Raw genomic sequence first — 144,179 nt, 5'->3', positions numbered from 1 at the left:
TATAAAAAACACAAATCACAATATACATTAGGAAACAAAACTACAATAGAACTCATTCTGAATAGAAATAATTGTGCATATATCTACACAATAAATAAATAATGTTTTGATTCCACAAAACTTTGATTAAATTAGATAACCCTTTTACTTTCTCTGCTTTCTTTTTCAGTTTTGCATGTAGATTTTCTTACAGAAGTTTTAAAGTTGTTATCAATAACACTTTTTTTCCTGCTAGAATTGAAATGCGTGAATCGATTAGGCAACCGAATGCTAAATGTAGTAACCCATAATCATCCCGTTTGATGTCTCATACATTTAATGCAGCAAGAATATGGAACAAGTTGTGAGAGTAATCAAGGGAACCAAGGTTATAGTGGTAATAAAAAAATGTAATCCAGGGACAAAGACATGGAAAACAGACATACACAACAAAGAACATAAAGTAACTAAAATCATACATACAAAGTAACAAAAGTAAATGGGCAACTCGGACTCCACTAAAAACGATAATGTACATTAATCACACATGGCAACTAAATGAAACATGGGTCTCGCACAAAGATTTTGTTATTCTACAAATGGAGTGAGTTCAAGCTAAAATAAAACTTATAATTGAAATTTTATCTAATATGACAGCTTATGTATTACAAATTGCGCTAAGAAGAAGCTGTGCAAACTAAAAGTAAATGTTTAAGAGGCTGTAAATGAGAAAATCAAATCCTATTATATGGGTGACACACCATAAATTTGTTCCCACTTATCTTTTTCCAGTGTAATGCATAGATGATATATTTCTCAAAATGGATTAAGTTGTTTTAACAATTTTTACGTTATGCCAGAGCTTGCCGTAATTATGCAGAGTTTTTGTACCGCGCTAGACTTTTTATAATTAGGCTTCTGGAACAGGGTTATGTTGCTTCAAGATTGAATTCATCTCTAAAGAAGTTTTATGGTTGTCATCATAAAATCGTTGATCGTCACGATCGTGTACACAATGGCAACCGATTTTTTAATGTGTCATAGTTTCCTTTTATCTTTCGTCTACCCCGGACTTGACTCTTTATGAGCAGTTAGGCGGGTATTTCTAGAAAAGCAGGGGATGGACACGCCACCGCTGCACCCCTGGTATATGCTCCCAATTTCAAGTGGAGTCCGAGTTGCTTATTTAATCTTGTTGTTTTGTACGTATTTTAATAATTTGGTTATTTTATGTTCTTTGTTGTATGTGTTCGTTTTCCATGTCAATTCTCTGTCCTTGGAATGCATTCTGTTGATTTCCACTAGACTCTTGGTTCACTTGATTACTCTTGTTTTAAGTTTTAAATTGCTTAAATTGACATTATGCTTCCATCGTTTGATATCATAAAATCACTGGTATCGCTATTTGGAGCTCGGATTAGAGAGCATAGTGCAATAAGTCAAAAGTCATCCAAATTTATATTACCTTTGAAGACATGTATGTGGTTCTGTTTTAATATTCCAATAATACATTTCAAATCACGTTCAATAGATTCGAGGTCATAAACAAGATTTTCACGAATTTCCATTTCTTCGTTTACAGCTAGTTGAAATAGACCAGGTACAACTTCAATACGAATTTTGGTAGGCTAGTGAATAATTTAAATAGCTTTTTAGATAGAAATATGCCAATGTGTCCTACTTAACTACCACAGAACACCTATGTAATATTTTGGACACTGTCTTATACGTTTAAATAGCTGTCAATTATGAAGTTGGATGGCAACTCTAAAGGTTAAAACAGCTATTAAAAATTATTAGTGTCCAAAAGATCATACAGGTGTTCTGTGGTAGTTAAGTAGGACATATTGGTATAAAGTAGGGCAACATTTCAACCTTGAGAGCTAGTTTAATTACTCACTAGACTAGTTAGATTTATATAGAAATTGGAACTGATCTATTTCACTTAACTGTTAAATTGAATACAAGTGACATAGTACAACCGTGCGTAAGAATCATCGTTTCTTTCATTTAAGTTGTTTTAATCGCAGCTCCTACGTTATGCCAGAGCTTGCCGTAACTACGAAAACTTTTTGTATAATCAAAAGAGGTCATTTCTTTAGTTAAAGTATATATAAATAATACGATTGTTCAGTGGGTTGCAGGATAATATAGAAATTTCTAAGGGAAATCAAGGGAACCACGATTTATACGAAAGAGTAATCAAGGGAACCAAGGTTATAGCGGTAATCAAAAGAATGCAATCCAGGAACAAAGACCAGACATGGAAACAGACATACACAACAAAGAACATAAAGTAACTAAAATCATACATACAAAGTAACAAAAGCAAATGGCAACTCGGACTCCACTAAAGCTGGGGGCATGGACCAGGTGCACTGGTAGGGTAAGCGTCCTCTGCTTTTCTAGAAACACCCGCCGAGTTGCTCGTAAAAGTCAAGTCCGGGTAGACAACGAGGAAAGGAAAACTATGAACCGTTGAATAAATCAGTTTTCATGGTGCAGATGGATACACCATAACGATCCACGAGTTCATAATGGCGACCATAAATCTTCTGTAGTGATGATTTCAATCTTGTAGCAACATAACCCTGTTCCAAACGCCTATTTGTTAGAGAGCGATACAAAAAGTCTGCGTAGTTTCGGCAAACTCTGGCATAAAGGTTATCAAAAGAAATAATCAAATTATAACTACTAGATGACGGAAAACAAAAGTGAATGACTTGTTGGGTAAGAGTCGTTTACTTTTCTAGAAATACCCGCCGAGTTTCTAATAAAATGCCATGTCTGGCGTAGACGAAAGTAGAAACAAAACAATGACAAAGCATTTCTCAAGGTGCAGATGGATATAACACAACGGTTAATTAGTTAATAATGACGACCATAAACATTTTTTAGTGATGAATTGAATGTTGTGGCAACATTATCCTGTTCCAGATAATCAAATGGTAAGAAGTCTAAAACGTAGTTTCGGCAAGCTATGGCAGTGGCCAGAAATCCAAGACTTAAGACAGGCAAAAAAATGTAGCAGGGTTGGAGTACTTTGGCGTGATCATAACTCTCCACTATTCAAATCTGTCCACTGTTGAAAAAATAAAAAATTAAACACACCTTAAAATTAGTTCACATAGGTCCACGGAACCACATTTTTGCTCTGTACGTCACATGATGAACCGAGTCTAGCCCCAACCTCCACTCACCCCAAAATCGTATATTTATCGCTTTCATATTTAAAGTTATTCATATAAGTGCAAGTGGTTTATTTTAACAAGGGATAAAACTATATTAGACGTCGTTATGTGTGGCTACACTGATAATGGTAAACAATCATATAAACAAGTATCAGACCAGGCGTCGGTTTCACAAAAAGTCGTAAGTGTGAAATTGATCGTAAATCATGATATCACAATGCTTTTATAGTTTATGACGTCATAACTTACGATCAATTTTACACTTACGACTTTTTGTGAAACTGACACCAAGAGTTTTGTATTTAATGTATCCACCAGTTGCCGCCGTGAACTTGAACACCTTTGTCAATGATTTCCACTACAATTATAAATCACACTGCTATCCTGAGAAGACGTTGAAATACCAAAGGTTGTATTAAAGTTTACATGCCAATGGATTGGAGAGATAAGATTTATTTTATCCTCTGTCGGAAGTGGACGTGTTTAATATTGATTTGTTAAAAATCATAGCACACTTTAAAATGATAATGACTGTAACAATGCCATGGCTTTGTATTTTCTAAACGCATTTTTAGTTTTAGACTATACTTAATGAAATAAGGTGGTCTTAAAATATGTCTTATATCGACCATCACGAACATCCATTCGCAGGTCTGGCTAAAAACAAATATATTTTCTACTAAACTCAATACATCTTTTATTTAGAAACATCGTTCAGAGAGATATATACATTAAATTTCTTTTCAAACCTTCAAGTAGATTTCTGCGCTGTATTAACTGTTAATACTTATTGCATTACCTTGTAATAGCAAATTTAGCCGGTTTTAAAAAAACAGAAAATGGCGTAAGTTTTATGGTGATTTCCTGTTACCTTAATCTATATTTGTCGATTATGGATATTTTCCAACTATTTCCAAGTTATCTACAACGTTTTCATCATGATCAATGATTTCGCCGAAGTATGACACATATCACAGAGCTGATTATTATTGCTAGATTATTACCGGATTATACTCACTTGCAATATGGCGGGTGCCGCAAGCAGTACATTGTTACCTTTTCGGGGCATCTGATGTACTCCGGGTTTTATGTGGGAGTTTATATTGCTAGGGCTTTAGTTTTTTTGTGTGTCGTCTTGTATCCCTTATCTTTAGTTTTTTTATGTAGATCGTCTCTGTATCATGTTCTCACGTTTAGGCAATGTCTTTGCATTTTGACGTATTAGAATCATCCTGTATCATCCCATTGCTGACGCTTCGATATTTTATTGCCTCTGTTTATGAAGCATGAAGACTGTGAATGTTGAGCTGTTTTGTTCTGTTTTAATCAATCAAATCTGGCTCCGACTGAATGTATTGAAGTCATGGCGCTTGCAGTGTTATATGCAATACGGTCTGAAACATTTTGGGCAAATATAGATGCATTATTGATTCTGTCCTCTTCCTGTTTGTATGAATAGCTGTGGGTCGTGCTGACTAAGTGACTCAGGCATGATACAGTAACTTCATAACTTTTCACACAAATCTATTTAATGTTATTGTTCAAACATGGCAAACGATGAAACCAAATGAAAATAACCTTGCGATTGTGTATAACACATCAGCATATGGCCATATTGATAAAAATAAAATATCCAGATGTGTTTTTAATTCATTTTGCAAAATAATATGACAACTATCGTATCTACATCGAATTAATTTAATTAAATTTAGAAAATTTAAGTTGATTTATAACAATCTCTTGTTTGATTAATTCTCTTTGAACAAACCAGATTATTTTACGTACATGAATCATTATATATACGTCAGGTAATTTAACGGAAACGCTTTTTTTACAGGTTCACATTTATTTTACGTCCGGGAAAGGGTTTTCTGGATGATTTTTTAGGCTAAAAAAGATAGAAATCCTTCTGATAAGAACATTCAAAATTATAATTGAGCTGTACGACTCTTTCGAATTACATCAATCTTTCAGTTAGACCTTCTGCCTTTAAAATGCAACTAACCATGTCCGGTGTAACCATCGAAGGGATTCAGGTTTTCATATGATTCAATTTACTGATGAGAAATGTTTGTGTAATTTTATTTTCTATGGCTGATGGTATTTGTCGATTTCGGTTGTTGTATTTACTGGTTTTTACGAGATCAGAGTAAGATTAGGTTTTCGTATGGTATTCAGATTTTGCGAGATTAAATCGAGCAAATCAAAGCACTGTAATTATACTAAGAACAAACATGCTGATAACAGCCAATTTGATTTTACTCTGTGACAAAATATTAATTAATTGTGAAGTAACCCACCAATATACCACTTGACATAATGAGAATACTTACGACAATGTCTCAAAGATAAAAATTCGATAACACCTGTCAAGGCTTTTTAGGTCTTCCATGTCATTTGATGTTAACGAAAAATCAAATAACTAAAAATAGATTAGATGTAGTTTCGATCATAATAGTGGTTAGAAGTATAGCATTTTTAAAAGCATTTTTGAAGATTTTTCTTCACTTCGGAACAGATTCGGAATCCTTTTAACAATAATATCAATTATTACAATAACTTTGAAAAGTGAAGACATACTTAAAATTAAACTTGAGCGAAATATATTTGGGTTCAACATCAATATATATATATATATATATCTGTGACGACTCTATTTGCTACACTGCTCCATCGGATCAAATTGATACAGGGAAGACATACAAACGTATAGAAAAGGCCTGAAAAATTCCAAACGATGTTAGAACTGTCAAATTTGCAATGCAAATTTTGGCCGTTCCCTCCGCGGGACTCGTACTTGTACCGCTGTGACATCTATGGCAACACCACCTGCACAAAGTCCAGCGACCTAGACCACTCGGCCAGCTAGGCTATATAGAAATATAGCTTCGCTGGCCAGGTCATTCATTCTCGTAGGATTAATCTAGGGCTGTAACTTAGTACACGATGTATGGTAGTATGGGACGGTTCATTTAGATGTTATTATGTAGGATAGAGGATCAAATTAATGATGCATGTCACAAAAAATCAATATTATACAACGTCTCAGAATGTGACGACTCTATTCGCTACACTGCTCCATCGGATCAAATTGATACAGGGGAGGTATGTAAAAATTCCGAACGATGTTAGAACTGTCAAATTTGCGATGCAAATTTTTGGTCGTTCCCTCTGCGGGACTCGAACTTGTACCGCTGTGACATCTATGGGAACACTGCCTGTATCAATTTGATCCGATGGAGCAGTGTAGCGAATAGACTTTGTGCAGGCGGTGTTGCCAAAGATGTCACAGCGGTACAAGTTCGAGTCCCGCGGAGGAAAGGACCAAAAATTTGCATCGCAAATTTGACAGTTCTAACATCGTTGGGAATTTTTCAGACCTTTCTATATATATATATATATATATATATATATATATATATATATATATATATATATATATATATATATATATATATATATATATATATATATCGGCGGGAAATTCCATACAGAAAGTTAATCATGACTGGGTGGTAATCAAAGTTCCTGCATATTAATTAATATTTGCTGGTAGTATTAGAAAAGACATATATTTCATATATATGTTTCGTATAGGATCATCGAAAACTTGTGGTTCGTAATGCAGTACCTATCTATATCAGAAGAACCGATATGTTTACCGTATCAAAGTTTTCAATTGCTCTTTTGTCTACCCCGGACGTGATATTTTATGAGCAACTCAGTGGATGTTTCTACAAAAAAGGAGGCTTACATACCGGTGTACCTGTTCCTTTTTCAGTGGAGTCACGTGTGTTAATTTGTACGTGCTATTTTGGTTTTTTAACATTCTTTGTCATGCGTGTCGTCTATTTTCACTGTCTTTTATTTATCATTGGAATATATTCTTTTGATTACCCTCAAATCTTGGTTCCCTTGTTGACTCTTTCAATATTAGGCAAATGGTGATTATTGATTAAGAGGAGTAAGGTTTTAAAAAGTTGGGGATAAAATTCTGACGACACATGATCTAGGGGTGTCAATTATCTAACTTTTGACTCTTTATGTCACAGGGTTGATAAATACATTTCAGACTGACTAAACATAAAGATCAAGATTATACCGAGTAATTTTGTTTTTAAACTTACGCTTCTGTTCTGTTTCAAGCGTTTCAAATTAGAACTTTTACAAACTATTCCGAGACCACGTTGAAAATTATATCGCAAAGCAATCTAAAATGAGTAAGCAAAAATTCATAGGACGATAAAGTTAATCAAATCAAAGTTTTTGTACTTTGATAAGATTTATTGAAATTTTTTCATGCTTATCGAATCTTCGTCTATCAATAATGTGACGAGTAACATTTCTTCCTTTCCTGTCGGAGATTATTTTAGATGCCAGTTTAATCCATTAATACAGATATTTGTTTTACCTTGCTTTCCGATCAGGTTTGAGAAAACAGTATATACAATGTCGAACTTATTATTTAGAACGGTCTAATAACAAATAGCTTTATTCTGAGATATCGAAGCTGCATACGATGTGACCAATAGTATTGTATTGACTAAAACTATGCAGAACTGAATAAATGTTGAATTTACTTTAAAAAAAATACAATCGAAACACTTGTTGGTATTAGTATGATATTGTGCATGCATGCTTCAATATTGATTTAAAGTTGAAAATTTTCTTTTCTCTATCTGCTTGTTTAGATATGTACTGAATAGTTCATTTATTTTTTTCGGTTTTTATCTCTTTAGGGTTACCGGTTGTATTTTTCCACGGATTTTCATATGAACCCTATGTAATTTTATTCTTGCTAAGTAACCTGTGCTGGTGTTTTCACATGGGAATCTGCTATCCGCTGTACAACTGAATCGTGTAAAATGTTTACTTCTTGGTATCTGAAATGTGGAATTACAGACACACTGCATCCAATATTAAACAACACCTCTCCCCTCGAGAAAAACAAAATCTTACCTGATTTTTATACATTAAATGTAATATAAATATCTGTAGTTATGGCAACTTGGAACAAAAGGCGTCGGTAGAGCTCGAACTCTGAATGAAAGGGACGAAAAGGGACGCAATAGCTAAGTATTATACAACTCCGAATTTTGATTGTGATTTAATGTTTGACACAGGATAATATTGTACCCGGAATATAAGCGGTCGAATAAAATAATTGCGATAAGATCTTTTTAAAGAAGACGTGATTAGACAAATATACGGACGGACAAAGTGCTTTCTGAAGATCCCAGTGATTTGTTTCTGAAACTGGAGGGTATGATAACAAAAATTAAAAGCAATATTTAAAAACTGGAGATAAGGGAAACCAGAAGTTACACAATAACTAAAGCTCCAGGACTGATATAACCAATATTTAAAAACTGGAGATAAGGGAAACCAGAAGTTACACAATAACCAAAGCTCCAGGACTGATATAAATGCTCCGGAAAGGGAGATAATCAATCAAAAGAAACAATAATATACTGCAATACGTCCTATCTTTAAAGACCGGTGTATATATAGTTATGTGTGTTGTTGGAAACGTCCTGTTTTGAGGACATAACCTGTCGAGAACAAAAATGTCAACTGACTGGAACATATGGCAAAATAATTTGAAGTATTGATTCCATAGGCTTCCAATTGTGTACTGAAATTTTGGTTGTAGCCATATCGTTTAACTATGTGGATATAAAGAACCACTCAAAATTCCGAAATATTTAAGGGACACTCCACTTATAGTGGAAAGAAAGTTTAATTATTTTACTGTTATTATCTATACCTAGATAGAGGTAATGCTTAAATAAATCCCGCCATTCAGTATTCATGTATATTTAATTTTGTCAGACATTCCAAAGATTTTGTACATCATTTTGAGTAATTTATGAAACATTTTTGCACCACATCCAAGTTCGGCTAAAATTCAGTGACTTTGAAGTACTACTTTTTGGTTCGACTCAGGTAGAATTCATTAGAAATATTTAATCATATGTTTTATATAGGACAGGAGGGGGACAGATTGCGTGGAAACCGGGAAATAAAAGTGTTTCATTTCTTATCACTTATTTTGGTGTTTCTGTGTTTTCATCTTTTTTTTCTTTGGTTCAAAGAGTTCCTCTTGTTGAGTTATTTCGATTCATTGTAGGTAGTCATTTCTTACAAAACACATTTTTGCGTGATCTATGCATTTTATCTTGAAGATACATGGTGGTCAATGTCTGAAATAATCGAACATGTACATATGTAGATATAAAGAATTCCTATTTCTGCGTAGCATTAAGGTCTGATATACTTTCCTGCTATAGAGAGTAATATTATACCTAATATCATGCTTCTTCAAACCAGGGATGCTAGTGGCGCATAAGAAGTCATGTATATACCATTCTGGTGACAGTAGCTGACTAATTCGGGTATTTGAAGATAAACATGGCATTCAACCTACCAAAATTAATAAGCATTGATTCGAAAAATGGTTCAACAACTATGGATTATTTCCTAGAAAGTTATGTACATAAAACCTAAAGTATCACTTACGATACAACAAATACCAAAGAAGCCATTTTGTATTGAAGCATTAATTCACTTATTTATAACATTGAAAATATGTCAATTTATGAATTTTTCTATGCGTAGGAGAGTGCATTTCTCCGTTTGAATGACCATAACATTTTTTATACCATTTAAAAGTTGATACATTAGGCCACCTAAAAATACCCTTTAATGTTGATTTACTTATTCATGCAGTATAAAAAGAACCACAAGAATCGAAAAATAAACATACTGGATTTTTGCCTCTTTGCCTAGACGATGTATGAAATGTGACAAAAAAACTATCAATGCATGATTCTGCAATCGGAGGGTACCTATTGATGTGCTGATATTTTGGGGACTAGGCTAACTTAGCCCACGTATTTGATGGATTTTTTTTTTAACTTAATGGTTCAAACTTGTTGCATTTAATGTACGGTCATCAAGTCGTCGTATCATGCACATGCTCCAACATGTTTCATTTTTTAATAATTAAACATACTCTTTATAGGTATCCAAATACTATTATACTCACTTGTAACAAAGATGGGGGTATCCTACAGTTATCCATGATATTTTGTATTTGTTGCTGGCTAAAATTTGACAATCCAATAGACTTTGTCAAATGTTTCTCGTTCATGTCCTCTAATTCCTGATGTTCGACGAAGTGGTATTAACATGCAATACAACGCTAATAGAAGTGAATATATACTGTCCTTCGACACTTAAAATGTGTTCATTTTTTTAAATGGCGCATATAAATGTAGATCCTCTGTCAAAATCTTGCTGTCGGTAGTGACGCATTTCGGAAGTGACGAAGTCAGGATGTGATTGTTTGAAATTTTAACGCAGACGCACATCATGTTTTTTTAGGAAGTCTGGCATATTCCCACTGATCGAGGCATCAGCGATATAACATCATAAACGTTCAATGTATAGTTTTAGTACATGGGCAATGCATAAAACATATTAAACACCGTTTTTGATAATTCATTTGACTGACATTTTCTTATATTTCTCAGTAATAATCGAAAAAATAAGTCAGGTATAACAAAAATGGCTAGCTAGATGAAATGAAGCCATTTGAAGGTGTAGTAGACCATATAAGTGTTTTGATTTTTCACAGGAATTGACATGTGTTTTAATTTTTTCGTACTCGTAGTCTTTATTCTACCAAAAGCAGTGCTTTATTTTTTATCCCCAACTTTACTTAAATCTATGACCAAAACAAATACACTTGTTTTTCATATTTGGTCGTTATTAATACCTCTTTGAGGAAGGAATAGTTGAGACTCAATTTTTAACAATATTCTTTACTTTGGATAATTTTCGTGCTATAACAACGTTTATATATGTAATAGTTTGGTGTTTACTCTAATGATTAACATCTCACCTTCCATAAGATGAGATGATCAGTGTAAGCATTGACATATGGGGAATCATCTTCAGGAAAAGGTATTGACATGTCGTTAATAATTGGTTGTAATTCCTTCTGAAAACAATACAATGAGTTTTGTGTTTAAATGTCTTTTTATATTTTGCGGTTGCTATTGAATGATAAGTTGTATCAAAAATAATTATTTTCCACTTTTCTCAAATTGAAGTAAAAGTTGACTTCAAATTATACTTTTCCGATTAAAATGAAATCGAAACCATTGGATATTTTTGTAATAAAAAGAAAACCTATATTTAATTTGTTATATATTATTTTGTCCTGAATAAAATGTCAAAAGCGTCTTATTTCAATGAGAATATAAAGTAGAGATTTTATAAAAAGGATCTTTATTTCGTTTGAATTACTACAAGCCTTTTTTTTATAAAATGTAATATATAACATTTTCTTAAGGTCTTTACTTACCACTTCTGGATCAAATGCCCACCCTTTCATGTAGTAACAAAATACACTGAATTTAAATGAATGCATTGTAAATGCATATTCTGTGAGTATGTCGATTAAAAACAAAGCTAAGAATGTGGACTTTAAAATCATATTTGTAAATTACTATAAAAGTGTATTAATATTGTTTGCACGTGTGAATAATGTGCCTCTATGCTGTCAGTTATAAGAAAAGGTAAAATGTGTGTATTCAAGTTGATTTCTGCAACTACATTTAAGTTGTAGTTTTTAGTGAAAAAAATTGTGAAAAATTTCTAAAATCATCATACCATTAGTTTAATGATTTTGAAGACCTTATTTTCCAAGCTTTGCAATGGTATGCAACATTAAGATTTCACTTACCCTAAAGAGCATTGAAACTTTGAAAATTACTTTTATAACATGTAAAATAATGGTGTTTAGTGAGACCATATTAAATATTTCCCCACCAATTTTATCCTCTTGGAAAAGGCTTTTCACAACTAAAGTTTGAAAATTTACCATACAGATGTTTATGTAAAATATTCTTTTAAAATAAATTAAACATATTATTTTATACCATTTCAAGCACTATAAATAAATTAATGAATTCTTAATATTCTCTAAAAACTGAGTTTTCCCATCAAGAAAAATCAAATAAAAATTGTTAGATACCATTAAACAGTGCCATTTTCGAGTGTATGAATGAGTATATGGTTCAAGGATTTTATGAAATAATATAAATATAAAACTAAAACAAATAATCCCTTCCCCAAAGTGTTACTTGTTTGCTAAAACATTACTGCGACGTTGACCTTAAATGGAAGTTGATTTAATGACACCCCGCATTATCAGGCAAATGAGTGCATCGTTTGACCATTAATCCTTATGTTTATTATGATACAACTATAAAATTCATTTCAAAAATATGTATGAATTATTATAGCTCAATAGGGCTATGGTTTATGTAAGAAAAGCATTATGTAGAAAATTTATGGAACTTAGACGTGAGTCCTTCCATTCTTCACCCACCCATAACAGTTAAGGCGTTACACCTTTCCATAACCAAACTGTAATCGCAAATCAAAAATAATAAGAACAAACCAGTTATGAAATAATGATTATAAAGGTATTTTCAGATGTGTTTCAGAAGACAAAGAGAAACAGTCGTGACCATTCTGTTCCTGAAATATACAAAGTGTTGGTTGTAATGAGACAGACAAGTGAAAACGAGACAAGTGAATTTCCGTCCTTTACTACTTCATTTGAATCGTCGGATAATTTTGGTAGGATTAAATAGAGAAAAATTCACTATGACATGTTGTCATTTGTTAGGACACTTTAATCTCAAAATCCCAAAATGGCCCGAAATACGTTTAATTCTGCATTCAGATGGTTCATACGAAAGCTAAGATTTTACATAAATATGTTTGAATATGCAAATCTTGTGTGAAGTATGCTTGTGCATTACAGGTTAAGTTGAAGAAAATATGAAATTCCAAACATTCCTCCTAGTTTATGAAAACTCATTAATGTCACCTTGAAACAGTAAAAGAAACGTGACTGAAATGAGCTGATATGACGAAAACATCGACATTTTTTTACATCGATTAAATGCTAAAAATTAACATGTTTATGGCAATTTTTTACATAATTGAACTTGTAAAATTTCATATTATACATTTGGCTCATTAGAAAGCTCATATTCCATATAAATGAACTTGAACATACAAAAGCTAGTTTGAATTACGGTATTTGAATAAATGCCAATACCTGGAAAATGGAGGAAAATATGAAATTCCAAAAAATCCTTTTTTAATCATTATTGTCAAATACGTGCCTGGAATGAGCAAATATGTTAAATATATAGATGATTTAGATAATAGTACCCAACATGTACACCGTTTATAAGCTCAAAATTATTATTTTGGTTCATGTGGATGTATTTTTCACTGGTAGGGGTGGCAATGTTTCTCCGAACTCGAACTCAAGTTCGAACAATTTAAATGTTTATCACTTGGGCTGATTTGAAAGCGTAGACACTACTTAAATGTACTGCATCAGACAAAAGCTTCTTTCAACTACGGTACTCGGTAAAGATAACAATAACAGGTGATATCGAACAAATTTTGAAATTCTATAATTTCCCCTTTTTTATGATTTATATAATAAGCGTTACTAAAAAAAGAATAAAATATGAGGTTTACAGTATCTGTATGCGTTGAATCAGAAATCTAGGAGTAGTTGTAATATTTTTAACTTTTTTTTAAATTGTTTCTTGAAAATAAATATTTCGGGGTTTATTTATGTAGAAAATTACATTACCCTCTTTTTCTATTTCCATTGAGGAGTATTAACTTAATTATTACGAACAATGAATACTTAATTAGTGTGTTGGTAATGTAACAAAGAAATTCATCATGGTTATTGATAGCTAGTATTAATTGTAAATGCAAGTTATATGCAATCATAAAAACCCAAATAAACTTGAAACGTATTTCATTTGAAATGGGACCTCTGACCGACCCCTCTCAAGTCAACTGCAACCCAACTCTGTGCGATCTGAAATGCCGAATATTGAAATGAACGTTATGTAAGGAAATAAATGTTAAAATGTAACCTTGGTCCCTACCGAACATTCCTCATTCGATTCATTCCTCGAAAGATGATTCAGGATTTGTTAGAACTTAAAAAAATACTATATTTCTAAAATTATCTCCGTGATATCCCAAACAATTCTCATCTACGTGATGTCCCAAACAATTCTTTCATTTTTTATTCTAACATAAAACACAGAAAAAAAGAAAGGGAAACAACTTGAACATCACATCTATCGACAAAAAACGATAGTAGAAATTTTTGTTACAAACCAATATGTTTAATGTATTTTTTGTATACAATATAAATATTTTCTGTTTTGCTTACCTTAAAACTAACAGGAAAATGGATCAAACATGCGTCTACATATTCTAGCTTTAAGGTTGATAGCATATCTGTGAGCTCACGTTCTATATCGCCTGGTTCTTCATAATATGGAGCAATCTACAAAAAGTAAAGTAATATAAAAATGTCTCTCGGAAACAACATGCAAGTGTTGTTAGATAAGAAATATTAAGTTTTATGTTTCTTTTTTTTTTTATTGTTGTTGTTGTTTTTTTTTTTTTTTTTTTTTTTTGTTGTTTTGTTTTGTTTTTTTTCATAAAATGTTTTTCCTACATTAATGTTGAATCCTCGGCTGTGTAAATCATACATTGTCGAAAGTTACATGGAATTACTCATCCTCTATATGAAGAATCTTTTTGAGCTCTATACGACTGTCATTTGCAACTAGAGGTCATTTGCTACATTGTTTTACTACACATCTCCATTTAACCAGAGATGACATGAGTAAAACAACAGTGTTTCTCAAAACCTGAGATACTTACTCTGTGTGTGATACTTTATATTTTTTTTTAATGTCTGTCTCAGTTTACCAATCTCTTTCTGTTTTCTTTTCCAAATTTTTAAATGTTATTTTAAAAGTTTTAAGTTTAAGTTTGTTAAGACATCTCTAATCTCGTGTGCTTAATGTATATATTATGTCACAAATGGAAATTCTCGTTCTATTGTGTGACTAATCATACATGTAAGACCTTTGCTTTAAAGTCAACATGAAAGTAACGACTAATTTAAAGAATTAAAAATAGTACATGATATTCAAAAATATACTGTACACTTGGAAATTTTTGCACCGTCTTTTTTTTTCGCGGTTTCTGCTATCTATCTGCTTTTGCGCAGATTTAAATTCGCGATCGTTTATTAAATTGTACTGTTATGTTCTTCGACGGAAAAAATCGCGACAGTTTGATTTTAGCGTTACAGGTTTTGGTGCGAAAGTATTGAAAATAAAACTGCCGCAAAAATTTTACGGTTTACCGTATGTAGAATGAATTACATTACCGTTTTGAATATATGTATGTCAATATTTAGTTACTTACCTTAGTGGTAATGAACAATTCCTCACGTCTAATTTGACCTTTTGATAGGATGGAATTTATACTTTTCCCACTACAGTTTTATTTTTATACATTTGTGCAGTGTCAAAGTGACGATATCCCAGTTCAATTGTCGTTTTAAAAACATCATCTACTTCATCAGGCTTGATCTGTTAGTAAAAAAGTATAGTTTGGAAAAAAATACGCTTGTACCACAGCTTATTATTTGATTGTTTGTTTGTTTGTTTGTTTGTTGGGATTTAACGCCCGAGCAGCAATAATATTTTAGCTATATTCAGACAATGAACATGAAATGGATGATAAAATGAACATGAAATGAAAAAAAAGGATGGGTCACAAGGATAATAGGGTCGACAAATTTTGATTGCCACTGGAAAAAGGGGGGGATGGGTAAGGCTAGGTTTCTGAGCACTATTTAGTCGCCTTATACGACAAGCTTAGCGCTGCTGCAGGCCTATTCTTTTAACACTCGGACCTGCACGGGGCCTTATTATTTGAGAATATTGGTTTGGTATATCTACTTTTATTCTATGCAACTTCAGAGAAAATGCATTTGATAAGGTTTTCAAGAGACTACAAAAAGCAAAATAGTATTTAATGATAGCATAAATCATAGCATAAACCCGCATCTACCCCCCCAAAACCCCCCAAAAAAAACAAAAAAACAAAAAACAAAAAAAAACAAAACAAAACAAAACTTGAGATAAAGAATATTGCATGCAATATGAAGTCAGCCTCATATCATGACATACTCTGAGCGGTCGAAAGGGACAAACTCATGACTTATCTCTACGACAAATGCAGACTTTTCGTTTAGTATCGTCTACTTTTCTTGTATTGGTTGGGACATCACTGCAGCACCTGGTAAGGAGTTTTTATATTGCCATTTATACGTTTTACCTTAGCCTGCCGAAACTACACATTTGACCATGCTAAACTTCTTACAATTAGCTTTCTGAAACATGGTTTATATTGCTACAAGATCTTGACGCTATCACTAAAAAGGTTGTATGGTCGACATTATGAACTCATGGATCGTCATATATATGAAAACCAATTTGTTCATAGTGTCAGAAGTTTCTTTTCTTCGCTCTTCTACGTGACATTTTATGAACAACGGGTGTTTTTTTTTTAAATAAGCAAAAGACATTTCCCTATCGGTTCATCTGGTCCATTCACCCTTTTTGCAAGAGGCATGGGTTGCTAATTTACCTTCGTTTCTATTTTCATGTTTATGTTTGTAATTTCGTGCTTCTTGTTGTGTATGTCTACATTCCTTGTCTAGCCGTTTTTCCATGAGCAACTCGGCGGGTATTTCTAGAAAACCAAAGGACGCTTACCCTACCGGTACACCTGGTCCATGCTCCCAGTTTGTAGTGGAGTCCGAGTTGCTCATTTGCTTTTGTTACTTTGTATGTGTGATTTGAGTTACGTTGTGTCCTTTGTTGTGTATGTCTGTTTTCCATGTCTGGTCTTTGTCTCTGGATTACACTTTTTTTATTACCACTATAACCTTGGTTCCCTTGATTACTCTTCCAGGACTATGTTCTTTGTTATTCAGTTCGAACTCTGGTTCCATTTCCCTTATTCTCTTACACATTTTGTAATCAAAGGAAGACAACATCACAAAGGTAAATTATTGTGTCTCAAAGACATCACATTGTCAAGAAAACAAGGTGAGATATGAGTCGTTTTGCTAAATTACTTTCACTTGTAGTACAAGATATGAATTCACTGAATATTGCGGTCGTAGAAAATCATCAGAAAAGTCAATGTAAGAAGATCATATTGGTATGTCCATATACCCCTTTTACGCACCCGAACACGCAACGAAAGAAAATATTTTGATAAGTTAGATATTATACTCTTTTGAAAAGATTTTCTTGGGATTTTGGGATTTTATAAGCATATTCTAGTCAGAAAAAAAAATGAAGTAACTAAAATCATGCATACAAAGTAACGAAAGCAAATGAGCAAATCGAACTCCACTTAAAACTGGGAGCATGGACCAGGTGCACCGGCAAGGTAAGCGTCCTCTGCTTTTGTAGGAACATCCGCCGAGTTGCTCATAAAATGTCAAGTCCAGGATAGACAAACGAGGAAAGGAAAACTATGATACGTTGAATACATTTTTCATGGCGCAGACGGATCGACCGTAACGAATGACGAGTTCATAATGACGACCATAAAACTTCTGTTGTGATTACTTCAATCGTGCAACAACATAACCCTGTTCCAGAAGCCTTTTTGTTCAAAGTTCTGGCACGATACAAAAAGTCTGCGTAGTTTCGACAAGCTCTGGCATAACGCACGAGTTGTGATATGAACACTCCAAAAGCAGGTTCTGAAGGGATGTTGCCACAGATGAAATATCGAAAGATTGAAGATCGCTTTAAGTTATTCTAAAAAAAAGGGCAAAATGTGTATAAGGTTTAGCACATGAATCAAAAAAATAATATACTGAGATTTTATTGCGTTGAATAAGTACCTGATAACCCACAGAAATAAGAAATAAAAGAACTTGAAAATTTGCCTTTTTAAGATATTGATAGGTCAAATTAATGGAAAATTTACGTCGCAGATGCATCAGGATAACTCTTCTTGTGTGTACTAGATGTATTGAATATATCTGAGGCAAAACAAAAAACAAAACAAAACAAAACAAAACAAAACAAACTGAGAAAAGTGATGTGCCACCCATTGCTCGATTCTTACACAAAATGGTACTTAAGAATATTTGTTTATTTTAAATTCAACTGACAAATGGTTAATGTGTATAATAATATTAGAAAAAATCATTTTTTGAAATGATTTTTTTGGATGTTTAATTATTGAAAGGTACTCACCCTTGATGTTCCCAATGCAATAACCGGCATTTTGTTACCATCTTTAAGAATCACATATTCATTTTCAACTCTGTTTGAGGCCATCATCAAACAATGCAACGACAATAAAATCAACAATTTCAAAAATAACGATAATCTGTTAGTATATAGTTGTAGTGATCATGCTCTCCATTAAATATATTGAGGTTGTTAATCTTTACATTATCATGAGTTCAAATATAGATATTATTATTCAAGAACATCCTTTCAATTTGAATAATTGCTTATTTAAAAGTACACAGGTTGATACATGTCACAAATACATAAATTCCTGCTTTATATTCATCATTCTTGCTAACGTAGAAACAGCCTTCTAGTAAATGAGGTGTTCTGACTTCAGTCTAATTATCATTTCATTCCATCGAATTATATCTTCCAGATCTTTATTGAACAATGAACTCTTCGGTCATATATTGACCTATAATTTAAGCTTTCCACAACTCCGAATTAGATTGTGATTAAATAACACTATAAGAATAAAGTTGAAAAAAATATTTCTGTCCGTATATCCGTTACTCATAGACACCTGTGCCTGCTCCAAATTTTCTTTTTAAAAATGCTAAGATAAATGACTGAAAGCACTAAACTGATTTTTTTAAATGAAACTCACAGATATATTTACGCAGTTCGTACAACTTCCAATGAAATAAATACTTGACGCTACAACTCAATCTGACGGACCAGCCCATGCGCAAATTTTTGGCATTTTTGAATGTTACATATTGACATTTATACGTAGTTAGTACTACACAGGGCCATACAAAGCGAGTAATAAGGTAATGAATAAACTTCCTTATTGATTTTTGTCTTGTCTTCAATAGCTTAATCATAATGGTTTCAACATAAATAATGACTACACTTTTGTAAGCGAGACCTTCTTATTATCAGTGGCAACATTTTAAAATATAAATAAAATGTCGGTAACTTCCCTTCATTGTAACAGGAAAACTGTAAACACTTAACTTCTTATATTTCGTTTATACTATGAAAAGAGCGTCATAGACTTTTAGAAATGCAACTTGGCTTTGTTTATCACTTTAGTGCATCGGACATCTGCATATAAGAATCTTTTAATTTTACACGCTTGAGTTTAGTTGGAAGAGTCTGAATCAATATCAATTTGGGTGTTGATATTTTTTTGACAGTCAAATTGATGGCTAGATATTTACATGTATGGATGTATCTTTTTTTTTCAGTCAACAATTTAAAATTATATATTTACATTTATAATTATAAGCAATGTAAGTAGTAGTGCAAATGCATTCTAGATTGTTAATCATTGTAAGTTATCGGTTACCAGTACAGTCGGCTAATCCACTGTTGCGCGGAAAATTAGCGCCAGTTGTTAGAAGAAAAGTTTGTAGTTTAATTTTACTATTCAAAAAGTGTGTATCTCGCAAAGTTTCTTTATTTTGCACTCGTTATAAACATTACAATCATAAGAAAAGTAATTATAAAATTGCATGCATTCTCATACTCTAGTCTGCATATAAAAACCCTATGATAAGTATATTAAATGGCTCTTTCATACCCCGTTCTGGACATGGTATCCCTCACGTACCCCTTCATACTCCAATCGGTATATAGAACGTGCCCAGAATATGTAATATACATTTTTACTCTAGTCTATGTATAAAATCACTCTTTGTGTATGTAAAATGCACCTCTTTAATCAACTTTGCGTATAACATTTCTTTCTGTGTATTATATATGTTACATTTTGCTAGAGTCTGAATATCAAATTAAACCCTGATCAATCTAGTTGGAAATTTATACTTCAGTTTGCATATAAAAACTCTCCCTGTGTATTATCAATGCAATTGCCGCCTTACTGCTTATTAAACCACTTCCTAAGTGACACATGTGTACTTTATACTGCAAACTTTATACATCATATTATCAAAATTATAAATGCTCTCATTATGAAAAATATGTATATACTGACACTCAAGTATAATAATACAATAAAAGCTATTCTCATGAAATTTGGCAGAAATGCTTCTGATGCTATACAATGAAGATATACAGAGTGTCATTCAAAATAGATAAGTCATTCAGATTTAACAGATTAGGGGTTGTAAAATTCATGAATGTAGGCAACTACATGAAATGACTTAAAACATAGTAAACAAATAAAATTGACTAGATTTGATCCAAATATTGACATTTGACCTAAAAATTAGCATTTCACATCAAGTCTTATATGCCAAACCATTGAAATTATACAAGTATTCATTATGAAATACTGACACTCGCGTATAATTAAGACTGTAAAATTGACATTTCTTTGTTTAATGCATTGCAACCTGGCAGAAACGCTTCCTATATCATACGTTTAAAAGGGGGGGGTTAAGATTTGTTTAGTTGTTGAAAAACGGGGGGGGGGTATTTGTGATTTGAAAAGGGATCAGTTCTATTTGTCCAATAGAAATTTGCCTTTTGCCGGCCCACATTTAGGGATAAATAATGATTGGTCCCTAAGATGGCAGAATATTATCTTTTGATGCCCCATACGCGTTATTCACTCCATTTTATCTGGACCGAGAAAAAAATAATTAACGTGCAGACGTAGATGTATAACTTTCCTTTCGGTATTATTTTAAACCTAATTTTAATTTGTTTTACTTATTGATATTTCATTCCAGTTGGAACATATACAGAAGGTGGAAGGAAGGACCCTTAAGTTTTCGTAGATTTTTTTTTTAAAACTAGAATTAATAGAAAGAAAAATCTTTAAGTACATTATTTTTGAGTGGAAATAGACCAGGTAGCACAACAAGAAGTACACATATTCTTTAATATGGCCTAGATATATTAGTCGCATCACTTTTTGTAAATCACAGTCTGTGTGATTTCTTTTTCAATTTAATATTTTAAAAACCACAATCTGACATTTATATTATCATACTTGGATTGATTGAATATAAAATGGCCTAATATATCTTTTTAAAATGAATAATATTTCGTAAAAATTTCGCTGTGTTTCCTTATCGATATGATCCAAATTATATTACGTGTATTAAACTACATGAATTAGAAGTACCTGCAGAATAATCAAATCTATTTTCGTAGTTACTGAAAGTAAAATCTCAACACAAAAATATTTAACATTGTAAATGAGAGTGTGGAACCAACTGATTAATCCCTTTCACACATTCATTTGCTTTATACATCTATCACCTTACAATATTTGTTTCCAGTATCAGACTATCTGCAGTTCGAGTATTGATGACATGGAAAGAATATTGCTACTAATACTACAAATTAACACTTGCTAAAATTTACAACAATATGTTCCCATTTTATTTACCTTCTTGACTTTACAGCTGATCTGATCTAAAAGAAAAAACACGGTTTAGCTAGATCCTCTAATTTTAGTTTCCGCTACATAAATGGCGTATTATGGTTAGTTTCGGGATTTGGTACATCGTATCAACCCCCAAAAAACATAAGGACACCATAGACACTGTGAAGTCAGTCTCATATCTTGACCTATACTATTGACCAAACTTTACAAAAACGTGATGACTTTTCATTCAAAACTGGCACATTTCCTTTCATCTGTGGCAACATCCCTTCAGAACCTGCATATGCAGTGTTCATATCACAACTCATACGTTATGCCAGAGCTTCCCGAAACTACGAGGATTTTGTATCGCGCCAGAATTCTAACAAATAGGCTTCTGGAACCGGGTTTTGTTGCTACAAGATTGAAGAAATCACTACAGAAGTTTCATGCTCGTCATTATGAACTCGTCATTCGTTACGGTGTATCCATCTGCGCCATGAAAACTGATGTATTCAACGTATCATAGTATTTTCTTTCCTAGTTTGTCTATCCCGGATTTGACTTTTTATGAGCAATTCGGCGGATGTTACTTGAAAAGCAGAGGACACTTACCCTACCGGTGCACCTGGTCCATGCTCCCAGTTTTTAGTGGAGTTTTGAGTTGCTCATTTGCCTATGTTACTTTGTACGTATGATTTTAGTCACTTTATGTTCTGTGTTGTGTATGTCTGTTTTGCATGTCTGGTCTTTGTCCCTGTATTACGACAAACGCGATGACCTTCATTCCCTATTGCCAATTCTCCTTTCATCTGTGGCAACATCACTTCAGCACCTGCGTATGGAGTTTTCATATCACAATTCATGCGTAATGCCAAGCTTGCCGTAACTGCACAGACTGTTTGTATCGCTTTAGCTTCTTTCAATAAGGCTTCTGGAACAAAGTTATGCTGCTTCAAAGTCATCACTACAGAGGTTTGTTTTATGGTCGTCATCATGAACTGATGTGTGGTTAAGGTGAATCCATCTGCACCATAAACTGATTTGTCCAACGTGTCATAGTTTTATTTTCCTCTTTCGTTTATCCTTGACCTGACTTTATATGATCTGCTCGGTGTTGGTAGCTGGAAAAGTAGCAGGCGCATAGCCTGCCCTTGCACCTGGGCAATGCTCTCAATTTTAGTGCTGTCCGAGTTGCTCATTTACTTTTCGTACTTTGTACTTTTAGTTATTTAATGTTATTTGTTGTATGTATCTGTTTTCCATGTCTGATCTTTATCCCTAGATTATATCCTTTTGATTTCCGATAGAATCTTGGTTCCCTTGATTAGTCTTTCCCTTCAAAATTTAAAATGTCAGATAAAGAAAAAATAAGTAAAAGTTTTATGCTCTTAATTGTACATGTACAGATTCGTGTCAGAGTATCCAAAGGAGAAGAAAAGAATTCCAATGGAAATTGTATTCCATATTCTAAAATTTCTACCTATTTGACTAGAAACAACACACTAAACTGAAAATGAATGTGTTTGTTCCTGAACGTAACAGAAAGGTAAAACACACCCATGCACGCCCGCCTTTAAAATCAGTAACAGAATTTTATACACTATGCCATTGACCCAAAATGTGATTGTTGAATGGTATGGTGCAGTAACCGTCTAAAGATAAATATTATTAGTGGTTGTAAAAAAATAGTGGTCATTGACCAATAACGCTGAAAGCGGCCTATTAACTTTTCACGACTTACCAGTTTTATAAATGCTAAAAAAAAACAGTCCATTGAAAAAGGCTATTTAAGGGAAACAAGATTCAAACGAAAATCAAAAGAAAATATTGCAAGGAAAAAGACAATACAGGGAAAATAGATGCACATTACAAAGGACATGAAGTAAGCAAAGAAACACGCACAAAGAAACAGAAGTAAAATGAGCAACATAGACTCGACTAAAAACTGGGATCATGAACCAATACACGGGTAGATTAAAATCTAGAATTCCTGTAAAAATGTTGAAGAAAGCTGATTTGAACTAATTTTGTGCATTTTACAAGGTTCTAGCCCACAAAATGAATCTAAAGGAAGCCAAAACAATCATTTCATATAATTTTATACGAACCTTTAAAATTTGCAATTTGTTATGATGCTATTGTCTTTAGTTTTTATACATAATGTTAGTCAACTTTCGTTTTGTTTTATTTTCGTTTTTGCTTTTGTTTATTGTTTTGTGTTTTTCTATTAGTTTGTATATAAAATACCTGCCTGAGTTTTTCAATCAGACATCTTCTCTTACAATCGAAATAAGTATGTCAATACAAGTATTGTGTCTATACTTGTCCCATGCGAACAGAGTTCAACATACTCTTCTCTTACTATGCTGCACTCCACCAAGTTCTTTATTTTTATTACTGGAAGCTTCTTTTTAATTTTTAAATATTTTGTGTTAAATACTTAATCACAATCAAAATTTAAAGATGTATCAAGCTTAATTTTTATATCAATATTTGCCTCATCTGTTCAGGAATCCACTTCTACGTTCTACAAAGCATTGTTTCCGTGTAATATCTTTATCGATAGTTAGCTAAATGTCATGAAATGTTGATATATTGTTACTTGATGTAAGAAGAATCTTGCTACATATCTATAAACCAGGTGATTACATTATGGATACATTTGCCAGGTTAATATAACATCACACTCTGCATTATTAATCTTGCAAGTCCATTATGTTTTTTGTTTAACAAGTTATAATGAATTATTATGATTTTTCGGACGGTCATTATGGCTTCCAAAGAGTAGTTCATGTTACAGCATAAGGTAAACAAAAACAGATGTTATTTCAGTTATCTTATATAATTTCCCGTTGACATGATGTAGAAATAAACTAAAAATTATTTAGCCAGTTTGGTTTTGAACTGAGTACATGCATTTAGAAAGGGTCTTGTTACTAAGATTCTATTTACATGTTGACTTATAAAACAATCAATATTTTTACACTGGTTAATAAATGTAAGAAATGTATTTGTCTTCATGGAAGACGAAGTCCTCGTAATCAGTGCGATTTTAACCTTTGATCTTAAAAGCACGGAGAGTCTGATTTCAGTCTGACAGGAAGTTGACTTGTAATTCCAAGGGTAATACTTAGCAAGGGTTGTTTTTGTTTCATATTTTTAACAACATTAAATGCTTATAGCTTGCGTCATAAAGTTTTGTAAATCATGAAGATGATTTAGTTCTAGTTTATTACAACTTTAAAAGGTATTATTCTTTTTATAATATCAATATATTCAACTTCCTTCATTTGGGCTATTGTTAGAAACCTTGGATATATAACTGGTCCATAATGGAAAACACATTTATTAATACTATCTAATTAAAAAATGAGACCACTGGTCCTTATCGTTCTGAAAAGGGGATAAAACAATTGATATAAAAGGAGTATTTCCCCCCTAATTCACAATTTTTTTAGACTGGAAAAAATTGCGGTATTAAAATTGCATCATGCTTTTAGCGTCCTTAGACAATTTTGTTTCCAGATTATAACATATGTAGAACTGTATGTTTCTTTTCGTTAAATTATACATGTTGCCTTGCCACAAAAAGAGGGTTGTTGCTGATTTTAGGGGATGCAACTTGAACCATGTAGGAATTGTCCAAAAACAACTATTTTCATAATATCTGGACATTAGCTTGACTATAAGGGGATTAATCTCTTAAAGGAAATTGTACCCCATGCAATCCATCACGGGAAGGTTGATTTTGAAGGAAAATGGCTGTTTTCAAGACAGATTATTCTAAGTTTAACTTCCTCCTTTGGCATGGGCTAACGCTTGCCACTCTGTGTCCACACTCGATCAATAGCAATAAAGAATAAAAGTTTTTGACAAGAATAAAAATGGTCAAAAATAATTGTCCCAACCTGTATCAGCTTTGTAGAAGAATCCATCCATACAGTGGCACAAATCGCGTGTTGACCAGCTTCTGGGTGAATTCTTTTTATATTATTAGACATATCTAGAAAAAAAAACAATAAAAAGAACGGATTCTTCGAGAATATATTAAAGATGATTAAACTTAATTGTATGTCTGACTTCTACAATCTTTAGGGTTGATTACATCATGTGTTTTCTTTAGTATTGCAAGGTGGAAATGGACTCTGAGGATGGTTTCTCAAGCTAAAATATAGACAGCAATGAATTATTGAATATTTATAATCTATAAAATATGAATTACGATATCTTGTTTTAAACAGTTTTAGTAAATGGTTTCTGATCAAGTATGTATCTTTAAAAAATAATATGGTTTATACCGGACAATGAAAGATTGTGTTAAATGCAACCAATTTATTTTGTGAATTTAAAAAAAAAAACTCTTTTATGAAGCAATAGTACTGAAAAAAAGAAGTTAGCTTACTGTGTTAATATATGCATTAACATATTCTTATAACAAGGTTGGTTCATCTTCACTACCAAACAAATATTAAAAATACGTTAACGATTGCTCAATCAATATTTAATAATCGGAAAATACAGTAATATATATTTTTTTAATACAAAATTTCATTGTGAAACTAAAACCCAGGCCAAATATGACAATATTGTATTTATGGTATCGAAGCACCATACTACGACAGCAATGTGTACAGACAATGCCTTCTTAATGCTAGACAACGTTATCAACCAACGTCGTTTTCTTTTCTTCTCCTGTCTTATTTCAGTGTTAGGTTCTAAGTATGAAAGTAATAAATTATCTCTCAGTAACTCGTCGGTGCACTAATCTGATATACAGTTACTTGCTACTGATTTATCCCTAGAATTTTTTTTCTGACGCTTTTTCAATGTTCTACTTCTTAATTTTAGTGTCTCTGGTGTAAGGTCAGAGAGTAGTGAAAGAGAAATTAATTCTCTGTTGATTATTCATTTTCAGTTTATTTCTGATGTCAAGAAGTTGAAGAAAAACAATTTGTTGTGTTGATACATGTTTAAAGCATCATAGAATTTTATGACTGTCACATGATGTCAAAACCTAAGTCCGAAAATAAGAATTATGTTTGTCGGGGATATCGACATTAACATTATAATTATCATTATTACTATTATTACTATAATTCAAATGTACAAACCTAAAACTAACAAGTGAGTCACGAAAATAAAGTAGCAAAACAGTGTATTGCCTGAATAAGGAAAGAAAAACTGGTAAATAAGGAACTATGTATCAATCTAGAGATAAGAGAGGAACATACAAGTTGGCATAATTATTCTACATAAAAAACAGGAACTTAAATTCGAAAGGAGAAGGTTGAATACTAGTATTGCAAAATAGAATATGATTAAAGCCTTGAGATCGTAGAACCGTTTAAAGGATATGTTAACTTAAACATATGTAGTTGCTGTCTCGTCATCACAATATACACAAGACGAAACAAATCATTAAAAATTGTCTAACCGAAATGTTCATTTATAAAGAAAGAGAAAAGACAAACGAGAAACGACTACATTAGACGTAATTAATTTGAGCACGTACAAACGAATCCACCATTGCTTCATCATTCCGTCGTATCATTCATCATGCAAGATTTTTGTAACAATACTTACAAAGGGTAGTAAAATATTCTTCGGTTTTGGTTAAGTTGGGATAATCTGACCAAATCTGAGTCTGTAAGATGGAAGTCTAAAATCTGTAATAGATTATGAACTGTTGCTCTATATAATTTGAACAATTTCAAGCATTAAGTATATGCAAACCTCTGAAGCAAATGATTGAAAGTTTTCTACGCATAAAATCACATTAACATGACATCAATGGAAATGACAGGTACAATATAACAGTATGACATGGAGACATAAGGTTAAAAGTCAACTGATAAAACTAGCACTTTTATGAATAGCCCATCTAAAATTTAAGCTGTCGGTTGTGATTCATGGTGCACCCACATAATAAACTAAGCTTTTTCGATCAACATATGTCATGGTTTCATGAAGCGATAGTCCTTTGTACTTTTTACAAAACAGTACATTCATCTCCCACTAGATTTACCAAACCCAACCAAAGCAAGAATAATAACTGGAAGAGCTAGACAAAAATAAATGAAAACTGAATGTCCCAAAGTTTGTACAGATGGACATTTTCAAATAAATTTTAGATTATTACAGTGATCATCTTTTCAGAGATCACCAGAATCTTTTCTACCGTTCTTGTATTGTATTAGTGAAATCCCTGGATTATTGTTTCTTAAAATTTCAATCAAACATGCAAACAAAAAATATGCATTAGAACCAAACCATTAGAAAAAAAACAAAAATACGAACCACAAATTCGTTAAATATTTTTACCTTTAGATTTTCCTTCATTCTGTTGATGTTCGAACTTTTCGGAATAACACCTATTCCCCGCTGGATATGATGGCGTAAGAGAATCTAAATATAGCTATACTTGTAAGTTGACTATTACAAGTTAAGTTAACAATCGATCACATTTTCTCATAAATAAAGCTAGTATTGCCTTGTTGATGTACATAAAATATTGAACACAACTTCACTGTAACAGCCATCAATATAGAAACATATGGCAAGCCAAAGTGGACAAAAATGTCTATTTATAAATATTTATAATTGAATTATAAATATTTCTAATTCATTTATTGATATTTATCATTCATTTATAAATATTTATAATGATGATATTATTTATAAATATTTATAAATGAATTATAAATATTCATAATTGTCTTGTATTTATAAATATTTAAAATTCATTTATAAATATTTATGATTCATTCATACATATTTATGGTTCATTTATTAATATTCATAAATCATTTATTAATATTCATAAATCATTTATTAATATTCATAAATCATTTATTAATATTTATAAATCATTTATATATATTTATAAATATTTATGATTCAACTATATATATATGTATAAATTCAAGACAATTATAAATATTTATAATTCATTTATAAATATTTATAATTTATGAGTATTTATAATTTATTTATAAATATTTATAATTCAATTAAAAATATTTATAATTCAATTAAAAATATTTATAATTCAATTAAAAATATTTATAATTCAATTAAAAATATTTATAATTCAATTATAAATATTTATGATTATTTATAATATTTGTAAATAGACATTTTTGTCCACTTTGGATTGTATAATAAGTATTTATAATTGATCGATAATTATTAATAATTCATTTATAATTTTTTATAATTTATTTATGAATATTTATTATTTAGCTATAAATATTTATAATTCAAATATAAATATTTTTAATTCAATCATAAATATTTATGATTATTTATAAATATTTAAAAAAAAAGGTATTTTGTCCACTTTGGATTGTATTATAAATATTTGTCCAATTATATATGAATGCAATAACCATCACTCCGAATTTTACAAACTTTTATTACCAAATCAGTACAGTGGCAAATGCGAGAGGCTAACTTTTTTTGTCTATTGGGTTAACATCAGGTAGAGTGGTCCAGCAACCTTAATTCAACAATATTTGTATATGTGTGGATGTTTGCAAATTGACTTTTCTTTCCCACGTATTTAACGTTGCAATGGTATTCGTAATTAATTTGAGCACGTAAAAACGAATCCACCATTGCTTCATTATTCCGTCGTATCATTCAGCATGTACGATTTTTGTAACAATACTTACAAGAAGTAGTAAAATATTCTTCGGTTTTGGTTAAGTTGGGATAATCTGACCAAATCTGAGTCTGTAAGATGGAAGTCGAAAATCTGTAATAGGCATTGTTACGGAAGATTTAGCCATTATCGAAAACAAATCATCTCTGCGTAATATCCTTTCTAAAGGTCCCAATTACCGTGAACCACGCTCCATAAATTGGAATTATAACATTAAAGTTCTTATGAATGCCGTCGAGGACTATGAAGAAAATGGATAAAACGAGAACAAGAAGACATTGATTCTCTGTAAGAGTGGTTAAAGGCCGTGAGGTCCTTAATTTTGAAACGAATGAAAGTTTTAAGTAGATCAATGAGTGCCCAGGCTACATCAGTTTTTAAAAACCCCGATGTAGCAAAAACATGTCTACTATACATGACAAATATGTTGTCGTTCCAACAGACAAAGCCCAAAACAACATTGTTTTTGTCCGCAAAACGTTTTACATCCAATGTTCATTATCAGAGGTAGACGTAGAAAATAATAGCAGTGATAAGACCTATACTTCTACCACTCTCTCCAAAGAAGAGATTGTGGAAAACGGTAAATCTGTGCTATCCTCTTTTGGTCTCTCTACCAGTGACGATGATAGTGATATACCGTCTATGTACTGGATTCCTAAACTCCACAAGAATCCATACAAACAACGTTTCATAGCTGTATCTGTATAATGTACCACCAAACCTCTTTCAAAACTTTTAACTTATCACAACACTTATTACACCCGTAGTGGTATCAATTCAATGTGGATCCTGAAAAATTCGAAAGATCTTTTGGAGACAATCAGTTCAAGACTATTATCTGAATATATTGATTTTTCAATACTGTATACTTCTATTCCCCATACTCAGTTAAAATCCCGAGTTAAAAACATTATACATCGTTGTTTTTCCAAAAAAAGGTGGTACACCTAGGTACAAATATGTAGTTCTTGGTAGAGATTCCTCATATTTTGTAAGAAATAATTCCAAATCATCTTCCAAATATACAGAGGAAGATGTTTACAAATGCTGGAATTTTTAATCGACAACATATTTGTCCAGTGTAGTGGATTTGTTTTTCAACAAACGGTCGGCATTCCAATGGGAACAAATTGTGCTCCTTTACTTGCTGACCTATTCCTTCACTCTTATGAGGCTGACTTTATGGCTGATGTGATCAGAAAGAAAGAATATCGTTTGGCTAGATCCTTCAATCTCAGTTTCCGCTATATAGATGACGTGTTATCTTTAAACAATCCTAATTTCGGGGATTCGATACATCGCATCTACCCAAAAGAACTTGAGATAAGGGATACTACAGACACTATGAAGTCAGCCTCATATCTTGACCTACACTTAGAAATCGATGGTAAAGGAAAACTATTGACCAAACTTTACGACAAACGTGATGACTTTTCATTCAGAATTGTCAACTTTCCTTTCATCTGTGGCAACATCCCTTCGCCACCTGCGTATGGAGTGTTCATATCACAACTCATACGTTATGCCAGAGCTTGCCGAAACTACGCAGACTTTTTGTATCGCGCTAGAACTCTAACACATAGGCTTCTGGAACAGGGTTATGTTGCTACAAGATTGAAAGAGTAAACAAGGGGACCAAGGTTATAGCGGTAATCAAAAGAATATGATCCAGCGACAAAGACCCGACATGGAAAACAGACACACACAACAAAGAACATAAAGTAACTAAAATCATACATACAAAGTAACAAAAGTAAATGAGCAACTCGGACTCCACTAAAAACTGGGAGCATGGACCATTTTAAAAAAATTCAATCAAACATGCCAACAAAAATATGTGTTACAACTAAACCATTAGAAAAAACAAAAATACGAACCACAAATTCGTTAAATATGTTTACCTTTAGATTTTCCTTCATTCTGTTGATGTTCGAACTTTTCGGAATAACACCTATTCCCCGCTGGATATGATGGCGTAAGAGAATCTAAATATAGCTATACTGGTAAGTTGACTATTAACGATCAATGCCATTTTCACATAAATACAACAAGTATTGCCTTGTAAATTTACATGTAATATTGAACCCAGTTTCTCTTTAACAGCCATCAATAAAGAAAGAAGCAAATGGCTTAGAAAATTTTGGAGTGTAAGTATATTATAGACTATTTAACTTTTATAAATCTTTGAACAGACAAATTAGAATATTTAGAAATAAAACTGCATTAAGCATTTAGGGATTTTCTTAGGTGTGTTGATATAAAAATCGGAAAATATATCCCCGAGTTCATATGTGGTATAGAATAGGATTTAGAATAGAAAAGTTAAAAGATTTTGACATTATTTTTTAACTTCGAAAAATTATAAAACTCAAACGGACTAAAGTATTTAGCTTTAACAATTTGGGAGTAAATGCAATAAAAGATGCATTTTACTTTCTGAAGACAAAATTCAGCTTTTTTTTAAACAATTACCACTATAATACAATGTATTAATGCGTCTGTTTTTAAATCCTTCTAAAACAAAAGAAAATTGATTGTATATGGTACCTGTGCAGGTGAGCGGTTGTACTGTGCGGCCAATTCTAAAACAATTGGATTGGTTAAAATCTCACATTCTTTGTAACTATAAAATACATATCAATCTTACAGTACATAAAATACAGGCAAAGGATCTGTCATTTGGTTAAAAAGAAAAATAACATGCTGAAACATTTTATATACAGTTGATAAAGGATACATAAAGGCCGAGTGGTCTAGGGCGCTGGACTTTGTGCAGGCGGTGTTGCCACAGATGTCACAGCGGTACGAGTTCGAGTCCCGCGGAGGGAACGACCAAAACTTTGCATCGCAAATTTGACAGTTCTAACATCGTTTGGAATTTTTCAGACCTTTCTATACGTTTATATATCTTCCCTGTATCAATTTGATCCGATGGAGCATTGTAGCGAATAGAGTCGTCACATTCTGAGACGTTTGTATAATATTGATTTCCTGTGACATGCATCATTAATTTGATCCTCTCTCCTACATAATAATATCTAAAATGAACTGTCCCGTACTACCATACATCGTGTACTAAGTTACAGCCCTAGATTAATCCTACGAGGAGGAATGACCCGGCCAGCGAAAGCTATATTTTTATATAGCCTAGCTGACCGAGTGGTCTAGGGTGCTGGACTTCGTGCAGGCGATGTCACAGCGGTACGAGTTCGAGTCCCGCGGAGGGAACGACCGACAATTTGCATCGCAAATTTGACAGTTCTAACATCGTTGGGAATTTTTCAGACCTTTCTATATATATATCCCCCACTATTTAAAAAAATGATTATCTACCACATATGAATTGTGGGTTTCCACGGACGTTTTAGTAGATATGAGGTACCATTCTTTCGCCAAAAGTAATCTAGCACCTAATTTGTTTAAATACGTTGGCTATATCATTATCTTAAATATAAATATAATATGAGGCTCAGCCTTAGTTAAACGGTGTCGGTATGCTGTGAATGGGAATTTTGTTGATACTGAGACCAGCCTTCTACTGGTAGGGTAATATTTTTAACCTTTTTTGAAAATTATTTCTTGAAAATTAGTTTGTCGTGGTTTATCTATGTTCAAAATTGAATTATATACCGAATGATACCTTTGAGACGTTTTAGTTGAGCAATAACTTAATGCATCACTTTACGGGAAAACCAAAATTCCCATTTTTTCATCTTGTGATAAATTCCGATTACGAAAATAACCAAACGTCATCAGAAGGATCCCAGAAGTATTATTTGTGATAATAATAAATAGGACATACCAAATAAGCCATTTTGTACTCAATCATAAATACTTCAGGGGTTTTGACATCGATAAATATGTCAATTTAAGCGATTTTTCGGATGGGTAGTGGTACGTACATTTTAAACGTGTTACTCCAAAATCTTGATACCATAGTAAAGCTGAGTTATTGGGCTATATGATGATACTTTTATCTAGTAAGTTTCTATACACATAATGGTTTATACAAAGAGTAATCTAGGAAACCTAGGTTACAGTTGTAATCAAAAGAATGTAATCCAGAGACAAAGACCAGACATGGAAAACAGACATACACAACAAAGAACATAGAGTAAATAAAATCACACACACAAAGTAACAAAGCAAATGAGCAACTCGGACTCAATTATAAGCAGGTGCTGAAAGGATGTTGCCACAAATGAAAGGAAAATTGACAATTTTGAATGAAAAGTCATCACGTGTGTCGTAAAGTTTGGTAATAAAAAGAATCCGAGAATATTCTTTGGCGACAAATTGATTCGGTAACGGGAGGTATACATGTACCTGAAAATTACCATGAAGATGATGAGTGGGGGTGCACGGTTCTGGAAATAATTATAAAACCGAGTTACATAATCGATCTCAGGACAATAAAAACGGTGCATCTGAGTACGGCGTACAGTATATTCTCCTTTATGTTCCATCAACACTAACACCATGATTGTCTGGGTTCAGAGTATGCCACTTTTGTTGAGATTTATACACCAAACCAAACTCAACAGACTACAAATTCTGGGATATACAGATGTAATGTAGACAATGTAAACAGGGTAAATGAAAAACAATATGTAAACACTGCTGATGAAACCAATCTTTCAAACCAAGAGATGTTTGTAATGTCAAAATAATATACATTATTTATAAACTGTTGCTTAAAAAAAGAAATCAATGTGTAATAAATAAGTCAAACAATTCAAAAAAAAACTTATAATGCAGATTTATATATGAATAACTTTAACATGTGTATTTTTCCCATGGTTTACGTGGAATTCTTATCATACAAATTAATGTTGCCTGTTTTGGATATTGCTTTTTTACTATTTCATATAAACGTTTTTCACATCATGAAATGGTGCTTCATCACACGCTTAAGCCCTTTGCTTCCAAAGCGGTGATTATCGCAAATGCGGTCGATAATGAAGTTGAAACTTGGAGAAAAATAATCAATCCTAAAGAAAAGTGGAGACCTTTTTTTTCAAGTAAGTCTTACACGATTCCTTCGTTTAAATGTTTTCTCAGTAGCAAATGATTCGAATATATGGAAAATGTTTCTTGTAGATTGAGCAAATTTCTAGTTCAAAGTAAAAACATTCCTTTTTTCACCTGAACTTTTCTCAAATTTTGCGTTTTTTATTGTAAACGGGCAAATTTAAACAACACAAAAATGATTTTCATTTGTATCTTCTTTGTAAAACCAACTCATAGAAACATTAAAAATTCCAAGTTTGTACTAATTTAGAGATAAATAACTTTATCAAAGCAAGTATGCCGAAATTGTGTAGCTTTTAATGCGGTTGATGTCATAGTTTAAAGCGTTTGAGAGCACAAAAATATGTCGCAAATGCGGTTATTTTTTTTTTATTTTACGACATGAATAACAATGAAAAGTTATGGCTATGATTAGAAACTAGCTAAACACATGAGCCTTTTTTACTATGATGTGCATATGTGTAAATAAATTATAGGTGCATATTACTGTTTATCTAAGTTGGTTTTTTTTCTGAACGTACAGGATAGGCATGATTTTTTTTATGTTTCTATTTCGATGAAAATACTAATGACATCATTTTATACTGGTATAGCGAAATAGATTCCCCTATATACTCGAGTTACAAAAACAGAGTCCAGAAGTTCCAGACTTGGGACTGCGGGGTTAAAGTACTTGGCGTGATCACAACTCCTTTAAAATCTGGCTACTGTGGGAAAAAATATTACATAATTAACACAAATAACAATCAGTTCAAAAGGTCTGAGTCCCTTATTACAACGGAAATAAAGATACTAAATATAAATTACGCAAATGTATAAACTAAGGAATACTAGCAGTTTACTGATTGCCAACCTCAGACAAGTTAAAAACAAATGCATAGAAATCTCTACGTGCGTTGATATAGACCATGCAACACAGGTCGGTTTTTTCTCTTTTAATTTGAATAAAAACAAATATGCATGTACATGTAAAACCATGTATTACACAGTTATGATATTCGTAAAATTAATTGAAGATCATTTTAATTTTGGATAATTAATGTTTCGTTCAATGATATGGACTAAAATAAGTTTATCAAGTATAAAATTTTACCATATTTATTATCGAGAATATTTTATATTGACGATCACATCAACCGCACTATGCAAGCACACAGTTTGTAATTCAACCGCTGTAACAGCAACACCACTTCATCGAAAAAGTCCAATTTCCTTTAAAAACAGTATTTTTTCATAAATAACTGATATAGATGTATCGAATATCATACTAGGTAAATTGACTCAAAAATAAATAGCGTAAAAATACGTTCATCTCGAATGGTATTTGAAAACAGTCTAAAATGACGAAGATTATTGTAATATCCGGACAAAAATGAATTACACACGCGTCTAATCAACTTACAGCATATATCAAACTATTGGAAGTTAAAAATTTGTCTTTTAACTGACAAAAAATGTAGCCCAATGATTCATACTTTCCATATTTAATCGAATATAACAATACTGTTAACTCACCTCTGATATATATATTAACTTGTTTATCAACCGTATTTGCGATAAGCACCTCTTTGGAAGCAACGTGTGTTAATAATCGATATCGCGAAAGTGTGAATAGTCTCGTTGTTTTCATGGGACTACTTTCGAGGATCTGCTTTATCGTAGTTTGACTCTTACCAGAGAATACGTATTTGTTTTTTGACGGGTGCCGCAATTGAAACAAGAACTGCTTACCATGCTGGTTTAGTTCAGAAAGTTTTCATAGACCTGGAAAAGTCGAAAAGCTTAACAAGATTCCCCTGTTTCCAGTTCCCTTACAAACAAAACCTACCATACTAGAAGTCACTTTGACTTAAGTTGCAAATCAAACTTTATATATGGATTAGAATGCAACTTATGTGGTCTTATATATGTCGGTGAAACACAAGAACGATTAAATAAAAGAATGTCCGGTCATCGTTTGGGAATAAATACCACGAAATTCCCGACAGTTTATCAACAATTGAATCATTCAATACTCTTTTTTATAGTTCGTATTTTAGAAAAAAAAATTACCATCCAAAGAACAGTCCCGTTCTAAGTAAAAACTATCGTAGGGAAAGAGAGGAGTACTGGATACGCAGACTAGGTACTGCAATACCTTACGGATGTAATGACAACATCGAAATTATAGGATACCTTTCAAGCCAATAAAAAAATAACATAAATGTGATGAATTTATTTGACAAAAATCCGATACGGAAAAGGATTCATGACCATCGCCACCATACGTCACCTAAGTTACATGATGTCTCAATAGATTGTCTCCTTCCTTTCATACAAAAACCTCTTGGACTTCATCACATTAAAACCAAACTCTATTCTATAGCTATCACTCTACTACGTTCACTTTACAAAACAGACACTTGTTGCCATCAATTTGGGTATTATTTTCCACAGATTCTTTAAACCAATTTGTGTGAAAAGTCAAGATGAAGAAAAACAACGATCATTTCTTCCACTACCGTTTGTCAACAAATGTATAGATTCAATTACTTTGGCTAACATCCTCCATCACAAAAATTCCATGGACAAATCCATACCAATTATTTGATATTCCTATACATTGTCCAATGTATCCAAAATATTCAATTATAAAAGGCTAAACCCCCTGATTGTTCTTGAAAAAACTGTCCATTCAAATATGGTCCTTCCAGTCACGTCGTTACTGGAAACCTATCCATAATCGAAAACGAATCTCTGCGTAATATCCTTTATAAATTCCCAAGTACCGTTATCCACGCTCAATAAATTGGAATAATAACTTTTAAGTTTTTAAGGATGCCGTGAAGAACTACACAAAAACATATGATTTTTCAACCCTGTATACTTTTCTTCCCCATACTCAGTTAAAATCCCGACTTAAAAACATTATACATCGTTGTTTTTCCAAACAAAAAGATGGTACACCTAGATACAAATATATCGTTCTTGGAAGAGATTCCTCATACTTTGTAAAAAAAGTATTCCAAATAATCTTCCAAATATACAGAAGAAGATGTTTACAAATGCTGAAATTTTTAATCGACAACATATTAGTCCAGTGTGGTGGACGTGTTTTTCAACAAATGGTCGTCATTCCAATGGGAAAAAATTGTACTCCTCTAATTGCAGACCTATTCCTTTACTCTTATGAGGCTGATTTTACAGATAATCTGATCCGGGGATTGGATACATCACATCTACTCCAAAGAACTTGAGATAAAGGATACTACAGACACCGTGAAGACAGTTTCATATGTTGACCTACACTTAGAAATCGATGGTAAGGAAAAATTATTGACCAACCTTTACGCCAAAGTTGATGACTTTTCATTCCGAATTGTCAACTTTCTTTTCATTTGCGACAAACATCTCTTCAGCACCTGCGTATGGAGTGTTTATATCACAACTCATACGTTATGCCAGAGCTTCTAAAATTACGCAGACTTCTTGTATCGCGCTTGACTACTAACAAGAAGGCATCTGGAACAGGATTATGTTGCTACAAGATTGAAGTCATCACTACAGAAGTTTTTTGGTCGTCATCCTGAACTGGTGGATCGTTACGGTGTATCCATCTGTGCCATGAAAAGTGATTTGTTCAACGTGTCATAGTTTCCCTTTCCTCTTTCGACTACCTCGGACCTGACTTTTTTATGAGCAATTCTGCGGGTGTTTCTAGAAAAGCAGAGGACGCTTAACCTACCGGTGCACCTGGTCCATGCTCCCAGTTTTTAGTGGAGTCCGAGTTGCTCATTTGCTTTGTATTATGTTTTAGTTACTTTATGTTCTATGTTATGTTTTTCATGTCTGGTCTTTGTCCCTGGATTGCATTCTTTTGTTCACTTGATTACTTTTTGAAACGTCCAAAACTGACGTTTTTTTTTTTTTTTTTTTGTTGATTTCAGTATTGTACTTTCAGGGTTAGACCTGGGTAATTTTTCAAACGTTTTGATATTTTCTTTTGTCATCAATTCATGAGAATATTTTGCAGACAAGTTTTCTTTTAAAAAAGTGAACTCATTGCCGGAAATGGCCGGAGTTATAAGAATTTATTCTAGTCAGTTTCTCACTTCATAAATATATACGTCATTTTAAATCAAAATTCATGACATCACTTGCAAGACGCTTACCATACCGGTGCACCTGCTTCCAGGTTTCTTTAAACGTATTATTTTAATTATTTCATGTTCTTTGCTGTGTGTCAGTTTTCCCAACTGGTCTTTGTCCTTGGATTGCGTTCTTTTGATTTCCACTAGAACCTTTGATCATTTGATTACTCTTTTAAACTACTAACTTATGTGTAAGCTTGCTATTTTTCAAACTTAAAACGACATTAACAACAAATTAAATTTGAATAGTAAATAGTAAACAGTAGCTACATTTCAAGAGAAAAAATCTTCAACTAATAAAATACAAATGAAATGTAGAATTGAAGTCTAATTTTTTTTTTTTTTTTTTTTTTTTTTTTTTTTTTTTGTTCTTGTTTATGGTCTTAGGGCGAAATACATTAGAGTGGAGAAGAGGAGAATTCAAGCTGAATACTCAGACAATAAAAGTAAATTAAGACTGTCAACCTCCGCCAGCGTCACCAGTCAAATTTCAAGTGATTAGTATATGTCATTTCTTTTTCATTTTTAAACGATTTTTAATCTGTTGATACGTAATATCTTAATGCGAGTATCTTTTTTCACATTTATGGGATGGAAACTTCATATTTCTCAACCAATCTATGATGCCGACAATAAAACTTTTGCAGTGATGATTTCTACAAAGGCTGAACATTTCCCGGTTCTAGAAGCATGTTTGATAGAATAAAACAAAATCACAATCACTATAGTAATAGTCGTCTGTAGAAAGTATACTCTATAGACATGAGGTCTTATGTAATTAAATTAATTAAAAAAATCTAAATCATCAAAGTATGTCAAATTTGTTTGGGGAGATCACAGTTAGTTATTCTTGAATAACAAATATTCAGGAATGATACTACATCTATATAATGGAAACTGAAATGAAAGATCTGATTTAGACGATATTTCTGCCTGTAGTATCTTTAGGTCTTGTGCGATCATAATGTCATGCGCGTAAAGAAGGAGATTTGGCGATAGTCGTGCAAAGTTTGTTCTATATCTTTTACTACTCAAACACCATAATACTATGGCATAGAGAACAAATATACAATACAATTTATATAGATACATAATGTGCATAAGAAGTTGATTAGTTAACATGTATTGGAATGAATAACATTGAGTTACATTCATGATCAAATAGGTATCATTCCAATAGTCAAATGGAACACCTGTCTTTGACCAAGTGTGCATCATGTTAGAAGCAATGCCATGTTAACAAAAACAAGCCATTGTCATTGGATTGCGTTCTTTTGATTTTTAAGCTGCCTTAAGTTTGTCAAGTTGTAATAAAAAATAATATTTTGCCATATTCTTGATACTTAAACTGTATAAGAAATAGATTTTTGCCTATTCAAGACATAATTGGGCGAGTAATAAGTCTCTTGAAATCTTAACAAGAGAGAAGGGAGAATTCAATGGAAATGTCAAGTTGTAATCTTAAGATTAATGCTTGTTATATTCTTGATACTGAATCAGGATCAGAAAAATATGCATCTCTATCTTAACCATAAATTGAGTAAACGTTACTTGAAAGCTAAAACAAGAGTGAAGAGAAGAGAAATGTCTTTCAAATTATACATATAAATCAAATATTTCAATATAATTATATCTATCCATACACATTTAGTTAGTTTACACTGAACAGTAGAAACTAATACTGAGGAAGTGTTAAATTTCCGAAGGGATATAATAAGTAAGTTTTGTGAATGATATGCGTAAAATTAACAAACTGTGGTTATTACTTCCTTGATGAATATGGTGTTGAAATTTATTTTAAATGTGTTACTTCTTGCAACGTGTTTCTTGTTATCCGGTAAGATATTATTAAATAAGTACATAAATGCAATAAATGCATATTTGTGCACATAAATCTTCATTAACTTGAATAAAAATGTAAGATACCTGAAGTAGAGTAATATGAATCAAAAGATAATTCGGATCGTAAGGCCTTCTCAAATTTACAAATTTACTGTTTTTCTACGCTTACATACTAGGTCGGTGTATTTTACTGCAATGAATAAAAGTTAAAATTGTTCTGTAATATGTTGACGCTTTGAGTTGCTAGATTTTCAAAAAAAGTGTGTGCGTACGCATTGAATTACACGTATCTTACACTGAATAATGTATTTTAAATATTTGTTTCAAACAAAACACAATAAAGGCAATAAAAAAATGTATATACATAAGTTTTAAAAAAATTTGAACTTCAAAATGATTTTAATCATCTTAATGAGATACACAAATGTTATTGTAAAGGTTCAATGTCATTGAAGGTACAGCGGTACTGGCTGATCCATGCCCATCCGACGTTGACGATAATAGAGGTATAATACTGATAAGTATCATTAGTTTTGAAATTTATATCGTCGATATCTACATATGAGTTTGTAAAGAAAAAGACAAGTTACTCTTATTGGTTCAAACATGGTCATGTGCTATTCCATTAATGTGCGTTAAAACGTCAGAAGGCCATTTTCATGGTACAACATCCTGATAAAACAGTTGCGATCACTTCTAACTTCTCTTCGATCCTGTCAGGATTCGCTGCCATAGAACAGTTCTAAACTGTCAGAAACTGTTCTGACACGCGACACACCTTGTCATGGTCTGTCAGGGCTTTAGACAAGCTCTGTCATAATCTGGCATGGGTTCTGACACCCTCCTGTCAGGAAATGTTCTAGGTAGAACATATACGTGGATTAGAAGAGTTCCTGACAGATTCTGAGAGTCAATTTAGCTCGTGAATATTTCTCTGACTTTACAGTTCGTATACGTGATTCCGCAAAAGGCCTAGCACCCGAATCCCGATTCGTACGACCGAACGGAAGCCTCGCCTTATTTAAACTTGATTTTTTTTTACCCGACTTTTATGACACTTTTCTCATTAATTTTAGGCCTTTATGGAAATTAAAACTGCTCGCACGCATACATTTTTCAAGAATATGACATTTTTAAAGAATTTTGACTTAAATAAATGTGTCACAGCCACCCACATGATAGTTATATTGAAACATTAAGCATTTCAGTCATTAAGTTTTGACCCTCATGGAAATTAAAAGTGTGTGCACTCATACATTTTGCAAGAATATGTTATATTTAAAGAATTTTGACTCAAATTAACGTGCCACAGCCACTATAAGTTAGTTATATTGACAAAATTAGCATTTTAGTCATTAGTTTTTAGACCCTCATAGATTTGAAAGTGCTCGCACTCCTATATTTATCAAGAATATGACATTTTTAAAGAATTTTGACTTAAATAAATGTGTCACAGCTTCCCACATGATAGTTAAATTGACAAAATAAGCATTTTAGTCATTAATTTTTTACCCTAATAGAAATTAAAAGTGTGGGCACTCATACATAAAATGGAATATGATATTTTTGACGAATTTTGACAGAAATATATGTGTCACAGTCACCCACGTGATAGTTATATTGAAAAAAAATAAGTATTTTAGTTTATGACCATTGTAAAAAAATAAAACTGCTGGCACTCATACATTTTAGCAGAATTTTTAGAATTTTTACTTGAATACATGTGTCACAGTCGCTAATATGAAACTAACATTTTTAATTTCTACATTTTCTACATACAAGACCATGCATGTAGGTAAATTGGAAGTGTTCATACTCATATTTGTTGCTAAAAGTGGCATTTTGAAGAATTTTAACCGAAACATTTCGGTATCAGTCATCCATTTAATCCTTAAATTGTCAATTTTAACATTTTAGAACGATCTGCGACCCTTATGTTATTAAAAGTAGGTTTCTCAAAAAGTACTTTGTCAATCTTGAACTTCGTGAGAATTACCAAACATCTGAAAGTTATCGGTTACCGCTTTTACTCTTAGAACAGAAACATATACCTTTAATTTCATCATTAAATAATTTAATTTAATTAATATCACAGATATATGGCAGAAGGTAAAAAAAATTATACATGTAAACATAGATAATTTTTGACGATGAGTGACTGGACCGTGATCGACGTAAATTGGAACATAAACAGCAATCGAATGATTGTGGGGTGATGATCACAACGAGTTTTCTATATATATTGAAAATTCAATGTAAATTTGGAAATCAAGATTTTTTCCTTATCGGCTTGGCTAATTTACATTAATCACAGTTTTATTTATTAATCGCGGACTTCCTGTTCTAAATTACGTCACACAGAATAGAAAGATTTAGTGTCAGGAATTGTCCAGGGGTATGACAGTTTAGAACAGCTTTTTCGTATTTTCTCTGTCACGACCCAGGACAGTTTCTATCAGGATCTTCAGGGAATAGGGCAAAATGTGTCATAACCCAAGACAGCCTCTGTCAGGGAATAGAACAAAATATGTCCCAACCCAAGACAGCCTCTGTCAGACCCTGTCAGGATCTGTCAGGATTTCTGTTCTGTCTGCTGTCTGCTTTTCTATCCCTGAGGTTAATATAATAATGTTTCCTTTGGTAGCAAAGGAATCTCTGTCAAAGCATAACTGAATTGTATTCGCAATACTAACTCGTAAAATTTCCAGAAGTCCATCTTGTATGATTAGGAACAGACATCTGTTGAAAATGTTGTTTTGTGGTCAGCAGCAGCCTGCCCTGTGGTGTGAGGTTTTACTTGTCGTTCAAGAAGATCCATGGGTAACCTTGGGCTGACATTGTTCATCCTTCTGGCGTTGTTCTTGCTTTGGCATAGTCACCATATCTATTATCGTTATATCTTAACAACAAAACAACATAAATATTTTTTTTTTCTAAATACATGAATATTGACTCCCAAGCTACAAAATTTATGTAACCCCTATTTTCAAATTAGCAATTCTTTCTTTAGGGATATATAAGTCTTGAATCTTTCCTTTGCATTAATTTTCGGTCAAAACATCAATGCTAGTGCGCCTAACTTTTACAAATGACCTTAACAATATAGTTCATGTATAGTTTTATGACTTTAATTGCTGTACATTTTGTTGCGTTTGTAATTGTCTGTATTCTGTGAGCGCTAGGAATTAATTTATCTTTCAGGACTTGTTCTTCTTGATTGCTAACTTGGAACTAGACAAAACCAAGAAGCATCCATGCATTTCAAATAATAAAATGAAAGTAGATGATCAATATTTTACAAATTTTAACAGATATAATATGGATACACTTACCTAGTGTATAGTTCATTTTATTCTAATCTTTTGTACATTTGAAATTGTTTTCTCTGTACAGACAAAAACAACTATCAATCTTTATTTTTCCCGCTTGTTTTCTTCAGAATATTAGTAGGAGATAGTATTCATATAATTTATGTGGTAACAAATAAGGAGATTTTAAGTTAGTGATGAAAACGTTTTGGTAAATTTTTGATCAATGCCAATTTTTACCTAAACTCAATTAGTATCTTTTACGACCAACAGGGCATTATTATAGGGCTATTATAGATAAGACAAATTTCAAGCTGGCCGAATTTTTACAGAAGGGATTATTCACCCTAAAACATGTCACAGTATTTTCAGCTTCACCATGGACTGTTCACCTATTGGTATAATGTTATATTCATAATATAGGTAATGATGGCAGATATGTCTTTTTTTTTAAGATTAACGGTAATTTAGTTGATACGATGTTGTATGCAAATACTCTTGGATTTTATTGAATAGTTTTAAATATATACATTTGTCACAAATGACTCACATTAAACGGTATTACACTTGTCATGCTAGTAAAACAACAATATTGTTTAGTTAATTGATTACTTTTTAAGGTATAGTAGTTTTCATAATGGCCCTGTTATATATCCTTGGTCCGTAATAATGATATATGATGTCTGAAATGGCGGCATTCGGCGTTGCCTCATGCATTTAAATGGCATCCTATGCCGTTGTTATAGACCTGACACATACAACAGTGCCATTATGAAATCACCCATTCATAAAAAAGACATGTAATAAACGTCTGTTATATTCACAGAAGCCAATAAATGGCATCCACAATAAAACATTTTAACATAACGATATTATTGTGTATTTTAAATATCAAATAAATATATTCTCGCGTGGATTCATTATTCCTTTATTATGTATTCGTGACATACATGTTAACTCTAACACTTTCCTTAGTTGATAAATGATTTATTAATAATCAACAAGCCTTATTACAGATTTGAAACAAAATTATTTTAATATTTTATATAAACTTACAACTGCTACGTGCTCTAAAGCAATGCATGAAATAAAAAAGGAATCCAAAAATAAGTGATTCAGTTATGAAAAAAGACGAACTGAATTTTTTTCAAAGACAATATATCTTTTATTTTTAGTACCCGTTGTAACAATGTGTACCAGCGATTCGGCAGAGGAGAATTACACTGATGGGTCAATAAATGTTGACAGTGTTGCGCTACGAATATTGGAACAGCACAGTGGTTGTGTTTGTGATATAACTGTTCTCTTTCAGGTTACTAGTCCTACCGTATTCTATCTCAAAAGTTATAATAACCTTACAACGTTAGATCCTACAAATGTGAGTTGCGGTTTAGAGATAGATGTGGAAAACGTAACGTCATCAGAGAGTGTAGGAGAAACGCTAGATCCTATCACGTGTTTGACTGGGAATAACAATCGTTTATTTACAGCTCCAGATAAACAAACATTCAAATTGACATTGAGGAAAACAAATGAGACAGTCATGTATGGATACTGTTTACAGATATACAGAGGTGAGTTGTGGAATCGAAGACATGAAATCATTAAAAACCAACCAATAAGGTACAGCTTTTGAATTGCTTAAACTTCCCATTGACATTATATACATATAATTTAAGTCAACTTACGGGTGACTGTACAGTCGTACTAAAGGGCTGTTTGCATTTCAAAATGCCCACTTATCTTGATATGTTACCCTACTTACTTACTTATATAGAACTATAGCGTAAAAAAACGATGGAACGTGTAAAGTATTGATGGAAAGGCAGAAACCTACCGCGACGAGAACAATAAAAGTCGTGCGCTCGTTTATTTGGGTTGGAAAAGTGAATCCTGTTGTCTGTTGCTTTTGATAATGACCTCAAAGATTACTTTAAGGGACAAAAAGATAAAATGTTCATTTCAAATAAAGAATATAGTTTACAAACAATAAACTATCAAGAAAAACTATTTGAAATAATAATAAGACAGGACCAATATTATTTATTGAAATGATTTCGAATAGGGGTTTGTTCTATTTAAAATCGATCACACCTTGTTTTTGATTAAACAAAAATCAGGAAAATTACACAAGTCTCTACCCGCCTGCAAAAAAATTCGGATTTTTTTTTCTAGTTGTAATAATCATACCAAAAAAAATGTTTTAGTGAGTGTTGACATCGAAGGCTTGCACACATGACATACACTTACATATGTTTACATGTTTACCTAATATCGTCCATCAAGGTGACATGTTTTTGTGCATCGGCTATGTTAACATGCTCGATTTCGTTATAAACCGAAAGTGACTTACTTACTACAGTCTTGTTTCCTACGCTAGGTAAAAAAATACTTTTACTAAAAATACATGTGTCATGAAATAATAACAAATTAATACAAGTACAGCTACAAAATGTACCTATAGATGCCACGAAAATAAAATCTATCAAATTGCTTATGGAACAACAAATACAATGTTAAATAACTGGAAAAAAACTATAATTAATGACCACTAACTTGATACCGCCATATCCCTATTTGATAATCTGCACCTTTTGACCCAGATTGTAATTGGGATCAAAATCATAAATAGGAGATATCGTGAAAGTTTTATTAAATACCAACAAGTGGTGTAGGAGGAGTAACGGATAAGAGATTCCCCGTGTAATGTAAGGAAGGACTGACGGGCATCCGCCTCCACTTTACTAGTATACACTCTACAATTATAACATAGAAGTCATAAGGAAAAATACTACTAGTCAGTCTGAAAGCTTTAACAAAAAAGAACACTTGTTGCACTGTATGTCTTATATTTTAGAAATACTTATAAGCTGGAAATGATCATTTTCTATTGCCGGTCATATCTGTTTATCAACAATAGCTGCGTGTCACCAGTTTCTATCACTAATACAGATACTTCTAGAAAAATTCTTCTCTGGGTATATATGTAAAGCCCAGTCATTGATAGAAGCAAGTGCCTCTACTATGCGGAGGCACTTTACGAAAAGAAATGATAGTTCAAAATAAAACAATTTTTTTAAATAAATAGGTACATTACAAACAATAATGAAGCTAGGTCACCTATACATGTGCAATACATGTACATTCCACAATACCACATTTGACCCTCTTTGTTTACATTCATACGTAAACAATTATGTACGTGTGCTTGGTCTTCAAATAACATCGTAAGTTCCAATTAATATCTTCTACGCGCGATATCTGAGAAAAATTTTAATACCCTCGGAAATAAAAACACTTACCATAAAATACTAATGCATGGTCCAATTTTAAACCATGAAATATCACAGCACCATACTTTAACAACAAATTTAGAAATTTGTAAAACTTGTCCATCCGAATTTCAAACCTGTCAGGCAATTGACATGACCTACACTTGTCATTCCCTGTTCATCAAAGAAATAGTAGGCACTTTTCACAAGTTATATGTTATCCAATCAGTATACGTTATCATTGCGCAAATTATACACATCACGAATTTCGTAATGACATTAATAATTTCACTTGGATTAAACAGACTTTTGAGAAGTATTGTTTTTCCATTTCATTTCTCTTTTTCTTAGTGTTATCTATCTGAAAATAAGAACTAAATACATATTTAATCAATCTCTAATAAGGAAGAATAGTCAATTTGTATGCAAAAATATAACTGCATAGTATCCTATATATTTTGAATATTTGTGAGTCAATACTTTTTTTCATTCACGTTTTTTTTTTAGATTCCAATTTAACAACGCCAGCAACTTTAGGAATCCAATGTTTTGACCCTACAGTCGTCACGTCGACAATAGAAACGACAAAAAATCAATTTTCTACTAATCGACAGCACAGCACTGAATCTACAAGAGTTAAGACTACCGGATATGTACCAAACGGCGTGCAGACTGACGACACATCGACATCTCTTAAAATAGAATCCACTAGTTTGTCAGACCAAACAATTTTGGAAACACAAACAGGTATGACACCTTATTACCTTGTAACACACCGCGTTCGAAGCCAATACACCCATTGGACTCTTTTATTTACATCATTCGACAAAGGTATTGCCGTTATTAACCCTGCGGATTCAATTTGATCTTTTGGCAGAGAATTTGATACAGTTTTGCAAACGAAACGAAATAAAAACATTGTAGTTACCGGTTCATTAGATATATATTTCTGTTGAAAAAGGGTGCACACAGCAGTGCAGCAAAGTAAATAATTATTAATTATATCATTAACAAACCTTTTGTAACGCACACGTGAAATAAATGTACAAAACGCACGGGCTAATCATGAAGCAGTTGTTATTTTTGTTCGAGTTTAAAAAAAAAATTTATACTCATTTGGTAAATGGCCCTTCTCTGTAACACTTGTACGGTATAAACTATAGCTTACTGTACATGTAATACACTGGTTGTTCCTAATTTAAAGATTAATGTCATCATTTTAATTGATAGCTATTCAAAGTAAAAAGACAGTGGCAAAAGATCACACAGGTGATAAGTAGTAAATAAGTAGGACTAATTGCTATAATGTTAGACGAATTTCCACCTAGAAAACTATTTAAATTAGTACGTAGCCTATCCAGATTGGTTCTAAAATTAGAACAACTCTTATTCAAGTTGCTGTTCCGGTAATAGAAAATCTGTTGTCTGTTTTGTCATAGATGTTTAATTTACAGTGACATAATATGTATTATTTTTAAGATTCGAACTCAGCTCCCGAGGGACGATTGAAGCTGTACGCTGTAGCAGGGTCAAGTGCCGGAGGTTGCCTTATTATAATTTCCGCTTTAGGGTTTGTAGTTTGCAAGTGGTAAGTACCATTATACATTTCATATCCTTTTGTACATATATGGCATAGCACATAAATAAACAAAAAGGTCCTATATATGTGATTTTAATTAGTGATAAAGGAAACAAAAATTATTGAACCACCAATCCGTTAGTTAACACATAATATGACATTATCGATAAATGCTTTTGAAGTAAAGAAACCAAAATTTCGAAGACAAAATACATCATATTATGCATGTTGCCTTTTACGGACTTCAATGAATATATGCTGATTTTTTTTTATAATTGTGATCATGTTTGCATATTTTTAAATGATTAATAATGCTTCACAGCCGACGGAAAAAATCAAACCATAACGGGCGCACACAGAATAAGCACCCAGCGGATGAAAGTGCAGATAATGACTCGTATGGATTAACAGACAATGTGCTTTACGTTTCATCAGATGTTCAAGAAACTTGTATAGGAAATTATAGTACTGTCGAATTGGAGACTCAATCAACAGAAAATAACCAATTGGGATTTGGTTCAACATGTATTAACAGTGTTAGCCAAAAGGAAGAAGACAATGTAGTCTTGTCTGAAACAAAGAAATTTAAACCCGCATTAAAACCAAAACCATCAAATAGCGAAGCAACTATTTGCAAAGGAGACGAGACCAACGCAGTAGAATACGCAGTGGTAAATAAGACACCTAAATTACAAGCTGATCATGTGATTTCTGCAAATTCGAACAATGAGTATGCTGTCGTTAATAAGACATGGAAAATATAGTTTCAAAAGGACATAGCTATTTACCTTTTACTTCTCAAATTTATACACTAATCCTGTCTGAATTATTCGCTTCTTTATATTGATTTTATAAATCTAGCTTGCATATACATGCTCATTTAATCGGACACGTATATATAAGAGTCTCATAGTCGAAAGTTAAACTAATTAACGTCATGTCCATCGTAGTGTTCTGTACCCGCAATTTTATTACATTGTCTAGCATTGATGCCATATGTTTCATGCCTACCTGATATCCAAGCGAAGAGAATAAATGAGAAAATTCAATTTACGAATAACAGAAGATTATCACTCATTTGTTACCAGTGATATCATGTACATTTTGAATTCATCTATCAAATGTTTGGCCTGAATTAAACATGATTTTGTAAAAGTTTGACAGTCTGTTTTTAAGCAATAAGTGTGAATTGCATACCCATACATATACGGCAAAAACATGTTACTGCCAACACTTTAAAACTTTGCCGTTGCTTTTTTCATGGAAAAACAATGACTTTCAACATCAAATATCAACTGTTAATTTTTTAAGTATTTGTAATTGTCTTATGTATAAACGTTCTTGTGTTTAATAACAGGAAAACCTGAAGAATCAGACAAGATAATTCAAGGATTTTAGAATCCATAACGGTAAAACTGGAACCACGGACGTCATGATCAACATTTTAAATGTAGACAACATAAGATCTTTTTTTGAATCGAAAACTGAAGATGAGAAAAAAAAAAAAACATAAGGTGCTCTTGAAAGTTAAGCATGTCCTTACCCGATTGCCGTACCCGTTAAATTGCAAGCGAGTAAACTCTTGCAAGCGCCAACTTTGGAGGTTATCCTATTTGGTAGGACGTGAAATGCAAGATGCAATGAGTAAACTTCATATCGGTTAATCAAATTGAGATAATATAATACCTTCCAAGTAATTTTACACTTCTGAACACCTGTGGGTTTCCTGCACTTGCGATACCTAAACGCACGCTAAACGTTCATTGAACGGACGATACGAAGGCTTCTATTGTCCGTTTAAACGCAGGATAAACGAACACTCCCAGCGTGCGTTTAAGCGCACGATAAATGAACGCTCTTAGCGTGCGTTTTAACGCTTGATACACAAACACTCATAGCGTACGTTTAAACGCACGACAGACGAACGGTAAAACATAATAAAATTACCAAATATTAATGAAGAAAGTAAAAAATGGAATTAATAAAAATAAATGAAAAGCTAAAAGAATATTTACAATGAATGAAAACATTTATTGGTTTTGTAGATTTATTATGGAAGCATTATGATAATACTGACATATTTTGATTTAATTTGTTGTGAAGACAAAATCTGACTCCGCTTTACTTTATAAAACCAAGGCAGATCTGGTACAATAGCTGTAAAATTTTCCATGATTTCAATGTTAGTTCTAAAATTTGATTTGTTATCGTGTAACAACTTTCATCTTTGTAATATTATAAAACGTAACAGGTTACTGACATCCTTTGTAATCCTATAGAGTAAGACCTCGTTTGTTCGAAAATAGAACATATTAATGTTAGCAATGCATAATAATAATAAGTTACATATGAGTGATTGCATTTACAGGACAGCAGATAGCCCGGACTTGTGTGTGGATTCAATATAATATATTTCTCTCAGTAACTTAAATCCATTTCCAATCAGTCTCGTTATCCTTAGTTGCGTTTAAAATAATGCGTTAGCATGTTTTGTTTTAACTGCAGCATCAACAAGATTTGACTCTCAAGTTATTTGATAAAGTAAATGTACACACTTTACACAATCGAAATATACATTCGTACTTGTGATTTAAACGGAAATAGTTTATGAGGAGAATAACCACGACGAAAGTTAGTCATAGTACTTGTAGTTTATAAACATGTCTAGATCATATGCAGCATATTTATTGCTAACTAGTTTGCTTCATTTCTCAAGTAAGTGTCCATTTAAACTCACACAATAATTGCATTTTCTTTGACGTAGATTAACCTCGGTGCCCTGTGGGATAAAATAACAAATATTAAACACCTATTTTTTTACATGTTGGCTACATTTCACCACAATCTTGACTACAGACAAGCCTGTGCATTTGAGAACAATTTTATCATGGCTGGACCTAAATATGCAAAACAAAATTCTTTTTTTTACATTTATAAATCCTAAATCGATTTTGTGGTTCATTCTTTATCAGTTCTGCGGAGAGTGCTCAAAATAGATAAGTTTCAGGAAATGGTTTTAGACAATACAAAAGAGTGCCAAATCCTCATGATCTTAAAAACACGAATTAAGAAAGTAATATTAGAAACACCGAGGGCCTGATCTCAGTCTAAAAGAATGTATCCGGTGGAATTTTCCTGGATTAGTTGATTAATGGCAAGCAAAATGACCGAAAAGTTCCGACTTTGAAAAATAAACTGAATCTAGTGTATGCTACGTTCGTATCTTAACACATAGACAATAAATACGTCACCAAAAGTCTACTAGAACTTTGGTAGTTATCGATTAGGCCACTCTAGCTTAAATTTCGTACTCTTACAGACTAAGCTACCTCATATTATATGTGTATCATATCAAACAAATTTCTGTGTATGTTCTACAGATTGAGAAAATGCACATCGAAATTCATGAAAGTTTTTTGAGTAATTTTATATACCGTTTAGGTAACATTTTCCTACTCAGAATTTGGTATTTCTAATCTTTCCAAATCAACAGGCTTGTCTGTAGATAAAGATATATGACTTGAGTAGTTTGTTTTTATCGACTGTTGGAATTTGAGACGCTTTTCAGGCGAAAACCTTAATAATTGTTTTTGTTTTAAACTTGGTCGCCCTTTCAAAAAGAAGTCCCGCTTGACCAATATTCTCTAAAGCAAATCCAATTCAAGCATTAATAGCAATTTAAGCCTTTCATCAATTTTGAGACATTATTCAAACCATTAACCTTAGCATTTTTTCTTAACCACTTCCCCTCCAAAAGCAAATTCCCAATTAACTATTTTTTTATTTATTTATTTATTTTTTTGTTAAAAAACCTCTTTCATCGAAATCTTTAATATCTACTAAATATTCACTCAGGTTTCACAAAATTAGTAAAACTTTGTGAGGAGTGAAAACATGCTGTATCAGATAAATGGATAGTCAGTTGGATAGGTAGGTCAAAAACATAATACTCCTGCAACTCGTCGCATTAGGTATAATTAACTATATAATATCCTAGTTTCGGAGATTTGATACATCGTATCTACCGCCAAAACTTGAGGTTAAGGATATTACAAACACTGTGAAGTCAACCTCATATCTTGATCTACACTTAGAGATCGATAATAAAGGAAAATTGCTCACCAAACTTTACGAAAAACATGATGACTTATCATTCAGAAATGTAAACTTTCCTTTCATTTGAAGCAACATCCCTTTAGCACCTGCGTATGGAGTCTGCATATCACAACTCATACGTTATGCCAAAGATTGCCGTAACTACGCAGACTTTTTATATCACGCAATATTTCGTACAATTAGGCTTCTGGAAGAGGGGTATGTTGCTTCAAGGTTGAAGTCACTACTACAGAAGTTTGTGGTCGTCATCATGAACTCGTGGATCGTTACGGTGTATCCATCTACACCACGAAAAACTGATTTTTCAACATGTCAGTTTTTCTATCCTCTTTCGTCTATCCAGGACTTGACTTTGTATGAGCAAATCGGCGGGTGTTTCTAGAAAAACAGAGGAAGCTTAACCTACCGATGCATCTGACCCATGCCCCAGCTCATTCACTTTTGTTACTTTGTATTTATTATTTAAGTTACTTTATATTCTTTATTGTGATTGTCTGTTTTCCAAGTGTGGTCTTTGTCACTGGATTACATTCTTTTGATTTCTGCTAGAATCTAGGTTTCCTTTATTACTCTTCCATTAATATGTTTATATTTTCTACCAAAACGTCCTGAGATTGGAACATAAATTTCGCTGGATAGCTTGATGTCTAAGCTTTCAACGTTGACATTTTTTTCCGTTTAGGAAGTTAATATGTGATACTTAAATTTGTCTCTTGGTAGGCTATTTACGGAAAAGAACAAAATCATAGCTACATACATCCCCTGATGCCATTACAGTAATCGATAATGATAATATCTACGAATACTAAATCGCGTTTTAGCATTTTGGCATCATTAACAAAAATTAAAATGTCTAACTCAAAACTTTGTTTATAGCAAAGTGCTTTAGATTATCTCTTAGGAAAAAATGATTAGTCGAATTGACACACTAGAGTTTTGTGAAAGGTACTGGGATACCATAATCAAAGGTGTTAATGAGAAGGAAAAACATGTCTATTATTTAAGCCTCCGTATTATCTTCCAATTGGGGATATGTTCAACCCCTTATCAGCGGGTACAGTGATATCGGTCACCGTTCCGCTATATTATTTTTAAACACTTATGGAAAGTTAGCTTTAACAGCATAATTGGTAATCTTAACTTGCATGACAACGATGTCTTTAGAAAAATGAAAAATGACAATAAATACGTCTATAACGAACCAACCCAGAAACATGTCATTTTAATCACTAATCAAAGGTGTAGGGGCATTAAACTATGAATATTGCCTAAAATATCAACTTTGTTGTAATAACATAATAGTTGTTTATAAGATAGTAAAATATATGAATATAAGAGAAAATAATAATTTGTGGCATTGGTCCATTTTAATGACGTCACAATGGTGCCATTATTTTACCTTGTAAATTTGTATTTTTTTTTCTTTTTTCGGACATATTTACATCCACAAAACATATTTGAAGTTGTTTCCTGGGGGTTGACACCATTTTCTCGCCAAAAATATTACCAGAAAGTGACCAAAAAGTAAGAAATTGACAGAATATCTGAATATTGATGAACTTCAAGCAATATTTCTGACCTTATCAGAAATCTATCTATCTTCTCATTTGTAATGGATTCAAGTCTCCAAATTCACAATTACATTATTCAACACTTTAAGATTGGTTTCAGTTGAATTCAGCCAAACAAAGCCCTTTATCATCCCTTCTTCTTTATAGATTACATTTTTAAAAGTAATAATATTAATCATTAAACATCTTTAAAAAGTCTTATTATTTGTACTATGTACTTCAATTTCATAAGTTACTTTTCAAAATACCCTGAAATCATGACTACTTGTGATTACAATAGAAATAAATCTCGAATTGTATGTACGAACACAATATTAAAACATTATATCCTAAATTCAATATGTTTAGTGTTCAAATATATGCATCACATCCTGTCAAACGAATAGACCTGCAGCAGCGCTAAGCTTGTCGTATAAGGCGACTAAATTGTGCTCAGAAACCTAGCCGGGGGCTAGGCGCTCTGCCCACAGAGCAACTGAGATGTGTGCCCTAGGTGGTGGAATGGGGGTACCCTGGCATGTTACATGCTGGGGTTGTCAGGCTATAATACAGAAAACCTGACCGCAACCCATAGTGGTGCACCGTGTTGGGAAAGATGTCAATGTTCCTTGAAAGTTAAATCGTATGTAATCAATATTATCTGGATAACTTTACCAATGTAATCATTAATGCAATATAATACTTTAAAAATGACTGTAATCATTAAATTTATGTTATCGAATACTTGACAAAGTTATTGCAACTTGAACAATTGGACCCAACTTTACCCTCTCATTGATCTAAATAATAACTTTATTTGTCTTCTCTAATTTTAAGAATCGTTTGTTCCTGATCCATGTCCAAAGTATGTTGCAGATTCGACAGGTAAATTTTGTGCTGCATTTTGTTGATATGGTGCTGTAAATTCAAATTTGTCACTTTTTAATTATTAAGAAAAATGCGTCTCGCTACAAAGTCGCCTAAAAGTAAATTGAATGTTGGGAATGAAATGTTTTGGGTTTTCAAATTAAAATAATATTGTTTACAAAAACAACTTAATCGTGATAATTAATACATGTAATAGTGTTTTTAATTATTTTTATTACTCTCTTTAAAATGTACCGTATTTAATGACATAACACAGTTATACATGGGTGACAGCCTAGGTACAGATGCACATTCCAAAAAATATTTAACTAATCATGTCCATGGATAATACAGATACCCATGGCATAAATATGGCAATAGAATGATAAAAAAAAGTTTTGAAATGCATTCACAGCTTATGCTATGATTAATTTTATTATAAAGATTGTTTATATCGTTACATTTAATAGTCGTAAATATGTGCAAGCAAGAGTCTGCCAGTGAACAGCAAGACAATGGCTACGCTAATGTGGATAGTGTTGTTATCCAGGCTAATATTCATGACAATTGCACTTGTACTGTAAGCATCAAAGATGCCATAAACACTTTCCAGCTTTATATATTGCCATACAACTCACTGCCATCCTCCTCGCCAAATACAAGTCTATGTGGACTGCAGATCGACATTAGTATACTGAATGCTGAAGGTCCATCATCAGTTACCACCGTAGGAAAAATGGCTTGTGAAATTGGAAAAGATAGAAAATCCATAGCTTTTTTAAAAAATGATAGACTAGCTTTCAAATCAACAATTATAGATGGAAACTTCACAAGAGGGTATTGCATACAGATAGAAAAAGGTAATATCAAGATACACTACCCAAAATACGGACAGTAAAGATGTTTAAAATAGTAGTTCAAATAGTATACAAGATATACAAATGATATCATGAAAATCAATGATTTTATTGTCATATACGTTTAACTATTTCTACGATCACAATTGTTGATTAACTTTCCTTTGCTTTTTTTTACTTTGTATGATTTTAGTTACTTTATGTTGTTTGTTGTGTATGTCTGTTTTGCATGTCTGGTCTTTGTACCTGGATTACATTCTTTTGATTGCCGCTATACCTTGGTTCCCTTGATTACTCTTTGAAAATAAGCATTATCTTTAAGTCATAAAAATATTGTAGAAGTTATTCTACTGTGATAAACAAAATCTAAAAACCAGTTTTAGCAGCTTAACAGAAACAGCATGTACAATAATATAGTTGAAAAAATAATAACTCGTTCATTTTAATTTTTATAACAGGTGTTGCGAATGATTTAAAAGGGACGCTAGAAGTATCATGTATTTCGGGACAGCAGGAAACATTTCCAGTTACAGAGAAAACAACACCATCTTCCAGATACAGCAAATCAAATGGTGGTGATTTCTATTATTATTATCTATTATATGATTTTAATCAATTATTGACTTTATTTGCCCTTCATAATAGGTTTTCACATGAATAAAAAAAATGACAATACAAATGTGAACTACATAATTATGTAGTTATTTTCAGAAAAAAATCTGAATTGTTTAAAAACCCGTGCAGGTCCGGGTGTCAAACGAATAGGCCTGCAGCAGCGCTAAGCTTGTCGTAAAAGGCGACTAAATTGTGCTCAGAAACCTAGCCGGGGGCTAAGTGCTTTGCCCAAAGAGTAACTGGGATGTGTGCCCCAGGCGGTGAAATGGGGTACCCCTGCATGTTACATGCTGGGGTTGTCAGGCTATAATACGGAAAACCTGACCGCAAACCATAGTGGTGCACCGTGTTGGGAAAGAGGCCACGTTCCTCGCACGTTAAAGAAACCTGCTGTGGTATTCGATAGGAGTAGGAACACAGGAGGCTAAATTGCCCGACCTTACCCTTCAATCCCCTTTTTCTAGTGGCAATCAAAATGTGTCGACCTTATTATCCTTGTGACCCATCCCATTTTTCATTTCATCATTATTTCATGTTCATTTTATCATCCATGTCATGTTCAGTGCCTGAATATAGCTGAAATATTGCTGCTCGGACGTTAAACCCCAACAATCAATCAATCAATCATGAAATCTTAAAAGGCAGACAACAGAAATTAAAATAGCTAAATTTTGTTAAATTCTTCGTTCAAGATATTCCTTGAAAATTGAAGTGTTATTATCCATAAGTATACTTTTGTACCCATACATGTCTTCAGATCTTAGAAGGTGTTTATTTTATGCGCTAAATGTTTTATCTTTGCTTATTGCCATTTACAATTTAACTGGTTGTTCTCCCTATCACAGACATCACTGACTGAAGAAAATCACTTAAACTTATAGAAACAGGAACTTAAACTAGGCTGAAAACGACCGCTTTAAAGATATCATAATGATCGATGCAAAAACTATTTTTTCTTTGTTTCATTCTTTAACACCAACAGAGGCTCTGACTTGGTCTGGTAACAATCAATGCCAAGAGTTGAACATATGATCAATTCATACTATAAATAAATCAAAACATTCTATACAGATCTTGCATGGCTTTTGTGTACAATCTAAACCCTACAGAGGCATACAGTTGCTAAGACATTCCATGCAAAAGTCAAGGATGTCTTTTTTTTTCTTACTACAATGACTTAAATATAATATTAGGTATTGTATGGTATCGATGTTTCATTCACACTGCTATAATCCTCACTTGTTTCTGCGGGTATTTTATTTTCAATAATGCCGCGAGCATAGAAAAAAAAACGCCTTGAATCTATCTAAGAGTTTTTGACACGAAATCAAATAGTCCCTTAATTGGATTGACGTCCGAAATCGCAAACATAAATCGATATACAGTATATTGTAATGATATGAAATATGTTATGTTGCTTACATCAGATTACATCAGGTAGCAATTTCGTTTTTCCTCCAGTTCCAAAACCTTCTCACATTATGACAATCACCTATTTTCTGAAGCATTTCCGTGTTTTTCTTTTAGCTCACTTGCCGATTACAATTGGATCTTCTGCCACAGTTGTTTTTTTACTTTTCTTTATAGCGACTGTGTCTGTGGTTATTTATCGACTAAGGTAAATATTTTTTATCTATGCAACAGCTTCCTCTGATTACCTAAATATCGCTTCCTGATAATCGCCTCATGATAATCTCTACTATCCAGGATGATAACATCTGTACAAAGCATTAATATCAGTAATAGCATTTCAGGATCCACGTAAGGTTGTGTTAAATACAGAATATTTCAAAAATTAATTAAAACGCCGGATCGGTAACTATAAATATTGCATCTTACAAAATATTTCATTTACTTTTGTTAATTTGTATGTATGATTTTAGTTACTTTATGTTCTTTGTTGTAAATGTCTGTTTTCCATGTCTGGTCTTTGTCCCTGGATTACATTCTTTTGATTACCGCTATAACCTTGGTTCCCTTGATTACTCTTTACTTTATTAATCTCAAAATAACAATAAATATTTCACATTGGAATGAAGAAATACAACGTTTAATTGTGTTGAATAAGTAATCCGTCGGTTCAACGCATTAGAATTGCAAATTGTAAGACAAATTAAACAATTTGGTCCAGAAATTCGAATTTTGTGAAAAAAAGATTGCACTTACCTGCTAATTAATACAATATGGAATATTTCCTTTTGTCACAGCAGAGAACTCGCTTAAACGCTTAAACGAGTCAGACTATCACCGCATGATCTAATCAAGCGCTTGCGCCATATGTCAGTCTCCAGCAAAATCAAATAATTTTACCAGAGAAATTGTTACGGAGGGAATCTTAACAGGTAAGTGCAACCTTCGTTCACAAACTTCCAATTTGTGAACCAATTGTATAATTTTATTTCACTCGTTCCACTTACCTGATAATCAATGCAAAATGGATTATCATCAAATTATCAGAGCTGATCTGTAATTGGGTATTGGGTAGGGTTCTAATTTCTCATTCAATTTAAAAAGTATCTATACAATTCCCACCATCTATATATTTATAAACATCTAGTCTTTAAAATTCAATATGAATGAATTAAAATCCAATTAAGGAGCCGTTAAAAAACGAACTGCATTCAATATAAATGTCTAATATGAAAATAAACATATAAGAATAAGAAAAGAAAGAATACTAAGCATCTTGAAATAAATATATATTTTTTTGTCAAGAGAAAGAACACTAGCATCTAAATTTCTTAGATAAAATCTGATATAAGTTGATTATCTTTTCCAGTCTGCCGATTCCAGAATCGACCTAAAAGAAGCTCCTTTGAAAAGAGCCTATGAAGGACTGATCGCTCGAATTGAATGAGCCTTTACTTGAATTTTATTATCATATGCCATTCTTATAGTACTTACAATCCACTTTGAAATTGTATACACTGTGACTGGATTATGAGGATAATTTACAGATAAAAACATTTTTTGAGTCTTCACAATTACGAAAAGTCTCTGTTCTTTCCAAATAATGACGCAAAGCTCTTTTTTATTGATCTAATAATTAAGTCTCTATAAAAGCTGGAATAAATATATTTGTTCCAATTTGACCTGGACGATCTCGCTTGGCAGGCCCATTGCGAATAAAAAAACAACCTTTACTTTTCACATTCACATTCTTGTCACCTAATCTCACTAATGTCACTGCATCTCCCGAAAGAAGATATAGGAATTAACTGTTTTCCCAGTCAGAAATTTTAATTCAGCATTTTTTAAAGGACTTTATTAGTAACTCTAGTACTTTCGGCAAGTCCCATTCAGGAGCCAATTTCACCTTTGGTGGTTATATTAAAACATCCTTTACAAAATGTTTATATTGTATGGGTGTTGATCTACTGGAGTTTTTTCTACATGTGGTAAAAGTGAAGATTACATAGATCTATAACCCGCAATGGCAATATCCAAAACATTGATATGTAACTTTTTTTGTACTGTCCATGTACCTTGAGCTTTCTGAGATAGACCTCTCCCCGCCAAAGATGTGTTGTTGAAGCATCATGGTTTATAAATTGATATTCTAGATGTTGACCAGATCTGCCCTTGGTAACATTTGCTTTATTTAAACACCAAACAAGGTGTGGTTTTTTGCTCTTAAGTAGAGGTATTTGATTCTCTAAATTTTGAGTAGCTGGATTTCAGAATTTCTGCACTAAAATAATGAATTGTAAAATCCGTTCGCTAAATCTTCTTTTTGAACATTTTCCATAGCATTTTTCAGTATTATTTTTTTTCCGTATTTAAATTTTCTAAATTTATGACAGGAGCACAAGATTTCCTAACTCATTTTCTTGGAGGTTTTAATTGAAATCTAGTTGATAACCAACATTTATCAAGTTTAAAACACATTGTTTGTAATTTTCGACCAGCTTTTCCAAAAATGACAAAAATGACCCCCGCAGGTATCTTTGCAAACAACATTTTCAATTGACTTTGTTTACCTTTAGATCTGAGTCATTTTTCCTCCTCATTGGTACGAAAAGAGTATGATCTTGAGGCAGATCCATTATTTATTCTACCACCATATCCTGTACCACAACCACTCTTTGGAATCTTACATCTTATAATTCCTACCACTACGAGTGTTCCGAGATGTTTCCGTCACATTCAGACTCAAACTATTTGAGTTATTTGATGTACAAGTGCGCGTATTGGATTTATTATCATACAGTTCTGGCAAAAGTCTTTAAGTTTTTTTGCTTTTTTCAGTACGATCTTTTAATTTTTTTTCTAAGTCTTGTCCGAAAACATCAGAACTTGTCAATGGTATCGATAAAAGCTGCGGACCTAAGTATTTAATAATAATAGAACCCCAGGTGGTGTCCTCCATGGTTGCTTTTCAAAAAGATGAAAAGAGCTTTTCGACATTGCAAAAATGTCACATACTTGTACACATCTGTTCATATTTAAGCCGTCACTAGTTAAAGATTCTAAAAATGTACCCGAAGCCTGTTGAATATATGCGTTAGTAATAATGCCCATTCTTGAAGCAACCTGACCCTGCTAAGCTAATTTTTTCAATGTTTCTTAAAAGGGGTGTGTTCAAAGCAGTTCGTTCTCTTGCCAACAGTTTCCTTTGTAACAAAGTGGATACCATATCATCCAAAGGAGGATTTTTTAAATGTTCCTCAGATTTATCGTGAAGGGGAAGAGTAATCAAGGGAACCAAGGTTATAGCGGTAATACAAAAATGTAATCCAGGGACAAAGACCAGGCATGGAAAACAGACACACACAACAAAGAACATAAAGTAACTAAAATCATACATACAAAGTAACAAAAGCAAATGAGCAACTCGGACTCCACTAAAAATTGGGAGCCTGGACAAGGTGCACCGGTAGGGTAAGCGTCCTCTGCTTTTCTAGAAACACCCGCCGAGTTGCTCATAAAAAGTCAAGTCCGGGGTAGACAAACGAGGACAGGAAAACTATGACCCGTTGAATAAGTCAGTTTTCATGGTACTGATGGATACATCATAACGATCCACGAGTTCATGATGACAACCATAAAACTTCTGTAGTGATGACTTCAATCTTGTAAAAACATAACCCTGTTCCAGAAGCCTATTTGTTAGATTTCTAGCGCGATACAAAAAGTCTGCGTAGTTTTGGCAAGCTCTGGCATAACGTATGAGTTGTGATATGAACACTCCATACGCAGGAGCCGAAGGAATGTTGCCACAGACGAAAGGAATTCTGAATGAAAAGTCATCACGTTTGTCGTAAAGTTTGGTCAATAGTTTTCCTTTACCATCGATTTCTAAGTGTAGGTCAAGATATGAGGCTGACTTCACAGTGTCTGTAGTATCCTTTATCTCAAGTTCTTTTGGGTAGATGCGATGTATCAAATCCCCGAAATTAGGATTGTTTAAAGATAATACATCATCTATGTAGCGGAAACTGAGATTGAAGGATCTAGCCAAACGATATTCTTTCTTTCTGATCAAAACATGATTTATAATCCTCTTTGTAAGCTGTAAGGTTACTAGGATTGTTTGAATGTAAACTATTTGATAAAATGCCTACTTGGCTTTTATCTAAAACTATTTATACAGACTCACTTTCTGTTTTTGTTTTAGAACTTCTAGATTTCTTACTTCTCGTTGACGACTTCGTGGAGTTTGCTTTTTGTTTTATAATCAGTTGTGACTTTTACCAGAACCATGCCCACATTGAGATTCTTCGCTAGCCGAATTGGTTTTCATTATTACTTTATTGGCATCCGCCATTATCAAAATAATAACAAATGAATTTGAACTGAAACTTCAAAAGCTCCAGCAAAAAATGATGTCAGCTGATTTCGCCGGAAAGAAAGACTGACGTATTGCGCAAGCGCTTGACTAGATCACGTGGTTATAGTATACCTCAGTTAAGCGTTTAAGCGAGTTGTCATCTGTGACAAAGGGGAGAAATTCATATTGTATTGATTATTAGGTAAGTGCAATAAGTGAAATAAAATGATTATGTATGAACGCTATCGCGAACGCTTTAATTTTATAAAGATAAAAAATAAATAATAAACGTAGGAATAAGGGAATAAAAACCAAGGTTACAATGATCACTCGGGTAGTCCCGTTCCTTCCAAAGCGGTGCTTATCTCAAATGTGGTTGATAAACAATTTCACAAAAACGGACATTTGGAGTACAAAAACGAATCTTTAGGAAAGGTGGAGAATGTTTTTTTTTGTTTGTTTTAAGTAAGCCTTAAATTATACTCTCGTTTCAAGGTTTTTCTCATTAGCATTTTTTCTTCATCTGAGCTTTTCACAAATATTGGTTTTTTTTTATTGTAATCGGGCAAGTTTATACACAAAAGATGACTTTCATTTGTATCTTCGTTGTAAAAACAACTCATAAAACTTTATAAATGCAAGTTTGAGATCATTTAAAGATAAACAACGATTTTATCAAAGCACCTAAGCCGTGAATGTGTAAGTTCTAAAGCGGCTGATGTGATAGACTAAAGCGTTTAAGAGCACAAATGCTGTTAGTTTTTACTATTTTACGACCTGAATATCATTGAAAAGTTATGTTAATGCTTAAAAACTAGCAAGCCATATGAACCGAATTCTTTTTTTTTTTCAGTATGATTTGCATAGTGATAGATGAATTATAGGTGCACATGGTTGTTTTTTTTTCTAAGTCGGTTTAGTTATACATTATTTTGCAGGATAGACTTGGATTTTAATGTTTTATTGTTATGAAATGAATAATGACTGAAATAATAGTAGAACATTGCAGGTATAAACGCGTCAAATTTCATTGCCTGAGTGTATAAATGTATTATGAAGGCATATACGCTGTCTGTGCCCAAACTAAACACTTAAACAGTACATGTACATTTGCATAATGTATCTCCTTCATGTAGAAAAGAATAATTTCTATTTCATTTTGAACACCCTACGCTTATTTTTTTTCGCCTGTTTTGCCCTCTAAAAACGTCAAAAAGTATGTAATTCAGTTGAGTGAATATAAATATAGTGGTACAGATATCAATGATCTGTGACCTTGTATATATACAACCTCGGGGTCAAATACCATCCAAAAATAAACAAAAAAGTCCCACTATTATGAGTTTTTTGCTTGTATTTATTTGTTTTGGCGATAACATCAACCGCATTATACGAGCGCACACTTTAAATTCAGCCGTTGTAAAAGCCACATCACTTCATCGAAAAAAAATTGTCATAAAAATTGTAATTTTACATAAATAACTGATATATATGTATTGAATACCATACTAGGTACACTGGCCCCATGCAAAATGTATGCTATAATACGTTTATCTCGAATGATATTAATAAATAGCCTAAAATGACCAAGATTAGTGTCATGGTCTTACAAAATTACACTCTTATCAACTTACAGCATATATCTAATTATTGGAAAGTTAACATTTGCTTTTTAACTAAGAAATGATACAACTAAGTAGTGCATACCTTTTATATTTGATAGAATATAACAAAAATGATAACTCACCTCAGATCTATTTTGTAACTTGTTAAACTGCCGTTTTGCGATAAGCGCCGCTATGGAGGAAACGATTAAGCCGGGTGAGGATTCGAACGGTACTAAAAAAAAACATTATCCAGGGGAAATAACTATACAAAGAAAATAGACACACACACAACAAAAACCATGAAAAAATAAAATAACACGCATATCGAAACTTAAGTGAATGAGAGGCTGGGAAATCACTAAAACCTGAGAGTGTGGACCGTGTTATATCAATAGTACAACATGGCAAAATAATGGACAAACCGGAAGATAAAATAAGCCACTAACTTCCACCGTTCTTTGATACATTTAAAAGTGAAATGGTGGGCTAAACTAGAATTTATGGGTAGCTAAATCATTAGCTTTCATAGTGGCCATAGAAGTTACGGCATAAATTTGTGTTGCACACATAAGAGTCAAATTGGTAAAAACAAAAGTAGTAAATTAAGCGTTAGTATTCGCGACTGGTCTACTCATAATGGCATGATAATTATAAAGTAGTTATATTTTCATTACTAACATAAGTAAGTCGCATGTAATCAAGTGAATACTTACATATGATTATCATTTGTAATTTGTGATTATATTACAAGATAAATATTTAAGAAGTACTCCCATTAAAACTCATGCAAAATGCGATTCATGGTTGGAAAGTCTACATAGTTTTATTTTTGATATTTTGTTATTGTTTTCCTTATAGCAAGCAGAATCTAACACGTGGCTTTTCATATAAGCCTTGCTCATAGAAGATGACATAAAATATAAAGAATGTACTGTAGAATTCAAAATTAAAAGCACAACTCTGCAAAAGACACTAAAATACACCGGACACTTCTGGAATTTCAATGTCAACTATCTCATCAGAAAAGACAGATTGGAATAAATGATTATACATTTCTTCTTATAGACCCATAAAAGAACTTAATAACAGAAATACAAATGTGAATTCTTTCGGGGGGGTATAACTATTTCAGACTTTGCATGATTTTTACAAAGACTGCTACTTAGAATTTCAAGATTAAAATGATTAAAAGGTAATGAAACAAATGAACGCCTTTGACTTTCAAAAAACACCATATAGATGATCATTATAGTTCACCACGTAGGCTAAATTACAATTACAATTGTACATTTTCAAACAATTCTAAATTGCTCGGAAATATGTAATATTTTATTACAATTAATAATTCAAATCGTTTTTGAAATAATTTGTGTGACAAAATAACGATTTGTGTCATATGAAATCATAAACATGTACTTTACAGCTTTCTTTTGATGACAATTAATTATCACGCACTATAGTCATCACTGATATCTTAAATACAGGTTTATCAGTATATTCAACACTGAAAGCAAATATTTCTTTTGAAGATGTGGTGAATCAAAAAAGAGTACCAATTCAATGACAAATACCTCAACTGATCAACACGACAACAATACGTTAGACGATGGCTTAGAGTATAATGTGTTGTATATTTCTTCTAACAACCAGCAACATGATAATACTGGCATTGAGTATGCCATTGTCGATGGGAATGTTGAATCAGAATCATCTCCCAGTGATATTCGTAAAACAGAAAATGAATACGCAACTGTTCTTGATAACAGTAACAAAACTGGGCTCACAGAAAACCAGTCAAATAACGTATAAGCAGTGGTACAGAAAAACGAATAAACAGTCATTCGGGAACTCCAACTGCAATTCATCAGTGCCACCATTTGCATTTAACAAGTTCAGTAAAAAACATTAGTAGCTGATTTCAATGACGAATAGTGTTATTCTGCTTTGAAACATGTAACAATAAAATAGATATTATTGATGTACTGAACTGTTGCAGCAACGATGTATGCGATTTTGACCTGAAATTGTCAGTGACTTTGAAAGGAAAAAATCGCTTTTCAATGTGCCTCATGACATATTTTTCTAGTTTGAATAATATTATTTTAAAGTTGGTGATCATATTAAAAACATTTTTAGTGTGTTTTGGGGCTTTTACAATGAACAAAATTAATGAACATATTGTACATGCAGAGGACGCTTACCTTACCAGTGTACCTGGTCCATGTTCATCGTTTTTAATTGAGTCTAAGTTGCTAATTTACTTTTGTGTGTATTGTTTTGGTTATTCTATGTTCTTTGTTGTGTGTGTCTGTTTCCATGTCTGGGCTTTGTCCCTGGACTACATTCTTTTTCATTCCCACCAGAATCTTGGTTCCTTTGATTACTCTTACAGTACAAAAATAATTTGAAAACCTCTAAGTCATAAAACACAAGATAAGATTTTCATTCTAGTGTAATATTTTTCATTCCCTTCATTTGACAAACTATTTGGAATAGTAGGTTGGATGATTTGGTATAGTAATAATCAGTTGCTGCAAATATTCTCCGGAATGGGGGGGGGGGGGTAAAAAGTAGGCATGAGATTACGCATTTTTTCGATCTCAAAATTCTAATATTTTGTAGAGAATAAATTAGTATTCTCTCTTTCACAGCTCACTATGCAATATGTAATTACATCACTATCTACGACTCGAAAGCAGATTATGTCTCTAAATTGGACAACATGCATTACTTTCGTTTGAAAAAAAAAATCAGAAATTTACAGTAGTTAATATATTCAGAGAGTAAAATCCTTCTTTGGGAATGCATTCAAACATTGCCTCATATGGGGAGAGTTTTATAGCTAATTGGTCACAGCGGGTTTTTTTTTAAACTGGACAAATTTGATTCCTGTTGACGAGAAACTTGTCATGTTCATCATTTTTGTAGCCAACTGTATAATTCTTCTTTGAAGTGTCTGTTCCTTTCTTGAGACATCTTTACATTACCAGGGTTTGCGTGAGTTGAAATTTTCTTATTCTTTTGACTTAATTTCATGTAAACTCTTTACGGCGAACACTTTTTCTTAATAGAAATAAATACACTTAATATATTGATTCGTTAGTCCATTGGAATACTAAATTAAAGTCAGTAAATACATGTAAAAATAAGATATATTTCTAGTAAACTAATGTATTTACTTGGATATTTTAGTCAGTAGAAAATGCATGTACATATAATTACTAATTTTTAGTAAATACGTGTATTTTTTAATTACTTATATTTTCTGTAACATATACATTAAAAAATTACAACAAAAAATATGGTATATATATATTTAGTTCTATATCTCGAATAAAGAATAAAATCATATGAAACACGAGGGAACAAAAACATTGCAAAGAAGTTCATACAGATCCTGAATAAGTATGACAGATGTTCGGTCTAAATGATTCTTTGTCTGACTTGAACTATTATATACTTATTTCTTTAAGACAAAATAACGCCACTTCCAGTTGAATTTTTGTTTGAAGAAGAGTGCATTATAAGAGAATTTTAAAGTCTTAATTCAATTTGATCAGTAAATCAAAAAGATACTCTCACTGAATTTTACACACAATTAAAAAAAAATTTAGATTGAATATATACCAAATGTATTATTGAAATCCTTACTACAATGTCATCTATCTTTGAAAGGGTAAATTTAATAAAACTTAATCTAACAGTGCAATACATAAATATTTATCATACATTCAATTTCTGGCTTTTACACGACTAACAGAATTTTAAAGAACGTACCGTGAGCCCTCAACATCAATGTGTCAAAACGCAATGACCAAACCATCCCCTCCGTGAACCTCTCCCTCCCACCTCCCCCAAAACAAAACACAAGAATATCGAGTGACTCGGAAATTAATTATGCAGTATAAATCCGGGATTGATCAGATATTGAGAAGGAAGAATTCTACTTCCCCTCGTAGGTAACTTAAGTAGATATAGGCTTCGTCAGATATGGGTTCCGTCAAACCTATATCAACTGATTTCACTGGCATGAATGTTTGGGTGTATAAAAACTGTTATTGATGTTTGATAAATGATCTTACTGTTACCAGTGTTTTTATGTGAATGAACACAATTAGGAAGGTGCCAATACCTACTTATAAAAATATCGCTCCGGGCAAGCTTTGTGTAGGGACAACGAAACGTAAATGTAAAATGTCTCGTTGGATTATTGGCTAATTCTTGGCTTTTCTTTTTTCCCTAGATTGTTGGACTCGAGGACATTGACTATATTAAATTGAAAAATGTGGGGCTCAATTCTTCATAAAGTATACCCCTCTTTCCAACCAAATGAATGGCAATCCCTCTGTTACGTAGACCCATGTCTTTTCTATGGTTTCTCTGTGCATTTCCTTCTGCCAATTATACGATGGACGTCAAATAATGTATATTGAACTTGAACCTATTAATGAAAGATTAAATTTAGAATAAACAATCAAATACCAAACTTTTGAATGTTACGGAAAAAAAACATTTGCTGACCAACTTCCAGGTTTTTTTTAGTTTTGTCTCACTGTCTATTTTTTTCGTTTGCCTAATCTACCAATTCCAAAGAATGGGAACAAAATGCAAAAGTTGTTTTTGTAACTTTACACACAGTTGATAAGCCAAATGAATTAATTAATTAGGGCAGCACAATATCATAGGCGGACAGGGCACAATCCGACAGATCAGAACTTTTAAACATGGCTTGGTTCTGATATGCGATAACAAATACGGCTTCATGATGAATCCATAAGACATAAAGCTATAAAATAAGCGACCTCATCAAAGAGGACAGACCAGGTATGTAAAAATTACAAATCTAGCGTAAATTAAGAGAAACTACTGTTTTATGTGTTTTCCAAGAGTTGGGTGCCTGATTATTTTCAAAGATTCCGAAGATGAAATGGGATTTAACATGGATCTGCGTCTGCTGGCAGCAAACAAAGTCTCCAGAATCTCAAAATTGTCTGCTTTAGTATCCCAGAAAACAGGAGGGTCTGTGGTATTGCAGCTTCGGATTTTGAACAGCAAGGTCCTGTTTATATGTATGCTATTGCTGGCCGAATGAAGCAGGTGTCACTGTTAGTGGTTGATCGTGCTCATTGTCATTAAAGATCATAGATTTTGAATGGGTTGCAGCATGGCAGTTTCCCATTTAATATGGTGGCATTTGTAATTGCAGTATCTATTGCTGGCGAGCGGCTGTTTTTCCTTGCGATCCCTGATCTTGATCATGCAAAATATTGTACATGTTGCGCTACGGCACTCTGTTTTCAATTTTCTTTGAAAAGTGCTACCAAGGGCCTAAACTGGTCCGTCTTTTTTAAGGTAACATGCTCTGAAGTGACTTCTTGGAAAGAAATAAATCGATTGCCTTTCTGTGTCCGATTATTTTAAAAATGTCTTAAATGCAGCCGACGACAACAGGTGCTTAATTTCTCGTGATAATAAAGGTAAATGAAAAAACTCGGAATAAATTAATGATACGGAATTCAGTTTCATTAAATATGTTAATCAAATAAACTAAGATAGACATAACCAGTACTATTTTAACTCTTAGATTTATACGTATTCGGACCTTTTATTTAATCATATAACAATCAATTTAAAACTGCACTTTTCATAAACGTGATAATTTGATGTTTTGTTTTTTGTTCATCATTTTGAAGTCACAGGGAACAAATGGTTAGTTTTCGCTCAACATACATCAATCTTTTGTCGATTTTTTTATATCAGAATTTCGGTAAAAACTAACGGCGATAATCAGTGTAAATCTACACTTTATCCAATAAACATTCATGTATACATGTAACTTCAACTGATTATATGGAGATTCTCCTTCAGTCTCCAGAAGATTTCCTCTCGTGATAGTTAAAATCTAAAATTTAACCATTGAGATTAAACAACCGCCTAAATTATCCTAACATTAACTACATCATCAAGGAACTCGCCTCATCAAATCATTGCATCATCGATATCACTACCATTATGGTTAGTTGGTATACTACCAACTAAACTTTTAAAATATGAATAACATTCGTAAATCAACAAGTATTTAATTGATCAACACTATGAATAATAACAGTAAACATGGTAAATATGGTAACGTGGTAAGCGTGGGAGTCCTCATACGACATTTTAATTTCCCGGCACGTGGCAGAAATTACAATTGTTTTTATCACTCACTCGTGCGGTGAATGAAGCCTATGACTGGGAGAAAAATAAAGACTATTCATTTATATTTAAATCACAAACAACACAATATGAAGTGGATAAACCAAAATGGTGCACTTTTCACATATATAAATCAGCTGATACATTAATGGTAACAGTAATTTCTTTAATTTCTCCCCCTAATATCTTTACGCTGCCATTAATTGTGTCTCTTAAATAATTACCTGAAATAATTATATAGTTTTTTGTTATCAAGCTTAATGATTATGATTTTGACGTTCCAAGCGTCTTGACTCTTTGATATACTTTTAGTCAGTAGTGTTGTTCAATGTAATATTGCTTTCTAATTTATTGTTGTTTTCAACATTAATAACCCGTAAAGTTCATGATAACGACTATAAAACGTCTGAAGTGATGACTTCAATCTTGAAGCAACATAACCCTGTCCCGGAAGCCTTAGCGTAGGAATTCTAGCTAGCGAGTTAAAAAACGTCAGCGCAGTTACGGCAAGCTCTGATATAACGTCTGAGTTGTGATATGAATTTCATTACCAGGCGTTGAAGACATATTTCCACAGATGAAAGGAAAGTTATGGAATGAAAAGATAATAATAGCAGTGATAAGACCTATACTGCTACCACACTCTCCAAAGAAGAGATTGTGGAAAACCATAAAACTGTGATATCCTCTTTTGGTCTCTACCAAGGACGATGATTGTAATTTACCGTCTATGTACTGGATTCCTAAACTCCACGATAATCCATACAAACAACGTTTCATAGCTGGATCTGCAACATGTACCACCAAACCTCTTTCAAAACTTTTAACTTCTATACTCATAACTGTCAAAGAGGGTCTGCAGTCCTACCACAACACTTGTTACTCCCGTAGTGGTATTAAGTCAATGTGGATCCTGAAAAATTCGAAAGATCTTTTGGAAACAATTAGTTCAAGACTATTATCTGAATATAATAGCATTAAAACCTATGATTTTTCAACACTGTATACTTCTATTCCCCATACTCAGTTAAAATCCCGACTTAAAAATATTATACATCGTTGTTTTTCCAAAAAACATTGTACACCTAGATACAAATATATAGTTCTTGGTAGAGATTCCTCATACTTTGGAAGAAATAGTTCAAAATCATCTTCCAAATATATAGAGGAAGATGTTTAAAAAATGCTGGAATTTTTAATCGACAACATATTTGTCCAGTGTGGTGGACGTGTTTTTCAACAAACGGTCAGCATTCCAATGGGAACAAATTGTGCTCCTTTACTTGCTGACCTATGCCTTCACTCTTATGAGGCTGACTTTTTAGCTGATCTGATCAGAAAGAAATAATATCGTTTGCCTAGATCCTTCAATTTCAGTTTCCGCTAGATGACGTATTATCTTTAAACAATCCTAATTTCGGGGATTTGATACATCGCATCTACCCAAAAGAACTTGAGATAAAGGATACTACAGACACTGTGAAGGCAGCCTCATATCTTCACCTACACTTAAAAATCGATGGTAAAGGGAAACTATTAACCAAACTTTACGACAAACGTGATGACTTTTCATTCAGAATTGTCAACTTTCCTTTCATCTGTGGCAACATTCCTTCAGCACCTGCGTATGGAGTGTTCAAATCACAACACTCATACGTTATGCTAGAGCTTGTCGAAACTACGCAGAATTTTTGTATCGCACTAGAACTCTTACAAATAGGCTTCTGGAACAGTGTTATGTTGCTACAGGATTGAAGTCATCACTACAGAAGTTTTATGGTCGTCATCATGAACTCGTGGATCGTTATGGTGTATCCATCTGCACCATGAAAACTGATTTATTCAACGGGTCATAGTTTTCCTTTCCTCGTTTGTATACCCCGGACTTGACTTTTTATGAGCAACTCGGCGGTTTGCTAGAAAAGCAGATGACGCTTACCCAACCGGTGCACCTGGGCCATGCTCCCAGTTTTTAGTGGAGTCAGAGTTGCTCATTTGCTTTTGTTACTTTGTATGTATGCTTTTAGTTACTTTATGTTCTTTGTTGTGTCTGTTTTCCATGTCTGGTCTTTGTCCCTGGATTACATTCTTTTGATTACCGTTATAACCTTGGTTCCCTTGATTAGTCTTTAACAAGTATGAGGAATCTTTACCAAGAAATACGTACATGTATCTGTATCCAGGTGTACCATCTTTTCTGGAGTAATAACGATATATAATTCGTTTCAACTGTGTATAGGGGAAAGAAGTAAAAAGAGTTTAAAAATTATAAGTCTTGGTGCTATTGTATTTTGAAAATAATCTTGAATTTAGGGTTTCAAGGATTTTTCAGGATAAACATTGAATTTGTGCCACTACCGGAGTAACAAGTGTCATGGTACTGAATACATTTTTTGACAGCTGTGAGTCTTTGGAAGCTGATATGGCATTTGCACCCATTGAACTGCCTAGAATATACATATGTTTTGACACTAAGGAACTCAAAGCTTTTACACACTCTCACATTCTTATATCCATTTTCTTACATAGTCCTCCACAGCATCCATAAAAATTCAAGTTACCATTAAAATTCATTGAGCGTGGTTCATAGTATTGGAGACCTTTAGAATGGACCTTACGTACAGATTCTTTTTTATATTATGTTTAAATCTACCGTAAAGACGTGACAGGAAGGGTCGTATTTGAAAGGAGAGTTTTTGCAAGAATAGTCATGAAGTTAACATCTGAAGTCATCAATCTTGATGTATAAACCGATAAAAATAGCATTTATTTATCTTAAATTTCTTGACATTTGACGTAAACGTAATTGACAAGTTATTTTTTTTATTCAACTTTTATTCGTACTATACTTCTTTTTTAATTCCAAACTTATCGTGGCTTTTCATTTTTTTTTTATTGTACATGTAATGCCTATCTGCTTAATTTCGTGTATTTATGTTATTGTGGTGAATATTTATTTAACAAATCGTATCGTAGTTTTACTGTTGTATTCGTAATTTATTTAGGCCTTTTCTGGGAAAGCAGTATAAAAACATCCGTCTCATTTCTAAGTATATGTATAGTGCATTTAAAGGACCCAATTTGGAAGAGAATATTCCTAAATATTTGACCCCGCTCGGCCATCCCTCTGATGTTTAAATAATATAGTATAGTGACCTGGTTAGTTTGGTGCCAACAAATGATCCATGCCACTTAAAAAACAAGTACGTAACATTACTAAATCAGATAGAACTGTTCCAAGATTCTATGTTTCACAGGCCATGATAACCGTCAGCTGATTTTTATAACAAAAAAATAACTTACATAAAGTAGGACAGTTCACTTCCCTACATTGTCTGCTCACTGTTTGTCTGTTGGCATATAGATGAAATTAGTTAATTTTAACAAATAATATGAGTGGCGTGTTTATACAATATGTGTAAGATGTCGTGGAGTAGGGTTATAGATAAGTCAAGGGAATGCATAATTAAAATGTATTACATTTAATACTGGTCATTGAGAGAGCAAGTGAAGGCAAACAAAGATATTTTATTATATGAAATTTAAAACGATACCCAGGCAGCGTCAACAATCTAAGAATTCATTAAAAAAAAGAGACTAACAAGTGATATATGACAAAAGAATATGACTTCACTGAATTTCTGTTAACCATAATCCTTACATATATTTTTATTCTGCAATGCTCAGTAAAATCAGGAACACTATGTAACTAACATAACAAGGTCATATCAGCAGTAAACATGTAATCTTCAAGTTTAAACAGCAATTTCAGATACAGTTTGACTTTGATATATACAGTTTAACATGGCGTTCGCATGTGTTCATCGATTTATCATATTATATATTTTATTTGTATGTAGCTCCTTTTCAATTTTTAAACATGGCTATTGTTCACTTATTCTATGTTATTTTCTAGAAATACACGCTGAGTTGCTCATTAAAAGTCAAGTCTGTGGTAGAAGAAAGAGAAAGAGAACTATGACACAAAATCGATTATCTTGGTGCAGATGGATACACCGTAACGATCCACAAGTTCATGACGGATACACCGTAACGATCCACAAGTTCATGATGGATACACCGTAACGATCCACAAGTTTATGATAACGACTATAAAACATCTGAAGTGATTACTTCAATCTTGTAGATACATAATTCAGAAGCCTAATTGTAAGATGTTCAGCCAGGTACCAATAGGCTGCGTCGTTAAAATAAAAATGACAATAAAATCCATACGCAGGTGCTGATAGGATGCCGCCGCAGATGAAAGAATGTTTAAAATTCGAAATGAAAAGTCAACGTGTGTGTCGTATAATTTGGTCAATCCTTTTCCTTTACCATCGATCTCCAAGTGTAGGTCAAGATATGAGGCTGACTACTGGATATCTTCAATATCCTATATCTCAAGTTCTTTCGGGTAAATGCGTTGTAAAAAATCCTCGAAACTAGGATGTTCATAAAGTTGAAAATATGTCATCTGTGTACCGGAAACTGCAATCAAAGAATTCAGCTCCAAGGTGTTCCTTCATTTCGAACAGAAAAAAGCTTTATTTTCATCTATAAAGTCAGCCTCATGAGAGTGAAGGAATAGGTTAACGAGTAGAGGAGCACAATTTAATCCCATTTGGAATGCAGACCGTTTGATGATGAAAGTACTGTCGATCAAAAATTCAAGCATTTTGAAAACATCATCTACTGAATATTTGGAAGAAGATTTGGAATCGTTGTTTACTTAGAACGAGGAATCGCTACCAAGTACTATATATATATGTCTCTAGGTGTACCATTATTTTTTAGTAACAACGGCGTTAAATGTTTTGAGTCGGGCTTTTAACTAAGTAAGGGGATTAGAAGTATAAAGAGTCGAAAAATCATAGATTTTAATGCTTTTGTATTCTAATAATAATATTGAATTGAGGGTTTCCAGAAGATCTTTAGATTTTTTCTCAGGATCCACATTGAAATAATACTATTGCGGGGAAACAAGTATCGTAGTAGGTCTGGAGACCTCTTTGATAGCTGTGATTAAACAAGAGGGTCCCAGCAGCATGAATCGCTCACCTAGTTATGTTTTTGCTTTCAACGGCAATAACTCTAACAAGACGTTTTCCGACAATTCTGACTCAGAAGACTTTTCATACATATCTTTTCATCAATTAACAGTTTCTTTTTATCTATTTTAGTTGTTGGCTGAAAATGTCTAAAAGCATAATTTGTCGCCTTTCAAGGGCATTAACACTAATCAGGAGTCGTCCATCAACTATGATCCAATGCAGACTTTTGTAGGCCTTACAGTAAGAATAATTTTGGCAACTGAAAGAATTTCGATTCCTATCAGTTTTTTTTGCAGATACATGAGAAAAATTTCTGACTGATCCCTATGTTTTATGTTTAGTAACAGCAGACATGTTTTTTCGACAGATCAAAAACCCGCACATCAAATCTATGTAGAATACTCGAAGAAACATTTACAACAAGTTTTGTTCTTATTGGTTTGGTAGTTTCAGAGGGGAAGATATTTGAAAGAAATATGTCTTACAGTAGCCAAAAAAATACATAGAAAAAGGACAATAACTCCAACATGGCTTAACATCACACGATCTCATCATGCTGAACACTTAAGCTCTGTCAAAATTTTGCCAAAACCTAACAGTTTTTGAAAATATATGCAAAAAAACCCTCTGTATGACTTCTATATTCTATTTTAGTGACGGCGGCCATTATTCCTAGGGATCCAAAATGTTCACATAAATTCGATGCAGAATACACTCTGGAATATTCCTAATATGTTGGGTTAAAATTGATCAAGTTGTTTCAGAGGAAAAGATTTTTGGAATCAATAACGTAAAAAATAACCAAAGAGCATTGAAAAGGGCAATAACTCCAACATGGCTTAACGACATTACACGAAAATTTAACCACTGATAAATATCATCATTATGAACACTTTTATCCTGTCTGAATTTTGCTAAACCTAGAGGCTTTGGAGATATATGGGAAAAGTTTCTTTCTAACGCCCCACATCAGTTCTATGCAAAATACCATAAAAAAAAATTCAATGCAAGTTTGGTTATAATTGGTCAGGTGGTTTCAGGACAGAAAAATTGATAAAGACGGCGGACGCCAAGTGATGGCAATACTTCACGTGGTCTTCGGCCAGGTGGGCTAAAAATACAATTTAATCATGAGCAAGGGAGAAACTTTGAATTTTACATAGTATGATTTGCACTATGTAAATTTATTTGCACAATTCCGGTTTTTTTTTTCAAGTTTTCACTCCACTACACACTGGACTATGTATCATATAACACAATAAACTTGAATTTAATCTTAAGTGATTATGTTTAATATGCTTCAATGAATGTTGGTCTTAAACTTCATTGTCGGTAATGGACTATTGTTATTTTGTTGCTTTCGTTCACATTTTTGTTTTGTGTTTGACAAAGGTAAGAATAGTCAAGTATTTTTCCTGTATGTGTACTGTGCATGTTTACAATGAAGCTGTTTATGTAGATGGGATTATTTGGCATACAGACAAAGGAGTGATAAATTTTTTTCTAGATTATGATGTAAGATTTAAAATTATTTTGTCAACAAAAATCAAATTTTTTAATCATCTCTTTTACAGCACTAACTACAAGTATTCCTGATCCATGTCCAAGTATACTAGGAACAAGACAAATAGGTACGATTTTTAATATCAATCAATTTTAAGGATATGACTTAATTTATTTTAATCTCAACCATACTGAATATATGATATATTTAGTTAGATATGGTAATCCTTTTGTTCTTTTTTACGTCTTAATCCCATGAATCTGTAAACAATAGTTATAACAGTTTATTTTGATAATTGTATGGTTATAAGACATTTATTAGACGAAATGCCAAGTACAAATGCAATTCTTGTTTTTCATTTCTCCCCTTCATATGAACAGACAAAGAAGAGTTTGTTATTTAAATATTTCATGTGTGTAGAAATTCATGACTAAAATATACATTTGTCGAAGGAAAGCGTTCAAATATTAGACCCAATCCAATGCATTACAGGCTATAATTACCGTCAGCTTATTTTGCCTGAAAAATATATGATACAACTGGAATCAAGAAGAACACCTGGATCATTCACTTCCGGATATTGTCTGCAAATATATAGAGGTAATTAGTTCAATAAATGTAAAGTAAGTGAAAAGCAGTACAAAACAGTGTTAAACAAAACATGCGCACAAAGATGAAATATTTCAATGTTTATGTAAATAAAGTAAGCAGATAATTGTAAACATAATATAGCCAAGTTTCATTGAACCTACTGAACTAGTGTACTGTCTTTTTCAAATATCATAAAAAGCAATATAGTAATTAATTTACTTATTTTCATCGATATTTTTTTTAAATATTCAAACAGACTCAGCTTTTTGATGAAACTGGATCTGCATACATAATGACTTTGCTTAATTAAAAATATTGAAATAACTGCATGAAACAGTTCTGACTATTACAGTGTTTTATCAATTGTTGTAGAGTAATATTTTAGGTGAAGGTCTCAATTATGACCAAAAAATCATTTTAAAGACACAAAAAATAATAATAATAATAATAATAATAATAATAATAATAATAATAAAATAATCATAACATAAAATATTTGAAGCTTGTTTTGACTTGAAGAATTTCAGGAGAGGCAATATCATTTTACCCTGTATCTTTTGTGCAGAAAATAACAAATTTACTCCTGCGAGGTTACCATTACGTTGTTTCAGACCCGACATCTTAACATCATACGAAGTAGCAACCAAATTACATGTAGAAAGCGATGATAGTTCTTGTGATAACATAGTCATGACTAACGAGGGATATTTGACTGATGTGACAACAACAAATCAATATATGATGGAGCCTCATGATAACAAAACAACAATATCACAAAACAACGATACGATAAGCAGTGGATGAACTAGACGAACAAATATCATTTCCCATGCATTTTGATTATATAAAAAAGTATCATTGTTTCGGTTGTGTGTATCGTGTTATGTATATCAAATTAAACTACTGCATGTATAAATACTAAAAATGTTTAATCCTACAGTAAGCCACCGATAATTATAATTTTATCATGCAAGATATTTCCAACAAATATCTTTATAATAAATGTTTTACAGCAAGAAAAGCAACAATTTCTGATCCCTGTCTAAGCGAATTTAAGGACAAAAGGTAGGAACATGAACTTCCTCTTCTGACAACAGTCTGCCACCTTGTGTAACCAATACTAAACTACTGAAATCAATTATTATTTTCAATGTTTACAATAGCTGAAATAAAGGTTAAAGATGTTAATTCCTTACAATCCACATATCGATATATTGACGATGTTCTCTCCGTTAATAATCCTAAATTTGGAGAATGACTTATTTGACGACAGTGGCCAACTCAAAACAAACATATATGACGATTGAAACGATTTTGATTTTAAATTTATTTATAAATTCCCTGTCTTGTACAGTAATATACCAGCTTCCCTTCCATATGTTGTTTGTATTCCTCAGTTGTTTGAATGTATGTCAGAGCTGATAGCGACTATTCTGAATTCTTAAGACGCAATCGAGACAGGCTTTTGGGCCAAGGTTATAAGAAAGAGTAATCAAGGGAACAACTTCTTGCGAAAATCAAGCTAATATAATTCAGAGCCAAAGACCAGACATGGAAAACAGACACACACCAAAGAACATAAAGTAAATAAAATAACACATACAAAGTAACAAATGTAAATGAGCAACTCGGACTCAACTAAAAACTGGTGGACCAGGTGCACCGGTAGGGTAAGCTTCCGGTGCTTTTCTAAAAGCACCCGCCGAGTTGCTCATAAAAAGTCAAGTCCGTGGAAGAAAAAAGAGAAAAAGAAAAAAATAACAAACCGTCTCATACGCTGCTAAAACAAGTTTGTTTTCAAATATCCATATTTTATTAAAACATATTCTGTTTCTAACAAAAAGATTAAAGATGATGGAATTTCATATCGACTAAAAGTAATTTTCTGTACTTCTTACTTGTACTTATTATTTCATCTTGAACTTGATTATCTTCCCAACAAATTGAAAGTTATTTGTTGCTTTGATTAATTGTATCGCTGTGACATCTATGAGAACACCGCCTGCACAATGTCCAGCGCTATATATAATCTTTCGAGGAGGAAAGACCCGGCCAGCGAAAGCTATGTATATATATGTGTATAAGTCTAAAGGTTTGTACAACGATACCGATAAAGATGTTAATACACTGTAACAAAATATACAATGAGCAAAATTTTCAGTCAACAAATGACCTTCTTCAGTGTCTTAAATAAACTGAGTGTGTATGAAAGTAAATGGTCTGTGAACACAACTCACTACCTAAACAGGTGAATACCTGTGACGTATAAAATTTTATTGACAGTTAACAAAGATCTTGAACATTGTGTTATATACACATGTTGTGTGTTGATCTTGAACACTGAACTCTAAAACTAAAAATATTTACAAACATTGTAATAAGAAACTACAAAGCAGGAAGAACTAAATGTTGTCCGTTCAAGCGCTGGTGAAAAAGCTTATATTCACCAACATATTGAAGGCCACAGATGGGACATTGGAGCAAATATATTACATTAGCACTCTCGAAGTGCATGTTACAAAATATTTTGTAGCGTTTCCCCGTGACTGTGCTGGTAAATGATGACGAGTGGTGCATTTGCTTGCAACATTTGCACCTTTTGTCACCACAGGAGTCAAGTAGTTGGGATTTGATATTTCAGCCCTCACAAGCAGACTACGCAAACTGTCTGGCTGTCTAAAAGCAATCATAGGAGGTTCGGGAAAGACTTTGGATAATGTTGAGTTTCCCTCGACAGAGGCCCAGTGCTCACAAATGGTATTGTGGCTGTTTTTAAGGCAGTGGTGGTATGTTAGAACACAAGGGGTTCTTTTACATTTTTTATTTGCCTTATACTGTAACAGTTTGTACAATCCTTTAGACTTGTATATTTTTTTTATTTGTGCTGCATCGTCATGACTCGACGATCCGATAGCCATTAAGTTTGCTGGTCGGCAGATTCCTGATATATATAATCAATCGTCTAAATTTAAAGTCAACAATCACTCTCACGGGGTGATGGATCGTTAAAAACGATGCGAAACTTAACAATAAATTAAATAAACGTCTACATATGTTTAACATCACCAGAAGATTGAATATTTTGGATAACTGATATCCTTTTACAGCATAAAACTCACAAAGTTCAAGATCAGATTCAGAAGCGTACGCTGTGGGTGGTTTTACCTTTATCAAATTCACACATGAGCAAATGATAAGGTCACTGAATGAAAATAGCAAAGGGGGTCTTTTTATCAAAATTAAAAATAAAAATTAACTGCGGAAAACAATTTTAAAAAGTCAAAATATAGTAGTGCGGCGTATTGATGTATAGCATGTAGTGCTGAATCAGCCTTAGACCAAGACCTAAATATGGATATTTTTTTCTCGTTTATTCCATCTGGAGAAGTTGTTTGTAATTTCTTCATCCAAAAGCTTTTACATTTTGACCAGTTTTTACTATGTTCTATGATCGTAACAAGAATGTTGTGGAGATCCTCTTGGGTATGTCCGGCGGATCTAAGACGGCGACTTAGTGACTACAAATGACTACAAATACAAGCAAGACCTCCCTCTAAGTCGCCATCTTAGATCCATATTATATCCATATTATTGAAAAGCACTAGTGTATATGTTAATATTTAAACTATTTGTAGACACAACCGTGATTATAGTATCAGTTGTTGCAGCGATTGGATGGAAAGTTGCTACCGTTCTGTTTATATTGGTAATATGCAGTCGTTTGAGGTAAGAGATGCCTATAAATAAAACACAAAACAAAACATATTTTAAAGGTGGATCTTCAACAGTAAGACAAGATAGTGGAATAGAGAGTTCAAAAAGAAAATAGCTCTCCACAGAGGAAAACAAGTACTATCTTTAATAAAGATAGCCGACGCATTTCCTCGCTTGTTAAAAACCACATCCGATTTCGATTTTATTTGGTAAACTGTATGCTAAATTTAATATTACAATCAAATAATTGAATCGGTTCAACAAGTAAACTGTTTACATCTTTCCATTACGTGTATATGATACAAAATCGATTAAAAATATTCCGGACATAAATGCCTCCAATGAAGCCTCGAACTTTACAATGTCTTTTGTCCAATGAAATGCGAAGTTGTAAGCTCAAATTATTACTTTGCTATAGTTAAGCATAATGGGTGTCACATGGTGTCAAACCGAACTCAATGCCAAAAAATCAGCCAAAGGATGAAAAATACGAGAGGTTTATTACTTCTGATGTCAAATATTCTTTGCAAGAGAAATGGAACTTAAAAATACAGAAAAAATACATTTAATCGTAAGTATTGTACTTATTTTACTTACATTATTGTTTAATGACTGTTTGATTTGTAAAGTTTCTTAAATTGAAGCTACCTTTTATTCAGTTTATTTTTATACATATGGTATTTTGTCAGGAATAAAATGGGTGAAGATAAACAAGAAACTAAGGATATTCAGAAGAATTACGAAGTTCCAAAAGTACAGAAGCCATCTAACTAGAGTTCATTAAGCCGATCACCACAAAATGGAGAGGAATTATATGAGACCGTTTGAAATTCATTATAACGTTTCTTGTTAACTTTTATATGTATTTTTTTTCAAAGATTTAGTTAATTTATTTGTATCTTCAATATTTGTTTCGAATTTTATCGAGCCTTTCGTAACATTTATAGTTTCGCTTTTTACCCTTTGACCCTAAAGACGCTTCTCTATGAGAACGCAAGTCACCTGTTCGCAATTCTGTTTCTGATTGGCCAAATACTGATGTCTTAGTGGTGTTTGGAAAACCTGCACCCAAAATTGCGTGCCAGGTGTTATATTTACTAAATGAAATGTCGAAAATTATAAGTAAAAAGAGAAAGATAGAACTTGTTTAAACATTGGTTCCAAACACAAGTGTGACATAAAGTAAGGCAGGGCATGAGTATATCAAACGTGAAGTGTGGAATGTATAAGACACTTGTACACATATGATCTTTTGATAGAGGAATTCTGAAATATTCCTAATTTTGCCATCGGGGAATGATTGCAGTTTTAGATTTTCCATTACTGCCCAATTACTCACCTTTATATAAAATAAAATATCAACATTTTTTTTCTAATATATACCTTTTTACCTTGATTGTTATAATATATACGTCAGTGACTTCTTTTGCTTCCTATTGTTGTCATTTATTATGAACAACTTGTTAACTTCACACGCTTTTATTACATGATATTGATATGATGTAAAAAGGTGACATGAATTTGCTTTTGTTACTTTGTATGTATGATTTTTGTTACTCTATATTCTTTGTTGTGTATTTCTGTTTTCCATGTCGGGTCTTTGACCCTGGATTACATTCTTTTGATTACCGCTATAACCTTGGTTCCCTTGATTACTCTTTGTCTTTGTTAAATCATGATTGAAAAATGTTTATGGAACCTGCTGAGATCCCGACAAACTGTTCTGTCGGTGTATAATTTTCGTGGAAAATGAGTGTAGTTTTTTGAATGTATCAATATTGTATTTTTTTACTCCCGTTTAAACATGAAATAAAACTTGCATGTTCAAAATTTGCTTTTGGTTTATTATGTTTGTGTATGTGCCATTGTTAACGCTTGTGTTTTATTTTTTTGTTGTTTTGTCTATGTTCGTATTCAATGTGATCTAGCTTTCAAATGTTATCAGTTCACTTATTTTAGTTAGACTGTCAGAAAAATTGAATCTTTGGTTTTCTATGTCACTGTGTTGCCTTTGTACTGGTGAAGTAAATTACCTGCCCTATTTACCAATGAAAAACTATTCAATCTATGTGTTGGATTAAAAACGTATTATGATAATCTTAAAGTATCCTCAGTCCACAAAAAATATGAATGAAACCTTTAATATTAATTCAAACATTACCTTCGTCAAATAATTTTGCAACCTTTTAAAAACATAAGGAGTACCAAACTCCGGATCCGGACAGCACTTTGAATTATTTCAAAGGCTTCTAACGTATTAATATAATGTTTTCGGTTTAAATACAAGTATCTTTTTTTTTTTGTATTATAAAATCTGCCACAAATCATATAAAAAATCCAAAAGAACTGAAACCATTGTAACTACAAAGGTGTTAAATAGTAATAAACAAAGGCTATGCAATGGATAGGGTCCCTCGGGATTTTATTCAAACACGACTTGGCAAGTACCTTTATTATTAAAACATTTTCCGAGACACTCTCAGACAATTTTATACTGGTGAATGTTACGATTTGTGATGGAGATCATCTTACAGTGAGATCTGGTGGCCTATGATAAAATGTTCGAGTGTGATAGTTTTAATTATTACTGTTGTTACATTGCATGTGTTTGGTAAAAGGTTGAAAGTTTTTTTCCTGTTCACTACACCGTATTTGAAATGAATACAGTTCGCGGTGTTTTCAGCATATCCAGTCGTGGTGGCGTCGCGGTGACATGGGTTATTTACTCGCTTCATGTGCAGTATTTTTAAGATTCTTCGGCGGTCTAAGCCAGCAAGTCATACACAGATAAAGTACCACACATAAGAATCACATGGTTTGCAACATATGATAATCAAATAAAACAGTGAGCACACTTGTCTTAAAGGTCGTTCCACTTATCAGATTATTTCTACCTGGAAGACAACTCAATGAACATAAGTCTTATCATTGTAATGTATCATCTAAGGGTCAAACATGTGTACACAAATAAACGCTTAAATATTTTGGAAATAAAATGACTGGAAACGGATTATTCCATACATTTCTTTGTTTAGTTTTATTGAAATATGCTATGGTAAGAATGTTCTTTATATACTTACAGTACACAAATGTTGTTTCCAAAGATAAATAGCTCTATTCTCTAAATCTTTGTGTTTGATGTGAAAACAGGGTTTTCTGAAATTAAATATCTTTCTAGTATAGAATGATATATACATGATCTATACAAAAGGTGAAATCAGATGATAAATTGTCCATTGTGGAATGATATTAAGCAAACACTTTGTTCTGAGAACTGTTATATGTTCGTATGCATGCGTGTAATTTTTTTTTACTGGGGACGAGTTATTAATCCTCCGACTACTGGATTGCAACCTATTGAGGTTCTTACATTGTCAAATCTACATTCGGTTTAAAGTCAAACTAACCTGGAGGATTGAGCCAGCGATATCTTACTGGCCTATGAATATTGTTGATGCATGCTGTGAACCGAATATGGTGCAATAAATTCTCCCGTCGACTTTTTCTTTGTTTCATTAATTGTAATTGCAAGTGAAGTGACTTCTTGAAAGTATACCTTTTGTACGCTCAGTATTGTCTATTGCGCTACGACTTGTTTAGGTATACAGTAGTTATAAGTTGAGCTAGAGGCAACACAACTATGCTGTTCAATTGAGTTTTGATACTAATAAATGACTAGTGTCTTTCTTGTAGTGTGGGTAATCATCTTTTTTGCAAATGGTGCGCTTCATTTCTACTTCACAAAGTGTCACTTTGTCTTCAGCTGAATCTTTTGAAGTAGATATTCAAACCTGATGCTGTTTAATCGACGAGCGCATCACGTATTTACTCGTAATAATCGTCAGCTTTTACATCACCCTTGAAATTGCTCTTTAAATGTTGTTTTATATGGATGCATTCTTATGCTGTCATGAATTACAGAATTACTGAGCACTATTTTGGTTCTGTTGTTAATTCATTGGTATTAATTTTAGCTCTATTCAGAGACAAAAGGTAAGATATAAACATTCAAATATTTTAATATTGAAACATTTAATTTGAATATATAATTGTTTAACAAATTCTGTGGACAAATGTTTAAATGAAACAGGTTTTATGTATACTGTACAGAAACACATCTAAACGAAAACCTATATGCAATATTAGAACAGAAAATGTTGACGCTGTATAGACACCTTCTGTCAGTCATTCAATAAAATTACTGTTGTAGAAACAGAATTCGAGCATATACTCATCAAATTCGTTATATCATCAAACAATGAAGTCAATGTGACTTTTGACGCTTTTGGTGAGACATTAATACTGAGATTATATCAGACATCTGACAATGTATCCAAGTTAGATGTTCCAGTTACTGTCATTGATGGCAATGGAAACCATACAATCAGAGTCAACTTTACTCAGGTGTGTTATAGTTTACATTCTAGTTTTTATTTAAATGTTGGATTGGTGAATGTTAATTCAAGATGATATGTAATAAAAGACTAAACAACTCCATTTTAAATTCTAGTGTTGCAGCTGCAATTTTTTTTTTTTTTTTTTTTTTACAAATGTTGAGCGATGGTGGAATCATACTCTAGTCAAGCCAAGATAATTAGTTATATTGATATTACAGTTCAGTACTATTACGTTGAATGACACAGTACTGGGTTATGTAGGATAGAGTTCTAACATCGTTGGGAATTTTTCAGACCTTTATATACGCTTACATATCTTCCCTGTATCTTTTTGATCCGATGGAGCAGTGTAGTGAATAGAGTCGTCACATTCTAAGACGTTTGTATAATATTGATTTGTTGTTACATGCATCATTAATTTGATCCTCTATCCTATATAATAACATCTAAATGAACTGTCCCGTACTACCATACATCGTGTACTAAGTAACAGCCCTAGATAATCTTACGAGGAAGAATAACCCGGCCTGCGAAAGCTATATTTTTATATAGCCTAGCTGGCCGAGGGGTCTATGGCGCTGGACTTGGTGCAGGCGGTGTTGCCATAGATGTCACAGCGTACGAGTTCGAGTACTGCCGGGTTATTCTTCCTCGTAGGATTAATCTAGGGCTGCTACTTACGGCCAAATTTCAGACCGCTTCTAACTGTACAGATAAGATGAATAAAGCGAAATGATTGTGTGGCATAAGTGTAATATATTTTATAAGATAAAATTGAATATAAAACAAATGAAGTTGAATTAATATGATTGTGTTTTCATCCAACAGCATAATGTGACATTTTATGAAGAAATAGATGGTCTGAATACTGTAGCATTGCAACAAATATTTGGATTGACACCATGTTATTCATTGGTAAGCTAGGGCGAGTATACGTTCTCACTTCCATTTTAAGCAGGTGATTTGCATCGGAATACTCTAATATACGTTACGTCGTAAATCTTAGTATTAGTACTTTTTTTTCTCTTATTATGAAATGTTTTGCATTATTAAATTTGTACAATTGAATTGATATTTCGAACGTGTAACTCAATTTAAACCCATAGTAAAACATACAACATATAAATACATTATTGTAAACATGTATATGCATGCCTTTAAAGATCTTAAAAGTATGATGAACATGACTACATATATCAATTCTTCAATAATCAGTGATCATGTGTTACATCAGCAAATACCATACATTACAGGATGCTATTATACCTCGTCATGACTATTATCTCATTGTTGAACCAGACAGATCTCCAAAACAAAGATGTTTAGTAGGTGCAGAGTATACACTTTACTTGAAAAATATTGTATACCGATATTGGACAAAGCCTAGGACAGGTAGATACTATTAAATATAAAAACAGTATTTGAGTGTATGGTAAGCATCTTATAGTGTATATAAGTATATATTGTGATTATGTTTTTATTATATTTAGATGAAAATAATTATACCTTTTTGCATTTGCATTACAGGTGATTTTTTAAACCCTATATCGTTTACCTTATATCGCATACCCTATATCACACCTCTAGACCTATATCGCATACCCTATATCACACCACTAGACCTACATGTATATTACATACCCTATATCACACCTCTTGACCTATATCACACCCCTAAACCTATATCACATCCTCAATACCACACCTATAGATCTATATCACATCCCCTATACCACACCCGTAGACCTATATCACATCCCAAATATCACACCCCTAAACCTATATCGCATCCCAAATATCACACCCCTAGACCTATATCGCATCCCAAATATCACACCCATAGACCTATATCGCATACCCTATATCACACGTCTAGACTTATATCGCATACCCTATATCACACCTCTTGACCTGTATCGTGTGCCCTATATCGCACCCCTAATCGGAACACTGTTAAAGTTTAGTTAAAGTATATGATGTAATGGCCCTTGGGATGATATAGGAGTCTCGAGTTGATATGGCATGTGATACAGATTTTGACATGTAATATTCAGTATATAGTAATCACAAAGCAGAAGAAAAATTCATTGTTTCCTCGTGTTTATCTAGATCTATTTAAAACTTGATCATTAATGTGAAATGGACCGTCCTAACGACTGCTTACTCGGTATTTACGAATGAAAATAAAATATGAATACAAAGACTTGACATACTTCAGATTACGCCTGTTTCAGTATGGTTTTATTCCGTCGTTAAATGTAAAACCTAAGTATCCCTGGGTGTGTTTTTCCGTCAATGTTACCAATTACAGATAAAAAACATTTATCGAGAATGCTCTTTGTTTCTTACTTAAGACGAAAAATCTAGTAACTCTCGACGTAGCCGACTAATGGAGAGATTCTTAGTTGATGGGATAGCAAGACAGCCAGATAATGTATTACCGACACCCAGAAAAGTTGATGCCAAAGTGGAAATTCTAGCATGGACTGACCTGTCATATGTTGAATCATTTCAAAAACTGGTTCAGAGTCAAGATGTTGAAATAGAAATACTGAAATACATAGCAACAGTAGTTCATTTTGTAAGACGTATTGATACAATTTAGCATAAGCGCATTTATACCAAATTATTTATTATCTTTTCTTTTCTTTTCAAACGAAACTGTTACACTTACCTTTGAATATGAAAAAGGAACTCGTTTAAGGTTATAAATTTCACCAAATCACTTCAATTAAGAACGTTGACTGGTATATGATTTCATAAAACGTTGTATTCCTCGTAGCCAACTAAAAGCTTTACGTATCCAAATGTAATGTTGCCCTACTAAATAGTATGGAATATGCTATCAGTATGTAATCACAATATTAATTACAAGTGCAGGCTGTAAGAAATCTGAACAATTAGGGTAAATCTATAGACAAAAACACGCTCGAGAACAAAATTGACAAGAACAAACATCAAAGACAAATAATAGAAATTAACACAGAGTCAAGCAGTGCAAAACATCACCGAAAAAACGGGGATTTTAACTGGGGTGTTTCGTAATGGTAAGCAGTTTCTGCTTATTGAAAGACACCCACCGTGCTGACCGATGAAGTTAGCAACAAAATAAGTGAAAAGGACTGAAGCAAACTAGCTTGGTAAGTTTCTTAAAACCATCGACAATCTGTTCTTAAAGAAATCCAAGTCTAACAACGCCCCTTTATGAACTTCAGGGTAATGTCATGTACCAGCACGCCATTTTAGATCCTTCACTGAAAGTATCACTGTACCTAACGGGTGTTGTTATATGTAAGGTATACCATTAGTTTTCACTAATTTCTCTAATTAATGCTGGACAAATGGACATCCATTTTGGAAAAAGCTCGCGAAACAAAACAGCACAGTTTCACTGAACTTTGATTTTAAAATGCATGTATAATAGTACGGTTAATAGTACTAAGTGCAAAAAACAACGTCATGCAATTGTGACAGGTTGCAGATTAAATATCCAGTTAATTGACTTGGCTAATGGATAAATCGGTCCGAATCGGTCCGCCACTGGTCTGTCACCAAGCGGTCTAGAGTTTAATGCTCGCTGGCGGGGAGGAAATATCGTAACATAATCATTTACAACCAGGAGCCATATATAAGGATGGTTGAAAAAAAATGTGATGATTTCCAACAAAGCTTAGTCATGTCATGTTATTAGAGACAGGCTTTATAAGCACGAATTCTTGATTGTTTTTTTCTAGATTGCGGAGTGCTCCGGTTTTACCACTGGTTTAAGCCAGAATGGAAGTGTTGATAACTATCAAGCTCTTGACAAATTTTCAGAGTCTTTGAGAAACATGCACAGTAATAACTCCTTTGACTTCCATTATGATGTCGGAGTGGCTTTTACAAGGTAACATAGAGTCACAGAACGTTAAAACGAACAACTTTCACAGTGTAATCTGTGTGTTATCGTCTAACTTTAACTTGTTCTAGTAACTAGTATTGTCCACCTACCAATACTACATGTACCATCAAATAAAATATCACTGAAATGACAAAGAAAATGATTGAACGAAAATTGTCTGTGAAGATACAATGTAGTAATATTGTTGGCTTTTAATGGAGCAGGAGAAAAAACACTGAAACGTTCTACACATGCAAAGTTATTTCACATGATTTTCATACGAATTTCATATGATTTTCACCTGAGTAGAGCGAATAAACATTGTAAAAGAGTAATGTAAATATGTTGATTTAACTGTTACCCTCTTTTGTACTTAATATATTTGAAACTATTCATTTATGGAGGAAATAAAGATAATCAATCAATCACGTGAATGTCATATGAAATTCGATTATCATGGATTTCACGTCAAAAATATTTGCCTGTGCATATATCACAGCCACTTTAGCAAAAAACAATGCCCTTGCTCAAAAAACAAAATTGTAAAGTTATTATTATGGGGATCTATTAACTCGGCCGCTACATATATGGCTAAAGATCCTAATATATTGCTTATTTTAAGTAATCCATTAGTTATTTTAAGTACAGATTTTTTAGACTGTCTTTTGTTTTATAGATTTGACCTTACTGATCCTAAAGGGACTCCAGTAGGTATATAAAGTATCTGATTTATTAACGATAGTTTATACTATAAAAAGAACTAGAAATAGTTTTAGATGTTTTGAATAAAGGCTGATGTGGTAAAAGAATAAGAAAAGATGCTCCCAGTTTTCAGTGGAGTTCCAGTTCTCATTTACTTTTATCTTTTTTTACATGTTGATTTGATTATTTTGTGTGTTTTTCGAGAGAGAAAAAAAGTATCATCTCTGAAAATTTAATGAGATATCGGCAAAAAATACTAAAGAATCAGAACAGAAGGATTATTCAGTTTGAGAAACATCATATATACTTGATATGTTACGGTACCTGAAAACAAGAAAGAAAGACCATCCACATACGCAATGTAGACAACAAAAATAAAAATAAAATACAATAACATACATGTATAAAGACTGACAATAAAACCAAGAAGGACTAAACCGGAAATGACATCAGGTGCTCCGAAAGAGCAATTATGTTTAATATGACTCGTTTACAGGGGTTTCCAACGCTGATGACATATGTCAGATCGCAAGTGGTAATTCATCAGCCTTAATAGAAGATCAGGGAGCCTACAGCTGTGTAGGGACATTTGTACACGAACTCGCCCATGTGTAAGTTGGTATATAAAACATAATATACGTCATCCTAGTCCGCCATTTAGTTGTTCAGTGTATACGGACGTGTTTTTTTTTTTTTTTTTTTTTTTTTTTTTTTTTTTTTTTTGTTTTTTTTTTTGTGGACGGTTGTGTTTGTTGAAAAAGGTGTTTCTATACAAAAAAGACTATTAGATATACTGAGGAGAATAACTGTAAACTACAAAATGATCGTTTATCAATAACAGTTATTTGCAGAAGCTTTGTTCTATATATAGTAAATGCTAGACATAGACATGAAGGAAATTTTATCTTTTAGCTTAGGATCAGACCACGACGGATACTACCGGGGTAAAGAATGTGACCCTGCCAACGGATTTATCATGTCATCCATAGCTCCACTAGATAAGTCAGCTTTCTTCTTCTCACAATGTACAGTCAACTCTATTAAGGAAAATTTGCTGTATATACATTTTATTTATCATATTTATCTATGCAATTGATTTTAATATACAATAGGATGTGGGTTTCACGCCCTTAAGTCTGATTTGACATAATGTGCTTCAATGTACATGGTAAAGTAGAATATTTATATAAATGTAGAAGTATATTGCTCCTGATTATAATTAGTTTATTTTTTTAAGTCAAATGGCTGTAGCAGTATTACTTTAGATCTACAAAACAATAAGTTGTGGAACATCCTTTTCTTTACAAGAAATACACATATTAAAAATATACATATTTGATTTCCAAGCCAGCGATAATTAATAGGTAAACAGATTAACTAACTTTTGTTTACAGTAAGCCGAGTTCATCTTGTATATTGGATGTGCCTCACATCAATCCAAAGTATGAAGTATTGGTGGACAAATATCCTGGTCAGATATACAATACTTCAGAACAATGTCGTCAACTTTATGGAACACGCTTTTGTCTGGTTTGTTGCATTCGGTATATTAGGATCCAATGTACATTTGTACCAAAACAGATAATACGTGTATATTTTATTAAGTGTATTTTGACTTGTTTTCGTTTTCCAAGCATCTAGCTAAACATGCAAGTACAAATGAACTAGTTTGATAACACCTTATTCCTATAATACTATATGAAGTTTACACGTACATTTTGTATATGTAAAAATTAAAATTAAAACAAAAGATATGACTATTTCAGAGTGTTGGTACTACTTTAGAGGATATTTGTCATAAGATGTTTTGTTGGGATCCCTACAAGGATAACGTTTGTTCAACAAAATCACCAGCAGCTCCGGGTACATCTTGTGGCTCTAAAAAGGTATAAAATGGCCTTATCATATCTCCTAAGCAAAGTTTGGAGTCAATTCGTTTTTACACAACATTTGTTTGTTTCTTGTATATTTTTACTGGTCTTATATGTCTTGGCAGTGCAAGAGAGATCGGTTGTGAATTTAGGATGGTGTCCCGTGCACATGTACACTGAATGTCAGCTATACATAGGATGAAAATAATTCTCAGAGGACGCTTCCAAATTCAAAACTGCGATAAGGCCGGAAATATATATTTATTGCAAACTCAAACATACTGAAACATAAGTAAAACAAAACAAGAGCTTATCGTTGGAACGACCTCTAGATTTACACCTTTAGCGTTTCCTGAAGAAATATATTTTACCGTTTTCTTTTACACAGTGGTGTCTTAGTGGAGAATGTGTTCACGATGCTCGGGCCCCCTAACCCAGATATTGCCGATCTACACAACTATAGAAAAAACAATATTGAATAGCTAAAACATGATATTATAATATATAATATGATGTTAGTTTACATACAAATGTAGCTGCAATAAAATAGTCTGTATTAAGTAGTTATTCTTATTGTTTTTAATATTGGAAGGTATGTGACAGAATTAAACTAAGAACAAGTTAAACTATTGTTGTTTGTTTTTCAAATATTGACGTAAATGCACATACAAACCATTTCTTTCGGATTATTTATTCCTTTTAAAAAAACAAAATTATACAAGAAACAAACACGATCAGATAATTATTTTTGTTTTTATGAATGTTATTGGATAACAAATGAGTTACTTTAGTTGTTTGGTATCATTTCTGGTCATGCATAAGTTGCTTTCAGTTACAAATCTTTTAACATTTTTATTATTATTTTAACTCGTACCGCTGTGACATATATGGCATTACTGCCTGCACAAATTCCAGCGCCCTAGACTATTCGACCAGCTAGGCTATATAAAAAGTAGTTTTCACTGGCCCCTTACATTATCTTTTATGTATCAATTTGATCAGATGGAGCAGTGTAGTGAATAGAGTTCTCACATTCTGAGACGTATGCATATAATTGAAAATGGATGGAAACTTGAAGGTCTGGTTCAATCAAGGGAAAGCAACATTGTTAGAACTTTGGATTTTGCAATTTTTTGCTGGTTACCAACATGTACTTATTTTTAACTTGAAGTACAATAGGATGTAATGTCTTTCAGTTGTTTAATTATTTAATGAAAAAAGAATATTCATATTTCCTATTATCATTTCTGTGATGATGTTAAAACCAAGTCGATATTCAACGCTGGTATTTGTTTATATATTCTTGTTATACGTTAAGTATAACTAATTATACATATACATTATATATGGCGTAAACAGCGACGATCTACGTATTCACCTTTCGTTGTTAGCTTTACATATAAGGTAAATATAAATAGATTTTTATTGAGAGAATCAATCTTTAAATCCACGTGGGTAGAAAATTTTTTAATGTTCATCATACATTTGGAGTTTTATTCCTATCCTAGGTAAGTCTGTAGTTTTTGTAAGCACTAATGTTCCACGAGTTGAGAGATCGTGATTATTTGCATGAACACGTTTGCGGTATCCTAATAATAGTTACACATATTAAGGCAATCTTAATAGTCGTCTTTGTTAAATGCATTTGTTGTACCCATATTATTTGTTTGATCAGTAAGAGTTTTACTACTAATGGTATGTTAGTAGGTTGGGGTACTACTAATGGTATGTTAGCTGGTGGGGGATACTACTAATGGTATGTTAGCTGGTGGGGGTACTACTAATGGTATGTTAGCTGGTGGGGGATACTACTAATGGTATGTTAGCTGGTGGGGGTACTACTAATGGTATGTTAGCTGGTTGGGGATACTACTAATGGTATATTAGCTGGTTGGGGATACTACTAATGGTATGTTAGTAGGTTGGGGTACTACTAATGGTATGTTAGTAGGTTGGGGATACTACTAATGGTATGTTAGCTGGTTGGGGATACTACTAATGGTATGTTAGTAGGTTGGGGTACTACTAATGGTTTGTTAGCTGGTCGGGGTACTACTAATGGTATGTTAGTAGGTTGGGGTACTACTAATGGTATGTTAGTAGGTTGGGGTATTACTAATGGTATGTTAGTAGATTAATGGCTAGGAATATATGCAAGGGTAACGATGTAAGACAATGTATAACTATCACTTTCAGTGTCATTTATCTAGCTAAATGATAAAGGATTGCCGTTGAAGCGACAGGAACGTCTTTCATTGAAGACTTGGATGTTCCTGGTGATGTTTTCCTTGTCCTCATTCTGCACATTTGACTCACATCTATACGTATGGTAACTGGACCTATCTGTAGCTTCCTATTTGCTCAATATATTAAGGACACTTGAACCTTTATTTACAATCTATAATTCAATATTGATATATGATTCTATTTTATTCAGTGTTTAATACAAATGCTTCGGTGATCAGAACGGATGGTATGAAAGAACGAGTCGGTCTAATTTTACAAGACGAATATTGAATATTGACTATGCAAACTGGTTGAATACATAAATACATATAGCAATACAAGGCTAACTCTTTTATGCATTAAGACTTAGGTACATACATGTATCCAGAGAAATGTAGAATGAAACATTTTTGAAATTAAAAATAATATTTAAAAATCTTAACATTATTTCTTTTATTACAAATGTTTTTTTTTTTAACAAGTCAAGTTCATTGTAGCAAAATAACTTTTGAATTTCAACCACTTCACCAAAATCTAACATGATTTTGTTCAAAGCTTTATCCTACCTGTCATATTATTGCTCCTGTCGGTGTCTATATTTGAATGGACAACAGACATCTAATTCACATATAAATATAAAGTACCATTCTACATTTTAGTCTTGCTAACCCGAGTCCTTCAAAACTTTACACACTTGCAAGCATTGGCGGGTCCAGTATTTTATGAAGGGGAGGCGTAATTACAAGAATCAGTATAAAAGGAAATCAGATTAATATGACATGTTTAATGAATGAATATAATAAATTGCCATATTCAATATAATATTTAGCAGATTATGATTTTGTTTGTATTTGTATTTCTTTGAAATGGGGAGGGGGCGCTGACCCATTACGTCCTCATCTAGACCCACCCCTGGCAAGAGTAATTTGGAACTTGTAAATAATTCAGTTAATATATGGGTAAGTGGTCTGGCTTTTAAAATCAAAATGCACAGTTCAGTGCACATGCCACTTTAAATACCTTGTTAACGTGCGAATGTGTATACAATATTTTCATTTTTGATACCTAAATATGTCAGCAATAGTATAGTGTAGTTTAACACTCTCTTATTGGAATGTTAACCTACTGTTTTAGGAAGCCCCACTGAGTAAAATGGAGACCAAGACCCTTCTGATTCTGATGCTGGTAGTGTTTGTGTATTCTCTGATTGGAGGAGCTATAATGATGGCTCTGGAGCAGTCATATGAAGAGAGATCAGCCACCGATATCTCATCTACTGTCGCAAGCTTCCTCTGTGAGTATTTCTTTGTTAGACTGGTTAGTATTGCTGGACACAAAATAGGCAAAGATAACAATTAATACAGATAAAACAGAATATACAATAAATAATCTTATTTCCTGCTACCAGAAAATAATAATAATATCCTTTATTTAAACAGGATGACATATTTAGTGACTTAACTAGTTTACAATATGATTCTCCGATATATACACATTTACAACATAACTAGTTTACAATATGGTTCTCCGATATATACACATTTACAACATAACTAGTTTACAATATGGTTCTCCGATATATACACATTTACAACATAACTAGTTTACAATATGGTTCTCCGATATATACACATTTACAACATAACTAGTTTACAATATGGTTCTCCGATATATACACATTTACATAAATTATAAAATTACATTAAACCAAAGTCACGTTACATGATATTATCACTAAAACATGATACAGGTGATATACATTTTTATTAACCATTTTTTTAAATAATCACTCAGCTCCTTCCATAGATAGCTACTAGATATAATGAAAGAGCGCTTATAACATTCTGTTTTATATTTTGGAATATACAATAAATTTTGATTGCTCTGTCTGGTGGATCTCGCGCTAACTTGGTGAACATGTCAAAATACATATAAATATTCTGGAAACAATAGATTTGTGGACTTGAAAACTAAAATTGCCTTTCTATATAAACATAATCGGTCACAACCATCCATTTAAGTTTGTAAAAAAGTACAATAGATGGAGTTGTGACATTTTGTTAATTTAAAATTATCCGTGCTGCTCTTTTTTTTAAGTTTAAGATTCCTATCAATATTAGCAACATTGTTTTGCACCAGACCAAAAAGTGTAACAGTAATTGAAATTAGAAAATATTTCACAGTTATAATCCTCAAGTAAAGCATTGTTAGGCATAAAACATTTTAATCTACGTAACAGCCATTTTGTTTCGATATCTTCTTAGTAAATACATCTATATGATAAGACCATGTCAAAGAACAATCTATTTATTTAACTCCTAGGAGTTTTTATATATAAACAGTTTCAAGAAGAAAATTATTAATTTCAACACATATTTTTCTACATTTTCCACCTTTGCTCTGTTCCAATTAACATACATTGCATGTTCTTTAAATTCTATTTTAATTTATTTCTTTTCATCCGTTGCGTTGAATTAACCAGATCTTTATTTAATTTGTATTCAATGGTACCAATTGATTTATCTGATACATCTTGGGGTGTATCACCTGCATAGATTGTAGCATGTTACTATTTTAAACATATTGGATAATACCTATAATATAAAAAGTAAAAGTCCTAATATAGAACATTGTGGGACACCTATAGGTATATTTTAAACTGTAACAAAATACCATTCCAAGCAACACATTGTAGTCTATTACAAAGTTAGGGTTTAAACCATAAAAATGAACTATCACAAATACCAGAAGATTTGAACTTATATAATAATACATTATGATTTAGAGTATCAAAAGCTTTGCTTAGGTCAATAAATAATATAGTTAATTTACCATAATCTATGTGTTTCTGCCACCGATCAACAAAACTATTTGATGATGTCTCACAAAAATATTTTGGTCTAAAATCAACAATTTAATAATTTAATTGTAGCTAGATATTCATAAAAAAAACTATTGAAAGCATGTCGTTCACGAATCTAACTAACAATTGGCAGTACTTATACTGATCTGTATTTAAAAAAATAACATTGAAATAATCTAGACTTAACGGTGCCTGAGCAAAATTCTATGAAATGTTTAGGTTAGGTGCAAAAAAATGGGTAAGAAAGGTAGCAGGAAACAGGCATTTAATTACTTCAGCCAAGCCTTATTGACTTCATAAATCTTTGCAGCTGACAACTCAGCTTGTTTAAGTTCCGGCGAGCTACAAACTTTCCTTACTGAGGTCAGGGACGCGTTCAACAGCGGGACTTTAACAATAAATGGAACTACTGCAGAAACACAGTGGGATTTCGGAAACTCAATTTTCTTTGTAATGACGGCCATAACAACAATAGGTATACATATATACATGTTTATGCGAAGTTCATTTTAATGTAACGTGAGTTTAGCTAAGTAGAAAAATAGAAACTTTTTTTTTAATTTTACATGGATAACACTATTTTACAACTCATTTAATCGAATGGTAGAAGTGAACGCTTTTACATGTATCTATTTATTTCATTATCACTTTTATTATTAACTATTTATTTTATCATTACTATTACTAGTATTATTATTATCAGATTGTTTTTTTTCTGATATATGAAAAACATTTTTTGTTCATCAACTACGAAATTTAGTACTTATGTTGTTGTGTTCATGGAATTTGTAAAATTAAACTACCTTTATTTCAGTAAATAAATTTAATTACGTTTCAATTATGCAGATTCTAATATAAAAGGTGTAGTTTTGACGTAAAGTATAGTAACTGTTGCTCATTCATCGTGTGCTGTTTATTCTATTTTTTTCTTTCATTGAACAGGTTACGGGAACCAGACACCTCAGACATTTGGAGGGAAGGCATTCATCGTTATCTTTGCGTTAATTGGGATACCAATCACTGGACTAATGATCCTTGGCTTAGCAGAAAAAATAACGAAGTTTACAAATTTTCTTGGTAGCAAAACAATGCCATGCCTGGAAAAACATCCAAAGGCAGAGAAAGCGCTGAAATACACAATGATACACATAGCAGCAGTCACTATACTGATACTGTTACCCTCTGCAATATTTTACGCTGTAGAAAACTGGACTTATGCTGAAGCTATATACTACTGTTTCATCACATTCACTACAGTTGGTTTTGGAGATTACGTTGTTGGTATGCTAGAATTCTAAACATGCTTTATCCAAATTAGCAATACACAGCAATCATCCAATTTTGATAGCTGGGTGATTTTAACCCAAATATACGGAGAAAAGTAACATTTCCTTATTTTTTCACATTTAAAGTGCTATAGTCGTGTAATGCCTGTCCAACAATAAAGATAAAATCGACGTAGACTTGAATATAATATAAATACATTCACAATTTCTAAGGACCAAAGATCCAGAAAAAAAATAAAAACAAAACAAGCAAATTCCATAAATATGATATGATTTAATCTGTTAACCTATAACTTACTAAAATTTGTGACTGGTGTATCTTTCCAGCTGGAAGGGAAGAAGGTGCCACTAGAATTATTTATAAACTCATTGTCGTCATATGGATATTCCTTGGTTTAGCTTGGCTAGGATCTGCTATCAGTAACTGTACAGAATGGTACAAAGAGTTTGTTGATAAACAAGAGAAGACGAAAAAGGTTTAGTATTGATACTGCTACATTATTGTCAATAGTAATACCCTTGCAAAGTGAGCTAAAACAATCCCCACATTTTACTTCATACATGTACCGCATTTAAATCATCGAGATTCAACAGTACGTTAAAAGAGTAAAACATCAAAAAGTAAGTAATGTTTACATTTATAGTCAAAGACTAGGTAAATCTCAAAAGATTTACTCATAATTTAAGCTAAAATAGGCAAGCCAAAACGCATAAAAATATTTTAATACATGTATATAGTAACTACAAATACATGTACTATTATTAACTTATCACTTTTTTAATTAAGGATAAAGATAAGGACAAAGAAGCAGATATTAAAGAGGTAATTAATTACATACGGCCATCTTTACAGATGTACTATGGTATAATGCTTCTGAAGTGTACGATAAATAAAAAAAATGTCTTAATTTCCCATTGTACATTTATTTTTAGTTTTGAGACTTATTCATACAAAATAGATCGATTTCCTGTGTTCGGACACCTAAAAAAACTTCAGGCAATTTCTATGAAGATTATTTCTATCACTGTAAGCTCCGTTTATTGTAACTATCCGACTTAATTGTACCTTATATAATTATTCATAAAAAGGGTCAGCGTATCTCTCTTCTTGCCTTTCTAGTCAAATTCATACCATGTATATGGACCAATGAATATTATGTAATATAGTTGATCATTAAAAAGAGTTGCAAATAGAATGGACGTATTCAGGGTTGATTTCACAGCTTTTGTTTATTGACTAAGTACCCAAACATCCAACAATTCATATGCTCTTTCCACAAGATGTTTGTTTGTTGGGGTTTAACGTCCGAGCAGCAATATTTCGGCTATATTCAGACGATGAACATGAAATTGATGATAAAATGAACATGAAATGATGAAATAAAAAGGGATGGGACACAAGGATAATGGGGTCGACATATTTTGATTGCCGCTGGAAATAGGGAGACATGGGTAGGGTCGGGCCCAGTTGCTCTGTGAGCAGAGCGCCCTAGCCCCCGGCTAGGGTTCTGAGCACTATTTAGTCGCCTTTTACGACAAGCTTAGCGCTGCTGCAGGCCTATTCTTTTAACACCCGGACCTGCACGGGGCTTTTCCAAAAGAGGTAGTCTCCATTAAAACCATGTTCATCACGAGCTGAATATACTCTGACAAGGAAACTTCTAAACTTAATCCACCAGAACCATGTAATTACAACAGAGATTTTTTTAAAATAGAAAAGTATTTTCTTTACAAGTCGCTGTTACTGCAGGCTAGCGAACTCTTGCAAACTTAACATTTCCTATTTTCATTGAATTGTAAAGTATTTTTACCTGCGTCGTAGAAATCGAACAATGATTATTTTTTGCACAGAAGACTAATTTCGAGTGTTTTATCTTTGAATCGACAAAAGAGTTGTGTCATTTATATTTCAGATATAACTACTCATTATTTATTATTGATTTACATTATAAATGTATATATTATACTTAACTTATGTCTCTTGACAGGAAAAGTCCGAGTCTATCCCATAGTCAGGAGACTGTGTTATCCATTTTGCACCCGTTAGAAAGCTGTAGAAGAGTCGTTCCCGTCGTCCAGCTATCCGTGGAAGCACCGACTACAATTTGTCAAAAAATGTACAAGGAGTCATCGTTCAATATGATACTGGTATTGGAGAACTACAAAACCTATATATGGTTTATACAACTGTATATCTTCTTGATTGTATGGTATAAATTGATTTGATTGTATTAGACTGGGAATTGATATGATTTCAGTCGTCCCCTTAATGAATAGAGAAGAAGTAAACCATTTCAATCTTGGTTTGTCATGACATCTACTATATGTTTTATTTCTCCTTGCTTTGTTTCATGAGTTTGAAAAGGCATGTTTTCTCAATATACACTAAAAATTGTTCTTTAGTTCAGTTCTTCTATACTGTAGTTTCTAATTGAAGTTCGGAATTAATTAATTTGAACTTCAGAGAAAACCTTCGTTAGCTTGTGTGTAAAATGTCATAATGGATTGTGCCATTGAATGTTTGAAAATAAACCATAATACATATAAATGTAAAAAGATGATTTTGCGTTCAGTTCATTCCTGAAATAGCCATTATACCATGAAGCAGTGTTTAAAATATTTTCAAAGCAGAAGTGTAAATTCTGTATAGGCCCAACTAACACTTGATGTATATCTCAGGTGATGCATTTGTCGCATCTGGGACTGAAATTATGTTACTTTTATTCGACGTAAATAGACATGGATATCTGTAAAAAAAAACTTACTTTATGGATTGGACATGTACATGTGTATGTCTGTATTGACATTTTTTCTCTATTATCCCATCGCAAGTATTACAACTGGCCAGATTGTATTGTCAATAATTTACAGCTTTTTTAAATGATGGAATGTTCAAGTCATTGATTAATGGTAACATCTGCATAGCGATTGTTACGTGTATGCGTAGGACTAACTACGAAAACGCATATTATATATTAGGATGAATATCTTTGTTACATGACATAACGTCAGAAGAATATTCCATTACTGAAATTCAAAGCTCTCAAATCCTCGCATCACCCTACCCCATTTCCCCCTTTTGATTATACCGGCATTAATTGCCAATAATATGAAACACTTAAAATCATGTAGAAGAACTAAGAACATGGCAGCCTGCTTAAAAAGTGGCCGAATATTTGAGTCTTTGTAAGAATTATGCAAATTTACCCAAAATAGGCTGCACATTTTTATTTTTGTTATTTAAAATGCTTTATAGGTCTTTATGATGAAATGTAAATATAATTATTCATTCCAATCTGTCTGCTCTTAGGAGATAATCCATTTACAGAGTTATCGGTTTTAATTTTGAATTATACAGTACATTTTATTTAATTTTTACTTCCGAAGGACAAGGATTATATGAAAAGCCACATGTTAATTTCTGATAAGTATAACAATCTAAACAATATATCAAAAATAAAAATATGTAGGCTTTCCAAACCATGAATTACATCTTGCATGATTCTTACCTGGAAGTGCTACTTAAAAGTTATAATTTTATATTTGAAAGGTTGGAAAAGATAATGTCACTGTTGCAAAAACAAACAAACAAACAAATAAAATAACAACCAAATAAAATATAAAACATTTCTAGGGGAAGGGGTTGTCCCATCCAGATAAACCTTTTTTTTTCAAATTTATAGTGTATGAGTCGAACAGTGTAGGTAATATATCCAGTAAGAAGTCGCTCTAAACCACTTCTTATATTATTCCTTTCGCCTTATTTCGAGGAATGTGCATTTATAATCTGTAGGTACGATCACTCTATTTTTATGATTGATTGATGGGGGTTAACGCCCAAGCAGCAATATTTCAGCTATACTCAGGTAATGAAAATGAAATGGATAATAAAATGAACATGGAATGATGATGAAGTGAAATTGGGATGGGACACAAGGATAATGGGGTCGGCAAAGTTTCAATTGTCACTGGAAATAGGGAGAGGTGGGTAGGGTCGGCCAATTTAGCCTTCTGTGGCGGAGCCCAATGGTTTTCTACTCCCGATAGAATACCACTTAAGAGTTCTTTAACGTGTAAGGAACGTGGCATTTCTCCCAACACGATGCACATCTATGGTTTGCAGTCAGGTTTTCCGTATTATGGTTTGACGACCCAGCATGTAACATGTCAGAGGTCCCCATTCCACCACCTAGGGCACACAACCCAGTTGGCAATGCGCCCTAGCCCCCACCCAACCCCTACCCGGCCAGGGTTCTGAGCACTATTCAGTCGCCTTTTACGACAAGCATACCGCTGCTGCAGACCTATTCTTTTGACACCAGGCCCCGCACGGGGCTTATGAACCCCTGAAGATTCTATTTAGTACACTGCCTACAACTATTTAATTTAGTTTATTATAAATGTTGTGTGTAGTAGTTTTGCAATTTATAGCCAGGGAAGATAACTCACCATCAACTAACTGCAAAATATGTCTACCTTTTCGTTGAAAGATTTGTCCAATTTTCCATTTTGTTACTGTTTACCGTAGAATCTTTGCGTGATGCGAAATGTTTATTGGGGGGGTCATTAAAGTGCGTTACAAATACGGGACGCCCAAGGGATTATGTGACTCGTTTTACGGTAGCCAACTCAGTATATTATACATGTATTTCAATTATTTTTTGTTAATTTAAAATTTGTGTAGTTTAAATGTCATTGACCACACATGTGAATGAGTGACATTGAACAACCACACGGTTTAAAAGCCGTGACGTTTAAACAGGTAAGAATAGTAGATATTATGTAAATTGGTGCTCTGAGTCGTGATGTAGGACTTTACATTAAGGAAAGTTAAGGTGGCGATTAGTTTTAATCTGAGAAAGCAAAATATATTAAGATGTAATCAAAGTAACATTGTATATTCTAGGTGTTGGTAAAATGTTAATCTTGACGAAACATGCCTGATATATAGTTCTATATGATTTTAAACAAAACTGCAATTATTCAAATACATGTTTGTGGTGTTTTGTTTTGTTATGATTTTGTTGTTGTTTTGTTTGTTTGTTTGTTGTTCTTGGCAAACTATAACACATGTATATGTCATACTGTACATTTGTACTATAGTGAAAAATACTGGGAGAACTTATTAATTTCATTCATTTTATTTCGCGCTCTTTCGAATCTCCAAAAATATAACGTTAAGTAATAAAATTATGCAAAAGCGATATAAAGTAACATAAAAAGGAAAATTTTATATGTCGGGGTATGCATAGGGAAATAATAACAGAAAATTTGTTGTACAAAAGAACTCCTATACAAAACGGGGTGAAATCAGGTGCTCAGAAGGGGTGAGCTGTTAAAAATTTACAAAAATCAACATCTATGACAGACATGGGTCCTTAAGTAATATTCGGAAGGGATACTCCATATCATTTTACATACTATATTTAGAAAATCAGTGTTATGATTGCAATTATGAGTCAAATAGCGCTATATGCTGGATTAGCTGGAATGTTTGTGGTGTCGAAATCAAAGTCGTCGCATTTGTCATAGAATATTGTATAACGCTTTTGTCAATATTGAGATGCAGGTCTAGTTCATATGTAGACTTCAGTGTCTGTTTCAGGTACTGACCATAGTCGTTGAACAATACAAAAAAAAATAAGGTGAAGCAGGAAAGACCCATTAACCCTTTTGTTCTAATTTATGAGAAACTCAGTACTTTTGGATGTTAAGTTTTCGTATTTTTCTCACAGAAGAACTTGCCAAGCTTCTAAAAATCATTACAATAAGGTTTAAATGTGTTGTATATACCAAATAATGAAGAGGACTCAGGCGTAAGGTAAGGTGGCTTAATGTAGCCCTACTTGGTTGTTCTATAAGTACAACATGCAATTTTAAATACAAATTTAGTATTTTTTCAAATACATAAATTTATTAATAATTCCTGCAGTACATCGAAATCTCCTTACAGCCCATGGTAGCTGAATAAGGGGTTCCCTGTTTTTACACCTCTCATATCCAGGAATGTATGAGACGTTGCCACACGCTATTACAACCGTGTTGAAATAACACCCCTGTCTGAACTACAAAGTATAAATGACTAGTGTAAACAATTAAAATTGTGAATATGTGGAAGCCATGTACTGTTGGAATCAGAACAAATTTTCAGTTCTGAATATTTATCACAAATGGGCCTTCTAATATTTTATAATCAATTAAACTTGTCAAAGACCCGTAAAAACGTCAATATTCCGCCTGTCAGTTGTAACAAACTGTAGATCTAAAAAAAACTAAAATAGTGAATTACGCTCATGCAGAGGGTAGGAAATTTACAAAAGTTTGCATGGAAGAATAACGTAATAAAATAAAAATGTTCTTTTTGAGATATTTTTGGTAGGAAACAAGTATTCTGAGCAAAAATGAACGTGTTTGTAAATGGTCGAATTTCTAAAAGTGTGCGGTGGTCAAATTTTAGTATTGAATTAAGTTCTTATTTATACAATATTCCATTCCTATTTATAATTCCTATAAATGTAAATACTTTCAGCAATTACACGTCCATACTTGATAAAATTTTCAGCGCAAACAAAAAAAGGTATGGCTCTTTGAAAATGTCTCAAGAAATGTCTGAAGTCAATAATTTTCCGCGTTTGTTGAGAAAACTGTATGCCCCAACGTACATGTAACTCTTCAATCAATTTGCATTGTTTTTCTATGGAATCATGAAACTTTATAATTGTACATGCACTTATGAATACACATATTTCATTTTTCATGATATTTGCAGTTTAAAACTGATAAAATTCTATCAAAACAATTGCGATTTGTCCAATTTTCACTTTTTGAACGTTTTTGTTTTCCGTCGGTCGAACATGGAAGAAATATACATGTTCTCTTTTAGACAACCAGAAGCGGGCACTTAAACTCATCTCTGCAATTAATTACTAGTATGGAAAATGTAAACAAAAGAGACAATGAAATAGAATGAAAGCAGAAAATAAAGTCATAAACATTTTTCATATCGGAAAGCGCAAATGAGCCCCCCCCCCCCCAAAAAAAAAAAAAAAAAAAAAAGGGAAAGACAAAAACTGAAGGACAAAAAGAAGATTAAGATAGTAGACAGTATAAAAACGTAGGTCCCGTAGAATCACCAAAGAGTGGCTTTCTAAAAGGCTATTGATTAAAGTCCGTTTTCTGATGAATAGAAAGCTCTTTCAATCGAAGTACTATATTATGATATTGGTACATGTAACATAAGATCATAGATCAAAATGCACATTTTTACTTATTTTATAATCAATTGCTCATTTCTGCCAAAAATTAAATGCACAAAAAAAATTTCCAACATGCACCCAGAACTTGCGGAACCTTCAGCTGAATATGCCACACGTGTACATGGAATTACGTATTTGATTTTTTATAGCTGTGGCTACGTTACATTGTAAAACATTTATTTTGATTTTTTTTCTCAAGAAAATATGATGAATGAAACTAGCAATTTTCACCCGACTCATAACGCGCGGTCCTGGAGATTGATGCAATCCACTGTTTGTCTTTTGGGCAGGGTATGATTAAGCTAAGAGTTAAGTAATTAATATTCATATTCAGGGTTTAACTTACTTTACACGCTGTGGTGCGCATGCAAATTTCATATAGTACTAATTATCAGTTTAAGTAGCAGTCTTTATAAAAATCAGACAGGACGTTATTCATGCATGTCAGAAACCCACCGAACTCGCTTTAATTTATTGTTCAGAATCGGTTACTGATAACATGACAAGTCTTAGTTTTTCAATTGGTTGTTGCACTTTTTAGATAAAAATTATATAGATTGTACATGAATTTGACACTTTGCAAGAGTTATCGTCCTTGACTTTGTTTAATTTGGTTGGTTTAATGGGCGATAAATGTATGATTTTCTCAAAAGTGCAGGTCCGAATACAGAAACAATAATCGTTATGTAAAAATGTAGCATTTGTAGACTGAAAAGCATCATTTGTTTGGTGGTTTTTTCTTTTAACCATGGTTGGCAGTGTCTGAATTTTATGTGGACTGGTACTTAATTATTTTTTTTTTTTTCGATTTTCTAGATGTTTAAGATGTTTTGAATTACTTGAAATATAAAACTACCAATCATATAATTACTACTTGTTTCGCTATACTGAACGCATGTTTCAAGGAACGAGCATACTAGTTTAACATCTATTTCCCCTTTAACGCCGAAACGAAAAATGTAGCAAACATTAAGTGATAGACAATAGCGTGCGTTACGTCATGAGAGTCAAAATCAATCCCTTTTTTATATTTCTTTTTGTACATAGAACACTCTCAATGTATTTATTTCTTCTTTGTACTTCTATCCTACTGTTTTAAAATACTGTATCACTTATATCGACCAAATGTTCTATTAGTTATATGAACTGATAGAGAAACATATATAAACAAATTAAGCAATAGATTACTCGGCCATTTCCGCTACACTAATATATAACCTCGGATGCAGAAATGAGAAATTCTTCCAGAAAACTTGCTGGAATTGTAGCCAGACGCGACTCAAATTAGTTATGTCCACCTGGTGGCGCTAAATGTTAGATATCATTAAAAATAAAGAACAATAACTTTGTCAAGAATTTTGGCGCGAATCGACGGGCTAAGAAAAAATGTAATGGTAAAAATTTCAATCAGTAAAACTATAATTTTAGAATCGAATTGGTCAAATACCGGACAGATTCTTCCGCTTAGTGCCTTCGAGCTATTCTTTAAACTGACCATCACTCCTTTTTATTTGGGAAGGCAACATACAGCTCTTTATTTTACTTATTTTCTCTAGGCAAACCATGGTAAACTCCGTTTCTTTATAGGTTGTTTAGTCCATTTCAGTATATATTGTGTTTTTATTCCTCCATTTGCCTGATTATATACCAACGGTTGTGTTCAAAGTTGCGTATCATCCGCGAACATGTTTGTTTTGGCTTCAATGCCATATACGGTCCTCGAAGGAAGGTGTATCCTCTGAACATTAGGATTACCTCTAATTGTTGTTGCAAATAGTTCGGGTTGTAATATGTAACATCGGTGCGATAGGGCATCCTTGACGTATTGAACGGGATATTCCTATATATTTCGAAACAAATCCATTAGTCTGAATGCGCATCTTTGCGTTTTTGAATTACATAGAAACCTAAAATTTTTGCCCATACCCAAATTTTTTCATGAATGAACATAGTTCTATCCACCCCATTCAACTCTATCGAAAGCATTTTGTTGATCTAGAAACGTAATCGCACCCTCTTGATCTTCCATCTGTATAATCTATATCTTGAAGCAATCTATATTGCCTTGAAAGAAATAATATATTACGACCCTTCACGAATCCCTTTTGAACAGTGTCGATGGTTTAAGTTTATTTACAGCTTTAAGGATTTCATCCAATGTTATTTCTTTTTCTCAAAAATAGTTCCCCCAACCCAAATGCTTATCTACGTTATACAACAATGTATCTGCTGCATCATTGTCACACACCTGTGATGTAAAGAGATTTTCTTAAAATTCTAATTGTGCTCCTAAAAATGGCGTCTATACCCTCTCTGTAATCCCCATTAGCTGTCTTTACCTTTGTCCAAAGTTTTTTCGCATCACCTTATTTTTTTCTAAATTAAAAATATACTTGGTGGATTTCTACACCTTTTCATACAATTTACGTTGGATTTTATCCTAGCTGCATCAGACTTTTTATCGTAATATTCTTTTATTCTATATTTTAAAGTCATTATCTTAATATCATTTAGGTCAGTTTCATTGTCATTATTTTCTTTTTCTCTTTCCGTCAATATTTTCTACTATTTTTTCGCAATACGGAAATACATGTATAATAATTTTGTTTTATTTATCATATATTGCACCTCGCTGCTAGTAAGGATAGTCTACTCCTGGCTTTGAATCCCCGCTACTACATGTAAATGTGTACTATTTTTCATTCGGATATCGGACTCTCGACAAGATTATTATCTTGTATTAGTTTTCGTAATTCCAAAGTGCCGACATCGTTGATTTTAGGCACATATTTTCAATCTAGTTCTTTATTAAACGTACAGTGTATAATTGAAATCGCAGAGTATAACGTTCTTTCCCCAGGATTTACTCAAATTACGTCTATAAAAAAACGTTTACGGTCTCCAGGTATTACAGGAACATGCATATTAAAATTATTTAGACATACATGTAGTTTATTAGCCGTTTTAACTCAAATTGAAATACAAATTTATTCATTTACATCAGGACTTCAATTAAGACAGTTTAGGTTGCTTGTTCTTTAATAGGTACTATACACTGAGATAACATGAGTTCGGAATGGTGGAAGAACTTGCTTGGTATGAAATTGACAGGCGAAGAAATGGAACATTCCGTACCCACGACTAGAACTTGGGCTCCATGTAACAGCGAAATTTGAACAGCTCTTTGGAATTGCGGGAACTCTTATCATTGGACCTCTTCCAGCAGTATTGAATAAAAACAAAAGAAAGTGGCCTGCAATTAAGGGAAATATGGTAAAATGTGGAGTTGGTGGTGTTTTAATTGGAATGGCTTTAGGACCATTTGGAACATATCATACCATGAAAAAGGAAGATGAATATAAAATCTGAGATTGATGTTATCGCTTACGTCATAACCGAAATCAGATGAGCGTCGATTTCGGGTATACTGTAGGTGCCACCGCCGGTGCCGGTGTAGGACTTGTGACAGGGTCTGGTGTTTATTTTGGTGAGCCATTAGGAATACCAGCTGGTATGGTGCTAGCAGCACGCCATAACAACAAGATAGCTAAATCCTTAGAAGAGGCACGCAAATGACTTATAAATGTCATATACATTGACAGACACTTTTTATCAATTTAGATCGAAGATCAGAATCGATATAGCAGTCGCCAGAGCCTTTAGATTTGTAAAGCCTGAAACATCTGTAATTTTCTTTTACTACCGCAAGAAAATAGTGCCATTGGCATACCCCATTAAGGTTCACATGCAGTTAGTTAGGTCCACTTTGTAGGTATTTCTAATATGTTCATTTCAATTCTATATTATTATAAACAAACCCAATAAACAACTTTTACTGCGAATTTAAGAAGCTGATTAATTTAGTTCGTAATTAAAAATAGATTACCTCTTATCAGTACCTGTTTATTTCTATGCATTTACCCGAATAAACAAGTCGTTCAGTATTTATTTTTAAACGCGTAATAAACCATTTGATGTCTAGCTAGAAATAAAAACCCTGCAAGCATACTACTCTTAAATTATAGAATTGGAATACGAAGAGGAATGCTGAGTACCAATTGGAAGAACTGTCTTCAGATATCTCATACAGGCCCTGACGGATAAAAGGGGCAGTTGTTCCGATCAAGAAACTTGTATAAAAAAAGGGATTTCAGGCTATTATTTGCCGCTCATCTTTTGGCCATTTTTGTTACAAAAGGGTAGAACAACCCCCGAAACCATCCTGATGTATCATTCACTGTATCGTGTATTTTATTAAGGTAACAGCCTCGTGACATAGGAAGCCCGAAGATGGCAAACACAAATGAAACTTTGCATAGACGATGGCATAGGAATTTCGATAATGCAATTCTCGGGAATTGTGTCATTTTGATTTGGTTTGGTGTTATTGCTTTTTGCAATAATCATTCTATTTAGCTAATTTGGCCATGTGTTTGTAATTAAAATAGAGCTGTAGGTGGCCCAGGGCTTTAAAAGTGCATGTCTAATGTTTTCAGCACCTGACATGATTGGTGAAGTTATATCACAGGGGCTTGCTCCCACTCTCATATATGCAACCCGTCTGTATATAATAAGAAGTATATGGTGGTGATACCTGTGTTTATTTATTAGATTGGTTGCAGAGCAGTAAATAGCAATATGTTCGATTTTATTAGTGGGAAATGAGTTGAAGCGAGTTACTCCCAGATCTGGGATCCCCCTTTTCGTGTTATATACTAGTCACGCTGTATATTTGATACTGGAAGCAAGCCCCTGTGATTATATCGTTTATGTTAATGTACGTGTCTCTGGATAGGGTGCCCAGAAACTCAGCGCTTTTACAAGACTCATAGGTGTCTATGACTAGGAGCATTTGAGCTATAAAGCTTATCAACTGAGAAATATATCAAGTTGAGAGGAACTTGTTTTTTAAAGATATGATTTCAATGATTGTGGCTTAAGTTTGAATAATTTAACAGACAGTTTCGACCTGGAGGTCGATGAGTTGAATTTCGACCTGAAAAAAACTGGTAATGGCTAATTAGTAGTTTGTAGTTCAATTATGCACTAAGTCGAATAGTTTTGTGTTCATTCATCTAGGTGTTCCATGTAAACCGATATCGAACTTGAATATTACGCACAATGGCGCACTGCTACGATGCATTATGAATTTTGATGTGTGTGTTTTTAAAATGTCTTTCGTAATCAAGTGGTAAAACCAAAAGACTTCTGTATTAACCATTTATAGAAATAACCTTATGTTGAGTAAAGTTTGAATCCGATTCCCGTACTTTCTTTTCATCCCATATTTTTGTAATATGACGATTATTTGAGGCGTTAAAACTCAAATGATCGATATAAATTGATTCAGTACATGTGTACTTTGATTGACATATGTATCTACTGGCAGTTCTTCCTGAAAACTTTACAAGATATCTTATAAGAATATAAAAAAAACGTATTTGAGAAGTTCATGACGGCAGCCTACAAATATTTCGAGTGTTGACAGTCACTTTTCGTAATCAACTCATGTAAACTCATTTGTAAAAAGTTAAGAAAAAAAGTTTTATCAGCCATATCTTTCTCTTAATTATTATATAACGGTTAAAATGAAGGATGGAAGCTCCTGTGGTGTTTGAATGTACATGTAACTACGTACGAGAAAGTTTTATATCAGGAAAATTTGACTGGTGGTGACAAAAGCTTCTTACGAGAGAGGTTGTCAGTAGTGCTGTATGATATTTTTTTTATATTGTATACTATATGTAATATTAGTTATTTATGTATTACATGTATAAATGACGAACTTGTAATGATATTTTGTATTTTTTTTACATGATAACGAACAGAGTTAATTGTAACAATAGTCACAAGATATACATTTGTGTGTGTGTTGATGCTGAATGTTTCTTAATTCAGAGTGATACACCTTGTGTGCTATGCTGAATTAGTATGTACTATGAAGGACCTTTTGCTGTTTGGCGCTAGGTGGCATAGCTGACTTTTTGTACCAATATTCCGCACTTGTAATATAATTAGGACTAGTGTATGAACGTACTACATGTATGTGTTTTCTATGAATGCATGATCTAAATGATTTGACGACTACGATTTCAGTGACTATATATAGTAGACGACCAGATTCTATAATAAGTTGTATGCTAAACCATTCTAAGCTCGTATCTCTGGATGCAGTCTACACTGCAATTAAGAGTAACAACAGACACATTTATTTAAGTTTAAGGTCTCATTTTATTTGGGCAAAAGTAAGAGCTACAAAACTACCTTTTGCGAAACGATTAGTAAGTAGAAATGTGGCGTTAAGAAGGTTAATAAGATTTACATTGTTACTGTAATTAATGTTATAAAATCCCAGAAAAATAATGCCAAAAAAGGGTGAATTGAACACACGTTGTCGGGAAGCTAGAAGAGAGATGGACTGCTTCAGTCTAATTTATGATACCTTGCTTCACGGCACTGCGAGAATGATCGTGGCACGCCTTTTTATACCAAAAATATCCATTCGGAAGATGATAATTTCGTAAAAGACAGGTACGAGAACACAATTAATTCCCCTTGGTTTTCGTTGAATATAGTTCCAACTTTGGTAGTAGGTACCTTCCACATTTTTTCATATTTTTACTGGAAACTTATTTGCTGAAGTTTTGCCTCTAATTGGTAGAAAATAGGTTAAAATTACATGGGATTTTTTTTCATTAATCAATTCTGACTAAAAGTTGTGATTTGGTTCAGTGGAAGAAGGTTAAAATTTAGGACTTTTAACTCAGTTCATTTGTCATGTTTACCCCATCTCCGAATTATATGTATTAATTTCAGAAAATGATGGTAAAATTTTCTACAATTTATACATAAAATCCTGTTTGTATATATCTTTAGGCCAGAGAAGTTTTATTCAGTTTGCACCGGTGGAATTTTTTAATCTGCTCAAATGTGTATATTGAAATGCACTTGAAAATTAATTGCGGTCTCGTGCCGACAGAAAGAAAATAACTTTAACCAATCAGAAAATCTAACTTAATTTACAATTTAATCAAAAGTGAAAGTAGTCATTTCCTGTAAATTCTCGAAATTCAAAAGGCTAAATGATTACCGCTAGAACCTGGTTCTCTTGATTACTCTTAAATTACAACGAAAACGCCGACGCTTAAAGTCTAAAACATGAATGAATAATTTAATTCTATTTCATACAACAAATCTAACCTTGTTATTAAAAGGTTGCAATTTTGCAATATAACTCAGAATTTAGGAAGTAAGAGTTAAAACGCAAAAATGAGAAATGGTGCGTTCGATTGCTATTATTAAAAAAGGGGGGTTCAGCCACATAACTGTTATTTTTTATTTTTGTTGTTGTTGTTTTTCGTTGTCTTTCGTAATTTTTTTAGTTTTTTGTTTTGTTTTGTTTTTTGTTTTTTTTGTTTTAGGCTTTTTTGGTTTTTTTTTCGTTTTGTCCCAGACGTTTTACACTGAAAATGTATTGGTAACTTTGGGTCTTACATTGATTACCCTCTGGATCCTATTTCCACGTTTGACCTTGATATTGCTTTTTATTGACAGGTAGATTTTTGAAAAAAAGAAGTTATTGGGTTATTCCTCTTTCGACTCAATAAAAGATTTTTCTATCTTGTATCTTACTTGCATTTTTGCCAATAAACTTAAGTTTCTGTAAGCATTGATTACATTAAAGCATAATTTCCTCATTCGATTTTAGTTAGTTACGATAACGTAACCCTCCATCCATATACGTTCCCTTGAGGAACGCATGTTGATGGAGAGTTACGTTATCGTTACTAGATTTTAGTAGAAACTCGAAATTGCATCGGTTTTGTCATTCACTTTAATCATGTTTTGAATATATTAACAAAAAATAACTATACCGCCTGCATCAGATCTCCCTCCCCGAATACTGTGTCGGACACGGCGAGATAAGTTACCGAGAGAGTCCACGCGAGATATGGTGTCCCGCCCCGTTTAAGACCGTCATAAGTAAGCAAGTATGAAAGGTTTATTTGGTTCATTTAATGCTGGCATCACCTTATCTGATGTATATACAGTATACATTCTTGTAGTCTGGATTATTGCCACGAAGCATGTTAACCGATCGTTATTTTGGTAAGTGAAATTAGGAAAGTCAGCCGATGTACATGTACTTGTGTGTTTTTATAAGTATATTTAATTCGAAATTATTGTATTTAGCAAAAATAAACATTTAATTAATTTTGTTATACAACCACAACATAATTAAAAGATGGGGTTGGTTTCTGTATTGGCAGCAAGCCTTTAACAGTTATATAAAAATGAAATGAACATTTGAATGCGACAAAAACTAATTTGAGTGTACATATATATGAAAAAAATAAGTCATTCGACTATACAAATTTATCGATTAAAATTTTCATAGTCTGTCTACACATTACTGTATATAAAATCTAAACAAAGTTATGCCCGTACTCCATACAAACACTCAAAGTATGCCAGGACTAATTTTGTGTTTGGGAGACACCGATGATGACCCCGCACATAACACATCTGTCTATTGACATTTAGGTAATACAATAAATCAACAACTTTTCACTGAGTTACTAAGCAAGCGGACCAAGGTAAAACAATATTCCAAACTTTAAGATGCAGCCATAAAGGAAGTTATTTCAGAATTTTCATTTAAACTATATCGATATCAACACAGTCATTAAATGAAAATAGGATATATAAAACAATTTATCAATTAGGACTCCAAAATTGTCAATTTTGAAATGCACTTCTATCAACAAAAAGGGGAAGCGTACGGGTAGACTGGTGCAAATGAGTTCTGAATTCTGGCACAATTTAAACAATTGGAAACCAGATTTGTTGCGCAAATGATACCTCTAAATAGGTAGTTGGCGCAAAGGGACTCTTCCCTCATTTAATTTCTCTTCAAAATGTTCGATATTTTACCATACTTCTTTATCAGTGGCGCAAATGAGTTCTCGTGTTTTATAAAAGTGGCTAGCAAAAAAGATGCGCTGGCGCACAACTGGCACAAACCAATATCGCCCAACAAAAGACACCACAAGTTTGTTAAAACAGGTTTAAGGAAGAGTTCATTCATTCATATCATTATTTCCCTGTCGATTAGAGATTAATTGAATTTGGCAAATGCAATTTAATATCAAATGCTAATAAAAATAATTCATAGATGAATCAAAGACTGAAGTCTTCAAAGTCGCTAATCGTCAAATATTCTATCCCACTGTTTTTGAATTCGCAATCAATCGGTGATTTTTCATTTTCACCATAACCCTGGACTAGATATATTAATGCACTTGATTCAGAATTAAAAAATCACAAATTTTAGTGAGTTGTAACTTGAAGATTTTAGGTCGATTGATAATATACATTCATTTTCTTTTCCATTTCATATCTTTTGACATATCGTACAGTTGAATATTTGCAAAATAAGCGTATTCCTTTTTCGAAAATATAATAGACATTTTAAAAGCTTATGCCGGTTTTAAAAGCTCATTAAAGCTTGTGTTGTAATGTTTACTTTTGAACTTTGAACTTAATTGTGTAACGCAACAGTTTGTCAATCGTCTAAGATCGGCAAACTTTAAGCGAAGTTGCGATATGCTCTATTTAAAATCGGGTGAGTTCGTAACCGTGATGACCCGAATGTTTTTGAATCAAAACAACTCGGAGACTAGGCGTTTCTCAGCTATATTGCAGACAGTTCAATGCTAACCGATCATGTCATCTTTTAATGTACACTTCCCGCTCTCGCACAATTTAAGTAAAAAGAACACGTAGGACACCTGTATACGCACGGTATTTAAAATGTACATTTTGATCTCGTATGGAGCTAGAATTGACGGTTCTACGGCACTAATCAGCAGCATGTGGTATAATAATACATAATTATACAAGTCTTATTCGAATGTACAGTACTGAAACTACGAGATCAATACGTCACTAACAATATTAGCGACTTAAAAAGGACGATATAAATATTTGCATGTAGTGTCAAAACTAGAAAATAAAAGATAATAAAAAAAGAATGCCACGTGATAAAATCGTGTATCAGCACATGTTTAAGAGTAACGTAGACTTCTAGGATAGACATAAACAAATTGATTGAAACATTGCGAAGTCAAATAGAATGTTGTACAAATGTAGTGGATGACCAAGATATGCAGGTGATCCTCATTTGGCAAAGTTTATCAAATAGTTATAGTGCTCTATTATCATATCCCACATTTCCCCATTTGATACGTTTACAGGTAAAGGGCATGACCCGGAATGACATCTAATCAGGTCAATGAGATACCTAAAACGTCATTATTGCATGTTTATCATAAGTTGTTCTCACGTGTTTGAATATACTTTTTAGATACATTTTTAATTGATATAACCGCCTTACAGTTCTTTTTAACTTTATGTAGCAGGTGCAATTACTGCTTAAGATTCGGCAGACTCAGATTACAATTCATACCAGCTTTAGATTGACTATAAGAGGGACGACGAATGCAAAGCTTTGTAGCGCAATGTGGGTCGAATGTAAAGGAATCAATACAATTAGCAATACATTTTATTTCCCAAGTACAAAATACTTTATTGCATACAGAAGTCATTAAAATGGAGCAATCTCATTTCAAGTGGGGTAGGTATGTGGCAGTTGCACTAACCTTGTTGGAACAGCTAGGCTATTCGCAATGTTGGACGAGAAATTAGTCCTCAGACAATTATGAAAAGTTGGCAAAGTTATCTTATTCAAATCTATAAATATTCATTGATAAGGTGAATAATAAATCATAATACTTCAATGTCTGAGAAAATCTTTTATAAAATATATCAATCTGGATAAAGTTTATTTTCATTTTCAGTATCTTTAGATTATCTAAATAGATTATCAATGACTTAAATCTCAAAACACAACAAAATTAATTAAACTGAAATAAGTTAATCAAGGGACATAAATCAAGCACTTCTGCCACACTTTGAATATTACAATGTACATGTACTGCATAAAGTCAGATCCTTGAAACGACTGACCGTCAATACGTGATTTAGTTAATAGAAAGTCTTGGAATAATGCGTGTACCCCCTAAAAAGACTTTACCAGGGAATTACTTGAAAGTAAAATCCTCACGGAGAGATCAGATTTCAAACAGGTGAGAACTAATAGTAAACATGTAATTATGACGTATTCGGGTACCTGTTAGGTCAATCCGTGTCATTCCCTATATGTGTACAGGTATCCAATATCCTTATACAGTAGAGTCGCCTTCGTACCGAAAGTTTATCAGTCCTATCATTGTCGTAACTTGGCATAACAGAGCATAGTTTGTTAACACTAATTCTAACACAGGAACAACAGGACTTTTCTTAATAGAATCGAAAGGAAGGATCATTCAACTATAATTACTATGTTAAGGGCCGCTAGAAAGTATCTCAATGTTAAAAATTATGTGGAGACAATGCACCGTAGAATAAGTTGCAAAACAAAATACGAAAACTTTCTGAATTCTTCCTGTAAGGTTGGGTTTAGAAAAACAACTTTATGTGACTATGATGAAATAACCTCAATCCGAGAAATGGACAACTTTGGTGGTTATGATAACATTAGAGACGGTTACAAATATTTCCTGACTTCTCCACTAAATACCGGTTATGCAACAACAGTAAATGGTAAAATTGTAAGTGCTATAACATAGACAATAAGAACAAACCGCCATTTTAAAGGCATACCATTCAATGAGATTATTTTCCTTTTTCATATTGAGATATCTATTGTATCAGTGTAATGTATTTTAAATTATACTTAGAACTCAACGGATGTTGCTAGAAAAGCAGAGGACGTTTACCCTAGTGGTGCACTTGGTCTATGCTCCCAGTTTATTTTACTTGTGTGCTTTTTGGACGTATTATATTCATTTTTTTTTTTTTAAATTTGTTACATCTTTGTTTCCCGGTCTAGTTGTTACACTTTCATTAAAGTTCGAAGTATGGTTTCCTTCATTTTTCTTTAATTTTCGACAGAAAATCTAGACCAATGTAGATATCATATTGCTAGTAATTCAACAAACAACACAATTACATGTAAATGTGCACTCATAATCGTCCCCTGTATTTGTATTTACCGCTATATAGTCTTTACCATTCTACAGAAAGTTTATTGAATGTTTAAAAATGTATTTCAATGGAATAATAACCCATTTAAAACGAAGGAATGGCAAACATTTCTGTCACTTTCTTCAAACTGGTGGCTTAGAATCGGTTTACATTGTACGGTATATTCTTCCAATATTTCACGTACATTTCAATTCTTCTAAATACCAAACATAATTATCAATATAAATAAACATCTAATCAAAAAGTTACAAAGATTCTACAAACCTATTTCTGAAATAGAGTTAATAGAGTCTAATTATCAAACATAAAAACATTAAGCAAAATGAAAAGCGTAAAATTGAAAATTTCCAAACGACACAAACGGCAAGAATACCCGAATAAAATATTGTAAAAGTCGCAGATCTCTTTAAATTTTATCAACTCTAAAATATGATATTTTTGCCGATATTTTATAACTGAAGTTTTATGGTCGTCATCATGAACTCGTGGATCGTTACGGTGTATCCATCTGCACCATGAAAACTGATTTGTTCAACGTGTTATAGTTTTCCTTTCCCCTTTCGTCTAACTTCGGACTTGACTTTTTATGAGCAACTCGGCCGGTGTTTCTAGAAAAGCAGAGAACGCTTACCATACCGGTGCACCTGGTCCATGCTCCAAGTTTTTAGTGGAGTACGAGTTGCTCATTTATTTTTGTTACTTTGTATGTATTATTTAGTCTTCAGTGGCATTTAGGAGATATGGTGATGACTAGTGACGTGGAGTCAAGAGTAATGAGTATGATTGGGTGACACCCCTTTATTATGGATTGTTTCTGCTATAAGCTTGCACAATGTACATCTGCTTGAGCATGTCAGGGTAGTACAAGGCAGGTTTGTTCAATTGGTCAAGTTCATGACATGCATCAAACATCTGGCCACAGCATAGTTATTGGTTTCATAGGTTTCAATACATTATTTACTGATATTTTTGTTTGTAGTTTAGACCATCTCGTTCATCTAGATATAAGATACCACTTATATTGACTGGAATACATTTGAAAAGTTCCACTTGATATGTCGGGTTTCATTCATTTTATGCCAATCTCCAAAACACGAGTCAATACCGGAACACCAAAATAGAAATTATAAGTGAATTGGTTTGCTTATAAAATGATTCTTTTTAGCGTATAGTTCATCAATATTTTTATGATTATAAAAGATTGTAACACTTCTTATATACTTCACTCTGAGTAAGTAATGTAGGTGATATTCTTACACGATATGAAAGTATCGGTCGGAATTTAGTGTCTGTCCAGTACTACTTTATCAGAGACATTAGGAATATTGACCGTCAACCATAGGACGTTAAACCACATTCAATCAATTAATCAATCATTCAATATTTCATTTTGAGTTCTACAGAAATTTTGGTGTTTCTGGTTTTCAGGTAGCATTTGTAATGTCACTAGAGGTAGATAATGGAGAAACTGCGATTTGTTTATATATCAGAATAAAGAGGGAATATGAACGATTAACATTGATTCCAAAACTTATTGAGTTTATGCTTCGGGATCTACATGAAAAGAAATCTATTAGTCAGCTGAAATTTTTTTTCGCTGAGGCCCAAATGATGTCTCTCAGAAAAAGCAAAATGGTATCAACATCCGATCTTATAGCGAAGAGAGTAAGTGAATATTTTGTAAAATATTATAACGATAAATAAAAGTATATTTAAATTAAGTACTGTACTTAGTTTTATAGTGCATTTTTTTCAAACAACATATTACAAAAGTAACATTAATTCATAAAGGGTGCATTATTTCATAATGCATTTATATCAAGTTGCTCATTTACTTTTGTTACTTTGTATCTACTATTTTAGTTTCTTTATGTTCTTTGTTATGTTTGTCTGTTTTCCATGTCTGGTCTTTGCCCCTGGTTTACATTCTTTTGATTTCCGCCATAATCATGGTTGCCTTGATTACTCTTTCAAATATATCAATGTTAACGCAGAATTGGTACCTTCGTAAAGGTTCTATTAAAATTTGCGTCAATGAAAGGATCTTTAAAATACCTAAAACGCTGAGGTTTCATTCCTTGTACTGCACATGGTAGAAGCTCTCGGTGATGTATTTGATTTCCTATTTCAATAGGGTTTTTAGTACCTTTGGTATGCAATGATATTTTTTGTAAACAAAAACCCGTATTTTGAAATTATGTGTACCGTGAAAAATAATCTGCGAGGTTGAAAATCGTCAAGTCACCAGTCAACTGAATATGTGTGCAGTATTTACCCTAATTTTGAAAATAATACCTACATGCTTTTGCATTGTACAAATATATTGCTGCATATGTACTGTATTTTCATTATCTAATGAACGGCCATAAATGGTAATATAAAAAATAATGTTTAATATTACTGTATATAAATAGTGCTCTATTACCAAGTGTAGAATTATCTTTGTATTTTCATGCAACAATGGACTGCCATATACTACGAAAAATAATAATTATTAAACAAAATTCAATATAAGTGATGCATTATAAAGTACCTTTGTTCAATGACATTTTTTAGAACATCTTTCCATATTTTATGGACAAAGACATAATGAAGACTGGGATTAGACTCAACAGCAACTCTCCTTATCATAAGGAAAAGAACGAAAAAATCCTCAACCAAATTATGTCGGTAGATTATCTGAAGAATCATAGGGATAAAGTTATCGTCAAAGGAATGTTGCCGTATAACTGGACAAAGTCTAACACACCTTTATTGGTGGATAACAGAACAAACTGGGTAAAAACCGGAGATTTATTTACCGTCGGAACATATTATTATGTATCCAAAGGAATCATCTTCTACATCGACGTTTACGGTATTGTCGATACACACATCAGCGAGCACATACAAGACCACATATCGTTTCTCCAACAAAGAGTAGACGGCAATTATGATATCACATTCGAGATTTTTACAAACGATACGGATGCGACAATCTTAATCAATGATGCCATGGAGGCGAACAATTGCACCAGAATCTTAGAATATGGCAACAGTGGAATGAGTTTTTATGAAGTGAGTTTGAAGAACGCGTGGAACTTTGTCCGCAGTTATTAACAGTTACTAAAGCAATTTGTTTTTTCAAAGTATTCATATCGGATTAGATTTCTTCGATATTGTTTTGTTGATTTAGCCTTTATATTTTTATTCAAACGGCTCTATACTCTATCTCTATAGGTTCCCACAGCACTGTTTTAAATTGTCTCCTAAGTTTATAGTCGAAGGAATCGATCAAATACCCGAGAAAAAAAACACCCGAAATCGACAAAAGTAGATTAAGGCAACCAACAATCACCCAAAACACGCTTCGTTCAAAATTTATTTGTTAAAAACAGATACTCAATTAAACTTTATTTATGAAAAACGGCTCTAAAAAGATTTTATTTAGTCAATCTTTCTTGAAAAATTGAAATATTGATGACTAATGTCTGTATATTTCACTATAAACACCAATAACAAAACAAAAAAAGATTCTGTGACGGATTTATCCAATTCCATTCAGTGGTTTGGGTGGAGTAACGGATACGAGATGGGCACCAATTTGCGTAAAAAAAGAACGGAAGAAAGGGCGGACACCACTTTCATCATACACTCCAGTATTAAATCAGTTATATAAAAAATCAAAGCAATCAATATTTAAGTTGAACGACATCAAGGTTTTTAAAATATTTTATCCAAGAGCACAAATTCTTTCAATATGCAGTAAGGCGACATTTTTACTATTATCAAGTAAGAAAAAAAACGTGGAATTATTTTTTTATAAGCTAAAATGCTGTTGGGTGCACAATTCTGTTGGGTAACAAAAATTCAATACAAGTATCGCAAATTGTCTCTTTGCTGTTTATTTGTTATCAGTTGAATAAGGGTGTCAAAAGATACAAGGGTAAAAAGGTAATCCAGGGACAAAGACTTGGCAAGAAAACCTGATAAGTACAGCAAAGTACATTAAGTAACTAAAATAATACATTTAAAGCAACAAAAGTAAATGAGCAACTCGGACTCCACTAAAAACTGGGAGCATGGACCAGCTACTCCGGTAGTGTAAGCATCTTCTGCATTTCTAGAAACACCCGCCGAGTTGTTCATTAAAAATCAAGTCCGGGATAGACGAAAGAGGAAAGGAAAACTATGACACGTTGAACAAATAAGTTTCCATAGTGCAGAAGGGTACACTATAACGATCTTCTTCTGTATATTTTTAGGACGGTTTGGAATTATTTTTTTACAAAGTATGAGGAATCTCTATCAAGAACTATATATTTGTAACTTGGTGTACCATTTTTTTTTTTTGGGGGGGGAACAACAATGTATATTGTTTTTAGTCAAGATTTTATCTGAGTCTGGGAAATATGAGTATACAGTGTTGACAAATCATAGGTTTTATTGTTATTATATTCTGATAATGATCTTGAATTGAGGTCTCCAAAAGATCTTTTGAGTTTTTCAGGATCCACATGAAATTAATACTACTACGGGAGTATCAAGTGTTGTGGTAAGACTGGAGACAATTTTTGACAGCTGTAAGTATAGAAGTTGTACATTTTGAAAGATGTTTGGTGGTATATTTTGCAGATCCAGCTATGTAACGTAGTTTGTATGGATTCTTTAGGAATCCAGTACATACAGATCACCTCTAACCTCTCTTAAATTCTGTCAGAATCTGTCAGGATTTCTGTTCTACGACAGCAGATAGAACATAAATCCTGAAAGATCCTTAGAGGGTCTGACAGAGGCTGTCCTGGGTCAGGACACATTTTGCTCTATTCCCTGACAGATCCTGACAGAAACTGTCCTGATTCGTCGCAAAGAAAATATGAAAAGCTGTTCTAAACTGTCATACCCCTGGACAGTTCCTGACACCGAATCTTTCTATTCTGTGTGACGTAATATAGAACAGGAAGTCCGCGATTAATAAATGAAACTGTGTGACTAATGTAAATAACCTAATCCGATCACGGTCCAGTCACTCATCGTTCAAAAATCATCATTGTTTACATGTATAATTTGTTTGCATTCTGTCATACACATGTGATATCAATTAAATTAAATTACTTAATTATAAAATTAAAGGTCTTTGTATCCGTTTTAAGTGTAAAAGTGGTAACCGATCACTTTCAGATGTTTGGTAATTCAAGATTGACAGAGTACTTTTTGAGTGAAAGCTACTTTTAACAAAATAAGGGTCACAAATCATTCTAAAAATGTTAAAATTGACAATTTTAGCAGTAAATGGGTGACTGATACCTAAATATGTCGGTTAAAATTCTCCAAAATGCCAATTTTAGCCACGAATATGAGTGTGAATACTTCCAATTTACCTACATGGTTTTATATGTGGAAAATGTAGAAATCATGATGTTAGTTTCATATTAGTGACTTTGACATCTGTATTTAAGTAAAAATTCTAAAAATTCTGCAAAATGTTTGAGTGCGAACACTTTTATTTTTCATAATGGTCTAAAACTATTGACTAAAATGCTTATTTTTTCAATATAACTATCATGTGGGTGTCTGTGACACATATATGTCTGACAAAATTCTTCAAAAATGTTATATTCAAGAATATGTATTAGTGCCTACACTTTTAATTTCTATGATGGTCTAAAATTAATGACTAAAATGCTAAATATTTCAACGTAATTATCATGTGGTGGCTGTGACACATTAGTTTGAGTCAAATTCTTTATGAATGTCATATTCTGGCAAAATGTATGAGTGCGAGCACTTTTGATTTCCATGAGGGTGTAATATTAATGACTGAAATGTTAACTTTCAATATAACTATACTGTTGTGGCTGCGACACATTAGTTTGAGTCAAAATTCTTTATAAATGTCATATTCTTGCAAAATGGTATGTGTGCGAGCACTTTCAATATCCAAGAGAGTCTAAAATTAATGACTTAAATGCTAACTTTTTCAACATAACTATCATATAGTGGCTGTGACATATCAATTTGAATCAAAATATTTCAAAAATGTCATATTCTTGCAAAGTGTATGAGTGCCAGGACTTTTGATTTCCATGAGATTCTAAAATTATTTACCAAAATGCTATTTTTTTTTTAATATAACTACCATGTGGGTGATTTCGACTTATATATTTCAGTCAAAATTCTTCAAAAATGTCATACTCTTTCAAAGTGTATTAATGTGAACACCCTAAAGTTCTATATAGGCCTAAAATTTCTGTATAAACTGTTTAAAATTGTATAGGTACTCTGTATCATACCGGTGTCTAAATCTGCAACCAAAATAATTCAGGAAAATAATATTTAAGATCAGGGGCGTAGCATGTACGACAGGCAATAATTTGTGTTCGCACTGCATGCCATACATAAAAGTCGGGTAAAACAAAATCGAGTTTAAACATAGCAAGGCTTCTTTCCTGTCGTACGCATCGGGATTCGGGTGCTACGCCTTTTTCGGAATCAGGTAAATGTACTGTATGTAATTCAGTCAGAGAAGTATTCTCGAGCTAATGACTGTCAGAATCTGTCAGGAACTCTTCTAATCCACATATCTGTTCTATCTAGAACAGTTCCTGACAGGAGGGTGTCAGGACCCATGACAGATTATGACAGAGCTTGTCCAGAGTCCTGACAGACCCTGTCGCGGGTCAGAACAGTTTCTGGCAGTTTAGAACTGTTCTATGACAGCGAATTCTGACAGGATCGAAGAGAGGTTAGAAGTGAACGCAACTGTAGACGGTAAATCACAATTATCTTCTTTTAGTAGAGAGACTAAAAGAGGATAGCACAGATTTATAGTTTTCCACTATCTCTTCTATGGAGAGTGTAGTGGCAGTATAGGTCTTTTCACTGCTATTATTTTCTACGTCTACTTCTGATAATAAACATTGGATATAATATGTTTTGCAGACAAAAATGTTGTTTTGAGCTTTGTCTGCTGGCACGACAACACATTTGTCATGTATAATAGACAATGTGTTTGCCACACCGGGGTCTTTGAAAAGTGATGTAAGTTATGTTTGTGTAGGAAATTTCAATATTTAAAGGGAAAAGAGGGTGCACGGAATTATTTCAGGCCAACAACGTAAATGTGGAACACAAATTGAACAAAAAAAGAAATTAAGCTCTAGGTGATGTATATAAAGGACATTACTTCCTTTACCATAGTGTTTATATTGACAACACTTTAACTTATATGGTCTGTCCAATCCAAAACAAATGGAACAATTTTCTCTTTATACCATTAAGGAGGTAGACCTAGAGTAAGGGACATAACTCATGAAATCAGTGATATGTTGTATCATATTCAATTTCACCAAAGCCTCTCAAGCTTTCTTTTGAAACAGATTGAAATGAATCCAAGTTAATTAGATGCTTACATAAGATTGATGTAAAATGTTAAATACACACGTTCCAATGATTTTTAAGAGTTGTTTCCCTGACCCTAGGTCTACCTCCTTAAGAGACAGAAAATGTTAATTTGATGTTGATATTTCCTGCTATCTGTTTACATACCCTTGCCATGTAACGCACGTTTCGATACTGGTTTTTTTATAATATATCAGCATAACTTTATGCACAGGGAAAAGGATAACCAAATGATAGTTTGACGCACTTACATTTCAAACTTTATTATAATTGTTATATCACATTTTGTATTTTCGTACATTCATTACTAATTGTGTTCCTATTTTTAGAATTTTAGAATGTAAGACATAATGATAAAAGAAGGCAATACAAAATATTCGACTAGGAGTTGGGAACGTAGCATACAAATGACAAATTTGGACATTTCTCATTTTAAGTCTAACAGACAAAACGGTTTCACAGATTCTACCTAACATCGGCATAAGTTTGAGGGAACTGGATATGTAATGTATCTTCAAGATCGGTCATCACTACAAAAGTTTTATCATCGTCAGTATTAACCATCAGCAACAAAAGAACCGATTTGTTTTCGTGTCATAGCTTTACATTCTTCTTTCATCTGCCCTGCACGTGACATCTAGGCAAGCAGAGAATACTTATCTTACGGATGTAACGGGATTGTCATTTACATTTGTTTGTTTGAATATGTTCTTTTTGTTGTTCCATGTTCCGCATGTCTATTTTCCTTGTTTAGTCTAAAGTCTTTAGAGTACACTATCTTGAGTACCGCTTGACTTTTGATCGTTTTTTTAAATTTTTAACTTAAGAAAAATATAAAAGAAATGGGACCTTTCTGTACACTGTTTTTAATAAATATGGTTCATATTCATATATTCATCAATAACAAAAAATATTTTTTCTTTCTCAGACAACAGGACAAAACGCGGAGTTTTTCTTGACAGATATCACGCCATTGACATTCAGTGACTGGAATATTGACAAAACATAATTTTTTTTATAAGAGCGATCGCAAAATGTTTATAGAAATATAGAGTGGTATTGAATTGTATAAATGGAAAGATTTACATTGCTCATATGAACATGTTTTTTTTTTAAAGAGACACTCTTATATATGATGTTAATAACTATACATGTATGGTTTAATGATGTTTATAATGATTCAAAACCAGTTTAGGCATTCTTGCAACACAACTACATATATTAATGACTCTTCGTACAATAGGTAGTTTAGTCTTAACACAGTCAGTTCTATTATCGCTGATAATGAATGTTTAGAGACTGCGTTACACTGCTTAAATTAACAAACTGTCTGTAATAAGATATTTATTTAAAATCGATATCATTACTGATCAAATTTGTATAGTTTGTTTGGTCTTAATGATTCCGTTTTATTTTTTTCTAGCAGCGTTAGGGTTTTAGTTCGACAAATAACATGGTAACTTTTCAGTCGGCTTGTTAACATTTTCTTACTGGATATAAAGTTAAGTAGTTAAGTCATTCATTTTGAAACCGATTAAATAATGGTAGAATATAATTCAATACGTTTTTGGAAAAAAAATAATTTACTGATGTCATTTCTTTTTTTTTTTTTTTTTTTGAAAAATGGGAAATTTAACTTTGTTTTGTGTCTTTTGTTGACTAGTAGATCAGACGAGATTGTAATGGTTTACTTTGGTTTCATTTTTTTCAGTTTGATGCAAATAAAACATCTTAAAACAATGTCATTTATTGCACGTCACAACTTATAATGCGTAATGCAAGGAGATTTACACTGGGTATTTACCTGAAAATACAAGTTCTGCAAAAATGCGTACCTTTGGTTGGACACAAAACAAAATACCAGAACTTTCTGTATTCTACCTGTAAGGTGGAGTTTAGAAAAACGAATATAAATGACCATGATGAAATAACCTCGATCCGAGAAAAGTATATATTTGGTGGTTATGATAGCATTAAAGACGGGTACAAATATTCCCTGCCTTCTCCTCTAAATATCGGTTATGCAACAACAGTAAATGGTAAAAATGTAAGAGCTATAACATAGACAATAAGGACAAACCGTCATTTTAAAGGCATACCATTCTATGGGATTATTTTGCTGTTTCATATTGAAATATCTATTGTATCAGTATAATGTATTTTTAATTATACTTAGAACTCAACAGTAAATGGTGAAATTGTAAATGCTATAATATAGACAATAATATTTCACAGGCTTTTTAAAGGCAAAACACTCAATGGGATTGTTTTGATATTTTTTTTTGTTTTATGTTTATGTTGTAGCTGGAAATATCAGGGTACAAACGTTGAACCCAATTTCCAAATGCACCAACCAAAATTAAATACAATAAAAACGTTTAAAGAAACATTCGTTCAACGGTGTCAAAAAGATTCAATAAGATGAGACCAGTATTATCAATTTTTTGTGCACATTAATATTTATACAATACAAGGTATGATGTAATATAGCAACTGTCTATATAGTAAAATTATGTGGAATTGGAATCTCAAACACAAAACAACAAACAATGTTTTGAAACTGCGTAAACTTCATTCTCTTATGCATCAAGATTTTCTTATTTACAAGTAATCTGGTTTTTGAAAACTTCCATTCTGTCTTTCTTAATATAGATATTTTCTAGTATTTCAAGTTTATGTATAAAGTGTTTAAGAAATTTTGCTCAATGCTTAGTTAAATTCACCTTAAGTGTCGATAATTTACCATAGTTATCAAAAATTTCAAACGCCCTACTAGCCGAATATATGTCTCTTAAAAAAGCAGGAGTTATCATAAGCAAGATGTAAAGTCTTGATTTCAGCATCACCTAGTTAAGACCAGATATGAATTCAGCAGCCAAAAACAAAATAAGAAATGATGGAGAAAGTGGACATCCTTGTCTTACTCTTCTTTCAATGGAGAAAGTGGTTGAGCTGTGTCCACTATTCACGGCATACATGTAGCCGGAAATATCATGGTACAAACGTTTAACCCAATTTCTAAATGCATCACCCAAATTAAATATAATAAAGTCTTTCAAAGAAACATTCGTTCAACCGTGTCAAAATGAAACAATAAGATGAGACCAGTATTATCTTTTAGCTGAGTATCTTTTTGGCGACAAGGTACATGACTTATTGATTATGTGTTCTCTATCATTGAGTGGTGAAATTAAAAGCACTTGTGTGTTAAAAGATCAGGCAAAATGTGTATAAGGCGTGACAGATGAAGAAATAAACGCATAGATTTTATGGCATTATCCAAGTCTGTGTTCTTCGTAACCTAAAAAACGACCATCAAAGTGTTTATGAAGTTTACCTTTGTTAAGATATTGACAAGTAAAATTTAGTTGAAATGTACTGTGGAAAAATGGCGGGAAAATTTTCCATCACTCCTACCATGTATAAGTAGTCAAATAATATCTATGTCATAGATGCTTCAGGATAAATTTAAATAGCTTCTCGGTTGTTTTCGAGATGAATTGAATGTATTTGAGGCATAAATTGCCAAAAATGATGTGCAACCCATTGAACTAATTAAAATACAGAATGGTACTTGAACTACCAATTACATTTTTAAGATGTTTTTTTTCTGTCAACATTTACTTGTTCCTTATTACAGAAGTTCTAATAGAACATTTCTTATTTCACAACATTTTTATCATGAAAATTACCTTAGGAACATTTGTTATATTAGGTATATTTCTTTAGGAACAAGTATTACAATCAAATGTTCTGAGGAACTTATATTTTGCAATTATTCTTCTTTCGGAACTTGTGTTATCAAGGAACTTCTGTTCCGTGACAACACTAGTTATAATTGCATTCTCTTGCAAATTACACTCCACTAAACTTGATATTTAGGCTGGTTGCATTGATTATCAAAATGAGCCTCTAAGATACCACTAATGATTTTATTGACCATGTTCATTAGATAATCTACTGTTTCGTGCTCAACTCTCTGATATCAAGCTTACCTGGTGGTCCGTCTCATTCTAAATATTTTGTAATCTGCCCTACATACCAAGCACTAAATATAAGACAGCGTTTTTATACTGTTAATGTCAGAGGCCATCTCAATAACAGAGTGTAAATAGTTTGTTAGATGTTTATAATACCTTCAACATTTTCTTATTTAAATCAGAGCTATGGTGTATCTATGTTATGACTTTGTATTTTACTGACTTCACCTGCACCTTTCAAATCCCCCGTTTGTAATCAATTGTATTTCCAGTAAGTTAAATTTTCGTTTTCATGAAGCTTTTTTTTTAGTTTTGGGTACATTACGCAACACTCTTGGAGTAAATGATTTACAAAGTATGCCACTCACTACACACATACTATTACCTATATATTTCGAAATACCCCGTAGATTTGAAGAGCTAACTCTTAATAGGTAGATAACTCTAAAACAACAATTTTACTATTGCGTCTCTGTACGTATACTTTTATTTGTCTATTTTTCTATTAGTGTTTTAATGTTTTAGTTAATAACACTGTAACTTAACGTTTCAATGCAATCTTTGTACATACCTTGTTTCCCTCCATTGATTTATTCACCTGACCGCAATATTTCATCTATCATCAACTTTCTCATTTCCCCATTAAGGTTCGGTTTATATATATATAACAAATATCAAACTATATTACAATACTACACACATTTGCATCTAATGCAGTACACAATCTATAAAATAAAGGATGGATAACCTGGAGCATATATGTTCGTTTGACATACACATTTATATATTTCAATCATTTTCTTTCGTCAGAAACAGACATAAGCACATTGATATGTTTGCTTGCAAAAGCTACTTTGAAATGGAACATTGTCCTTTCTTGTCAAATATACATAACGCAAATCTCAATGCATATTTTAGAATTTATTGTAGTTGCATACGATCAGGAACATTAAAGAATATATATGGTAGGCTGTAGATATTGTACCTGCAACTCCATCTAAACTACTGGAAGGATGTTCATCAATGTTTAATTGGAGGATTAATACATGTTGGTAGGCCATTTTGCACTAACTACTGAGTGTATTTGTGGCGTTACATACCTATGCAAATGTATAGTAAAGTGTTACCCGTTTTGTATCAGAATGATTTCTACACAAAGATTTTAGAGATTAATAAAAGAAGGTAACAATAACGTACGCGTAATTGCATTGCGAGGAACTCCCATGACAAAACACGAAGAACATCAAAAAGACACAATATGGATTATAAAATGTACATTTAAATCCATTTTAATCTATGGAAATAATATTCTTTTCAAAATATCTTTTACGTACAATGTAAGCTAAAATATCAATGTAATGTCCATAAAATCTACAAAACTTATGATTTGAGATACAATAAAACAGAGATACGATAAGCCACTTTTTATTCCAATATTATGTTCATGTATGATAGATACTTAACAAATTTGTAGCCAAACATTTAACTGAAGTATTTTTTTTTTATGATCTTGCCAATAAATGATTCCCTGTCAGAACTCCTAGAATCATTGATACCAAACGTTTAAGAGTACAAACTTAAAATATTTTAAGCATTCACAAACCTTTTTGTCCGATAATGTGTCTCAGAAATATGTAACAGCATATCTAATAATAATTTGATTCTTATCAAAGCTATGCTTGAGGCAGATGTAACTCCCATTGGTCTTATCAAAGCTATGCTTGAGGTCGGATGTAACTCCCATTGGTCTTATCAAAGCTATGCTTGAGGCAGATGTAACTCCCATTGGTCTTATCAAAGCTATGCTTGAGGTCGGATGTAACTCCCATTGGTCTTATCAAAGCTATGCTTGAGGCAGATGTAACTCCCATTGGTCTTATCAAAGCTATGCTTGAGGTCGGATGTAACTCCCATTGGTCTTATCAAAGCTATGCTTGAGGCAGATGTAACTCCCATTGGTCTTATCAAAGCTATGCTTGAGGCAGATGTAACTCCCATTGGTGCCTAAGTTTACATTTGTAAACCAGTTCCGACTCAATGTATTAACAACTTGCATCAATTACTGCTAAATGACAACTGCTTTCAATTACTTATAATTACATTTACTGTACAGATCATTGAAATACGCTAATCGCATTGGATAACCGGCTTAACATTAACAAGAATAATTCTGTCATTATATTTCTGTGAAATAATCCGTAGCCAATACACATTTTCTGTTTGGGTCAGTAAACTAAAAGAGGCGAACAAAAGGGAAATTATTAATTATAAGTTTGAATTACCAAAATTAATTCAAACTTATAATTACTAATTGTTATTTCCAATGTATATCTAATATAAAATAATAGTAAGTAAATAGACACATATGGAATGTAATTACAAGAATTGAATTATTTTCTTTAAAGCTCTCTTGTAATATCAGACCAGTTTCTATCCATCATCAAAAACATTGAAAATCATACAACGACGAAAGCATGTTTCAGTTAAATATTGACGATATTCGTTCTGATTGAAAGTATAGATTCTGCTCGGTATTTACACTCCATATTTAAATATCAGTTTGTTAAAAACAGGATTATGGAAGAGGTCATTCATTCATATCATTATTTCCTCTATCGATTTGAAAATAATTGAATTTGGCAATTGCAATTAAATATCAAATGCGAATTAAACAAAACAATACGTAGATAAATCAGAGACTGAAGTCTTCAAAGTTGCTAATCGTCAAATATTCTATGACACTGTTCTTGGTTTTCTTTTAACATCCAGGCATATCCAATGCTCTACTAAACTTTACTCTCAATTAATCAGTAATTTTCTCATTTTCTCCATAAACCTGGCGTAGATATATTTATGCACTTGGTTCAGAATTTAAAAATCACAAATTTTAGTGAATTGTAACTTGAATATTTTGGGTCGATTGATAATAGATATTTATGTTCTTTTTCATTTCATATTTTTTTCATACATCGTACATTTGTACATTACCAGCAAAATAAGTGCATTCCTCTTTCGAAAATATGATTGAAATTTTAGAACGTTTTAAAAAGTTATGTCGGCTTTAAAAGCTCATTAGAGCTTGGGTTGTAATTTTTACTTCTTAACTTCGAACTTTTTGATGTAACGTAACAGTTCGTCAATCGGCTAAGATCGGCAAACTTCAACCGAAGTTGCGATATGCTCTATTTACAATCGGGTGACCCGAATGGTTTCGAATCAAAACAACTCGGAGACTAGGCGTTTTTCAGCTATATTGCAGAAATTTCAATGCATTTCGATCATTTCATCTGTTAATGTACACTTCCCGCTCTCACACAATTTAAGTAAAAAGCACACGTAGAATATGTGTATAAGTATGGCATATAAAAGGTACATTTGGGTATAGTATGAAGCTAGAATTGACGGTTCTAGTGCAATGATCAGCAGCATGTGGTATAGTAATATATTCGAATGTACAGTACTGAAATTACGAGAGCAAGACGTCGCTAACAATATTAGCGACTTAAAAGGACGATATAAGTATTTGCAAATGGTGTCAAAACAAGTGAATATTATAGGGTTATTAAATGGTTATTTTCATATTAATCCTGTATTATGTCCAAGAACAGTCGTATTGGGTTGAGATCACTTGTATTGGCGCGAGGCGAAGTCGAGGGCCAATACAAGTGGTCGAAACCCAATGCGACTGTACGAAAATAGCCATTTTATGATCCCTTTATTAACTGATGACTTAAAATAACAGGAGTTATCTGTACAAACCTTTAAATACAGCTCAGTATGACATATTTCCTAGTGAAGACTGTAACACTCCAGATCTCTTGATGCATTTATTCACCCCAACTGTTCTTTTCTATATAGATCTATATTAATATACCAAGTTTGCTGATACCTTCTCAAATTAGGTTTTTAATGCATTCTTTAGCTTTTCCCACGAAAAAGTTTAACTTTTATACAGGGCCAGAATTAATACAGGGCATGTGCCCCGTATTAAATTAATACAGGGCAATTGCCCTGTATAAATTATGGTTGCTAAAACCTCCTGTTGTATTAAAGGGGCAATTTACATTGTATTTTAAGTCATCAGTTAATAAAAGATAATAAAAAGGAATGCCAGGTGATAAATCGTGTATCAATACATACTTATGGGTAAAGTAGACTTAAAGGATAGACACAAACAAAGTGATTGAAACATTGCAAAGTCAAATTGAATGTTGTTGTTGACCAAGATATACAGATGATTTTCATTTGGCAAACTTTATCAAATAGTTATTAAAGAAGAAAGTGCTATATTTTCCTGTCCCACATGTCCCCATTGGATACCTGTACACGTATAGGGGATGACCAGGAAAGACAAACGAATCAGATCAATGGGATACCTGAATACGTCATTATTGCATGTTTACTATACGTTATTCTCACGTGTTTTAATATAACGTTTGGATTCATTTTCAATTGATATATCAATATTACAGTTCTTTTTAAATTTGAATATTACATGTACTGCATACAGTCAGGTCCATGAACCGATTGACTGTCAGTACATGATTAAGTTAATAGAAAGGATGCGTGTGCCTCCTTAGAAAATGCTTTGTCAGGGAACGTACACGAAACTAAAGTCCTCCTAGCGAGATCAGATTTCAAACTCGTGAAAACAACTTACAATAAACATACAATAATGACGTATTCAGATAATTTAATTATTAAGTCAATCCGGTTCATCCCCTATACATATACAGGTATTCAATGTCCTTATATAGTAGAATTCTTGACATGTTTAATCGCCTGTACAGACAGTTTATTAGTCCTATCATTGGCGTAACAGAGCATAGTGAAGTAAAAATCACGAATTCTAACACAGGAATAAGAGGACATTTTAAATGTTACAGAATCAATCGAAAGGAAGGATCATTCAATATTACATGTACTATGTTAAGGGCCGCCAGAAAATATCTCAATATTAAAATTGTGTGGGGACAATGTATCGGCATGCCATTCAGTGGGATTGTATTGTTTTTTTTTTTTTTTTATATTGGAATTGCTTTTTTATCACTATAATGTATCTTTAATTATGCTTCAGAACTCCATGGGTGTTGTAGAGGACGTTTACCTTCTTGGTGCACTGGGTCAATGCTCCTAGTCTTTTTTAGTTGTACTTATGTGTCTTTGCTATGTAATTTTATTTTACTAATTACTTTTGCAATTTTTTTGGTCTATAACTGCATTATCAAAATCTAATGTCATAGTACCAGTTGTGTAGCTATACTTGTTACATGCATATCAAAAGCTTGTTCAACAATCCATATTACTATATGTATGTAAACTCATAATGGTCACCTGTACTTGTATTTACTGCCACATAGTCTCTACCATTCTACAGAAAGGTTCTTGAATGCTCGAAAGTGTATTTCAACGGAATAATAACCAATTTAAAATGTTTGTTTATTGGGATTTAACGTCAGAGCAGCAATATTTCAGCTATTGATGATAAAATGAACATGAAATGATGATGAAATGAAAAAGGGATGGGACACAAGGACAATGGGGTCGAGAAATTTTGATTGCCACTGGAAATAGGGAGAGGTGGGTAGGGTCGGGCAATTTACCCTCCTGTGGCGGAGCCCTATTGTTCGTACTCCGGGAGAATACCACAGTAGGGTTCTTTAACGTGCGAGGAACGTGGCATCTTTCCCAACACGGTGCACCACTATGGTTTGCGGTCAGGTTTTCCGTATTATAGCCTGACAACCCCAGCATGTAACACACCAGGGGTACTCCATTCCACCACCTGGGGCACACATCCCAGTTGCTCTGTGGGCAGAGCGCCCTAGCCCCTGGCTAGGGTTCTGAGCACTATTTAGTCGTCTTTTACGACAAGCTTAGCGCTGCTGCAGGCCTATTCTTTTGACACCCGGACCTGCACCTTTAAAATGAAGGAATGGCAGTTATTTCTGTCAAGTTCTTCAAACTGATGGCTTAGAATCAGTTTAAATTGTAAAAGTGCACGGTAGATTTTTACAATGGTCATGCATGTTTAAATTCTAAATAGCAATTAGAATTATCAAATACAAATAAACATGTAATTAAAAAGTTCAAAGGTTCTACAGACTCATTACTGCAAAATAAGAATTCAAAATTAAAACAAAATAAAATGCCTTAAAATTGAAAATTTCTTCACGGCAAAAATGGGAAAATACTTCAATTTAATATTGTAAAAATGGCAGATCTCTATGACTTTCATACGCAATAAAATATGAGAGTTTTGTCGACATTTTATTACATACATTTAGAGCTCGTAGAGGTTATTGCATGTTTTTTTTTCATTTTGAATTGAACAATATAGATGGTCGATTCAAAAGCAAGAGATTGTTAGTTCTGGATTCCTAAACTCCAAAAGAATCCATACAAACAACGTTACATAGCTGGACATGCAAAATCTACCACCAAACCTCTTTCAAAACGTTTGACTTCTATACTCACAGCTGTAAAATTTGGTCAATAGTTTTCCTTTACCATTGATTTCTAAGTGTAGGTCAAGATATGAGGCTGACTTCACATTGTCTGTAGTATCCTGTATCTCAAGTTCTTTGGGGTAGATGCGCTGTATCAAATCCCCGAAATTAGGATTGTTTAAAGATAATATGTCATCTATATAGCAGAGACTGAAGGATTGAAGGATTGAAAAGACGTCGAACTGTGAAAGGACAGATTTGTGTACTGACAAAGTTTCTAATGATGATTTTTCTCTCTCAGATTCTTAAAGGATAAAAGTTTAAAAAAAAATACTTTATTTTTTTTTTTTGTCTTTCAAAATGTATAGTTTATACAATTTTAAAATAGAAAGACTGCATATTACAAATGAGTGCGGAACAAAAACAAAATGCTAAACTTCCGGTACCTTTAAACTTTTGATGGTGGTTGAAAAAAAAGATGGTCAACTTCTATTCCCATGGTGATTTTTCGATCTCTATATGAAAGTACTACAACAAAAAATGGGTTTTGAGTCCGAGTTTTAATTAGAAATTACTGACAAACTTGAAAAGGTTAATACTGTCGGCTATGGGAAAACAAATACTACCGTTTTCCCTAAATGTCACGGCAGGGTTAAAAATAATAACATACTAAATCATTAACATCACCGAAAACAAGCATGATATTCATTCCGGAAACTATTTCAAAATTGTTTGTCATTTGAAAAGCAAATGTACAATTCACAATTAAAAGGAATAAATGAAAATAACAATGAATTAAATTGAAAATGCACAACAAAATTCATATACAAAAACTAATCCATAATAATATATTGCTATAAAATTTGGTAAAACCCACCATTTTTATCCAAAATACATGTGCCTTGTCAGAACCTTTGCGGTGGTTTTTAACTTTCGGGATTTTTCATTGATATGAGTTATACGGACTTTCCTTTTTTACAGTTCCTTTTTGACTACTGCCTTAATTGATCAGTTCGGTATTTTTGTTATTATCCCTGATTTAAAGGAGATAGTAGTATTTTTTTTTATTATTTTTCACCTGAACATTCTTTTTGTAAAGATTCGTAATGATGTTCAGTCGTGTTTAGAAAAACAAAGTTTTAGGGAACCATAACGAAGTTGTTTATATAAAAATTTGTGAAACATCACGTTTACTATCATTATATCTCAAGTACGAAAAAAATATTTCCTAATTTTTTTCACTTCTTTTCAAGTAGTTTTTTTTTATTTTCACCGGATGTCACTTGAATTATTCAACATAAGGCCACTTTTAACCTTTGGACCCTTTGTTTGGTACATGCACAAGGAAATAGTGATTCGCAATTTTGTTTTCTTGTAGTAATTGGTGGTTTCTGCTCATAATGTTTGTAAGCTATACCTTAATCTTTAGAAACATTTCTTAAAATTTTATCCTTGTATGAATTAATATGAGAAAATAGTCTTGGAATATTTTGTACATGTATACAGAAATTAGTACTATCTTTGAATGATGACTTTGAGTTTTGTTAGCCGGAAGGTCAAACTATGCACATTACAACTTAAATGAAAGAGTTAATAAAACATTATAAAAACAGTAACCGTATCATTGATAGCAACTGAGAGAGAGAAATGTTGAATATTTTTGTTGTTCTTTAATAAGTTTATGGAAGAGTTTTGTTATCTTCGATAAAATCAAGCAGTTACCTTAGTCATCAATGGGCAGCCATTTCTAGTCAATAGCAGAAGTAGAACTTGCAAGAAATACTTACAGTAAACAAATAAATGGGAACATCTTTTCTTATTAAAGAAACATCAGTAAAGCATTGTAATACAAAATTAAAATGTACGCAAAGGTACAATGTACATCTTGTTCATTGAATAGAGGTGTCTGGTGCATTTACAAAAAAAATAGCCAAATGTAATAACCTAAGACACATGGAATCTTCTGATACAGATATAAAAAAACTGTAATAAAAAAAAATCAGCTTCTACACAATGTCAACCATTCAGAAAGGTCTTAATATAAATACCTTTACTGTAGATATCTAACGACTAATATTGAAACTTTGAATTTATGTTTATCAAAAATAAAATATAATATAGGATAAATATCTTTATGTAGACCTAACTGTAGGATATGGAATTGAGTATTGTAATGGTGAGGTTAAATGAAATTTTTTAATGACACACATATAAAGGTGACTGTTGCTTAGGGTTATGCAGTTTTTAATTCCGATGAGGTCTTAATTTCTACTATTTTCCGAATGCAAGCATGCTTCAAAATTTAATTGCTTCAGAGCATGTGTTTTAAGAAATTAATAATTATTTGTAATTTACTGAAATGGTAAAAATAAAAATTAATTAGATAGAAATAACTAAAAAAAATAAATGAAGTAAAATAACTCTTTGATCCGTTTATAATTTAGATCATTTTGTAGGAAACTTTAAACATCTATAATGAACCATTTACAATTGGTACAGGACAATTCCTGTTTCTTGAGACATTATTACGAATTTGACTTTACATTGGAACAAAAAAATGGAAGAATAAAATTCATTGTTTCATCTATATCAAAGAACGTAATACATTGGCAGTCTCATATAAACGGCAAACGTACAATGTGAAGAATATGTTTCTCTTTCTATCAATAAACTATACAAAAACTATTCGGATATTTTTTTTCAAAAAAAACGTTGAACAAACAGTAGTACTTTTTTTGGTTATTGTTCCTCGTTGAAGGACACGAATAGAGATAAAAATGGGGTAGAAATGTAGATGAATCATCTCAAAAACATTCAACATTGAGTAATTTGGGATATGATCAAGACCTTCAACGGTGCTTGAGCTAAAACACCATAAAATGTTTAGGATACGAACATAAGATACATTTGGTAGGGTGGCAGGTGAGACATATATCATTTATTGTCTAAAGAATCTAAAATAAACTTTCGTGCCCATGCTTATGTCTCAATACTTACAACACGTGTGAATAAAATACTATTTTTTATAACTTACATAGGGGAAAAAGTACACATATGTTTGAAAACATACGAAAGCATATCAAAAGGAACCGAGATTCGAGCGGAACTTAATTTTTCATGGTGATCATATACATATAGAAAATAACCATCGGAAAACCATATGCTTTGCTGGGGCTTGTCAAAACATATGTTGCAACTTTTCTTATGTAATGTATGGTAAATTGGAAAGAAAAAAAAACATCAAAGTAGGTATTCAAAATTATCTGAAGGAAACAGTTTTTAATTAATAACAGATTTATTGCAACACCATGTTATTAGTGTTTATTTTATATACAGGTACAAGAAATAATGTCGGATATAGTAAAAGATGACGTTTACCAAATACCAGTCGATGACCAGGAGGCCCACGTCTATTCTGAAATGAATATCAGACAAAATAATCAAGTATCAAAAAATACACTGATACTACCACAAATTAAAGAGAAATTGAGAAAATGTTACCCAGTTGTAGCAATGTTCGTCTTTTCTACATTGATCACACTTATTGCATTAACAGCGGTATATTTTAGTTTTACAAAAGGTCATTTTATAAGTTATTGCTTTGACAATTTAATTTCAATTTCCAAATCAACAAAGATGCTGAAGTAGTTATTACTGTATTTCACCTATATTTATATCAGTAGTTCTGAGAGCTAAAAGTAGCAACTTTTTGACTGTAACTTTGTAAGAAAAGAATACAGATTACGTAAATATGTAAAACTGTGTATGCAACATTTTTCACTTAATTATAGTGCCGTTGCAAGAAATTTTGAAAAGGGGTTCACTTGTATACAGTTTAATCTTTCAAAAGGGTGCACATCCAATTTTAGCTGAGTTTCTCTGGGACATATTTAAAGCAAAACGATTGTGCACTTGTACCAATGGCAACACCTCTGGGTACGGCCATGCACTTTTATTACTCTTGCCATTAAATGTTGGAGATACTGATACAGTGACTTTCAAATTCTTATCTGAAAGTAGTAAAACCACTTTAGTCTAGAGGAAAAGTGGGTTTCCAGGACAGACAAAAATTGGGAGTTCATATTAAACTCCTTTTTTAAAAAAAGATCCAGTGTATAAATATCCTCCTCATGCTTGAGTTTTTATTTAAGACTTATTTATTTGATGTAGTTTTAATGTTAATATATTGTATACAAAAAAAATCACTTTTCAACTAGGTGCGTTTATTTATAACTGAACACGTTCGTCTTTCAACACCCCTTTTTTTTTATCAAGCATTGTACAGGTGAACTGTTAAATGTTTTGTGTATCTATTTTATTAAATTTTTAGTTATATATTCTGATTCAATAATACGTGTTAGGTTGTTGAAAACTAAGGAGAGTAGAACTTAATGACATTCCAATATAAATTATAGTTAAAATATTTTAGAAATGGGTGACTTAAAAGAGAAATGGCAGATGACAAAACATTACAATAGAAACATATCAGGTATAAACCTTTAATATTTTAACACTCAGATTTAACTCGAAACATGTTTCATCTGGTCAACATTGTCTGTTATGGCTGATTGTCTATTGAAGTTCATAAACTCCTATTGTTATTTACACACATGTAAAACTATTGTCTCAAGGACTGGGTATTGTATTGATAAAAGTAATATATAAATAACCAACTACTCTTCTCACTGTGATTTTTTAATTTTTGTACTACTCATTTTGAAAACACTCCTTACATAACTTAATACAGTGAAACATGTCTTAACCAAACTCTGAATAATCCAAAAACCTTCCTAAAGAAGATACTTGTAGTCCCTTTGTATCAATTTTAATGTATTTTAACCTGGATAAATCAAATTCCTTTCTAAACCGATCAACTTTAAAGTCCGAAATGGATTCGGTTTAGACAGGTATCATTGTATAATAGTTCATTATTTCAGACCAATTACGGAAATATAAAACACAAATTGAACAAATAGGACATCAATCTCTAGGTAATGTATATAAAGTACTTTTTATCATAGTGTTTCTCCTGGTACCAAAACTTCATCAAATTTACTTTAGATTTAAATTTGCTGTTGATATTTCCTGCTATCTGTTTACATACCCTTGCCATGTCATTCACGTTTCGTTACTATTTTTATTGAACATATCAGCAGAATGTGTTTTCGTGCAGGAAAAGGATAACCAAATAACCAAATAGTTTGACGCACTTACATTTCAAACATTATTATAATTGTTTTATCACATGTTTTTTCGTACACTCATTAATAACTGTGTTTCTATTTTTAGAATTGAAGACTGTTTGTGGTGTCGGATGGACATATCACGATACAAAATGCTATTTATTAATGAATAATCGACATTTGAATTGGGTTGATGCTCGGGAATATATTGTTTTAAATTGATATGATCTCGTGAAAACCGAAAGTTACAAGCTGAAACTTATAACAGGAAATAAGAAAATCAAATGTAAAACTCATACTAAAATATAATAAAATGTACAAACATATACGAATGACGGACAATTCAAATCTAAGATGACGTTTTTGTGAACGATAAAAATAAGATTTAATCAGGCATAACAAACACCATTTTAGAAAAAGGCAATACCAAATATTCGTTTGGAGCAGCGGGGAATGTAGCATACAAATGACAAATAAGGACATGCCAAATTTAAAACAGGCACAATATTTACAAAGATGTATACAAAATATTCACAATTAACACAAGTTTGAGGGTATTAAATAAAAAAAAATATATAACATTCTTGTGTTTGTAACAGTACAGTGGTTTATTGTGTATTGAAATGTAGAAAACAGAAGAAACATTTTTTATATCGTTGTATATGTACGTTTAATGTCAATTTTGTATTGTTATTTATTAAGGATGTTATCATTCGTGAAAATAGAAAATGCAACAGAGAACAGATTTCTGATAGATTTATTAAAAAGTATGTACCTATGAACTATGCAGTAACTATTTAACCATACTTAAAACGCGATGACTTCTTATTACGTAATGTCAACTTTCCTTAAATAACAACATCCCTACAGCACCTGCGCATGGAGTTTTCATATCATGACTATGTTATGCCAGAGCTTGCCGGAACTATGCGTACTTTTCACAGTTAGGCCTTTGGTACAGGGTAATGTAGCTACAAGATTAAAGTCATCACTACAAAAGCTCTATCGTCGTCAGTGTGGATAATTAGACCATCAGCAACAAACGAACCGATTTGTTTTCATATCATAGTTTTAATTTCCTCTTCCATCTGCCCTGGTCGAGACATCTAGGCAAGCAGAGAATGCTTACCCTACTGATGTACCGGGATTATAATTTATATTTGTTTGTTTGAACATGTAATTTTTTGTCATTTCATGTTACGTGTGTCTATTTTCCCTGTCTAGTCTTAAGTCTTTGGAGTATACTATTTTGAGTACCGCTCGAATCGTGTTTCCCTTACTGGGTCGTTAACTTACACAAAAAATTCAAAAGAAAACGTTTTTTTCACACTGTTATTAATAAATATTGTTATTGATAAATAATATAAAGTACTTTGTTTTTTTTTCTGTTAACAGGACTATAACAGAATGATAATCTGTTCGTGATCAATAAGCAGACGTACAACTGGTACTCTTATTTTTCAGCAATCGCAATACAACTGCAACGTACAAACAATAAGAGGGAACAAAGAGTAAGAAGACTCCCTTCTTGAGGGCGAAGCCTCTTGAACTTAACTCTCTCTTTAATAAGTTCCTTCTTAGTCCTCTTTTCTAAGTTCCCTATCTCCCTATATATACTAACGATTATGTAAAACAACTATTTATTAGTCAAACCCCCTGTTCATGTCTATGTTATGATTGATTCATTATGTTTATTTCCTCCCTTTTAATTTGTCATTTATTTATTGATATTACCCTCTTAATTGTAAATGAACCTGTACAACTACAATGTTCCTCATGCACCTTTGTCATCTTAATGGTTGTTTATGTATATGGGTATGTCATGTGTAAATGTAACACCTTTTTGATTTGTACAAGTATGTGGTTATAATTTGTTTTATTATCTGTTGTCCACATTGCAATTTCATTATGTTTTGGGAGTTATTTTGTACCTGTTCTCATGTTTTGTATAGTTGTTTTACCCCTTATACATAATAATTTAATCAAAAGTTTATATGACAAAATATCAGTTATAAAGACGCAAAATGTCCATACACTCTCCTCCCTTTCTCAAAGACTAACATTATTTAATCAAGAATGTCTAACCACTGTCCTATCACAGGACAACAACTATCTAGGGCTTACATCGGACTACGAAATGTAGACAGAAAGGGTAAAGAGTTTGTCTGGACAGATGGCACGCCAATGACATTCAGTGACTTGGATGTCGATGAACCATCTTTATTTTATAAGAACGATCGTGAAATGTGTATAGAAATATGGAAGGATTGTATAAATGGAATGATTTACATTGCTCATACGAACATAGCTTTTTTTGTGAAGAGACACCCTGATATATGCTGTTAAAAAAGATGATAATTTTTTTTGAAATGGCTCAAAACCAAACCAGTTTAAGGCATTCCTGCAACACAACTGTATCTATTAATGACTCCTTGAACCATAGTTAGGTTATTCTTAAATTAATACAGACATTTCTAGTATCGATGATAATGAATGTTAAGAGACTGCTTTACACTGCTTCAATTAATAAACTAATAGACTGTCAATAATACGATGTACATTTAAAATATATATTACTACAGATCTTTAAGTAGATAGACTGTTAATAATAAGATGTCCATTCAAAATAAATATCACTGTAGATGAAACTTGTTTGGTTTGTTTGGTATTATTGATTCTGGTTTTGTCGAGCAGCGTTAGTGCTTTAGTGTCACCTATTGCTGAAATGGAAACATTAAACATAGGTTAAACATATTCTCTTTCTCGAATAACATACAAACTGGATTAGACATAACAAGATAGCTTACTTATGAAGTCTTTTCCCGTTAAAGGAATATACAATAATCTTATGAGCATGTGCATAGAGAAATATATTTTTGAAAGAGTAAGGGAAGCAAGGTTATAGCGGTAATCAACATGAATGTAATCCAGGAACAACGACCCAAGACGAATGTCGGCCGACATGTTGCTATTGTTCTTTTTCTTCTTTCAATGATTTTGTCCTGATTTTTCAGGGAGGATCAATGAAGGGAATGAATTAAAACTTAGTATGGAGATAGATAGTATTGAGAAGGGATGAATCAGAACTGTCGGAGAAAAAAATGACGACCGTTTCTATGGAAAGGCGAAAAGGTCACAATCCAGGATATCGCAAGATCTCAAAAACCTAGGTGGCTAGAAACTTGAAATCTGTTATGGTGATATCACTGATTGAACATTATAAAATTAAGTAAAATGTGAATCGATATGTTGTCTATTGCCATTGCAGCGACAAAAAACTTTAAATTTATGAATACCAAAATCAACTTTTTTCTCACGGCCATAAGATTTTTTATCAAATAACACTATAATAATAAAGTTGAAAACGATAGCACTTTCGGTATATCCGTTACACCTTTCATGTCGTGCATTATAAAGCGAGGACATCGTTGCTTTAGCTGATAATTCGACTGTCTTTGTGGAAATAAACCACTGAAATCCCCAAAAATCTTTCGTAACACAGAATCTGTTGAGTTGGGGTAGTCCAATTAGCTGCCCATTACTGTAACATGAAGTTTCAGACTCTACATGATACATACACAGTACTTTTACGTGTACATGTAAGTACATTTCCGAGGAGC

General features: G+C 32.7%; 5 protein-coding genes and 3 long non-coding RNA genes across 18 annotated transcripts; 5 read left to right on the top strand and 3 right to left on the bottom strand.

Annotated features, from left to right (window-relative positions):
• Positions 1-4,693: 4,693 nt before the first annotated feature.
• LOC148614978 (aldo-keto reductase family 1 member A1-like) lies at positions 4,694-18,568 on the bottom strand. Its single transcript, XM_088586212.1, has 10 exons — positions 18,380-18,568; positions 15,516-15,682; positions 14,464-14,580; positions 11,077-11,175; positions 10,219-10,335; positions 9,476-9,593; positions 7,978-8,053; positions 7,298-7,381; positions 5,504-5,592; positions 4,694-5,058 (listed from the first exon to the last, which is right to left on the bottom strand). Exons 3-6 carry the CDS (start codon positions 14,527-14,529, stop codon positions 9,492-9,494), a joined length of 384 nt encoding a protein of 127 aa, XP_088442338.1. The 5' UTR covers positions 14,530-14,580; positions 15,516-15,682; positions 18,380-18,568; the 3' UTR covers positions 4,694-5,058; positions 5,504-5,592; positions 7,298-7,381; positions 7,978-8,053; positions 9,476-9,491.
• A 7,272-nt stretch (positions 18,569-25,840) lies between these two features.
• On the bottom strand, positions 25,841-32,519 carry LOC148614977 (uncharacterized). 2 transcript variants are annotated; one of them, XR_015923208.1, is made up of 4 exons: positions 31,921-32,519; positions 31,275-31,358; positions 29,381-29,463; positions 25,841-25,871 (listed from the first exon to the last, which is right to left on the bottom strand). It is a non-coding gene; the product is annotated as an uncharacterized LOC148614977 (long non-coding RNA). The 2 variants fall into 2 exon arrangements; XR_015923207.1 differs by lacking the exon at positions 25,841-25,871 and having other exon boundaries at positions 29,298-29,463; positions 31,921-32,332.
• A 7,720-nt stretch (positions 32,520-40,239) lies between these two features.
• LOC148614976 (uncharacterized) lies at positions 40,240-49,404 on the top strand. The gene is made up of 6 exons (XM_088589563.1): positions 40,240-40,371; positions 40,832-40,882; positions 44,860-45,258; positions 47,464-47,703; positions 48,436-48,544; positions 48,858-49,404. Exons 1-6 carry the CDS (start codon positions 40,308-40,310, stop codon positions 49,297-49,299), a joined length of 1,305 nt encoding a protein of 434 aa, XP_088445689.1. The 5' UTR covers positions 40,240-40,307; the 3' UTR covers positions 49,300-49,404.
• A 1,668-nt stretch (positions 49,405-51,072) lies between these two features.
• Positions 51,073-66,472, top strand: LOC148614975 (uncharacterized). Of its 8 annotated transcripts, none has more exons than XM_088589556.1 (6): positions 51,073-51,166; positions 55,039-55,086; positions 55,539-55,928; positions 56,384-56,497; positions 58,068-58,158; positions 65,447-66,472. In XM_088589556.1, exons 3-6 carry the CDS (start codon positions 55,547-55,549, stop codon positions 65,724-65,726), a joined length of 867 nt encoding a protein of 288 aa, XP_088445682.1. In that variant the 5' UTR covers positions 51,073-51,166; positions 55,039-55,086; positions 55,539-55,546; the 3' UTR covers positions 65,727-66,472. The 8 variants fall into 8 exon arrangements, with proteins under 8 accessions (XP_088445682.1, XP_088445681.1, XP_088445680.1 ...); XM_088589555.1 differs by having other exon boundaries at positions 51,152-51,250; positions 58,128-58,158; XM_088589554.1 differs by having other exon boundaries at positions 51,152-51,250.
• Positions 66,473-76,457: 9,985 nt separating this feature from the next.
• LOC148614974 (uncharacterized) lies at positions 76,458-77,256 on the top strand. Its single transcript, XR_015923809.1, has 3 exons — positions 76,458-76,561; positions 76,744-76,800; positions 77,166-77,256. It is a non-coding gene; the product is annotated as an uncharacterized LOC148614974 (long non-coding RNA).
• A 6,640-nt stretch (positions 77,257-83,896) lies between these two features.
• Positions 83,897-92,388, top strand: LOC148614973 (A disintegrin and metalloproteinase with thrombospondin motifs 18-like). 2 transcript variants are annotated; one of them, XM_088589550.1, is made up of 14 exons: positions 83,897-84,033; positions 84,953-84,971; positions 85,189-85,382; positions 86,204-86,290; positions 86,629-86,767; positions 87,730-87,956; positions 88,591-88,671; positions 89,110-89,261; positions 89,932-89,966; positions 90,454-90,568; positions 90,870-91,013; positions 91,352-91,487; positions 91,724-91,843; positions 92,217-92,388. In XM_088589550.1, the coding sequence occupies exons 1-14, from the start codon at positions 83,974-83,976 to the stop codon at positions 92,259-92,261; spliced, it is 1,554 nt and encodes a 517-aa protein (XP_088445676.1). In that variant the 5' UTR covers positions 83,897-83,973; the 3' UTR covers positions 92,262-92,388. The 2 variants fall into 2 exon arrangements, with proteins under 2 accessions (XP_088445676.1, XP_088445677.1); XM_088589551.1 differs by lacking the exon at positions 88,591-88,671.
• A 982-nt stretch (positions 92,389-93,370) lies between these two features.
• LOC148614971 (potassium channel subfamily K member 10-like) lies at positions 93,371-100,761 on the top strand. The gene is made up of 7 exons (XM_088589553.1): positions 93,371-94,157; positions 95,189-95,348; positions 97,228-97,392; positions 97,860-98,198; positions 98,531-98,679; positions 98,991-99,026; positions 100,192-100,761. Exons 1-7 carry the CDS (start codon positions 94,155-94,157, stop codon positions 100,213-100,215), a joined length of 876 nt encoding a protein of 291 aa, XP_088445679.1. The 5' UTR covers positions 93,371-94,154; the 3' UTR covers positions 100,216-100,761.
• On the bottom strand, positions 95,432-98,636 carry LOC148614972 (uncharacterized). Of its 2 annotated transcripts, none has more exons than XR_015923807.1 (2): positions 98,502-98,636; positions 95,432-96,648 (listed from the first exon to the last, which is right to left on the bottom strand). It is a non-coding gene; the product is annotated as an uncharacterized LOC148614972 (long non-coding RNA). The 2 variants fall into 2 exon arrangements; XR_015923808.1 differs by having other exon boundaries at positions 95,432-96,954; positions 98,502-98,619.
• Positions 100,762-144,179: the final 43,418 nt, after the last annotated feature.

Source organism: Perna viridis, chromosome 6, assembly GCF_037379345.1.
Source record: "Perna viridis isolate PV_CMFRI_1.1 ecotype Kerala chromosome 6, ASM3737934v1, whole genome shotgun sequence".
Taxonomy (NCBI): domain Eukaryota; kingdom Metazoa; phylum Mollusca; class Bivalvia; order Mytilida; family Mytilidae; genus Perna; species Perna viridis.
This window is presented reverse-complemented; position numbering and strand designations above follow the sequence as displayed.

Excerpts from the sequence above, each read along its gene's own strand:
- LOC148614971 (XM_088589553.1), top strand. Across the intron at positions 97,393-97,859 it reads GACGGCCATAACAACAATAG|GTTACGGGAACCAGACACCT; the intron begins GTATACATATAT and ends TTCATTGAACAG. Across the intron at positions 99,027-100,191 it reads AAGAAGCAGATATTAAAGAG|GAAAAGTCCGAGTCTATCCC; the intron begins GTAATTAATTAC and ends GTCTCTTGACAG.
- LOC148614976 (XM_088589563.1), top strand. The coding sequence starts at position 40,308 with ATGAATATGGTGTTGAAATTTATTTTAAATGTGTTACTTCTTGCAACG. Across the intron at positions 40,372-40,831 it reads AACGTGTTTCTTGTTATCCG|GTACAGCGGTACTGGCTGAT; the intron begins GTAAGATATTAT and ends ATGTCATTGAAG. Across the intron at positions 40,883-44,859 it reads CGACGTTGACGATAATAGAG|TACCCGTTGTAACAATGTGT; the intron begins GTATAATACTGA and ends TTTTATTTTTAG.
- LOC148614973 (XM_088589550.1), top strand. The coding sequence starts at position 83,974 with ATGACTGGAAACGGATTATTCCATACATTTCTTTGTTTAGTTTTATTG. Across the intron at positions 86,291-86,628 it reads TGACACCATGTTATTCATTG|GATGCTATTATACCTCGTCA; the intron begins GTAAGCTAGGGC and ends CATACATTACAG. Across the intron at positions 91,844-92,216 it reads CATCTTGTGGCTCTAAAAAG|TGGTGTCTTAGTGGAGAATG; the intron begins GTATAAAATGGC and ends TCTTTTACACAG.
- LOC148614978 (XM_088586212.1), bottom strand. The coding sequence starts at position 14,529 with ATGCTATCAACCTTAAAGCTAGAATATGTAGACGCATGTTTGATCCAT. Across the intron at positions 10,336-11,076 it reads ATCATCTCATCTTATGGAAG|GAATTAGAGGACATGAACGA; the intron begins GTGAGATGTTAA and ends GTCGAACATCAG. Across the intron at positions 9,594-10,218 it reads TACCCCCATCTTTGTTACAA|GTTGAATGCCATGTTTATCT; the intron begins GTGAGTATAATA and ends TAATTTTGGTAG.
- LOC148614975 (XM_088589554.1), top strand. The coding sequence starts at position 51,196 with ATGTCTAGATCATATGCAGCATATTTATTGCTAACTAGTTTGCTTCAT. Across the intron at positions 55,087-55,538 it reads GTATGTTGCAGATTCGACAG|TCGTAAATATGTGCAAGCAA; the intron begins GTAAATTTTGTG and ends TACATTTAATAG. Across the intron at positions 55,929-56,383 it reads TTGCATACAGATAGAAAAAG|GTGTTGCGAATGATTTAAAA; the intron begins GTAATATCAAGA and ends TTTTTATAACAG.